At 45.1% G+C, this 134,842-nt stretch overlaps 1 protein-coding gene across 1 annotated transcript; it reads right to left on the bottom strand.

The window, feature by feature from the left end:
• Positions 1–69,320: 69,320 nt before the first annotated feature.
• Positions 69,321–121,406, bottom strand: LOC147701170 (claudin domain-containing protein 2-like). Its single transcript, XM_086929930.1, is given in 6 exon segments — positions 69,321–71,253; positions 71,256–71,383; positions 87,637–87,759; positions 90,404–90,553; positions 107,636–107,839; positions 121,290–121,406. Coding segments are annotated over 5 exon segments (768 nt in total). The 5' UTR covers positions 107,799–107,839; positions 121,290–121,406; the 3' UTR covers positions 69,321–71,049.
• Between the last annotated feature and the right edge of the window lie 13,436 nt (positions 121,407–134,842).

Below are 134,842 nucleotides of genomic sequence, written 5' to 3'. Positions count from 1 at the left end.
AAGGAGATCTGAAAAGGAAAAGTTAGTCAGGGGAGTTGGGTAGGGAACAGCAGGGAAGGAGATCTGAAAAGGAAAAGTTAGTGTTGCAAATCTATACCGATATTCTAAGAACTCTGCAACAGCTTAAAGAACTAAAATTTCACCCCTCAATAAAAGACCTTTTGTCTTTAACCTGGGTTTAACTCCAAATTAACATATATGAAATCATTCCTTTAAATTAAGCATCAAAAGAAAACACATTTGGGTCTCAGATTCAACACTGACAGAATGACACCTTTCTTGTAAATAACCACTTTACAATGACAGTCAAAAATGTCTCTTCGCCTAGTAAAACATAAACTTTTACATGAATAATCTCTAGTGCAGTCTTTACATAAATAATCTCAAGTTCAAAACCTTCACTTGAAAATTCTTTCTTTAACAATATAATTCTTTCTTTTGTAATGTCAATTCGTACTGCGACGGTTATGGATTGCGACCAAAGAAACCATAAGAAAAAGACCCAACAAGTTAGAGCCTAAGCTCTCAGAGAATTATTTCACAGAGAACAAAGAATGTGTAATTTGCGCAGATAAAAGACTCAAAAACACTTTTAAATAAGTTTACTATAATGGACTTTAAATATTGGCGCAGAAAATAGCTTAAAATGTCCTACCTGTAGAGTACGACCTACTCTACTGATACACAGGGCGTGGCCGAAGAAACCTAAGCCTCAGATATCCAACTTACAGGTACTGCAAAGGATTCCCAAATGCCTCCACAGCAGGTTGCGCCTTCCCAAAGGACCTTCAAAAGGATTGCCAACCACTTCCAGAAGCAAAGTCCAAGAAAATGCTTCCAAAACTCTGAACTCCACTCAGAGCTACAGGGAGACGCTGCTTCACCCTCAAGATCTCTAGAATAGTGAGCAAAGAGGTCTGGGCGTGGTCGCGCACGTTAACGTGGCTACGCCCGATGTTAAACGCGACCGCTTGCCGTTTCTCACGCATTTCGCGTGAGGTTTTCAATACCGCTTGCCAAACCTCACGCATCTCGCGTGAGGTGCCAAACCTCACTCATTTCGCGTGAGACAGTCAAATCTCACGCATTAGGCGAACTAAGGAGTATAAAGAGCATGTTCCAAGTACATTTACATCACACATCATTGTATGCATCAACATATGTTACTGTAGGTTGTGCAAGCGAACCACCAGCGCCCCCTGGAGGGAAAACTGTGAACTTTCCCACACAAATACCTCGAGCATAACTCATGCCGTGGGGCGGGCCCTAGACCGCAAGCCGCCCTGATATTCCTGACACTTACAGACCAGCCATTTTTCGAACTTGGTCAGCGGTCGCGACATAGCAGCCACGTTAATGGGTTGGGTAACCCAGTGTGCCACCTGTGTGTAGGAGAAGGCATCAGCCGCCGGCAGTTGGAAGAATTCTGTTCGCAGCCGGGAAAACGGGATCAGTCCATCCAGGTCAAATCGATGTTGAGGAGCGAGATCGGTCTATAGGATCCGCAATCCTTGGACTCTTTACCGGGCTTGAGAATAACCGTGATGGCCGCCTCCGACATAGATGGTGCCACAACCCCGGTATCCAAAAAGTAATTAAAAAGGCGAGTCAGGAGTGGAGCCAGCTCCCTGCAGAAAGTTTTATAAAAAATTGCCGAAAAGTCGTCCGGACCAGGTGATTTGGCCACTTTCAGCCGTGAAATAGCCGAGATGACTTCTTCGAAGCGAATAGGCATGTCGATAGTCTCTGAGGAGCTCTGCAGGAGGAGAGTAATGCCGCAGGACTCCAGATACTCTGCTATCCCGTTGGAAGGAGCGCCCTGTTTGCGATATAGGTCCTGATAGAACCGCCGGAAGGTATCTACAATGGCGGAATCTGTAGTGTGTTCCGCCGTGTCCCGGTCTTGAACTGCCTGTATAGTGTGCATGTGAGAACGTGCCCGCAGCCTGTGGACCAACATCTGTCCCGCCTTATCTCCACAGAGCTAGAGGGCACGCATTGCTCTGTCTGTGTCCAAATGCTTCAACATGCGCCTCTTTGACTCCAGCTCCCGCCAAATCCTCGGCGCCCCAGTCCACTTATGGATCGCCTCGAGGCCACTAACGTCCCTTTCTAACTCCGTCCTTTTTTCCCTACGCAGGAGTATGTTGCAGCTAGGGCAATAAATTTGCCTCGGGCCACTAACTTTAGGGCCTCCCATACCGCTACCAGGGGAGTGCCCTCCACCTCATTCTCGGACAGATAATGGACTATCGTCTCTCTGACCTTCGCGATCACTGACTCGGAGTGAAGCAGAGAGTCTCTAAGGCGCCATCCTGCCGACGGTGGCCAGACTCCACAAGAAGTGAAAGTCACAGAGATAAGTGCGTGGTCCGACAAGGAACACGGCATAATGTCTGACTCTGCCAAGTGAGGCAAGAGGGAGGTCGAGGCTAAAAAGTGGTCCAAGCACGCATAGGTCTTGTGGGCCGCCGAGTAGTAGGTGTAATCGCGCTGCTGGGGATGGTGAGCACGCCACACATCATGCAATCCTCCGTCTACCAGCCACTGTTTCCCTCCCTGGGAGGGAAGCAGTAGCTAAAACCTGCACAAGCGCCGACTGTAAAAAGGGCTCCTGGCCAGCGTTTGGCGCATAAATGGACCGTATAGTAAACTGCTTGTCTCCCCATTGCACTCACACAGCTAAGAGTCTCCCCTTAATATCTACCACCTGGGATATAATTTTGCACCGTGCACGCACACTAAAGAGAATCGCCACCCCATTCTTCTTGGTAGGCCCTGAAGACCAAAGCTGCAGCGGGAAGCGCTTATCTGTCATGCGCCGCGTATCTTTGGAAAGGAGATGGGTCTCCTGCAACAGACAAATAGACCCCTCCGAACTCTCTAGAAGGGATAAAATAGCGGCCCGTTTTATCGGGCTGTTGAGGCCACGGACAGTCAGGCTCCCTATTTTCAGTTCCCTATGTTGCATGCGGGTAGGTAGAGTAAACTTGCTGTGCACCTGCCATGGCTGTGGCTCCTAAAGGGCCTCCCTGCCCTACCCCCTCTCCGGACCCCTTCCCCTTCTACCCCCCCATCTGACGTGGTGACCCCCAGCACCCCCCTCCCCCAAGCTCCAGCCCCCCATCCCCCCCTTCCACTCACACACCCCCCATCCATACCAACTTCAGCAATAAGAAAAAGAAAGAGAAGCAAACGACAATTCGTCAAACAAGCCCCAAGAGCTGGGGAACATGGCACCAACCATCCAAGTATCCAGTTCCTGATGCAGGACTCAACTCTCGACGAGGACAGAAGAGCCACAGTAAATTCCAGTGGGCAGTTCCCTCCGGCGCCATCAGCTAGCCCCAGTAGTGCGAGACAGAGATTTCTCATCTCAGGAGCCCCCAGACGCCTCTGTCACCGATGCCACCGACGCAACTGCTGCTCCCCTCTCGAGGCGGCTCATGGACAAGTCAGGTTTTGCTGTAGGTGCTGGCTTGCCGACTCATTGCCATTCCGCCGATCGTCTGCGTCGTCTGTCGGGAGACCCAGCATCGCCTGGTGAGGGAGTGGACTGCTCCAGAACCAGGAGGTCGAGGGCCGCCGTCAGGGAGCGAACCTGCACTAGCTTTCCGTTAAGCTTGAAGATGATTCTGAACGGGTGTCCCCACGAGTAGGGGATGCCTTGCTCCTTCAGATAAGTAGTAACCGGCTTGGTCAATGTGGATGCCGCCAGATCTTGAAAGAGCAGCGGCCGGTGCTCCTGGAATTGGAGGGGGTTAAGATCACGAGCCTTCTGCAGAATCTGTTCCTTGAGCTGGAAATCGTGGACGCACACCACGATATCAGGAGGGGGGCCTTAGGTCCCCTCGGTAGGCCCACCCGGTGAACTCTGTCCATTTGGATGTCTGGCAGGTCTTCCTCATCCAGCACTTGTTTGAAGAGGGCTCCCACATACTCCCTTAGGTCGGACCCCTCACCTTTCCAAGGCACCGCCCGAATCTGAATGTTATTTCTACGTGATCTGTTATGTAGATCCTCAGCTTGCGCCAGGAGGTCTAGATTCTGCTCAGTCAGCCTAATCACATCATGTTGGAGGCGATGTATGTCACCCGTCGTTTCCAAGTCCTGCTACTCCAGCGTAGCCACTCTCTCCCCTATCGCATCCACATCGCGTCGTACCTCCCGCAGGTCAGAGGCCAACCGAGAGCGCAGCTCGGAAATGTCCTCCTTAATGGCCGCAAACAACTCCATCATGAAGGCCTTGGTAGCTGGTGCATCGCCGTCCTCGGGCCGCGGCGACTTCTCAGCAGTTTTTGGGGCGGCTTGCCCCAACAGAGATGCAGGCTAATCTATCGAGGGCTTATCCTTCCTGGTTCTGCTCGTCGCCATCTTGCCCCAGCCGCAGACAACGGTATTACGGTCAGGCCTATGTGGGCTCCAATCTTGCTCAAATTATGCTATCTTGGGCCGTTTCTCACAGTCGTCACCCGGTGTTTGGCCCCAATAAGCAATGCCCTTCAGGGTTGAGAGGCTGAAGGACAGCAGTGCTCCACCTGTGTGAGGCCGGAGACCACCATTCAGAAGGGGGGCGCACCACCTCCCACCAGCGCCGCTAGGGAACTGCACCAGCCTCCGGCCTCAGTCCCCACCCAAAGGAGCAGGTCGGCAAGTGAAGGGGGAAGGCAGTGACTCACCACCCCCAGGCTGAGGTGCTGAGTTTCAACGTCGCAGGCCCAGCTCCATACCCAGAAGGCCGCCGCTCCCGCCACTAGGCCACTCCTGTGCTGTCCACCGAAGCACGGACCGAGCCGCCTTGTCCCTCCTGAGGTCGCCCCCGCTCTCCTCACCTCAACGCTGGACTGGCCTGCTGCTCGCCAAGGTGCAGGGCACACCGAGCCCTCACGCCGTCTCCGCTGAAAGACCCTCTGAGTTGCCGCAGAAGCAGAGGAGCAGGCCTCACAAGCACCTCTGTGCCCCAGCGCCCTTTAAGCCCGCCGACCCACGGGCTGAGATCATGCGCCTCCGGGGTCCGGGCTCAGGTAATCGCGTACTGCTGCCAAAGCCCGGGGAGGGCTCTCTCCACGTCGTCGTCGCTGGGGCCCGCCTTGGTCATCAAGCGCAGGGGCCCCCACACCACTGCCCGCACATGGGCCCAGTCCAGGTCCCAGCCGCTATAGTTGGGGGAAGGGCAGAGTCCCCCCCAGAGAGCCCACCGAGCCACTGGCCGATGCTGCACTCCGCAGTCTGCCACCACAAAAGGGGGGGTCCCGTGCCTACTGCTCACCACTGGAGGGGCAGGTGCAGGCCTCGTTAAGTCCGCCGAATCGCGGACCGATGCATAGGCTGGTAGGCGGCCGCTCCGTCACTATTCCCTGCTGACTCCAGCAAATGGCACCTGGGCTGCTCAACCACCACTGTCACAGTGGGAGTGCCCTGGCAGCGTCAAGCCTTCTGGCAGCCGGGCTCAGCCTGGCGTGGGTGCCCTGAATTTCTCCGGTCCCGCTGCCATGTCTCTCTCAGCTCGGCTGCACCAGATCCAGCCACTCTCAGCCCGGAACGTGCCACTCCACCTCCGGGGACCTATGCTCCACTCCCCACGTAGCTGGCCAGGCTCCGGGGACTCTGAGGCCGTGTTGCAGCAGGAGGGGGGATCGCTGTCAGCCCGCACCCAGAGAGTAGCACCGCCGGAGTCAGGACGTTCAGGGGACTCCCGTGTGCCTCATTGGTAGCTTGGAAGGGCACAGGTAGGGCGAAATACAAAGCTTTATGGCAGGCGGCGCCGGAGAGACAGTAATTCACGTCCTACACCACCGCCATCTTGGCCACGCCACCCTCTTTCTGCTTTTTTTAATGAGATTGCTCAAGCGCGGCTCTAAACAAAACCTGCAAATCATCACCACACTTCCTAGGAGCTATTCACGCATTACTCGTCAGTGGGACCCATAACACTGCAAGTCATTTATACACACATTTACCCTGCTCAGCAGGATTAGTGAAGACTAGAGGAGAGCTGCTGGATTCTAGCGGAGTGTCTTATTTCATTCTAAACAATTTTATACACTATATACATCTGCAGTTTGTCAAAATTACCATGGTTTTATTCTTAAGAAACATAAAACACCCCACCATTTGGTCAATGAATCTGCTAGTAAAAGTTAACTAATGGATAACAAAACCAGCTTAATTCTCCATTTATTTAATTTTTATTTAGAGTTTTCATCTCCTAGCATGACCTTACTTTATTCGTTCTATTTTAATAATCATTTAAACATTTAATAACCTAGAGACAAAGAGAAATTAAATTCAAACATTTATATTTATTAGCAAGACCGTTCAGAAAAATAAGTCAAAGTAATATTACCAAGATTTCCGGACATGAACATCAGAGCAAGGACAGCATAATTCCCAAAACCACCTCTCTATTCTTTCTTGATGTTCACCTCCCATCCGGACTCCGCACCCATCAAAAGTCAAAGTCAAGAAATATGTCAAAGTCTTTGCACCATAGGAAAAGTTTGTCAGTCCAACAGCATGTCGTGGTTCAAAAATAAAATCAAAAGCAAGCTTTTTTCTTACTTCCAAACATCCTCTTTTATACCCTTTCACCCTAACTTATCTATCTAACATTCGTAACTTTTAGGGTCCTCGCTTATTCTCATTGGTCGAATTAAGGGGTGGATGAGCATAACCTCATCTCCTCATTGTCCAGTTCCGCCAAGTCATCGTTTTTAATAAAGTCTCAATTGTCCTTTAACAGTTTTTCACTTATGTCCTTAAAATTGTTATTTCAGATTGGTTTCCCATGCTCAAGATGCGGACATACAGGATATTGGCATCCTACTCCAGCTCAGGCCACGCCGACCTTGACCCACGCTGTACAGGCACAAGCTTCTTACACTTCTCTCGAGCACAGTCGTGAATGCGTAGATCATAACAATCTCAGAGTCTCGCAAACTTCCATTTTTATTTAGGCCTCATGGGTCTTAATGGGAACTATTACAGAAACAAACACAATTAAACGTTAGATTTTGAAGTATAGCCCTTCTGTTTACCTCCCCCATTCTAAGGTAACCCTGTTAGTTATTACCTAGCATTTTAGCCACAATAAAGCATGGTTTACTTACCATTCTCCATCATAAGACTTACAAAAGCTTACATGCACAGGTTTTTCATTAGATTGACATTTAGGTCTTGCGTAAGTATAATGAATTCACTTAATTCATATATTATAATTTGCAACACAAGCAAATTAGTATCCCACATATGTTTATGTGTGCATTCTATTCCATGGTTGGTTAATTTCAAAACCACACGATTAATAGATATTACTGTTATGGGGAAGAAACTTCATGAGGGGTATGCAAACATTTTTGTATTCACCCTCGCTCCATCAACTCCCCCCTTTGGTGATTTATCACCAAATAACAGACAACATTTTGTAAATTTTATCTCAACATGTTTCAAATTCTTTCAATTAGGATGATTTATACTCTAGTTTCTTCAAGTTTCTTTCGATCTTGATAAAGCTTCTCTTTGAACTCTTCCATTTCAATGTCACCCTTTTCACATTCTCTTTCTTGTCTTTCTTCAAATGCTTTCTTTAGAGTCTTTTTAAGATTTTTCCTTTTTCTAAGTTTACAACTCAATCAAAATCACAGCTATTATTAATGTTACTGGAATTAATAATTTCCCTATTATTGATCTACCTATTTCATAAAACCAATATCTAACTGCTGAAAAACTTTTACCAAGTTTCTCAAGAATACTGTCAACCTCCAGTGGTTCAATCTCCTTATACAACTCTGTAAGATTTGTAATATATCTTTCAATGTTTCGACTCTTATCTGGAATATATGTACAACAATGTTGTACCTTGAAAATTCCACAGACTCCTCCTTCCTTTGCCAAATTTATATCAAGAGCAAGTCGATTTTGCATCACCATAGCTCTCATAGCAACCATTTCGGTATTTACCATTACAAATTCTCCTGCAGTGTCAGTTGACAAACGATCTACTATTGTTGACAATTTTTGAATTCTGTTTGCATTAAAAGGATAAACCCACTACCGGTATCAATGCTCCAAAAACATCACCAATTATTTCTATCACACTTTCTCTTCTTCTACGACTTAAAGGTTTACCTATCTCATGAATTCCATTAGTTCCTCTACCTACATGGAACATTTTAGGAAAGACCAGGCCTACATAACAGGATACATACCAGTGAACAGGCAATCTATAATATACTTTGGTCCCGCATAGAAAATATATCACAGGGAAAACAGGTTCATTACCTCCTTTAAATCCCCATCCCCCTTTTATATTGTACGTATCTTCACATTGACTTGCTCCCACAAAACAGTTATCATACACAGGGTTATCTCTTCAAACACCTAATTTCCCTAATAATGGTATATTTCTATTTATAGCCACATTCTTATTATGTCCTTCTATATTATCATACTCAAATGTCCACATTGTAGATTTAGATTGTTTTGCTTTTTCTTTTCTTTTATACCGATTTCTCCTTTCCTCTACCATATCCAAAAAGACTTTTTCTTCATTTCTCATTTTACAGGTCAAATTATGTTTAAACGCATAATCATGGGTCAACTCTTGTGTTTCCCGAAAATATTCCCCAAAAAGTTTTGCAGGATTGATTTGATTCAATTCAGCTACACTTTTCAATTTCACCAAAACATCATCTGAATTAGAATAATAATACTCTAATTTACCTTTTTTGTAAAACAAACTAGCTAATACACTACATGTAACTCCATATGTTCATGGAAGATTGTTAGACCTGACATCATTGGCTTGAGTCTCTCCTCCATTTTTTTCTGTTTGCCTCCTCTGTTTACGATGTTTTGCTGATGTAATGCTTTGGGCGCTGTGCCACTGCTGATCAGTCCCACAGTGCAAGTGCTCCCCGCCACTGCAACACCGGAAGCGCATTGCCCTGATATCGGCGCCTGGTATCGTAGCCTGCAGCATTTGTTTGATATTTCTATTGTCAGCTGGTCAAAGCGCATTACACCGTAGCGCCGCACTTTTATGATTTGCTCTTAAGCGCGACTGCCCAGAGACATTGTATCAGCCTGCTCTTGCTTTCAAGTGTTTACTCGCCATTGCTGTTTGTTTACTTCGCCTCAGTTTCGGTTTCTATCCCCGACCACCATCTTGTGATTGTGCTTCCCTTGGCCCGCCTACCCTCCCCGCTACCGCCTCCCAGCTGCCCCTCCCATGCTCCGCCCCCTCCACTCTCCACTTAAGACTGATGACCCAACGCGCAGCGGTCACGCGCACCGGTCGCGCCGAAGGTGCGCCAAAGGTTAGCCCGTCTACGCCCGTCCGCGCCTGGACCACGCCCAGCACCAGACTCCCTGGCCCCCGTACCACCCACCCCACCCGCATTACATAGGACCCCTCCACCCTCTTAGCCCAAAACCCCGGCCGACTCCCCAACTGCGCCCAAGCCACCCCTGGACACACCCATGGACCCTTCACATGAAACTCCTGCAAGTTTGACGGCACCAAGACCAACTCCTCATCCAATAACACCAAACAGAGATCTGACCCCAACCACCTAAAATGCATCCTGCTCAACTCCCGCTCGGCCCACAGACACGCCATCGACCTCTGGAATCTACTAGACTCCATCTCTCCGGACGTCGCCTTCCTAACTGAAACATGGATGAACGCCTCCTCAGCCCCAGACATCACCATTGCCATCCCGGAAGGCTACAAGATCATCCGAAAAGACTGCATCAAGCAAACAGGAGGAGGCATCGCTATCGTCCACAAGAATTCCATCCGCATCTCAACCAGCTCAGACGCCAACCTCGCTAGCGCCGAACACCTTCACTTCCAGATCCACACCAACCCCAAGACCACACTCAGAGGCACCCTCCTCTACAGGCCACCAGGACCCCGAGCACAATTCAGTGAATACATCACCGACTTTATCACCCCACACGCCCTCCCCTCCAAGGACTACATTCTATTGGGAGACCTCAATTTTCACCTGGAAAAAAACAACGACAACAACACCACCGCCCTTCTGGACAATCTCGCCAACCTCGGACTCAAACAACTTGTTAATACCCCCACTCACTACGCAGGTCATACACTCGACCCTATCTTCACCTCCAGCAAACATATCTCCTTCAGTCACACCACAGCTCTCCATTGGACGGACCACAGCTGCGTTCACTTTATCTACAATAAGACCACAACCCACAACCATCCTCAACCTACTCTGCGAAGAAACTGGAACAAAATCACCATCGACCAGATCTCCTCATCGCTTCTTCAAAACCCCCCTGCCCACTTTTCGAACCCCAACCAAGCAGCCACTAACCTCACTCGATGGCTAACCAACAGCGCCGACAACCTAGCACCCCTGAAAAAACGTCACACCAAACAAGGCAACAAGAACGCCCCCTGGTTCAACGATGATCTCAAGAAATCCAAGAAACTCTGTCGCTCTCTTGAGAAGGCCTGGAAAAAAGACCCAAACACCAGCACCAGAGACGCCTTCAAAAACGCCACCCGCATACACCACCAACTGATCCGAACTGCCAAGAAAGCCGCTTTCAAAGACCGACTTGACAACAACGCCCACAACAGCAAGGAATTATTCACCATCGTCAAAGAGTTCACCAACCCCACTGCCAACTCCAACGACATCACTCCCTCTCAAGCCCTCTGCGACTCCCTAGCTTCGTTCTTCCACGACAAAATCGCAGACATCCACAACAGCTTCGACAACCAACCCGGAGACCATCCCACCCAACATTCTGCCACACCCTCACCCCCCTTGAACATCCTTAATGACTGGAACCCAATTTCCACTGATGATACCATCCGCCTGATGAACTCCATCCACTCAGGATCCCCCACAGACCCATGCCCTCACCACATCTTCAACAAAGCAGATTCCATCATCGCACCCCACCTCCGAGATGTCATCAACTGCTCCCTCAACTCCGCCACCTTCCCAGATAGCTGGAAACACGCCGAACTCAGCGCCCTTCTGAAAAAACCCACAGCTGACCCCGCCGAACTCAAAAACTACCGCCCCATCTCGCTCCTTACTTCCCCGGCCAAAGTCATCGAGAAAGCTGTCAACAACCAGCTCGCCGCCTTCCTCGAAACCAACAAATCCCTTGACTCCTCACAGTCCGGCTTCCGAGCAAAAAACAGCACTGAGACCGCACTCATCGCAGCAACAGACGACATTCAAACTCTACTGGACAATGGAGACACAGTCGCCCTCATCCTCCTTGACCTCTCCGCAGCCTTCGACACAGTTTGTCATAGCACCCTATTACAACGCCTCAGAAACATTGGAATTCAAGGAAAAGCACTGGAGTGGATCACCTCGGTTCTTGCCGGAAGAACTCAGAGAGTCCGCCTCCCACCATTCAAATCAGAGGCCACTGAAGTCATTTGCGGTGTGCCACAAGGATCTTCACTCAGCCCCACCCTCTTCAACGTATACATGAGCCCCCTCGCGGCCATCGCACGTCAACACAACCTCAACATCATTTCCTACGCCGATGACACTCAACTGATCCTCTCACTCACCAAAAACCCTAACACGGCCAAAACCAACCTACATAAAGGAATGAGAGAAGTAGCCGAGTGGATGAAGCACAGCCGCCTGAAACTAAATTCCGACAAAACAGAAGTCCTTGTCTTAGGTACCTCCCCCTCCGCATGGGACGACTCGTGGTGGCCAGAGTCCCTCGGAAAAGCACCCATCCCAACAGACCACGCACGGAACCTGGGTGTCATTCTGGACTCCTCACTCTCGATGACCAGACAAGTCAACGCCATTTCATCATCTTGCTTCAACATTCTTCGCATGCTCAAAAAAACATTTCGCTGGATCCCCACTGAAACCAGAAAAACGGTCACCCACGCACTGGTTACAAGCCGCCTGGACTACGGAAACACCCTATACGCTGGTACTACCGCAAAACTTCAGAAAAAACTCCAACGCATCCAGAACGCATCAGCCAGACTCATACTAGACATTCCGCGTAAAGATCACATTTCTGGTCACCTGAAAAACCTCCACTGGCTCCCCATCAATAAGAGGATAACATTCCGCCTTCTAACCCACGCACACAAAGCACTTTACGAACTTGGACCCGAATGCCTCAACACACGACTTTCCTTCTACACCCCCTCCCGCCAGCTACGCTCCTCCCACCAAGCCCTTGCTGCTGTACCTCGCATCAACAAAACCACCATGGGTGGAAGATCCTTCTCCTACCTAGCGGCTAAAACCTGGAACTCACTTCCCATTCACCTTCGCCTCACTCAGAACCACCTATCATTCAGAAAGCAACTTAAAACATGGATATTCGACAAGTAATTCCCCACCCTTCTCCAAGCGCCTTGAGACCCTCTGGGTATGTAGCGCGCTATATAAATTACTGAATTGAATTGAATTGAATATGTGAAATTACTGTATTGATTGAATTCCATGTTTGGCTTATTTGGTTTACTGTCAGTCCCTAGTCTAGTGCACCAGGAGTGCCAGGGCTTGTAAATACAAATGCTGCTCATGGGCTTGCAGCACCTGTTGTGCCACCCACAAGAGCGGCCTAGTAAAAGTATGTCTCAAGGTCTGCCATTGCTAGACCTACGTGCAGTCTGGTACTGTCACGCAGACTGCGCAAGTACACCTACTTGCCAGTCCCTAAACCTGCCCTTAACTGCATGTTAGTCACCCCTATGGTAGGCCCACGGGCAGGGTGCATTGTAAGTATAAGGTAGGAAAAGCCTGACCAAGTTGGCATGTCCTAATAGTGAATTACCGCCATATTCGTTTTCACTATTGTAAGGTTACCTGCTCTCCATTAGTTAGAATGGGCTGCCGGGGTTATTAATGTTATATAATCCTAGCTGGCTCGGGGAGCATGGTGCAATGTCGAGTTTGGTATCCCTGAACTCGGGGTTTAATAACGCATCCGTTTGTGTGGATGGTTTTTGGACTCTGGGTTTGAAAATAGCACTTTTAGAAAGTGGCTATTTTCTTGTCTAACTATTACTGGTTTCTGCTGGTTTGGTGTGTGTGTGACAGGGGCTGGGTGGCTCCAGGGTTCTGAATGAGTCAGTGTGGGGTGAGTGGTGCATTTGCATTGAGAGTAGGGGAAGAGTAGCTCGTGATAGCCTGCCCTGCCTGTTACAATGCTGGCTCCACCTCCTGCCGGGCGACTGATAGCTCTGCTCCTGCCAGAGACAATTCTGGCTCCGCCTCCTGCTGGTCGGCTGAGGACCCTGCCCTGCACAGTGAATAGGCCAGGTGCCTCTGCCTGGCTACACCCACAACAGACCCAGGATGAGGGGAATTCCCCTGCATGGACAAAGGGATCAAAGCCAAAAAGGGGTATAAGAGAAGGACCCCTTAACCAAGAATTTAGATCACTTCTGACAAGGAACCCTGAACCAAGGACAAGAAGCCTGCTGATCCAAGGACTTGCCTACCCCTTCTGCCAGAGTGCTGTTTGCTGGGGGGAATCCTGAGTTGCTTCTTTATTTTTGCCAAGGAACCAGTAGAGAGGAACTGTGTGTGTACTCTCAGACTTTTGCTAAAGAAAATCTCCAAGGGCTGGAAGAGTGCCAGCCTCCTGTTGAAGTCACAGGGCTAAAGGACTTCATTTGTTTACTAAAAGTGCTTGTTGCTGGAACCTGAAAATCCAGCACCTCTGAAAGAATCCAGCAATCTCGACGCCGATGGATGCCGCTGAATCCAGCTCGACATCGTGAGTAACGGCTCCAGTGTCCCGCTTCCTCGACGCCAGCCGCCGGGCCCGATCGACGCCAGTAGCGATGCCAGTGAGTAGTGAGTTCGGCTCCGGCTCCAAGTGACCCTGTGTCTGCATCGCCGCTGATCGCATCGACTCCGAGCCCTCTCGATGCCGTGAGCGCTGCTCACTCTTGCAACATCATCATCGACATCGACGCCACCGCCGTATCCTGCTTCGCCTCGTGAGCGCTGCTCCTGCCTGACATCTGTCGACGCCGCTGCAGATCGCCCTGACTCCGAGGCTCGATCGACGCCGAAGACGCGACGCCGGACATCTCGCCGCCGCTGATCATCGTGTGCTTCGCTTTTCCAAGGTACTGTGTTGTGGGGTTCTGTTCGACTCCGGGCTCGACTTAGCGCTCCTCGCGGTCGACGCCGAACCTTTGGAATAACTTTGCCTCAACGTCGTGTGACTCCCGTGTGGGGGACATTGTTGCCAAGAACTGTGTTTTAACAAAGAAGAGTTGCTTTTGATACTAAAGACTTTGTGCTAAGAAGAAACTACACTTGAACTATTATTTTTCATTCCAAAGAGTATTTATTAAGATTGTGGTATATTTTTGTCGTTATTTGGTCTTGTGCTAAGCCTTATATAAAAATCCTTATTTTTATAATACTACTGTGTCGTGTCCATTTGTAGTGTATTCACTCTATTACTGTATGTGGTCATAAATGCTTAACGCACTGCCTCTGATATAAGCCTGTCTGCTTTGCCAAGCTACCAAGGGGGTGAGCAGGGGTTATCTAAGTGTGTGATCCCCTTGCCCTGACTAGAGGAGGTGAGTCCCTATTTGTCAGAAGTGTATACCTCTGCCAACTAGAGACAGCCACGTCTAACAAAGATGATGGTATGTCACACCTTCTGATACAGATGTTGGTAATTTCACACAAACATAAGTCACTTGCATCGATTGTTCTCACATATTCAGACAATAGTTTTGAAAACGTATTACGGAGAAAAATCGCTAATCGAGTTATCTTGATGTACTTCAGGTTTATACACATGTAACATTTCACCCTTTGTCTCATAGGTCTTTTCTTTCACACTCAAATTTGCCTTTGCTTTTTCAAAATCAGGCCTGAAAGGAATTATAATAGCTAAAATCAACCATACTAACATTAATAATCCAGTACATATTAACCACATTCTACACCATTTTCTAAAAATAGTACAATTCGATTTTGTTACATCATTAGTAGCCTTTTTATTTACACAGTGCTTTCCACAATGTTTTCTGCCTTTATATTGTCTCTTTTAATCCACTCTTTTCTTTGCACTTAAAGTGTCCTTATCACCCCAATTTTTTTTTTTTTACAATTCTTTTCCTTTCTTTTGAGTTACGATTCACTCACTTTCTTTTTCTCCGTTTTGGGAACTCAAATTTTCTTGGCTGCTGTTCACTTCACTTATTGGAGGCAAAATCATATAAGTCCATTCAGGTGACTTGTATTTCTGATTAGGTCTTCTTAGTCTTTTTGGCCTTTGCACAACTTCTATCTTTTAAACCAATGACTCCTATTGACTGGTTATTTCATTTACTTAATCCTCTTGTATTTTTGCATTATTAACCAGTTTAAATTTTAGTCCATCAGTTTCTTTAGGCCAATTATCTCCTTTACGAGCTCTCTTGGTTTCAGGTCCGACCGTGTTACGTTCCACTCTCCAAGCTCTCTTTCTTGAGCTTCTTCTCAATTGAGTTTCATCTTCATTGTCATCAGACTCAGTTTCAGATCTCTCAACAGTTTCATTTATGGTGAACTTTATAATCTCTGTCTTTTTCACTGAGCTTGTTTTCTCTTTGGTCAGTTCTTTCACTCTGTTAGGAACTTCTCCATAGCTGGTACTTGGAAGCTCATCCTCATCGTGAGTTATTTCCTTTTCACCAGTTTTGAGATTCCGGTTCCTACTTTCAGAGCTTTCAGACTGTCCTTCAGTATTTTCCTGATTGCCAGTTTTATCTTCATTGGCACATTGTCCTTACTGGTATCACTTTTTACCAAATCTCAACTTTCAGGTCGATCTTCAGAATTTGGCACTTCAATAGCTTCACTTTCTCCTTCAGACGCAGAGCTTGCATCAGATATTTCCAGATGTTGACCAACAAGTCGAGCTTCAGTATCTGGATCTTTCTCTGGTTCACCTTCAGAATCTGAATCAGTTGTACTTTCTCGTTCGTCCTGTAGATTTTCAGGTTCAGGCACAAGATGGTGTGGCTGGTGTGCACCCATCTTTTTACTCCTGCACATTTAACTGCAGTTGTGCTAACCAGAATAACTTGTCTGGGCTTCTGCCAACGGGGGTCTAAGCAGTTTCTTCTCCTGTGTACCTTTATTCTAGCGCGGGGATGCCCTCGGGTCACCATGCGCTGTACAAATCGTTAAAATAAATAAATAAATAAAATTATCCGAACCCAATCTCCAGGGACTATATCATGAGCTGGATGCTTTTCTTTTGAATTTGCCTTAGTTCCCACCTGATGGAACATAGAAGTTACCACGTCAGACAGGTTTATGCAGTAATCCAGTATGATATCATCATTAATAGTCAATAGTTTATCAACTGGCACAAATGCTTGTCTCATCACTCTTCCCATCAGAATTTCATGAGGACTCAGTCCTGTCAGGTATGCTTCTTAGGGTCATAAGAACAAGTGGCAAAGCATCAGGCCATTTTAATCCAGTGGCCAAACACATTTTTGCAATTTTGTTCTTTATGGTTCCATTTACTTGCTCAACTACCCCAGAAGCCTCTGGTCTGTAAGCACAATGCAATTTCTGACGAATGTCCAGTGCTTCACAAATTATCTGAACAAGTTCATTCTGAAAATGTGATCCTCGATCTGACTTGATCGTTACTGGGAAACCATACCATGGAATGATTTCTCTCAATAAAAGTTTGGCAACAGTCAGTCCATCAATCAATCAATCAATCAAAACATTTATATAGCGCACTACTCACCCAGAGGGTCTCAAGGCGCTAGGGGAGGGGGGTCCGCTACTGCTCGAACAGCCAGGTCTTGAGTTGCTTCCTGAAGGCGAGGTGGTCCTGGGTCAGGCGGAGGTGGGTCGGGAGAGAGTTCCATGTCTTGGCGGCGAGGTAGGAGAAGACCGTCCCCCTGTGGTGGCTCTTCGGATGCGGGGGACGGTGGCGAGGGCATGGCCGGTCGATCGTAGCTGGCGTTTGGCAGCTTAGAAGTTGAGGCGGCTGTTGAGGTATCCTGGGCCTTGGTTGTGTAGGGCTTTGTGTGCGTGGGTGAGGAGTCGGAAGGTGATTCTCTTGTTGACCGGGAGCCAGTGCAGGTCTCTCAGGTGTCCAGAGATGTGGCTGCCACGGGGGATGTCCAGGATGAGTTGTGCTGAGAAGTTCTGGATCCGCTGGAGTCTCTTCTGGAGTTTGGCGGTGGTTCCGGCGTAGAGGGAGTTGCCGTAGTCCAGACGGCTGGTGACAAGGGCCTGGGTGACCGTCTTCCTGGTCTCGGTGGGGATCCACCGGAAGATCTTAAGTAGTATGCGCAGGATGTTGAAGCACGACGAGGAGACGGCGTTGACTTGTCTGGTCATGGAGAGGGAGGAGTCCAGGATGAAGCCCAGGTTGCGTGCGTGGTCTGTTGGTTTGGGTGCGCTGACTAGGGCGGGGGGCCACCAGGAGTCGTCCCAGGCGGAGGGTGAGGATCCCAGGATGAGGACTTCCGTCTTGTCCGAGTTCAGTTTCAGGCGGCTGTTCTTCATCCATTCCGCTACCTCTTTCATCCCTTTGTGAAGGTTGGCTCTGGCGGTGGCGGGGTCGTTGGTGAGGGAGAGGACCAGCTGGGTGTCGTCGGCGTTGGAGATGATGTTGAGGTTGTGCTGGCGTGCGATGTCTGCGAGGGGCTCATGTAGACATTGAAGAGGGTTGCACTGAGCGAAGAGCCATAGAGGGACGCGGAATATGTCTTCGGTGGCTTCAGATCTGAACGGGGGGAGGCGGACTCTCTGTGTCCTTCCGGCGAGGAAGGAGATGATCCACTCCAGTGCCTTCTCCTGGATTCCGACGTTGCTGAGTCGCTGCACTAGTGTACGGTGGCAGACAGTGTCAAAGGCCACGGAGAGGTCTAGGAGGATGAGGGCTGCTGTTTCTCCGTTGTCGAGCAGTGCTCGGATGTCATCGGTGGCTGCGATCAGGGCGGTCTCGGTGCTGTGGTTGGCCCGGAAGCCAGACTGCGAGAGATCGAGGGATCCGTTCGTCTCGAGGAAGGCGGCCAGCTGCTTGTTGACGGTCTTCTCGATGACTTTTGCAGGAAACGGGAGCAGAGAGATGGGGCGGTAGTTCTTGAGGTCGGTGGGGTCGGCTGATGGCTTCTTTAGTAGAGCGCTGAGATCGGCGTGCTTCCAGCTCTCCGGGAAGGTAGCGGTGTCGAAGGAGGTGTTGATGATGTCCCGCAGGTGGGGTGCGATGACAGCGTCGGCCTTGTTGAAGACGTGGTGAGGGCAGGGGTCGGTAGGGGATCCGGAGTGGATGGAGTTCATCGTGCGGACGGTGTCTTCGGTGCTGATTGGGGTCCAGGCGCGGTGGGTGGTGGTGGGGGGTGGTGGTTTGGTCGTGGCGTGCGTCGGTTGAGTGCTGAAGCTGTTGTGTATGTCCGCGATCTTGTTGTGGAAGTAGGAGGCGAGGGAGTTGCAGAGGTCTTGCGAAGGGGTGATGTCGTTGTTTCCGGCGTTGGGGTTGGAGAGCTCTTTAACGATGTTGAAGAGTTCCTTGCTGTTGTGTGCGTTGTTGTCCAGTCGTTCCTTGAATGCGGTTTTCTTGGTTGCGTGGATGAGTTGGTGGTGTTTTCGGGGGGCGAGCTTGAGGGCAGTCATGTTGTCCGGTGTTGGGTCTCTGCGCCAGGTTCTCTCAAGGGCTCGGCAGTTCTTCTTGGAGCTCTTGAGTTCGTCGGTAAACCATGGGGTTTTCTTGCTACCGGGTCTGCTAGGCGGGGTCTTCAGAGGGGCGAGGTCGTCTGCGCAGTTGCTGATCCACTTCGCGAGGTTGGGGGCCTTCTGGCTTGGGTTCGTTGCGCTGGTGGGAGGGTTCATGCTCAGGGAGGTCGCGAGCTGGTCGGCTGTGATCTTGTTCCAGCTTCTGCGTGCAACCTGTTGCTGGTGGTGGTGGATCGTGGTCCTTCTGAAGCTGAAGTGGACGCAGCTGTGGTCCGTCCAGTGGAGTCCGGTGGCGTGGGTGAGGGTGGTGACCAGCTGCTTGAGTCCCAGGTTTGCGAGGTTGTCCAGCAGGGTGGTGGTGTTGCGGTCGTTGTTGTTCTCCAGGTGGAAGTTGAGGTCCCAGAGGAAGATGTAGTCAGCGGAGAGGAGGGCGTGCGGGCTGATGAAGTCGGCGATGTCTTCGCTGAATTGTGTGCATGGTCCCGGGGGTCTGTAGATGAGGGTGCCTCTGAGGGTGGTCTTGGGGTTAATGTGGACCTGGAAGTGCAGGTGCTCGGCGGGTGCGAGGGTGTCGTCGGTGTTGGTCGTGATGCGGATGGTGTTCCTGTGGATGATGGCGATGCCTCCTCCGGTCTGGTCGATGCGGTCCCTTCGGATGTTCTTGTAGCCGTCTGGGATGGCGATGGCGATGTCGGGCGCTGAAGAGGCGTTCATCCAGGTTTCCGTGAGGAAGGCGACGTCTGGTGAAGTTGTGTCGAGCAGGTTCCAAAGCTCTATGGCGTGTCTGTGGACGGAGCGGGTGTTGAGCAGGATGCATTTCAGGTGGCTGCTGCTGTTGCTCGTCTTGGTCTTGGTTGGTGCTGGAGTAGTGCAGGTCCGGATGCAGGTGAACTTGCAGGAGTTGCAGCAGAAGGGTCTGTGGGTGCGTCTCGGGGTGGCTCGATAGCATCCTGGGATTCGGCCGGCGTTGAGTGCGTAGAGGGTGGCGGCGTCGTACGTCAGGCGGGTGCACTGGGGTCTGCGGTCCATCATTTTTCCTTGTAGGAAAAGCCTTTACCCACTGAGAAAATAGACAAATGATCACAAGTACATACCGAAGTCGATTACCGGGTGGTAACTCGATAAAATCTAATTGCATTTGTGCGAATGGACCTCCCTCCCGTCCTATGGTTCCCAAACTCCCAACTGTTTTTCTCCTTGGATTCAATTGCTGACAAACCAGACATCGCTGACAAAGGCTCTCAGACATCATCCTGAATTTAGGATTATACCATGTCTGTCTGAACATCCTGATCATGGCATCCCTACCAATATGGGCTTGACCATGGTACACTCGGGCCATATGTGAAATCATGCTAGCAGGCATTACTGGTCTTTCATCTTTGTAAACCCATCCAGCACTATCCACGTATCCTATCACTCAGCAATACCTAATGACTTATAAATTCAACATGTACTTTCTGTGCAGTACTGAAATTATTCTAGTTACTAGTCATGTACCTAAGGAATGGCATAGCCAGTAAAACTAGTACAGCTACAATATTTTGTGCACTATGCATGCAGACCTTTACCCAGCTACATACTATTGATATGCGCTTCAAAATACCCAGTTAGTACCTATGCATTGTAGGGATCTTCCTGTCTGTCCCATGCATTTCTCCCATTACCCATCCAGCACTAGCTACTTATCCTATTATTCCACCCATACCTTAGCACTTCATTGCTATATTCAGTTAGTGCCTATGCAGTCTAGGAAACTTTCTGTCTGTCCCATGCACTTGTCCTTTCACCCATCCAGCACTATGTATGTATCCTATCCTATCACTCTGCCAATAACTAAGCACTTATAAATTTAGCATGCACTCTTTACAGCACTGGAATTACTCAAGTTATTAGTGATATATTTAAGGAATGGCCTAGCCACTAATCCAAGTAAAGGTACAATGTTTTGTACACTATGCATGCAGACGTCTAATAAGCTACATACTATTAATATGCTCTTCTAAATATCCAGTTAATACCTATGCAGTATTGGAATCCTTCTGTTTAGATTACGCTATTCCTTAGGTACTTGACTAGTAACTAGAATAATTTCATTGCTGCAAAGAGAGTACATGTTGAATTTATAAGTGCTTAGATATTGGCGGAGTGGTAGGATACGTAGATAGTGCTGGATGGATGATTGCAGAAATACATGGCACACTGAAATATCTGTGGCTTAATTTGAATCCACTACTCCCTCACACCAATTGGGCCATCTCCTGGACCCCATCTTTGCTAACTGGGAGGGCATTAAAGTCTCCTCTCCAGTCAGAACGATCTGGTCAGATCACTTTCTTATTCCGTTCTTTATAGAAAATATGCCTTTAGAAAATAGACTTATCAAACCCCCCGTTCTGGAGCGAAGAAATTGGAAAATGTTTAATCAAGAGACATTTGAATGTGTCCTATTAGAAAATCCACCCCCCGAAGCAATTCTCTTCAGGAGGCGTGGAATAGCTATGAAAAATGGGTGTCCAATGCCTTGGACGTGATAGCTCCCTGGACATCTAAGCCCCCTTGCGAGACAATCTAAAACTGCCCCCTGGTTCTCGGAAAAACTTAAACTTGCCAAAGCCAGATGCAAAAACTTAGAACGTAGCTGGAGGAAAGGCTATAATCCTGAGCATAAAACACATTACAGAATGGAACTAAAAAAATACCAGAAATTAGTTAGATCAGAAAAAAGTATCCATCTCAAGAGCAGAATCGACCTAGCGGCTAATCCCACTAGAGAACTTTTCACTTTTTAGAGAGAGCTTACGGTCCCGTCCAGGCTTGAAGCCCATGACATCTACTCTAGGGAGCTATGTGACTCTATAGCTGATTTTTTTGTAGGTAAGATCGACAGAATCCATGCTATCTTTACAGAAGACGATGACCTCTCGAGTAAGCACACAATAGTTAAAGACATCTACATGGGGAAATCTTGTCTCACATGTTTTACAACACCTGAGAAACAGGAATTATTAAGCATCGTCAACAGCATACAATGGGGCTCGCCTTGTGACGTCTGCCCGCCGGCGCGCTGTAAAGGGGTCATGGAGAATACGATCATCGATCAGATTAGTCACATTGTGTCGCTTTCCTTCCAAGAATGGCGGGTACTAGACGTGTGGAAAACAGCCCAGGTCATCCCTCTAAAAAAGAAACCTAACATCCACATTTCTCAATTCCAGAATCGTCGCCCTATTTCTCTGCTCCCTTTTTGTGCGAAGATTGTGGAAAAGGTGGTAAATAGGCAGCTCATGAGATATTTAGAGGAGCAGTCTCTCCTGCACCCCACTCAATCGGGATTTAGAGCCGGCTATTCAACGGAGTCAGCCTTACTCTATTCTACTGAGTGCCTTAGACAAATAGTGGACGAAGGAGAGACAGCAGCGTTGGTTCTATTAGATCTTAGTGCAGCTTTTGACACCGTGCTGTAAACAACGCTGCTGTCTCGGCTGTCAGACATTGGAGTGGAGGGACGGGCCCTGGCCTGGATAAAATCTTTCTTGGCCAACAGGAGCTTTCAGATGCACTGCCCCCTTTCAAATCTTCGCTTGAGTCTGAGCCCCACTTTTTTTAACATCTACATGGAACCCCTGGCTCGCATAGTAGAAGCATTTGGGGTGGGCATTGTCAGCTATGCTGATGACACCCAACTGATGTTTAAGCTCACGCCCGACCACGGAGAAGAGGCCACTAATTTTTCCAACTGTCTTCATCAGTGGCATCATGGATGAACAGCAATTGCTTGCGCCTTAATGGCGAAAAAACCAAACTGCTGGTGGTAGGGAAATCAGTTTCAGCATGGTCACACATGTGGTGGCCCACGGAACTAGGTAGCCCACCTCATCCTGCGGATTCGGTATGCAACCTGGGCATAATACTTGACTCAGAACTCTCTTATAAATCTCATGTCAGTAAAGTGACAGCCAGGTGCTTTAGCATACTGAAGGTCCTTCGCAAGGTTTTAGACCTCCTCCCCATCGATGCCAGAAAGACCATTGTCCATGCTTTGGTAACCCCCCATCTTGATTATGGTAATGCTCTGCTTCTAGGGTTGAGCAAAAAAGGCCTACACCAACTGCAGTGCATTCAGAATGCTGTTGCTCGCCTTGTGCTCAGACTCCCTCGCAGAGCATCTGGGAAGACCGCTCTGGCTAAACTCCACTGGCTCCCCATTAAGGAGCGAATCAAATTCAAGTCCCTGTGTTTCGTGCATCGAATCGCCCAGGGCAAAGGCCCAGACTACTTGAAAAATCTTCTCACTATGCATCGTCCCATCAGGAACCTGAGATCCTCCGTTACGATGCTGTTCAAACTCCCCAAAATCACTAGAGCTAGGATGGGTGGCTCTTCGTTTAGACACCTGGCTTCCAAATGCTGGAACGAACTCCCGCTCGGTCTCCGTATGGAACCCTCTGAATTTAGGTTCTGGGGAAAACTCAAAACGTTCCTGTTCCCCCCTGCATAACCCTCCTTACTTCCTTCCTTTTCACCTTCATGGATCACCCTGGTTCTCGCTTCTGGCAAATTAGCAGTATTTTAGCGCGGGGACACACTGTTTTCTGTGCAGCCAGGCGCTTTAGAAATGGTTTTTGATTTGATTGATTACACTTAAAAATTAGCATTTAAAAAACCTTTGAAAGTCACTTAAAAAACCATACGTTTCAGAGACGTTATAGTTAGAAGTTAACATTTAAAAAACCTTTGAAATTCATTAAAAAAACATAGGTTTCAGAGACGTTATAGTTAGGAATTGGCATTTAAAAAACCTTGGAAATTCACTGAAAAAACCATAGGTTTCAGGGGTGTTAGAGTTAGCTGGACATTTCAGTCATACCAAACCATAGAAATTCCTCCGTTATAGTTAGTTCTGCTAACTATAACTCGTGCGCCCGCAATGCACTGCTGTCACATATTACATCATTCATGACATGGTCAGTGACGTCACTAATAACATCTCACATGACAGAGCAAAACCAATAGCCTCCATGTTGTTGAATTAATTAAATAATCAAATCCAGCAAATTGTGTATAAATATAAAGAGCAATTTGTTATCTACTTCTCCCTTATATCCTGTGTTGTATAGGCCGTCATATGAGGTCAAATGACATAGTGTTTGGGTAAATACCCATAACGTATCCCCCACATGACTTACTCGTCCAACTTTTTTTTACATCATAAAATTAATTGGATTCTCGAATATCGCACTGTACTATCGTGCACAAGGATACATAAAATGCAATCACAAATATTTGTTGTTCAATGCTGTACAAATATATATATGCGCTTAATAAGGTAATGCCTGCATAAACCAGTGAAAGTGACATGTGCAACAGTGAGTCTTTAAATATAGCTCATTCTAATTAATTTTTTTGTATTTTTATATGTAAATTTCTCTGAAATATAATCATTGTCTCTCTTATTCTTTTTCGAAGAGGGGATGGGGTAAAAATGAAGAACTTTCCTCAAAACGGTAAACAGTCATAATATCTATTCCAAAATATAGAATGGACATAATATCAAAGTAAAAATATAGAATGGACAAAATATCGAATGGACACAATATAGTGGTTAAAAATATCGAATTTAAGGTAAGTAATATCGATTTTCAAAATATAGAAGTCAAAATATCGAAATATACAATATAGGCATTAAATATATCGATTTTTTAATATTATCAATTTTTTTAAAGTGTTTTGTATGTTAGTATATGTGTGAAAAGTGTATATTAATTTTTGTAATGTATGTTTAATGTATTTTAAGTAATGAATTTTATGTTATTTAATTTTTGCGTAATTTAATTCTGTAGCGGGTTGTGGGTTTATAGGGGAATAGGGTGGGGAGTAATTTAATTGTAATTAAATTAATATTTTTATTTATTTATTGGTATTCATTTTGAATTTATTATTTTGTAATTGGTAATTAATTTTTATTAATGCCAATTAATTTGTAACAATTGATTAATTGTTAATTATGTTAATTTTCTAAATGTATTTTCTGTAGCGGGTTGTGGGTTTATAGGGGAATAGGGTGGGAAGTAATTTAATTGTAATAAAGTAAATATTTTTTTTCATTTATTCGTATTGATTTTAAATTTATTGTTAATTACTTTTTAATTGGTAATTAATTTCTATTAATTGGCAATTAATTTTTATTAATTGGTAATTATTTTGTATTAATTAAATATTTGATAATTATGATAATTGTATTAATGTATTTTCTGTAGTGGGATGTGGGTTTATAGGGGAATAGGGTGGGAAGTAATGTAATTGCAATTAATTACATATTAAAAATGTTTTTGTGTATTGATAATTAATTTAATGTTAATTTTTAATTGGTATTAATTTGTATTATTAATTAGTTTTTGTTATTTAAAATTAATTCGTTGTTGAATAATTATGAATAGGTTATTAATTTTTAATAACTAATATGTAGTTGTATTTCTAATTAATTATTACATAATATTAAATTGGTTATTAATTTCAATTAATGTTTAATTGGTATTGATATTTAATTTATTTTTAATAATATATTAAATCATTACTTTCCCTACTGTTAAACTCACTGGAGTGGGAATAGTAATTTTCACCCTCCCGCTATCCAACGCTTTCCCTACTGTTGCACTCTCTGGAGTGGGAATAGTATTTTTTACCCCTACGCTATCCAACGCTTTCCCTACTGTTGCACTCTCTGGAGTGGGAATAGTCATTTTTACCCCTACGCTATCCAAAGCTTTCCCTACTGTTGCACTATCTGGAGTGGGAATAGTAATTTTCACACTCCCGCTATCCAACGCTTTCCCTACTGTTGCACTCTCTGGAGTGGGAATAGTCATTTTTACCCCTACGCTATCCAAAGCTTTCCCTACTGTTGCACTATCTGGAGTGGGAATAGTAATTTTCACACTCCCGCTATCCAACGCTTTCCCTACTGTGTTGCACTCTCTGGAGTGGGAATAGTATTTTTTACCCCTACGCTATCCAACACTTTCCCTTCTGTTGCACTCTCTGGAGTGGGAATAGTAATTTTTACCCCTACGCTATCCAATGCTTTCCCTACTGTTGTACTCTCTGGAGTGGAAATAGTAATTTATACCCTTCCAATATCCAACGCTTTCCCTACTGTTGCACTCTCTGGAGTGGGAATAGTAATTCTTACCCCTACGCTATCCAACGCTTTCCCTACTGTTGCACGCTCTGGAGTTGGAGTAGTAATTTTTACCCTCCCGCTATCCAACGCTTTCCCTACTGTTGCACTCTCTGGAGTGGGAATAGTAATTTTTACCCTTATGCTATCCAACGCTTTCCCTACTGTTGCACTCTCTGGAGTGGGAATAGTAATTTTTAGCCCTATGCTATCCAATGCCTTCCCTACTGTTGCATTCTCTGGAGTGGGAATAGTATTTTTTACCCCTACGCTATCCAACGCTTTCCCTACTGTTGCACTCACTGGAGTGGGAATAGTATTTTTTACCCTCCCGCTATCCAACGCTTTCCCTACCGTTGCACTCTCTGGAGTGGAAATAGTAATTTTTACCCTTACGCTATCCAACGCTTTCCCTACTGTTGCACTCACTGGAGTGGGAATAGTATTTTTTACCCCTACGCTATCCAACGCTTTCCCTACTGTTGCACTCACTGGAGTGGTAATATTAAATGTTACCCTCCTGCTATCCTACGGTAAAATATTGTACATTTTGTATTAATAACTTAAATTAATTATATCTTAATTTTAAGGTTATTTGAGTATTTTTAAGTATGTTTTAGTTAATTACATTTATTATTTCATTAATTTTAAATTACTTTTAAGACATTTAAAAAAATTCGATATTTTGACTGACTATATTTTTTACAGACTATATTTTGGATTCGATATTTTTGTACTTACCTGTTTGTAGATAGGAATTCGATATTTTGGCATTCTATATTTTGGTGACTTATTTTGGTAAGTCTATATTTTGTCATTCTATATTATGTCAGTGATCCCCTTAAAACATATTACCATTTCCAAGTGTATATACAGTTTTCAAGTATATGTACAATTCTTTGTTCTGTTTCAAGCCGATGCGTTCGGTGACTGACATTCTCAGCCTTATTGTAAGTAGGTTTAGAATGTTTCTCGATTCGCATTGTCTTAATTTGCGTTCTAGGCCATCCCCTCCTTTCGTGACTCTCTACTTGTTCGATTGCGTAGAATTTTAATGCCTTCCATTTACTGTCATGATGGGACTCCATGTGTTTAGCGACTGTTGCTTCTGTCTTTATTGGTTGTTGTTCGCACATGCTCTAAAATTCACTTTCTAAGTTCACTTATAGTGCTTCCTAGGTACCGTAGGCCACATGGCCATTCAATGACATATATCACATATTGACTTTTACATGTAACATGTTGATTTATATCCCATACTTGTTTGTCCACAAATTCAATCTTTTTTGATGTTTTACAATTTGGCACACTTTGCAATTGTTACATTTAAAAAAACCTATTTGTTTCAACCAATTCAAGACTCTCTTTTTCTCTTTGGAGAAATGGCTATGTATCAATTTGTCTCTTCGATTTTTGTTTCATCTAAAAGTCACATTGGGATGATTGCCCATGATGTTAGCCACCAATTATTATGGTTTGTATGATTGAAGTCTGTGCTTAACTATAAAGTCCCTGTCAACTTTGGTTTTCTTCAGTAAATTTCAAAGGCTTTTAAAATTCTATTTCCTAGCTGAAACGTCACTGTAACCTTTGTTTTTTAAGTGAATTTCAAAGGTTTTTTAAACTCTATTTCCTATCTTTAACGTTCCTGTACTCTTGGTGTGTTTGCAGGGTGGTGGAGAAAGGGGGCAAGGCCTCCAACCAGCTCTCAGCTATCCTGCTGTGTAGGACTTACTGGAAGAAACAGTAGGGGTTCTTGGCCCCCAAGGACACTCAGTATCCAAGAGGACTTCACCCCCAACCAGTAGTGCGCTAGGAAGCACATTTGCAGAGTGTTGGACAAAGGGGGCAGGGCCACCATCAACCTCACAGCAATTTGGCTATGTGGGACTTACTGGAGGTAGGAGGGGTTCTTGGCCCCCTAGGAGCCTTATCAGCCAAGGGGACTTTATCCACCAACCAGTAGTGCACCAGGAGGCATGTTTGCAGAGTAGTGGAGAAAGAGGGCCTGGACTCTAATGCCCTCTCAGCAATCCCGCTGTGTGGGACTTACTGGTTAGGCTCCTGGTCCCCAAAGACCCACACCATTCAAGGATACTTCATCCTGCAACATGTTGTGCGCTAGGAGGCTCCTTTGCAGAGTGGTTAGGAAAGGGGACGGTCCTCTAAAGACTTCCCCGGGGCCTGGCTTTTTATTTTGTTTTCTCTTTTATCGGCCCACTTCCCTGGGCCGATAAAAGGGCCCCTTTTATCAGCAGAAATTGGCCCCCTTCCCTGAGCTGATATCTGCCCTGGGTCCCCGTTCACTGGGGCCTGGCTATTTACAAATGGGGGAGGGGGAATGGATAGCACCCCTCTATGGGTGGAATTTGGCCCAAGGGACCCCATTCCCCAGGGCTTGGCCAACCTTCTATGGGTGTTTTTCCAGAGCACACGCTTCAAACTTACACCACGGGGAGACTGAAGGTCCCCGCAATCCCTGCCGGCTCCCAGCCTCCTGCAGGAGCCAACATAGCTTTCAGACACAGTGAGCTGCTAAACATGCACCCCCTGTGTTCTGCTCCACTTCCAGCAAGCAAGAACATTTTTGTGCTCTTGCTTCCTGGAAGCGGAGTGTTTGCTGTGGCTTGGAAGGAGATGTAAATCTCCTGCCAAGCCACAACAAACAACTATGTCCTGGGGTTGGAACCCCAGGACATAGTAGGAGCCGGCTCAGGAGGGCAGCGGTCCCCAGGGCCATCTATGGCTCCAGGAGTAGGGCCACCCTGGGGATGTGGGAGGCCCGGGTTCAAGAATGGCCCGGGAGGGAGACCAGGAGGACCCCCTCCCATTTTAAGAAATTGAATATGGCTGTGTGGAGTTGGTGGTCACCAAGGCTCAGAGGGATCTGTGAGGCCTGTATTACAAATTTAAGCAGTCCTGGGTAGGTGGTGATCCCCAGGACTGTGGGATAGCCGTACAGGCCCCCCTCACATTCATTTGATAAATACCCCTAGGGACCTCTGGGTTCCGGGGGCAGTCCATGCAAACCCCGATTTCAGGGAGCTAAACAATAAAGTAGTGTGGGAACCCGTGCTTCTCTTTTTATTTTTTTTTTGCTGGGAGCCGTGGCTCCATTGCAATTCCAGATGGAATTTTCTTTTTAAATAAAGGTTTCTTGACCTGGCAGGGTCCCTCTGAGACCCCCTCAAGAAACCAAGGGGGTCAGAGTATTCATACCCTGCTCCCTTCTCTTATTCTTTAATAATTTTTCTAGGACTCGGCTCAAGCCGAGTCCCAAGATGACTGGCAACACACTTCCTAGTTTGAAGTGATGGCAGCCAATCACATTTGAGCATGAGGTCTGTCAGATTGTCAGGGCATACAGGTTCTTATATACACAAATTTGGATTTTGGTTAATATCTCTAAAACTACTGAATGGATTGCCACGATATCACAAAAAGGCACTTCCGTGGACCAATGTCCACCTTTCTGCCATATATGGTGTAATTCCGTTCAGCAGTTCGGGCTGTAGCCATGTCTAAAATTCCTGTGGGATTAACATGGGGAAAACATGTTTTGGGATCCCCCCCTTTTTCTCGTGCCCTGCTTGATGGATCACCACAAAACTTTCAAGACTGCAGTTGGAGTGAGCGTCATACTAGTTAAGAATATTTCGCGAGGATTCTTCAAACATTGGCAACGTTATTAGCAAATTGGCAAATGAAAAAATGCTCTTCCTATTTAAACAAGGTCCAAATTATAACTACCCCCTGAGACCACCAGAATAAATATAAATATCAAGCTCGTGATCAAGGGAGCTTGACTCCCGAAACGCGTTGATGTAACTCTTAAATAAATAAAGAAGCCTGAAACAATGATACCCTTGTTCGAGTGCCGGATGATTTCCTTGTGTTTTGAAATGGATATCCTATTCTGAATATATATATATATATATATATATATATATATATATATATATATATATATATATATATATATATATATATATATATATATATATATATATATATATATATATATATATATATTGGAAAGGGGCGACCATTCGGTCCCCCCGAACGTATGGTGGAGTACCTCGATCCCCCCGGGAGGCCATGTTGGGCGGGAGGCGAGTCTCGGCTGGTATGCCCGAAGCGGCTTAGCCGGGGCGCACCTTTTCCCGCCCTGGAGTGGGTTGTCCTAGACACTGACGCGGCCGGCCACGCCCAGGGAGGCAGGCGGAGGCGGGTTTACGCCCGCCCGAAGACGGATAAAAGGAGCAACAAGCCAAGAAAGCATCCTCTTGTTCCTGTGCTCTGAAGCTGCACCTCCCCGCTGCACGTGAGCTCGAGACGGAACGAAGAGCCAATTTTGAGCGTTGTAATTTTTGTCTTTGTTTTACAGATATCTTCGTTCAAGAATGCCGGGCAAGAAGGTCGGAAAGCGGTTCGGGACCGATCAGATGCTCCGCATGCTCATAAAGGAAGTAGCCGATTTGAAGAAGCAGATGGCGGTAAAGAATGGGGAGGGAGGACCGAAGCGGATCATCGGACCAGCATTGCCGGGAGTAGTCCCTAGCGGGAGAGGCAAGAGGTCCAGGAGAGGGGCACCTGGGGGGGAGGCCCCGGTTCCCGATACACCGATAGAGGAGCCTACCCCGGTTCCGAAGGAGGGGCGTCCAATCCCCGTGGTAGTCACCCCCGTGAACGGAGAGGATATGCCTCCCGAGTTGGCAGCACAACTGGCAGCGTGGTTGGGAAAAGATAGTGAGGGCACCACGGCTGACGACGCCAGGGCAGTAATGAGACAACTGCGGGAATCTAGAGAGGCTGCGAAGGCACCATCTTCTGTTCCCCCACAGGTTCCGGTGGCTGAGATTGCAGCAGGCGCGAGTTCGGCGGCAAGTGCAGCACCTAGTGCAGGTAAGCGGCTACTGCCGATTGCGGGGGAGGGGTCTGTACCCTCACGAAGGGAGAAAGTGGCCCAGCATGTTCCACTTGAAATTAAGGAAAAGATTTGGGCCGATAAGTATGTGAATATGTTTTCTTTGCTTACTGACCATTACGAGATGGAGCATGTGAAGGGCCAAAAAGAGCTTATGCATCCGAGTGTTTGGCGCGCAAAAATGGCCGCCTTTAAGGTCGATGAAAACATAGGTACTTGGGGCAGAGCGTTTGGCATTTTTACCTCCATTATGGGTGAGCGAAGGCCTGAATTGTTGACGGAGTTGCCTATTTACCAGACACGTATCATGGAGTATTCTCTAGCATATGAGGGCAATCAGTGGTTTTGTTATGACAATCTTTTTAGGAAGGCTAAGGAGCACGACCCAGCTCTAACATGGGATTGTTATGACTCCATTTCTTGGCAGAAAATGGAGAATTCAGGCATGTTAAAAGTACCATTGTCGGGGAGTAACGGGGGTGAGTCTTCCCGCCAATCCTCTGGGACACCCTTTCGGATGGGTGCAGGTAACGAGCACCACTCAAAGTCGAGTGGCAACGCAGGTAAAAGGGGGATTTGTTGGAATTTTAACAGGGGAAAATGTACAAGGCCCCAAGGGTCATGCAAGTTTAGACATGAATGTGGGGGGTGTGGGCAATCCTCCCATCCTGAGACCATGTGCAGAGCCAAAACGGGTGATAACGGTGGTAGGGGAAGCGCCAAACAGGTCTGAAATAGTCCGAGGGGCGCATTTACCTACCCCGATTGATACCATGGTGATGATTCCTTGGCTCAACGAATACCCGGACCATGTCTCCGCTGGGGTGTTGCGAGACGGTTTTTCATATGGTTTCCGCATTCCAGTGGGGGATTTTCGGGGTGAAGCAAGTTGTAAGAACCAACTGTCGGTCCTGCAGCATACGGCAGTGGTACGGGTAAAGATTGGGAAGGAGGTGACTCGAGGGCGGGTTGCCGGTCCATTCGATTTTCCACCAGTTCCTAACTTTGTTTGTTCCCCATTAGGGGTGGTCCCCAAGAAGGACCCGGGTGAGTTTAGGCTAATACATAACCTATCAGCCCCACGAGGTCTTTCCGTGAATGATGCGATAGACCCGGGAGTGTGTTCGGTGCGGTACGCATCTTTCGATGAGGCCGTCGCCATGTTGAATCGCCTGGGGCCCGGGGCGCTGATGGCAAAATCAGACATCGAGTCAGCGTTCCGGTTGCTCCCGGTACACCCAGACGATCAGCGTCTTCTTGGTTTCATGTTTCAGGGCCGCCAATATATGGATAAATGTATGCCAATGGGATGCGCTATATCTTGTGCTTACTTTGAAAAGTTCAGTTGTTTTCTACAATGGGTGTTCACAAAAAGGACGGGTTTTCAGCATGTTATGCATTATCTCGATGACTTTCTGTTCCTGGGGGCAGCCGGGGATCCGGAATGTGGACAGGCTTTGAACGAATTTTGTGCCTTAATGAAGCATTTTGGTGTGCCATTGGCACCAGGTAAGACTGTTGGCCCCTCGACTTCACTCGAGTTTCTGGGGATCGAGCTCGACTCGGAGGAAGGTTGTTTTCGGTTACCCAAAGAAAAAGTGGTAAAATTCAGGGCATCCCTTGAAACATGTATTTGAGTGTCTAAGGTAAACCTGCATCAATTGCAACAAACAGTGGGCCAGTTGAATTTTGCCCTCAGAGTAATGCCAATGGCCCGCCCCTTTTCCCGCTCGATTGCACAAGCCATGGTCGGCCTGAAGGAGGGACACCACCGCACGAGGCTCTCGGCTGAGATTCGCCAGGACATGCGCATTTGGCTGGCATTCTTGGCGGATTTCAATGGTCGAATTGTCTGGAACAAACCGGCGGTGTCCTCCGAGGAGCTGGGGCTGTGGACAGACTCGGCGGGGAGTATAGGTTTTGGCGCCATATTCGGTACGCAATGGTCGGCTCAAAAATGGCCGTCATGGTGGCACGAGTGCGGGCTGAAGAGTAACATTGCTTTTCTCGAACTATTCCCCATTTTGGTGGCCCTGAAAACATGGCCTGAGGGGTTCCGGGATCACTCTGTGGTGTTCTGGTCTGATAACATGACCGTGGTTGAGTGTATCAATAGTCAGGCAGAACGTTGCAAATGGATTCTGAGACTGCTCAAGGAAATTGTGTTATTGTGTATGCAGTTGAATGTGCTCTTTAGGGCGCGACATGTCCCGGGGGTGTTGAATCAAGCGGCTGATGCACTTTCTCGTTTCCGTATGCAGGCCTTCTGGGGTTTTCTGCCCACAGCGGACCGGGTGGCGGCACCCTTTCCCGAAGCTCTCTGGTCTCTCGGTGCCCCGAACTACAAAACCTCGTGGGAGAGAGTTTAGCACCCAGGACAAGGAAGGCATATGAAGGGGCGTTTCGTTCCTATTGGTCCTTTTTGGGTTCTGCTAGGGGGGAGCTTTGGGGCCAGGAAGAGCTTGTTGTAAAATTTTTGCTGTCTCTACATCAGGCAGGCAAATCAGTAGCTACGGCCCAGAGGCATCGGGCCGCCATTTCCTTTATGGCAAGGGCTCATGGGATCCGGGACCCGACAGCGTCTTTCGTGGTGCAGAAAGCGCTACGTGGGTGGCAACGTCTGGAGGGTCGCAGAGTAGATCGGAGACACCCGATAGGCCTGGACAGGTTGGCCCTGTTGTTTTCTGTACTCCCTGCGACATGTTCATCCCGGTATGAAACAGTGTTATTCCGAGCCGCTTTTGCGCTAGCATTCCATGGGGCTATGCGGGTAAGCGAACTGGTGGCGAGGAATAAGCAGGATACGGTGGGGGGACTGTGCCGAGAGCACATTCAGGTTAAGGGGGAGACGATGACTGTCTCGTTTGTCAGGTCCAAGACCGATCAGGGTGCGATTGGGGACTGCGTAATCATACATAGGATTCCCGGGTCTCCCATGTGCCCGGTTGTTTGCGTAGAGGAATATTTGGCGCAGAGGGTGGCATCATGGGGGGGAACCTTGTTGAGACACGCTGACGCCACCCCACTGACGAGGTTTCAGTTCCAGCGGGTGCTTGCGATGTCAATTTCGACCGCGGGCTTGAACCCCGGCGAGTTCGGGACCCATTCCTTTCGGATAGGGGCTGCTACTGAGGCTACAGCCAGGGGTCTGAGTGTGGAAAAAGTAAAACGTCTGGGGCGTTGGTCCTCGAATTGTTACAAAAAGTATGTGCGGTTGCACATGTTGTGAAGCTGTAATGATGTACTCACGCTTCTTGTTTTGTTTGGTTTACAGTTTCGCAAGCTCACGAGGCGGGGCGGACTGTGCAGTCGACCCGACACCTGGGAACCAGCGGTCAGACATCACCGGCTGCGGAAAAAGTGGTGTGGGTCGTGGGCCACTCATACGTGAGGCGTGCCGCGGACGTATTCGAAGCAGGTGACATGATTCACATGGCTGGGGAATACGGGTACAGGGTGACCTTCTACGGAAGGGGCGGGCTCTGTATTGACCAGTTTCAATCCTTTTTCGAGGGTTTGTTAGGGCGGACAAGGTCACCGCCGTCTATAATCATAGTCCATCTTGGGGGCAACGATTTGGTGGCCACTGGTAGACGACTTCTTCTCGAGGCAATGCTCTCCACTGTAAGTTGGTTGGCGAGAAGAGTTCCAGGGTGCACAATTGCATGGTCCCATATGATTCCACGGAAAGTGTGGCGGGGGGCGAATTCGGTTTCTGCTCTGAATCACTCAGTGAAGAAAGTAAATAATAAGTTGGGTAGATTGTTTCGTTCAAGTACACTGCATTCTATTCCACATGGTTGTATTAAGGGGGACAGTATATACCTGGGTGATGGGGTCCATTTGTCCCGGGTGGGGAATGATTTACTCATAGGAGACCTCATAGCTTGGCTAAAGAGTTTAAAACATGACCTTCAGGCAGGAGTTGTTGTGGGGGGTCCGGATAGCCGGTCAACTATCCGGCCTGTGGCGGTAAGGTCATGATCGGTGAGCAGTAATTGGAAGATCCCTATGGGGGGGGCATCACCCATTACGGATGGGAGCGCTCGGGGGAGGTGGCCATTGGCCCCTCAACGGGGAGGCAGTCCCTTCTAAGGATGGGCCGCCGGAAGGAAAGGAAAGGCGGTCAAGGCCCCTTCCTGGATAGGAGGGGCTACGGGCCCCTCCTGGGGAATTTCCCGGGGCCAGGACACCTGCGACGGCAGATGTGGTAAGTTGTGTGGGGTGGGGAGGGGGTTTACGCTACCTTCTAGACACCTCACACGAGTCCTCGGACGACCTTTAAATGGCGTCGAGTTCATTGGGGCCCCCGTCAAGTCAAGGGAAATTGGTAGGTGCACTTGAGGTACGCCTCTGTGCGGTCGCCCCTCACAAGTGGGGGAGGTATTTCTGGTTTAGGGATCTGACACCGGTTGCGACCTTGCCGTTGGCCCTTAAAAGTTAGGATGTACAATTTCAAGTTAAATGTTTTGTAGGATGTTAGTTCGGCTAGGAGAACCTTTGTATTAGAAATATGTTAAGGTTAGCCAAACATCGTGATGTGGAAATGAAATTGTACATAATATGAAACTGTTATTTTAATGTTTTGATTTTTGTTTCATATTTTAATAAATACGGCCGGGAGGGTCACTCCCTCCCGCCTTCCAAAAGTTCAGAACCGTTTCCGGTTTCCCATCCTTGGGGATTGTGTCGAGAGGGGGTGGCGGGTATCTCAGCCATATGGAAAGGGGCGACCATTCGGTCCCCCCGAACGTATGGTGGAGTACCTCGATCCCCCCGGGAGGCCATCTTGGGCGGGAGGCGAGTCTCGGCTGGTATGCCCGAAGCGGCGTAGCCGGGGCGCGCCTTTTCCCGCCATGGAGTGGGTTGTCCTAGACACTGACGCGGCCGGCCACGCCCAGGGAGGCAGGCGGAGGCGGGTTTACACCCGCCCGAAGACGGATAAAAGGAGCAACAAGCCAAGAAAGCATCCTCTTGTTCCTGTGCTCTGAAGCTGCACCTCCCCGCTGCACGTGAGCTCGAGACGGAACGAAGAGCCAATTTTGACCCACCCACCGGCCCCTGAGGACAGCCAGTTGTTTTAAATAAAGTTTTGATGTGGTAACTCTATTTCTTACAGGTTGTGATGATTGTCGTGTTATTTTGAGTATGCAATAAAGAATGGTCATTTACAATATGTTTTTTCCAATAAAGTGATTTTGCACTAATGTTGATCGGTAATCATACGTGAAATAGTTATGGTTGTTTTTGTAATTAGTAGTTTTAGTTAAATTGTCGTATTTATTTTGGTCGGGCGGTAAGGTCATGATCGGTGAGCAGTAATTGGAAGATCCCTATGGGGGGGCGTCACCCATTACGGATGGGAGCGCTCGGGGGAGGTGGCCATTGGCCCCTCAACGGGGAGGCGGTCCCTTCTAAGGATGGGCCGCCGGAAGGAAAGGAAAGGCGGTCAAGGCCCCATCCTGGATAGGAGGGGCTACGGGCCCCTCCTGGGGAATTTCCCGGGGCCAGGACACCTGCGACGGCAGATGTGGTAAGTTGTGTGGGGTGGGGAGGGGGTTTACGCTACCTTCTAGACACCTCACACGAGTCCTCGGACGACCTTTAAATGGCGTCGAGTTCATTGGGGCCCCCGTCAAGTCAAGGGAAATTGGTAGGTGCACTTGAGGTACGCCTCTGTGCGGTCGCCCCTCACAAGTGGGGGAGGTATTTCTGGTTTAGGGATCTGACACCGGTTGCGACCTTGCCGTTGGCCCTTAAAAGTTAGGATGTACAATTTCAAGTTAAATGTTTTGTAGGATGTTAGTTCGGCTAGGAGAACCTTTGTATTAGAAATATGTTAAGGTTAGCCAAACATCGTGATGTGGAAATGAAATTGTACATAATATGAAACTGTTATTTTAATGTTTTGATTTTTGTTTCATATTTTAATAAATACGGCCGGGAGGGTCACTCCCTCCCGCCTTCCAAAAGTTCAGAACCGTTTCCGGTTTCCCATCCTTGGGGATTGTGTCGAGAGGGGGTGGCGGGTATCTCAGCCATAATATCTATCTATGATAAAAACAGCCAGAAATGCTAATTATTTTACAAAACTCCCCGGTCTCCCAGGAAAATGGGCTGCACTCGATTCAGGGTGATAATCCGATTCTTTATTACTTTTCTTCCATGAGCATCATTTTACATGTGCGAAGACAGGCGCTGGATAGCTCCTACGCGTTTCGGCATTACAAATGCCTTGTTCACGGTAAGGCGCTGCAATTGTTGCTGACCTTTAACCATTTACAAACACACAAGTGAAATTACATCATTTCAACTACACGCCCACTGCCACTGGAATTTCTGGGATGTGTAGTAGTGTGATACTCAACAATACGGAATTTAGTCAAGCCAGATTTTACGGAAAACATGGCATGAAACTTATTCTTGGGAACATTTACATTGATAACAATTCTGAATTATATTGTATTTGTGTCCCAATTTCTCAGATTTACACGGTAAAACATGTCTGGATTTAAGCTTAATCGGAAGTGGCCGCGCGCTGCATTGGAAGTTTTCCGTGCAAGATTTTTAATATTATTGTATGCACAGTTCGGTTTTGTTATATGCGCATCCCCTTGTGTTTATGTGCGCATATCCTTGAATCCACCGCTCTAGGTTTTGAAACCCATTTGGGTTGAATGCGCATAACTTAGTGGCTGTTTCTCTTTTCAACATTCTTTGCAGTTCCTAGTACCTCTGTGCTGAAACAAGCATGTTACGGTTGATTTCTTATTGGTTTGCGATGAATTATCGTTTTTTGTGTCAATAAAAACTTTATTGTTCATGAATGAATATACAATTCGTCAGATTGGTTCAGACCAAAGGGGGTCATGCTTCTTGCATTGATAATATGTCGCGATTCCTTCTGACGGAGAATTTTCTCCCTATCTCCCCCTCTCACATTCTGGTGGACCAATCCTACTCCATTGAATTTTAGGCTTGTCCAGTCACTTTTATGTGCCACCTCCAGGTGCTTTGCAATTGCGTTGCTTTTATTCTTGTTTTTTGTCGTACGGACATGTTCAAGGATCCTTTTCTTTAATCCACATATAGTGCTCCCAACATATCTGAGTGCACATGGTCACTCTATGATGTAGGCAACATATTTGCTTTAACGTGATTAATTATCGGATTTTCCAAGGTTTTTTGTTCGCCATTTGAACTTCTTTGGTTGGTTTAGCTATTTGGCAGACCTTACAATTAAAACACTTCGCAAAGCCTTTCTTTTGAAACCAACTTTCCTTTTGATTTTTCGATCCGAAGTGGCTGTGTATTAGTTGGTCTTTTAGGTTGCGAGCTCTGCGATAGGTTGCTGTTGGATGGCTTCCCACAATTTTGGATAGTGTGTTATCCAATTTTAAGATTTTCCAGTTTAGACCTTATAGCTTTTGACTCTTGCGTGTAATCCATAATTAGTCTGATTTCTCCTTCAGGTTTTGGGTCTCCATTTGTTTTTGAGGTTTCCTTCAGATCTAAGCATTTCTCTCATGTTCTTTTATTAGCCCTGATTCAACCTTTCTTGATGACATTGATGTTATAGTTTCTGTTTTGAAATCTCCTTTTTGCAACCTTACTATATTTTTCCCATTCTGTTTGTTCACTGCAGATTCTCCGAATCCGGAGGAACTCTCCGTAAGGTATGCTGGTTTTGAGAGATGTTTGGTGGAAACTTGAGGCCTGTAATGTTGCGTTTGTTGCTGTACTCTTTCTGTGAGAGTGGTTTGTAACTTGTTACCACTTATGTAAATCTCAGTGTCCAGGAATGTTATCCTTGGATTGCTTATTTCAAATGTAAATTTAAAGTTTTCAAAACTCACATTGAGGATATCGAAGTATTCTTGGAACTCTGCTCTGGTCCTATTCCATATGATGAACAAATCATCAATGAATCTGGTCCAACTTATTACTTTCTCCATGAATTTCTGATGTTTGCTACCCCAGGCCACTTCTTGTTCCCACCATCCCATTAGGAGGCACACGTAGTTTGGACTAAAAGAAAAGCCCATCGCGGTGGCACTTTTTCCAGTCTAGCGCGACTATATGTGCTATAGGTTTCTATGTGCTATATAGTGCTAAATCTTTTTAAAAAATCATATCTCCAGTTCCATACTTGGGATTTTTTTCGTTTTGGTATCTTTTAAAAGATCAAAATATTTCCAACTTTTTAAATTGCTTTTGGGTTTGAGCATGGGAATAATGTTCTAAGACATATTCTGAGCCCCAGACTGTGATAGTGGCCTTATTGCCAGTGGTAGATGAATGTTTACCACTACTAATAAACCACTTTCCAACAAGTATCAGCCCATAAACCAGTCCAAAAATGAAACTCTCAAATTATACAAAAATAGCCTTCAGAAAACATTTTAAAGTTAATTCTAAAGTTTTTTTTAATATACATATAGTAGGAGGAACAAATCTGGGTAACATTGGGCTTCTGCAATCATGCTTAAATTCTATTACACTCATGTTGGTGACCCGTCTCCACTGTGACCTTCTGTCAGCACAAATGCATTATGTAACTAATGAGAAAGCAGTGCAGGAAAGTGGTAGGTTAAAAAAGCCCTCTCAAATAAAAAGCTATATCCCAAAGCAATCACTGCCTCTGCACCCCTCCTCCGGTCTATTTCTGTACATGGTGCAGAGCACAGTTTTCTTTTAATTACAATCCCTTAGCTGCCAAGGTTTCAGATTGCTTATGTGTGTCATTTTCATAATTTCAGTGTAATTATGAGTGACATTCAATGACTATGAGTGACACTTTCTCTTGAGCAAGAATCAAGCAATGAAGAGGACGGAAACAAATAAATATCGGAAATTACACCGATTTGAGAGACGAGAATCTCGGAGGTCCTAAAACTGCTACAAAGCACCAGACATGGAAGCGCCCAAGTTTTTGTATTGCTTATGTGTGACAATTGCATGGTTTTACTGTACTTACGAATGACATTCAGCTGACTGATGTGTGACACACTGAGTGACACTTTCTCACCAGTAAAACTAGGCAATGAAGTCCCAATAAAAAGCTAAATATCATAAATTACCAGCTTTCGAGCAATGAGAAGCTCTACCCTGACTATATGGTCCATTCTAACATCATTAACACCCATCTGAAATAGCCAGACCCAACCAGGTGCATCCGAACTCTATTGACAGCATCAGCGTCAGGTCTCCAGCATCCGAAACAGTTAGCCCGACCCAGAGTGTTCAAACCCTACACAATTCCAGCAGTTTCACCCCTGCTTAATGCACTCTGAGCCTTTACATCCTTCAAAGCCAGCACATCCAGTTGAAGGCAATCCTAGACACATTCACCAGTACCAGTGTGGTCCTGCTAATTCCATTCTAGCCCCACTAACCCCAACAGAACCAGCCTGGTCCTGTCCAGTCCCATTCCCTATGTGAGCATGCCAGCCCTGCGCCGTTCCTTTCAAACATTGTAAATATTCACACAACCAAGCCAGTTCAAGCCATTATAGCTGCATGTACATCCACCAGAACCAGCCAATTAGGTTTCTAACTGGGGGACATATTTACAATATATCGGCGAAAGGGCAGTGCTTCAAGCCTTCTATCTGCTCTTCCCTATGTCAAAGGAAAAGGACAGCAATGCCCATATCTACAAGATACAGCGCATTCCTGCCCTTTCTCCACCGCTAGCACACAAATAGTTTTTGTGCAGGAAGGGACACCTTCCAGCACAAAACCAATCAAAGGGAGTGTTTTCCTCACTCTATGTGTGCTGCAGAATGCAGCACACGTGGAAAGAGGAAGCAACAAGGTGAATTGTAAAACTTTCCCCTCATTAATCCTGCTTTAGGAAGGCATTGGTTTTTGCACTGTCCCAGATTTACTCTATGTTGTAAATCACGGGAATTGCATGGGAACACCCACTACAACCCCCGTGGAACAGCGCTTTCACGCAGAGTGAAGCAATGCATTACTCCATATTTACAAGGCCATAAAAACTCTTGGCAAATGCAAAAGTACTGCACCAGAGTGGTGGCATGGAGACGCTGATTTATTTCACGCCTCATTAGATATTCTAACTGTCTAAGTTGTTGAGTTACGGGTCCTTGTGTTAAGTCAAATGTACGAACCTCCCGGATTAGGCCATAAATCTCTTGTGCTTCTGAAGCTCTATACATTTTGGTTTCTGCCTTGTTCTCTGTCAAATGAAGTATTTCCTCGAAAGACATGATTATGGGGGTGGTGCTATAAGTGCTGTGTGTGGTAGAAAGGTAAGTATAATGTGCGTGAACACAGCAATAATGCACTCAAAAAGTACCAAAATACTCTATTTCTCAATTTATCCAAAAATATTCCAGGTTTGTGTGCTGATTCTGAGGTGGATCTACCTAACCACGAATTCTGAAAGAACATAAAGACTAGAACGACTTGCTCTAGACAGAATCTGCACTACCGTTAATCACTCATATCGAATGAAAAAATGTGCTTGTTAACTTCATGTAGTAAAACATTCAAAATAGCGTTGTGCAACTAGACCGTCAATACAAATATTGTAAAGTAGAAAAGCATTTTAGAAATGAAAATTCATCCAACGTAGTCCGATGCTTCTTTTATTCAAAAGCACTGTTGCTTCAAGTTTGAGAAATGCGAATAGCGTGGATTACATGCTTGTCAATGGTAAATCCCAATGCATTTCGGATGCTGTTTGCACCCTGCTTCAGGGGAAATCTAAAAAAACATATAACATAATCAATACAATGATTCCATTCCTAAATGGAGACCTAACAATCATCCGGGGGGATATCATAACATGAAGGATACATGTCAGATGCAGTTAAATAGAAAAATTTACAGGTTTATCAAAATAAATTGTGAAATCATGGCTGTGCGAAGAGTGAAAATACATTTCCAAAAGAGTGGGCAGACAGAAAACTAGATCCAAGATTCTCTCTAAGGGTGCCACCTCTGTATGTTTATTAGAAGTGTAAACAAGTCATGCCAATCCTACCACAACTAAGAAACTAAGAACCATAAAGAAGTACCTGAAAACCGCTGCAAAGCGTAACCCACTGGCTCTCAAATGCTTTTCTACTTTACAATATTTGTATTGATGGTCTGGTTGCACAATGTTATTTTGAATGTTTTACTACATGAAGTAAACAAACACATTTTTTCACTTGGTATGAGTGATTAACGGTAGTGCAGATTCTGTCTAGAGCAAGTCGTTCTAGTCTTTATGTTCTTTCAGAATTCGTGGTTAGGTAGATCCACCTCAGAATCAGCGCACCAACCTGGAATATTTTTTGATAAATTGAGAAAAAAAGTATTTTGTTACTTTTTGAGAGCATTATTGCTGTGTTCACGCATGTTAAGCTGTGATTGATGGCAAACCTCTTCAAGTTATGGTGGACTCTGGTGCCCCCTTCACTGTCTTGTCTTATAGCTCCTTCTCTTCCCTATGCCCTGCTGTTTAAACTTGATGCTCCAGATATTTGTTACCAGGCCTTTGGTGACAAAGATATTGATCTACTAGGTTTCTTTCATACTGTACTGTAAATTTTAGCAAGAAGTCTTCGCACAAAGGTATATGTAGCAGTACAGGGTAACAATTTGGTTGGGTGGATGGATCTGGCTAAGCTGTGTATCTATTTGAAATCTGGACACAAAAATCCCATTGTTCTTGGTGAAATGCCCATACTTTCTATTAATTCTGATTTTGACATTTTGCCTAGTGTAATTTCCAAGTTTCCCAATGTTTTCAGATGAAATAGGAACTGAGGAAGGATTCAAACACAAAATAAGCCGTACCTGTTGTTCACAAGGTGAGACCAGTTCCTATCAGTGTGCATGCTGAACTCAAAAAACGCTTAAGGAAACTAACTAAAGAAGGCATAATTATGCCTACTGACTCTTCAGAGTGGGTCTCACTTATTGTTCTTACTAGAAAAAAAACTGGAGATCTCTGTCTACGTGTAGATTTGAGGTTGCTGAATAATAATATACTTATCGATTGTCATCCCTTACCCCACATTCAGGAGATGTTTGCTAATATAGAGGAAGCCAGGTACTTTTCTGCCATCTATTTACACTTGGCCTACTATCAGATAGCCTGGAATACTGGCTCCCAAGAGCTTACTACTACTTGGTTTGCAGCAGGAGCACCTTGAATTCCAAACTGGTTTATATGTGCCTGATCAAAAGGTGGCTATCACTCTGGAACAAGAAATCTCATGAAAATAAACTCCCTTTGTGGAGGGGAAGCAAGCAAGTGTTGTTAATGAGGCTGGAAAGAGCATTGAACCCAATGAGGGAGCATCACTAGGTGCTCTTGATAAAACAATAATTTCTCCCACCCCTGGTATGGATTTGACTGTCCAATCACAGCAAACACTTTCCAAGGCCTCTAGGGGGAGTGTTGAAAAGCAACAACTAGATCCAGCAGTAGGGAATGAAGTAATCACTGCTGAAGGCTCATCCCTAATTTCCACCACAGGTGCAGCCAATGAAACATCAAATGTGCAACTTGATGCACATTATGAATTGCAGCTAAAATACATTGATGAGGATGGAAGTTTGTATGCGTCTACAAATATACTTTCTACTTTAAGCCAACAAATCGAAAAAACAGCTTCATCTGATAGTATAAATGCCATTGCTAACCAGGGAGAAGTATCTACAGTTTCCTTAAAAGACTTGTGAGCTGAGACTATGCTTGTAAAGTCCTGGATCAGTCATCTTTCTTTGACACTGGAATTGCTGGCATGGTTATTAAATGGGTCAAGGATGAAAATATCACTGAGGATGAGGTTTAAACGGCAATGGACATTTCAATCTCGTTAAGAAAGCAGAAAGATGTCGATTATGCTAAAGAGACTGGTCTTGAGGGAAATTACTTGAGAGACTTGTGTGCACAGGATGAAAGCAGTAAACTTAAGCATGGAAAAGCGTAAGATGCTTTTACCGTTGTCACAGCTTTGATCCAGTCCAAATTGGACTATTGCAACGGATTACTAGGTAACGCCCAAAAACGATGTCTTAAAAAACTTCAAAGCGTGCAAAATTTGGCCGCCAGACTGCTTCTCAATATCCCCAGAACTCACTCAGTCACTGCTGAAATCCGCAAGTTACACTCAGAAATTCCTCCTCTCTCATTGGCTTTCGGAAAGGCTTGAAAACTTGGCTATTCCAAAACTAGCCGACAGTGCAGACTTCCTTGCCCGTCCATAGCGCCAAGACACCTACGGGTATACGTGCGCTCTACAAATTTTAATAACATAACAAAACATAACCCCTGTGATAAGGAGAAAGACCAAGAAAAGAAATAGGAACTAGGACTATAAATCAAATATGACAACGTCAATTATATTTGAATGTTTTCTGATGCTTCTCTAGGGAAGTATTATTGTGAGGTATTTGGGCAATGATCAGCAGGTTCTTATTTTGTGAAACAACAAATATAGATGGATGCCATTTTTTTGCAGGAAAGTTCTATTCTAGAACTTTTAAAAGATAAACAATTACAGAGAATGTGGAACTGTGGGCCTTTAATCTGGTCAGGCTGCAATACTGATGGAAATTCAGGACAGACATTTTACTTTTCCATTCAGACTTTTCTATTCAAAAGGTACCACTTGTGGTTAAGGGGAGAATAATATGTGTAGATTGAATATGGGTTGGACATTAAATCCACCTCATTATTGTGAATGTTTAGGGAGGGGATTTTACCTGTTTACTAAATCTTAAAGATAGAACATCATGTTCTACAGTGTACCTTGACAGTACCTCCAAATTACTGATTAATATAGTTGCAGACTTTCATTTTCAGGATGCTTACAAAGTGTTACTCCATAATGGTCCAAAATATACGTGGATTAGTTCCAATTGTTCCATAAAGTTCCAAATCGAACTTATCTTTGCAAACCCATCTGATAAGATAGTTTCAGTAACACTCATTCCAGTTTTCTTCTCAGACCATAACATGATTACAGTTGGTGTGTCCATAGCTGCGAAACCTCTTAGAGGAAAAGGATTGTGGAAACTAAATATTAATTTACTCCATGACATGTCTACTTATGAAAAATTTAGGTATCATTACCAGAATTGGCAATCCAGGAGCGTTCTTTAGCTCACTTCGCCACCTTAGTTCAGACCCAGCTATTTGCAAATCAGACTTGACCCTGTGCCTCATGGGAACAGTCCAGACCGAACTGCCATGTCAGGTCTTCCCTGAACCGGAAATAAACAATTTAACATAGCATTATCAAGCAGAAAACATCTTCATTGTACAATGATTTTGCTAAAGGTCTTATTATCCTCAGGAGAGCTCAATTCTTTGAAGAAAACGAGACCTGCTCCAGATTTTTCTTTTTGAAAGCTAAAGCTGGTGAGAGAATCATGGATGCCATGTTAAACTCACGGGGTAACAAGCGTACAACAACTGAAGGAATTGAAGAATGTTTGCATAACTTCTATAAAAAAACTTTATAGCCCTAAGGAAACAGACAATGGACTGAATTTGTTTTGTGCAAAATGTAACATTGTTTTTGCGGAAGAAGGCAAGGAAGATATAGAAAGGGATTTTGTCATTGAACACATAGAAAGAGCTATTTTTTGCTGGCTTAGGAATGGAGCATGTGTGGCACTGACATCCAGTGTCGCAGCCCTGAGCTGATCATGTACATACTGCAGGGCAGTGTGTATATGATTGACTAATTTTAGTTAGCCGTAAGTTCCTTGTCGTAGAGTTATACCCATGCCGGGAGCATGTAGCTTGATTGTGCCTTCGTGGGCCTGCCTTGATGGCTCTGCTATCTACGGAAGTGGCTCATCGATGGTGTCACAGGTTTGCTCCGGTGGGGCCTGTGCATACCTGTTACTGTTATTCCACTTGATTTTTATAAAGTTGTGTCCCAAGGTTCTGCATGTCTTTTGCTATATCAGAGTTCTCCCTAGTGACAGGGTACGGTATTGGGAAGAGGTTTGGCAGGTGTGTGTATGTGTCACCTGCGAGAGTCGTGAATTACATTGGATGGTATGTCCAGTATGATGGGGCTTGTTTCTCGCATTGGATTAATATGCGGGGATGCGGGGAAGCCCTGTCTAGCAATATTTCCTATGGCCAGAGTAGTAACATTTTAGTATTCGGTATCAATGAGTTCAGAATGGTGGATCCTCTCTGGTAGTGGGCGTGTGCTCAACATTACAGTGGTGGGAATTTTGATGTGCATGGCTCTGTGTGCCTGGTGGCCTGTCTCTTTAGTTCAGACGTTAGTGCTAGGGAGATAGCCACATCTGTGCATTCCTGATAGAGGGCCATAAACTAGGGGTTCGTGGGAATATGCCGACCTCTGGCTCTGAAGGGCCTTTCTGGGACGGTTACGTAGCGATGAAATTGACACCTGCATTCCAAGAGGCAGGGTCTTGGCCCAACTAAAGATTGTGATCAGACCTTCAGGGGTAGGATGGCAGACAGGACACAATTTAGCGAGGGCCCTTTACATTTCAAAAGTGGCATTTTGAACTGATTGTATCTTCAAAGGCCATGGTGGGTATAAGTACTGGGGCTTCGGTCTCCAAAAGTAGAGACACTTTTGGAATCAGAACCATACTATGCTGGTTAGATACTGGGATATTGACAAGAGAAATCATTAAGGTAGGAGTGACTTCAACTGGACTATATGCAAATCTGTGGTGGCTTGGAGCTTGTCATTCTTCAAAAAGGTGGATTTGCCTGGGTGCTGGGTGCTGCCTGGGTGTTGCTGTCCAGGAGCTAGTGCCAATTGTTATGGTCTGCGTCTAAGGGTCAGTAAGCTGGCCACCTGTACACAAGATCCCAGAGGCACAAAGGATCTCACTGTGTCCAGAACCAGACTGGATGCGCAGGAGACAGGTGGAAGTGATCGTGGTTGGGACAAGAACAACCGTCCTGACATACACCATCATCTCTGTGCAAGAGAGGCGTGTGCACAAAGATCAGCAGCCATTGGAAGTGCAGGGATTTGAGGAGTGCAGGGGAAGCTTGCTGCGTCCAAGGAACCTGTGCTTGCAATCAAGGAGACCTGTGCTTTCAGGTGCTCTGGAGCGTGTGGCGTCCGAGGTATGTCGGTGGAACCTGAGCCCGGAGCTGAGATTGTCTTCAGCCTCCCGCTTGGAAGGAAGGCAGTACCTGATATGGTGCCCTATTTTCAAGGTCAATAGCGTCTTCTCCCTGGACCCATGCCACAGGGGGCTTTGTTTTGGAAAAGATCTAGACGAGACCTGAGGCTGTTCGTGTGCCTGCAGCTCTCTGCCGAGGATCTACGGCAGTTCACACCTTCACTTGAGGGGGAAACATTTCTCCAGACTCGGAGTGCACTAGCTTCTTGGGTCACAACCTTTTGTCTATGGGGAGTATTGATCGCTCCCTCCTGGAGGTGCCGTCGGACTTCCAGAGGTCAAATCTGAGTAGACGAAACTATGTAAAAGTGTATTTCCGTATTAGGTGGTTCTGACTGTCCAGTCAACAGGGTGCCAGAAGTTGCAATATTTATCTTTGGCTGGTGGAGTTGCAAGACTGAGGGGCCGGGTCACGAGGCATAGTCAGAGACTTGTAAGTGTTTGACAATCTGTAATGGGAAAGTGTGACAGTTGCATATAAGTGTGAAGTGTATATACAACGTGTGTTTCGTTTTGATTTTTACAGAGGTGCTTTAACAATTACATATATCTGTAGAGTGTATATACAATGTGTATCTCTTTCTGATTTCATAATAAAGACAAGTATTTTACAAATATAGCGCAGTGTCTTTTTGTGGTGAACACAATGTGTTGCGAGGGGGGTGCTGTGCTAACACTATACATTGGAGCCCTAACGATAAGCTTGGCTGCTCAGTGCCAAGTTACCATAGGGTAAGCACAAATAATTGGACAAGTGTATCATACCCATTCTATTTGAAACGGTGTGTTCTGACTGACCGTGATGCATCTCAGCCAGCTCGAAACTGCTGGGTCTAGTAGCTATACAAAGCCTTCCAGAGGGGAGAGCCCCTGGTGTACATGGTTTACCTGTAGATTTCTATGCTACCTTTTTCTTCCAAATTCCCTAAGAGGGAATGTGTATAGATTATCTATAAAAAGAAAGGTGGCAGAACTGATGTTAAAAACTAGCGTACAATCGGTCTTCTTAATGTAGATGTTAAAATCTTTTCTAAGATGATGTTCCTTCTATTGAGGACTATTGTTTCCACAGTCATTGGATCAGAACAAACCTGGTTACTATGGTGCAAAATGTCTGACAATCTATGTTCACTTAGAGCTATGCTATCATATGTGAAAGGCTGTGGTTTATTCCTGTTTTTATCACTGTGTTCACTCAATTTAGACCATTTGATAGGCTGAACCACCCTTTTATGTTTAAGGATTTACAGCACATGAATTTTGGTCCTAAATTCAAGTCATGGATTAGTTTATTGTACTCAGATTGTCACAGTAAAGTCATGTTCAATGACATATTAACTAACCATTTCACCATTCTGTTAAGAGTAAGGGAGGGATGCCCTTTGTCCATCCTGTTGTTTGTTTTGGTCATCAAACCCATATTGCAACAATGAGGGCTGATAAGTTGATTAAAGGGATTCCTGTCCCCGGAGGAATGGATTGTTCTGTCACTGCATCTGCCTATATGTATGCGATATCTGTTTTTTGTTCAGACAACACTGCAATCCAACAGGTTTTGTGGTATTGCAGTAGATTGTATTTTACATCCTCATCACAAATGATCCTGGAAAAGAGTGAGATTATGTATGTAACTTGGAAAGAAGACAACATTGACTGGGGCCTTAAAGTGGTGCAAGGTCACATCAAAGTTCTTGGCCTGGTATTGTTTGAGGATGGTAGTCTGCAAAGTTGGTCTGAAAGTATGTCCCAGGTCAATTACAATATCACACTTTGGGGTCAATCAATCAATCAATCAATCAACCAGGTTTCTTGGAAAGCGCGACTGCTTACCTGTTAGGGTCCCAAGGCGCTGAGTGGGGTTGGGGGTGGATCTGCAGTTCAGTGAGGTCCTTCCAGAACTGAGGCAGAGATGGTGATTTCCGAAGATGTAGAGGCAGGTAGATCAAGATCTTTTATGCGAGGTAGGAGATGGATATTTCTCCAATCACGGTCTTGTGGGAAGGGGGTTATGTGGAAAGAAAGGTTGAGGTTGAGGTATGCAGGTAAAAGTTGTGGAAGGCTTTGTATCCATGTGTGAGGACCTTGAATGTAATTCTTTTGTTGATCAGGAGGCAGTGGAGGTCTCTCAGGTCACTGGTTATGTGGCTGTAGCGGGTAATGTTCAGGATGTATGGAGGAGGCGTTCTGTATGTTCTGCAGTTTCTTTAGTAGTTTTTGTGTGGTGCTGGCAGAGAGTGTGTTGCCGTAGTCTAGTCTGCTGCTGACTAGTGAAGGAGCAGGGGTGAGACAAACATTTTTGTGTACCACCTGTGAAGTTACACTCGCATAACAATAATCAATGTAACCGTTTGAAGCATGAATAATTAACCAATAAAATTGCACTTAGATATCAATATTATCCTGGGTATTAACTGCTATTTGCAAAGACTAATCTATCAACAATTGTGAAGGAGTCATACTAAAATAGTGCTATAATACGGAAACAGCATGTTTGTTTTGCTTTTATGAAATGTGTATGTCCTTTTGTGGCAAAAAGAAAAATAAATGCACTTGGTATGTAAACAATGCTATGTGTTATGCTTCCACTTGATACCTTACTAATAGGGAATATTATAAAGGTGGGAGGTTAACAGAAAAACTATAATTCTAAATCCTAATGTTTACTGTCTTTGTTTTCGCACTAGTTCTCATTGAGGTCTACGTGGCCTGGGCGCTGTAAATGGCTGCTGACTGTAGTGTTAGCGTTGGCCTGAAAGAGAGAGACTCGACGCATGTGCCAAGAAGAAAATGGCAAAATCTGCAGAAGTGCCTGGTACATCCAGCAAGCGATGTCAAGGTCAACTTGACCTAGGAGTGCAAGAGGATGCCAAGAGTTGTTTTGCATCCGAGAACATGGGAACGGAAGGCTATGTTTCAAATGGATTGAATGACAAAGTATAAATGGAGATGACATTCATGGGAACGGGCGAGAATGACTATGCATTTTGGAAATACTGTTCTTACAGAGATGGGATGAGGTGATCATAGTCACCCATCTAATAGACCAATCAGAATGAACTGTGGACCCTAAAAGTTTCAATTTTAGTCAGATAGTGAAAAATGGGTATAAAAGATCTTGTTCGGAAAGAGTAAAAAAGCTTGCTCCTTGGATTTATTTTGCACCACAACATGCTGTCGGTTTGAACTATTTTATGATGCTAGAGACTTTTAAATATTCTTTGGACTTTAACTTTTGAAGCAATGAAGAAGACCGATGCATAGATTTTGTTTTGAGCCGTTGAGAAGAATTGAGAGGCAGATTAAGACTCGTGCAACTCGGTTATTTCTTTATAACAGAGCTAGGTAATATGATTTTTAAATTTCATTTTCTTTTAACATGTACTAAATAAATGGCTAAATTTTTACTAGTCTTAAAAAACTAAAATTCGGTTTCCTAAATGAACAGATAAAACTAAATTTAAATTTCAAACTCGAGTTGTGGTTTTATTTAATTAAATGTCATGACAAAATAAATGATAATGTTATAGGGATAACTATGATTAAGCTGGTCTTAATCTCCATCAACTAACTTCTACTAGATGATCTATTGACCAAATAGTGGAGTGCCTTGGTGTAGGGTTTTCCAGATAACATGTTAGCATATATAGAATAAAGTCAATGTATATAATGTATAGAGTATAAATCCTAGGTACCCAGCTAGCCAGCAGCTCTGCCTCTTTGTCACTGATTCAGATGTAATGTGTATGTGCGTGTGTGCCTCGGGGTGCTCTGGGCCCCACCGCTGAGTAAATAGCGGTTGCATCTGGATTAAGTGGAGTGAGGGATAAAGGTTGTTATAGAGCTGCGCTGGATCACTAGCACATGGGTGACCGTTTTCCTGGACTTGGTGGGGATTCACTTGAAAATCTTCTGAAGCAGGTGGAGAATGTGGAAGTAGGAGGATGAGATGGCGTCGATTTAGCAGATCATTGAGAGCGAGGAGTCCAAGATGATGCAAATGTTTTGTGAGTGGTCCGTGAATGTGTGTGTGCGGGATGGTTTGGAGCGCTACAAGTGGAGGGTGGAGCCCAGGATGAGAACTTCGGTCTTGTCTGAGTAGAGCTTGAGGCAGCTGTCCTTCATACAGATGGCAACTGCCTTCATCCCGTTGTGGAAGTTGCTCTTGGCAGCAGTGGGTTTGTCTTTGAGGAAGAGAATCAGAGCAGAATGGTGGAAGTCTGACTCTCTGTGTTCAGCTGTTGAGAATGGAGTGGATCCATTCTAGGACTTTGTTGTTGTGTCAAATGTGGCCGAGAGGTCTAGGAGGATGAGGACAGCAATTTCGTCTTAGTCAAGGAGGGTCAGGATATTGTTTGTAGCTGTGAGGAGAGCAGTCTCGGTGCTGTGGTCACTCACTATGACTAGTAAAATTCTTGATGCAAAGACAAAACTTCTGTCAAGCCTTCTTTATGTTGCTCTTGTTTTTGCCAATCCCCCAAAACTGCCTGATACTAATGCAAAGGTGTTTTTTTTTATTAATTTGAGGAGGGAAGCAAGGGCAAGTGGCTAGGGTTTCCATGTTTAAATCTGTGGTTTTGGGTGGCAAGAATGCTCCAAACATTGGCCTCAGAATACAATCCAAGTTTATTTCCAACATGATAAAAGGGAGCATTTGTAAAGACAAGGAAGAAAGGAACTGGTCCTTTTTGCCAGTTTTTGGTTGGATTTTCTGGTATGCAGAGCATGGGACATAGCAATGTCTAACAGGGTGGTTCTTTCAGAATCCTGTCCTTTTGCTTATTTTTACGCGAGGAAGTTCAATAAGAAGCACCATTTAAAAGGGATTCCTTTGGGCCTTATTTCGTCCAAGCTTATTCAAAAAGCAGTCACTGGGGAACAGCTACAGCTACCAGTCAGTGTGTCTACCTGTCAGCCTTAGGGTGGTGTTCCCCCTGATTATGACTTCATCCTCCATTTTTCCTAGCCTTGTTTTTGCTGACCTTAGGAATCTGATCACCTTACCACTGCAAACCAGTGCCAAAGTGCTTGTGCTCTCTCTCCTCTAAAAATGGTAATATAGGCTTATCCCCAACTGACATATTTAAACTTACTTATAAGTCCCTACTAAAGTGGTACTACATGTACCTAGGGCCTTTGAATAAAATGTTCCTAATGGGCCTACAGCACTGGTTGTGCCACCCACTTAAGTAGACCTTCAAACAGGTCTCAGGCCTGCCATTGCAGAACCTGTGTGTGCAGTTCTAACTGCAATTTTGGGCTAGCAAAATAAACCTTTTGCCAGACCTTTTTAATACATGTAGGTCACCCCTTGCGTAGGCTCTGAGCAGCCCAGAGGGCAGAGTACAATTTATTTAAAAGGTAGGACATGTACTTTTAATTTTAACATGGTCTCTTAAATTCGTTTTTCACTACTGCAAGGCCTATCTCTCCCATAGAATGACATTGGAGCTGATGGATTACCTTTTATAAGAAAAATTCGGAAAGGGAAGAAATAACCAGTTCAAGTTTGGTGTCTCTGAATTCACAAAGTAAATTCCTAACTTATGGTGTAGTCGGATTTTACATTGCCATTCCAAAAATGCCACTTTTACTATGTTGACATTTTCTTGCCTTATCCATTTGGTGCCTACAGCCGGTCTATTGTCACATGACTGGGTGTAGTTGGCAGTGGGGCATTGTGTATTTCTTCTAGACAGACACACACAATGGGAGCTTAGGTGTGACTGGATGCATCATCACTCGCAGGATGGGAGGGAGGAGCTGGGCCCAGCCTCACTTACATCTCATAGGCTGTGTCATGTCTTCAAACGAAAGGGCTGCATGACACCTGTAGGTAGTCTTAGGCAAAGGCAGGGAAGGCAGGATGCTACGGGACATCAAAGGTAAAGCTCTAGAAGCTTCTCCCCCTACTTGAGCAAGCTGAGCCCCCACAAAATACGGACAATTGAGCATGTGATTGTTGCATTATTTCAACTGATATCTCATTTATTTATGTGAAGCACTGATATACTGTATCCGATTGACACTGCTGATTTAGCCACCTTTTGGTTTGCACAATATGCAATTTTTTCATGTTTATTGCTAAAGGATTGTACACTGAAAAGTCCTGACACGTATAAAGGACTTTCCTACTCCTATTATATATAAAAAACATATTCCTGACACAGACACTACCTGTATGAAAACCTTCCAGCCAGAGGAATCTCGTGGGGCTATTTTATCCATCAAATCTGGTTCCCCGTTCGATCCTTGTCCCCTCAATCTACTACACGTTCTTATTCATGTTGTAAACCCTACCATCAACAATATTATAAATTCCTCGCTTCTCACAGCCAAAGTTCCATCCGAATGAAAACTTGTGGCGGTAAAACCCCTTCAGAAAAAGCAACTGGCTGATCCTACGACTCTCTCTAACCTGCGACTCATTTGGCTTCTTCCTACCGTGTGTAATCTAACTGAAAAGTTTGTCAATAAACAACTGACCACATTCCTAGAGGAAACAAATGTGTGGCACCCGAATCAGTCAGGCTTCAGAGCTCAACTCTCAAAAGACTCCGCCCTTTTGTATACTGATGATACACTGCGAGCAGCCCTGGATCAGGGTAAGAATGCCGTCTTGGTCCTATTCGACTTGTCAGCGGCTTTCGACACGGTCTCACATATCATTCTTTTAGACCGTCTTGCATCATTTGGCATATCGGGTAATGTTCTAGAATGGATCAAGAACTTTCTACAAGATCGACGCCAAGTGATCACTCTGGGACAATATAATTCAGAAGAAAAAGCACTGAAATCAGGGGTCCCTCAGAGATCGAGCCTGAGCCCAACCCTCTTCAATGTTTATATGTCCCCTCGATTAAGCTAATATTGTCCTATAAGATCAATACCAGTTCATATGTGGAAGATACTCAGCTTATTCTGGTTCTTGACAATAACACTACTGAGATGGAAGAAAACCTCAGAAAGTGCCTCTCAGCTACCTTCACATGGATGAATGACAACCATCTGAGGTGTAACTCGGAAAAAACAGAGATTCTGCCATTTGGCAAACAAAACCTTTTCGTGCCTAAATCTTGGTGGCCAGAAAATGCCACCCCTCCTCCTAATACAATAAACGCAGCTAGAAACTTCGGAATAAAGTTTTTAAGCAACAATCCTTGGCAGTTCCAGGCACATGTTTTCATATTATAAAAATCTGAAGAAATTCTTTGACCTACTCCCCTTTTCAGCTAGGCACACTGTTGTTGTTGTACTCATTACATTCAGATTGGACTACTGCAATAGCCTGTATGCAGGAGTCAACAAATCAGTCATGCATAGGCTTCAGATGGTCCAGCATGCAGCTGCCAGGCTGGTACTAAAATGGCCTAGGAAATCTTCCGCCTCTGCTGCACTAGACACCTTGCATTGGCTGCCAGTTCACAAACATGTATTGTTCAAGGTCCTTATTATTACTTTTAGGGCCTTTCATGGACATGGACCACAATACCTTCAAACTGGTTTTAAGCGCTATGCTCCCTCTCGTAGCCTTAGATCTTCCAATGCAAACCTGCTGACTATTCCAACCTTAGATTGGTGTCTAGGGGTGGAAAATCACTGGCAGTTTTGGGGTCAAAGGCCTGGAATCAATTGCCTCCTCAGCTCCGCCATATTGCTTCTGAGTCGGTATTCAGGAAGGCCCTCAAAACCTGGATTTATACTGCTCCAGACATACTGTGCAAAACTCTGATTTGAATTCCCCAGTTCCATGCGCCATGAGCAGCATACCGGCTTTTTCCACCTCTTCTGGTTTCCTTATTTAGCACCAAGATACTCCTCAGAGTGATAGCTGTGCTATACAAGTCTGCATTTACATTACATTACACTGCATATGTTTAATAAAACCCAATTAAAAAAAAGCTTCTCCCCCACTTCAAAGCCACAACTATGTATAAATACTGGACCTCAGACACCACTACTTCAGCAGACTTGTGGACCTGTGGTTACTCAGCCAGGATGAAGGGCTGCTGTGCTTTGCAGCTCTTCAGAACCAACACATCGCCCGACTGCTGCGTCCTCAATGCCGGACTTCGTATCACAAGCCCTGTCAACGGGAACTAAGACAACAATGCAACAGAACCTTGCACAGCACCCTTATTGCATCTTGGAACCAACACGTTGTTTCTGCTATGGGCCGCATTCTTGACATGGACCATCACAACGCTCCGCAACCAGGAATTAGGGTACTTTGTTCAGTGGGCATAACTGGGTCTGTGTGATAGGCACACGATCCATCGTGGTCAGCCTCAACTTGTGATAGTCCAGTTCTGGTGCAACCAGATTTCCACAGTTGGCACTTTGTGAATTTTGGGTCTACTTTCTCTAAAAACTGTAAAATTTGATATCTCCAGTTCTACTAATTGGATTTTTGTCGTTTTAGTCTTGTTATATTTATTAACAATCACTTAATTGTTTTATTAGGGTTGCACACTCTTTTATGGTGTGTTTTCACTGTGTTACTGTTGAATTGTAATACAAATACTTTACACCTTGCCTCTAAGTTAAACTTGACTCTGTGCCAAGCTGCGAGAGGGTTGAGCACAGGTAAATTTGGGGTTTTCTTGTGCCTTACCATGACCAGGATTGTGGTTGCTGCTTGACCAGTGCTGACACCCCAGTCAATCAACAACACCATTTCTTACACGTATACAGTGACTTTTCAGATCCGACTTCAAAAGCATTCTGGGGAAATGTGCGGTACCTGTTAAATATCCATCATGACCTGGCATTGTCCATAGTACATGGGTACCCATGGTACATGGGTGCCTGCCTTTCTGTCTCTTTTATATCAGAGAAGAATTTCTAGACCCCCTTTTTTTGTCAGGAAGGGATGTCTCTCAGAGGAATCTTGTGACCACCTTCTTTGGTACTGCCCTACAGCACAGAAAGTATGGGCTTTGGCAGGGGTATGGCTATAATCCCTAAATACAGATGTCATCTTTTTCAAGGAGGTTGTGGTTTTTGGTCTGATCAAATCCAGCTCTCCATGCTAAAATGTTTGGGCTATTGTGAATTGCTTGAAAGATGCTATATTCAGAGCCAAACATTTATTGATTCTTCCCCCCAAAGTCATTTATGCACTACCATGTTCTGTGGTACAAGATTATATGTGCAAAACATATTAAATAAGGGCAAGGTGAACACATATTCAGAATGGTGTTGGTATCACTACAGTGATAGATGTTTCCTGATTTTAAGTTTCTGAAAGACATACATTATTTTATTTATTTGTTTCTTTGTTTACTAATTCAATGTTATCCCATGAGTGTTAATGTTAAGTTTATTTTACATTCCGAATACAATAGCATCTAGATGTAAACCTGATGTAGGACTTGGCACTGTGTGCTGTTTTCACCTGGTCAAATGTCAGGCCACCTTAAACAATGTTGGGGTAACATGAAACCTGCTGTTTTAAATGAATAAAGGTTTTTGAAACTGAAAAAAATTGGTTCTTGGTTGCTTGTATTCTAATTCAGGGAGGACCTTGCATGGCAGCTCGGGCTGGACTGTTCCCAGTAGAGCGGGGTCAAGACTGATTTGTATAAAGCTGTATCCTCACTGAAATGGCATCAATTGCAAAATACCTCGGATGCGGCCCGAGTAAGTACCAGTGACTGGGATTAATTCAAGCATTCCATCCATCACGTTTTGTATACTTTAGTATGTCGGCCTCAGTGGGACAGTATGTCCAGACGTAGGTCTCGTGCACACTGTGTCACTAGAACCAAGCTATACCCAGCTGATGATCACATAACAAGGGCAAAACTGGTCCTGGGTTGCTGGTGTACAGCTTCAGACAAGACCTGGCTTGACAGTTTGAGCTTGACTGTTCTGATTGTAGCAGAGTCAACAATGATTTTCTTATAATTTATGTGGCATGGTGTGCAAAATAACGATAGATGGGGGTACAACCCAAGTAATTTCCAATGGCTGAGATTGATTCTAACATTTTATCAATCACTTTTTGCATACTTCATGGACTTCAAGGGCCTGACTGCAGATGGGCTATTAACTCCTACCTGTTACACCACCATTAGGTGTCATGTCACAGACTCAAGGGGCCCAACTAGGAAGGAGCTAGTAACATCTGCCTTGTACACAATCATCAGATGCTAGTTTCACTGGCTTAACCCTTTCGCTGCGGCGGCAATTCCGCAGCAGCGCTAGGGGCGGGGCCGTGCGGCGCTCCCACGCTGGTGACAGAACCGCTCCGTCACGAGCCTCGGGTGGGCTTCGCTTGTGACGGAGCAGTTCCGTCACGGCCCCGCCCGCTCAATATCAATAGAACGCGCCGCGCAGGCACAAAATCGCTACCGCGCAGGCGTTCCGAGCAGGCCGTGACGGAACCACTCCGTCACCAGCACAGTCCACCCGAGGCTCGTGACTGAGCGGTTCCGTCACCAGCGTGGGAGGGGTTAAAGGAACCAGCTGTAGTGAGGAAATATAATTTTTGATCGAGTAGTGTTCCCCAGCGAGTACCCCACCGTCTCCATGTACTAGCTTACAGTGCATGTAATTTCCCTCCTGTGCCAGTTACGAAGACGCAAATACATTTGCGTCCATCTTTAACATGTCCTCTTTCAGATCCGCCATGAACGGATTGAATATTCAGTTCCTATATATGCCGTGCCACCGTCTTTTTGTGGTGCACTTTGCACGTTTTTCAGCTCTGGCGAAGTAGGCCCAGATTATGCCATTGAGCCTTTTCCGAGTTCTCTCCTGCTTCCTGACTCCGAGGGCCTCAGCCCAGGCTACCTCTGTACCAGTGACCCCCACCTTATTCCTTGCGCGGCTCCGGCGCATAGCCTAGCCTCTGCCTGCCAAGACTGCATTCAACCTTCGAATTATCTGCTGCACTCCTCGAAAATACATTCCTGTCTCGCAGCTCAAGTAAACATCCTCCCAGCTGCAGGAGCAGAGGGCCCGGTCCTTCTGTCTCCGTGCAAGTAATTCATAGACTCCGTTGCCATGGTAGGCCCATGCCCCCTCACCTAGCAGGCCGACACGTAAACACATGTATACGCACTCACAACCAGTATAGTGTAGTCTTCGCCCGAGAGACCTTTTCCCTTCCAGATATTACAGTTCCTTAAACATATGATATCAGATATGATTTGGGATTAGGTTGATCTGACATCCTCTACTTATGTCTACACTTACACGACTTATGTCTACCCCTGTAGTGCTAAATGTCAAGTCCCCTTCGCCCTCCAGTTATACGTCAGACTCACGTCAAGCTGCTGCGCGCGCATCTCTGCCATATATTTCTGCTGACATTGCAGGATTCTCTTATGGATCCACCTACTTGTGACCTCATGATAAATGACGTTTCTAGTACACGCCTTCATGCACGCCCATTGTAACACCTTTTTCATGACGTTTCCATGTTTTATCTCTTCTTTTCCAGCTGTTACGCCTACAACATGCTCATACATTGTAATGCATTGACTATATATATGTACTTCTGTAAACAATATGTTGTCTGTCTGCCCCTTCCCGAACTTATGTGGTGACGGAATGGTATGCCACCTTGGCTCGAGCCAATAACCCAATTCCTTTTACAGGAATAAAACCCTTTTGAGTTAACCTCAATATCCCGGATTTTGCCTCTTATTTCTCTGAGTTATTCTTATTGATTATTGATTATAAATTATGTATTGGTAATCGATTTTACCACAGTTTTGGCGCCCGAACAGGGACCCCTCCCCCACCCCACGCGCCGGAGGTGCGTTGCAGGCCTAGCCCCCTGCCACAGCCGGACGGACAATTACGCGTACCCGCAGGATTTCCTGTATCTCCCTCAGGCCAACGGAGGTGACTGAGGCTGCGATCGACACCCAGACGAGGCGGTGAGGAGTGCGGAGGATCCCGACCTGAGCCTAGCTGAGAGAGCAAGATCCGTGGTATACCGAGGCCCACCAGATTCCGAAGTATCTGCGTCGAGTCCGAATCCAGTCCGAGCCCAGTCCAGTCCAGGGTTTCCGAGGCCTTCTGTTTCCGTGCTTCCTGGTGAGTACCGTTGCTAGGGACGCATCCTGACGTGCGCATTAGTTTGTGCCGGTCAAGACGGGTTCGGGTACACGAGCCTGTTCTGCACTGTTCAGCAGTGTATCTGTACTGTATAGCAGTATATCTAGTTTGCACCTGTAAAAGGTGTATCTGTGCCGTTTAGCGGTACATCCAGTTGCACTAGGTTGGTAGGTTTGTCATTGTAATTAATGTGGTTTGTTTTTGAAATGTTTTGATGTGTCATTCAAATGTCGTGGTATGAGTGAATGTTCGATCTTCATTATTGTGCTTAAACGTGTCTTATGTGTTCATGTTCATATCTGAAGTAAGAACCAAGTAGCCAGATTTCAGAATGCCGTTGTTTTCCAAACTAAGACAAATAAAAACCCGTAAAGGGGTTCTAGAAGAAGCTGTTCCCATTCCACCTAGGGACACTCCAGGGTACTTTATGTACCATAAACACGGCCTAGATGCTGTTTTATTTCTCGACTTATGGGTAGACTACACTAAAGATTTGTCAGAGAATCAGAGATGGCCCGCTGCAGGGACATGGGATGCAGATTGCATCATGAGAGTAGAAGAAGCATTATGGAAAAAGAAAGCCAGACAGTCACAGAAAGACGCCATCGAGTTATGGCGTAAAGAGTCGCATAGGCGCACAGAAAAAGCTCACAGACTAGAAGAAAAGAATAAGGAGGAGCCTGACAAGGCCCAAGAAAACGCATTAGTTGAGGAAGGTATCAGAGTAAAATTAGAACAAGTAGACAGACAGCGAAATACACTTATGAATGGCATGTACCCTATCTTGTCAAAAGGCCTGCCTAAGGCCTCTCCAGAAGTACCGAAGGACCTACCACCCCCATTGCTCCCGACTAAAACACACCAGAGGACAGCAAAGGACATTTTCCTTTCTTCCTATTTAGACGATGTGGCTCCCACATATGTTAATACCGCATTGCCACCAGTGCCTGCACCTGACGGTCAGGACGGTCAGGACAATTATGCTCTTCCTCCCCGACAGGCTACTCCTCCCCGGATCCCTCCTCCTCCTCTTCCACCTCCTCCTACTTCCCTTGATACGAACCCGACTAACCCTTTCGGAGCCGGTGCCTCAGGAGGCGCGTCCGGAGGGACAGGTTTCCAGACTCCGCCACAAGCCCAACGTCTGAGCTTTAGAGAAATAGCGCAACAGCGTACACCTAGAACAGACATTACAATTTATGGAGATCGCCTTGCAGACTGTAGATATGATCCAGTACCTGGTAAAAAGAGTGACGAGAGAATGTTACTCGCATCAGTACGTTTACGGCGAGTCACGAACTTCCTGATGACGTTACCTGGAATGACAGATCACTTAGATCGAATATATACGTTTGTTCAGACAGGAGTAGGGCCTGAAAGTATTAAAGAGGCCATGGCCTATCAGAAAGTGGATACTAAAGGCAAGTTATTGCGGTTTCTTATAAACTGCTTTATTAGAGAAGTGGATAGGCCGGGTATGAACCCGGAGGATGTAAAAGCACTCCATAAATGGGGTCAGCATATAGCGGATGGACAGCATGACAAAGATGCCTGTATAGATAATATGTACCGAAGAATCAGAAAGTCAATAATTAAGATGCATGAGAAAAGGCAGCCTGTACCGGAAATAGATTCAGACAAACAGGAATCCTCAGAGGAGGAGGCGGAGGAGGAAGCCGAGACATCAGAACAAACCCAGATGCCAGCTAGAGAAATGGTGGCTTACGTAGGTAAAGGAAGACCATTTAATAATTCAATGCGCCCAGTGCGCCCGGAAAGTAAAAGGATATATCAGGAAGCCATGTGTAATCCTAGAACACCCGAACACTTATTCCAAGCTACTGACAGAGTACTTCAAGAGCGCATGGGGTACCATGTACTCGATTCCATGGATGAACAAGAATTAGCCAGGTCAGCCGTGCAATGGGCTGACAGCTCTGAGAAATATGGTGATGATGCGCTAGCACATACGTTCTTGAACTTGACACCGAGTGAACAGCGTTTAGCTGGTATGTACATGATACAACATCTGCTCTTATTATATAAAAGCCAGCATTCTGATCCAGGCCCTCTGCCTGATATACTAATTGAACTGGTCACGAACAGATGGAAAGGTCTAAGTACTGACCTGATTAAAGTAATTCTAGAACACCGTCACAAGTATAGTGCGTTCTTATGTCCACAGATCAACTCAGCACCCGTTATGGAACGAAGGACCATGTATTACATGGATAGACAGAATCCGTTGCGAGAAGTGCACCCCGTACAGAACGCAGACAACACGCTTAGACGCGTGTTTGTGTATACACCTATAACTAAAATTGAATTGTTAGAGATGAAGAAACTAGTACCTAGTCATGATAAAGACCCTGCAGGTTTTCACCGTGAAATAAAAGACATGTTATTAATGGGCGATTACACTTATCCTGATCTTATGAAAATACTGAAAGTACTACTACCTCCAGGCATATACGAGAAACTTAAGGAAAAAGAGTGGGAGGTGGGAAATGCAAAGATTGATTGGGCTGGATTACAAAATGAAGAGGATACTCGAGTTCCAGGCCTAGGGCTTGGAGATAAAGTTAAAGCGTTGCCAGGTTTATTAGTACAAGTGTTGCCACGCTTATTGAGTACGAAAAAGGAGGATTGGGGTGCAATTTCAGCATGTAAACAGAAACCCGATGAAGATACTAGTGATTTTTATACACGATTTGAGAAATGTTTTGGTATTAATAGCGGTTTGAAAGCAAGTAGCGAGTCATATCCACATCTTTTTGTAACAAAACTAGTCGAGAATTCCTTACCCCAAGTTAAGAATAGAGTATTGAAAGTAGAAAGCACTTGGCAAGCTAACACCCCTGCACAAATGTTACAAATGTTACAGTACCACCAGAATAGACTTAGAGAAGAACAAGAACATGAACAAAGACGTATGAAAGACACAAAAATGAAAATGTTAGTTGCTCAGTCGGTTCCTGCCGACGGTCAGAAAAAGGGTGCGACCCATCCCGGGAATCCAACAGTTCCTGTAAAGGGTGTATGTAATTATTGCAAACAGCCAGGTCATTATATAAACGATTGTGCAGTTTTGAAACATAATATCGCCACGGGTAAGACTAAAGAGAGACCGCGTCCTCCTAGACAAGACCAGACTTCACAACAGGTACCGCAGAATATACAACATATTGCACCCATGCCTGCCTCCACACAGACCGTAGCGATACCCCAGCAACAGCCCATTACCGCAACACAAAACACAACACAGCAAATGTATCAGTATGCACAGAACGATTACCCTGATTACCAGCGATACACATGAAACAGCCTAGAGAGGGAATTCCGCTTGCCTCTTATTGAAGTTCCTGTAGATCAGAATGGTCCCTACGTACATAGTCAGGTATTAGGGAAAGACAGAAAGTTCCTCATTGATACAGGGGCAAGCAGAACCACGATAAGCCATAACGAAGTACCAGGGGCACCCCTCTCAGGCTCCCAGAACGTGTCCCTTGGATTTTCAGGAAAACCCATTATTAACGAAGTATCACAACCCCTCCCTCTTGCAGTAGGTCCCCTGACACGGACTACAGATCTATTACTCACGAAATCATGTCCAGAAAACCTGTTAGGCATAAAAACACTGAAAGCTCTAGGAGCTATTATTTGTTGTTCTCCTGAAGGAGTACGATTATTCTTGCGAGATTTCAAAGGCCATTATGTATCGAGAGATATGGATCCCCGGTTACAGAACGTCCCTGCGCACTTGTGGGCGCAGGGCCCCACTGATGTAGGTTGTATGCACATTACCCCGTATCGAGTCACACTCAAAGCAGGAGTGGTATTACCACGAATTCGACAATACAAGTTACCCCCAGATGCTGTAGTGGCTTTACTGAGAATCATTGACGAGCTGATTGCACAAGGAGTGGTTGTGGAAACTGACTCCAACGTGTGTAATTCTCCTATCATTCCTGTTCTTAAACGTACTGACCCAAATGCTCCACCTGTTTATCGATTAGTTATTGATCTACGCGAATTGAATAAATGCATTGTACCACAATACCCTGTGGTCCCAGATATCTCTTCATTACTAACTGCTATTGACTCAGAAGCGACGTTCTTCACTGTAATTGACCTCAAGAACGCCTTCTTCAGTGTTCCTATTGATCCGGAAAGCCAATATTTGTTCGGATTCAGTTTAAATGGACGATCTTTCAAAATTGCCCGTGCACCTCAAGGGTTCACAGAAAGCCCCAGCATCTATAGTCAAGCACTGAAAAAACAACTCGATAGCATCCACATGCCGGTACACACTGCTCTGCTTCAGTATGTCGATGATCTGCTGATCACCGCTCGAAGCGAACCCGAATGTGAAACTGCTTCTCTGACTGTTCTGAACTTCCTGGCCGACAAAGGACACAAGGTGTCTCCTTCGAAGCTACAATTCTGTGTTCAGCAAGTTGTGTACCTGGGTCACTTGCTGTCCAAAGTGGGGAGACAGCTCACACCCGATCGCATTCAGTTAATCGTAAACATGTCACCACCCAGAACACAAAAGGAAGTGCGGGCTTTCATAGGCCTCACTTCATACTGTAGACAATGGATTCCCCAATATGCATTTCTAGCAAAGCCACTCATTCAGTTAACGACACAGGAGGCAGCGACTTCGTCCGTCCTCCCTTGGACTCAGGAACATACACAAACTTTTGAAGACTTGAAGAAAGCCTTATGTCAAGCACCTGTTTTAGCAACACCATGTTACAGTAAGCCTTTTACACTTTTTGTCACAGAACGTGAAGGCACTGCCTTGTCAGTCCTCACTCAGGAACAAGCAGGTTCACACAAGCCTTGTGCTTATTTTTCTAGCACATTAGACCCAGTAGCCCAGGCCCTTCCAGCATGTTTGAAATCAGTTGCAGCAACAGCTTTAGCAATCAGACAGAGTGATTCTATTGTGTTAGGACACCCATTGACAGTACAGGTTCCACATTCTGTAGAGGTTCTTTTAAATCGCACTCAGACCCAACATCTGACTATAGCAAGATTGACAGGTTACGAACTGACATTGTTTCAACCTCATATTGAAATCAGACGCTGCAGCACATTGAATCCTGCCACATTATTACCAGTAAATGGAGTAGATCCATTGGCACATGATTGCATTGAAGTTATCACTATCACAACAAAGCCTAGACAAGACTTGACAGATGTTCCGTTACCGGATCCAGACCTGACACTGTATGTGGATGGTTCATGTATGAGAACAAGGACAGGTGAATTAGTGGCAGCTTACGCTGTCACGACAGACACGGAAGTCATTGAAACCAGTTGTATTGACACTTTGTCAGCTCAAGCAGCAGAGCTCATTGCTCTGACACAAGCATGTATTCAAGCCAAAAATAAGAGAGTCAACATATATACTGATTCACGTTATGCATTCGGAGTCGTACACGACTTTGGAGTCCTTTGGCGAGAGAGAGGTTACTTAACTTCTCACGGTGCCAACATCCAACACGGTCCCCTCATTCAAGCTTTATTAGACGCGATACATCTACCCACTGCAATCTCTATCATGAAATGTAAGGCACATACCAAGGTTACTGACACCATTTCCCAGGGTAACGACCTGGCAGATCGAACAGCAAAGCAAACTGCTCAGAACCGAACTCATGTAACTGACCAGACACAAATAGTGGTACCATCGCATTGTATGACAGTTAGGGATCCCGCACATGATGTGATCGACATACAGTCACATGCAACATCAGATGAAATTAAGGAATGGACTAAACTAGGAGGGGTCCAAACAGATCAGGGATGGATGACGAAGGGAAAATCTACAAGGTTTCTTCCCCTACCTAGGTACTGTTTCAAATAGTAAACTAATTCGTAGATTAACCAGAACCCTCGAAGCAGTGGTACTTGAGACCACTTCAGCTCTAGGTAACTTAACGGAGGAACAGTCCGCTATGCGGGTTGTTGTTCTTCAAAACCGTCTTGTTATTGACGTCATCTTGGCAGATAGGGGCGGAGCTTGTAAGGTCATCGGGTCAAGCTGCTGTATTTTCATTCCTAATAACGCGCCAACCGTGTATAAAGCTATTACACGTCTACATAAAATTGCAAGTTTAATTCATCAGACTCCAGGCACCTGGACTTGGTCCGGTTGGTTCTGGACAACGTTGTCAGCCTGGGGGTGGAAGATCCTATCCCTCCTAGGTATTGGCTTTCTCGTAGTATTTAGTTGTTGCCTGTGTCTCCAATGTGGTCCGGCGATTTGCGGCCTGTGTGCCACTTCATGTGTCCCGTATCCAAGTTCCCATTCAAAGCGCGTAAAAGAAGAGCAAATGATGTTAAGTGAACAAGTTGATCAATTAATGAGAATCGATATATCATGAAGGGTCCGTGGGGAACAAGGAGGGAATGAGGAAATATAATTTTTGATCGAGTAGTGTTCCCCAGCGAGTACCCCACCGTCTCCATGTACTAGCTTACAGTGCATGTAATTTCCCTCCTGTGCCAGTTACGAAGACGCAAATACATTTGCCTCCATCTTTAACATGTCCTCTTTCAGATCCGCCATGAACGGATTGAATATTCAGTTCCTATATATGCCGTGCCACCGTCTTTTTGTGGTGCACTTTGCACGTTTTTCAGCTCTGGCGAAGTAGGCCCAGATTATGCCATTGAGCCTTTTCCGAGTTCTCTCCTGCTTCCTGACTCCGAGGGCCTCAGCCCAGGCTACCTCTGTACCAGTGACCCCCACCTTATTCCTTGCGCGGCTCCGGCGCATAGCCTAGCCTCTGCCTGCCAAGACTGCATTCAACCTTCGAATTATCTGCTGCACTCCTCGAAAATACATTCCTGTCTCGCAGCTCAAGTAAACATCCTCCCAGCTGCAGGAGCAGAGGGCCCGGTCCTTCTGTCTCCGTGCAAGTAATTCATAGACTCCGTTGCCATGGTAGGCCCATGCCCCCTCACCTAGCAGGCCGACACGTAAACACATGTATACGCACTCACAACCAGTATAGTGTAGTCTTCGCCCGAGAGACCTTTTCCCTTCCAGATATTACAGTTCCTTAAACATATGATATCAGATATGATTTGGGATTAGGTTGATCTGACATCCTAGACTTATGTCTACACTTACACGACTTATGTCTACCCCTGTAGTGCTAAATGTCAAGTCCCCTTCGCCCTCCAGTTATACGTCAGACTCACGTCAAGCTGCTGCGCGCGCATCTCTGCCATATATTTCTGCTGACATTGCAGGATTCTCTTATGGATCCACCTACTTGTGACCTCATGATAAATGACGTTTCTAGTACACGCCTTCATGCACGCCCATTGTAACACCTTTTTCATGACGTTTCCATGTTTTATCTCTTCTTTTCCAGCTGTTACGCCTACAACATGCTCATACATTGTAATGCATTGACTATATATATGTACTTCTGTAAACAATATGTTGTCTGTCTGCCCCTTCCCGAACTTATGTGGTGACGGAATGGTATGCCACCTTGGCTCGAGCCAATAACCCAATTCCTTTTACAGGAATAAAACCCTTTTGAGTTAACCTCAATATCCCGGATTTTGCCTCTTATTTCTCTGAGTTATTCTTATTGATTATTGATTATAAATTATGTATTGGTAATCGATTTTACTGGTACTGCATGCCCTCTGCACTACAATTGGGTGTCCTTAAGGTGCCAGGCTCTGAAGGCAATAATCCAAGCTTTATGGGCAAGAGGGGCCCAGCTGCTCAGTATCCAGTTCCGTATGCCAAGTATACCACCAACAGGTGGAAGGTTGACAGCTATAAGTGGGCTAACTGCAATGTGGCCAGTACTGGCCACCCAGTACACCACTATGAGGTGCAAGCTTTATGGACATTAGGGACCCGGGTGAGGAGATGCCCACCTAGTACACCAGCACGGGTTTAAAGCATCACTTGCTCAAGGGGCCTGACTGCTGGAGTGGTAGTATTCTCACTCCGTATACCACCGCTGAATGCAAGCTTGACGAACTCAGGGGGCCCAGATGCAGAAGTACTAATACTCCCTGCCAAGTACATCACCACCGGTTGCAAGTTTCAGAGACTGATGGGGCCTGGATGCGAAGGTACTAGTCCCACCAACCTATACATCATCACTGTGTGCAAGCTTCATAGTCTAGTGGGGCCAGTTGGCTGAAGTGGTGCTAGTTCCCGCCGCCTGGCACACCCAAAGGCGGTACCACCAGGCTCTAGTCAACCCAGCATATCTACACCGGGGCAAGCCTCAGAGACAGAAGAGGGACTGCCAGGTCTGCAGAACCCCCCGCGCGCATCTCTGCCATATATTTCTGCTGACATTGCAGGATTCTCTTATGGATCCACCTACTTGTGACCTCATGATAAATTACGTTTCTAGTACACGCCTTCATGCACGCCCATTGTAACACCTTTTTCATGACGTTTCCATGTTTTATCTCTTCTTTTCCAGCTGTTACGCCTACAACATGCTCATACATTGTAATGCATTGACTATATATATGTACTTCTGTAAACAATATGTTGTCTGTCTGCCCCTTCCCGAACTTATGTGGTGACGGAATGGTATGCCACCTTGGCTCGAGCCAATAACCCAATTCCTTTTACAGGAATAAAACCCTTTTGAGTTAACCTCAATATCCCGGATTTTGCCTCTTATTTCTCTGAGTTATTCTTATTGATTATTGATTATAAATTATGTATTGGTAATCGATTTTACTGGTACTGCATGCCCTCTGCACTACAATTGGGTGTCCTTAAGGTGCCAGGCTCTGAAGGCAATAATCCAAGCTTTATGGGCAAGAGGGGCCCAGCTGCTCAGTATCCAGTTCCGTATGCCAAGTATACCACCAACAGGTGGAAGGTTGACAGCTATAAGTGGGCTAACTGCAATGTGGCCAGTACTGGCCACCCAGTACACCACTATGAGGTGCAAGCTTTATGGACATTAGGGACCCGGGTGAGGAGATGCCCACCTAGTACACCAGCACGGGTTTAAAGCATCACTTGCTCAAGGGGCCTGACTGCTGGAGTGGTAGTATTCTCACTCCGTATACCACCGCTGAATGCAAGCTTGACGAACTCAGGGGGCCCAGATGCAGAAGTACTAATACTCCCTGCCAAGTACATCACCACCGGTTGCAAGTTTCAGAGACTGATGGGGCCTGGATGCGAAGGTACTAGTCCCACCAACCTATACATCATCACTGTGTGCAAGCTTCATAGTCTAGTGGGGCCAGTTGGCTGAAGTGGTGCTAGTTCCCGCCGCCTGGCACACCCAAAGGCGGTACCACCAGGCTCTAGTCAACCCAGCATATCTACACCGGGGCAAGCCTCAGAGACAGAAGAGGGACTGCCAGGTCTGCAGAACCCCCCTGCTATACATGGCCAAAGTCTGCCTGTAATTTGAGCTGAATAGCCAAAGAGGGTGGGGTTCAGGGACTGGCCACAGGCCTTGACAGTTTCCGAACCCTGATGCCCGAATATGCAGTATAAACCTGTGAGACCATCCGTCTCACCCTCACAGCAGACAATAAAAGGCTGTGCATTGAGATTGTTAAATGCAAACAAAGGATGGGTTGATGGGACTGGCCAGAAGCCACACATTTTGCAACACCTTTCGCTGCACAGAGTCAGAGGTCATTCAATGACATTGGTGCTCAGTCGTGGCCTGCGAGGCACTGCTCTCTACTCCTACTTCATGCAGTCGAAGTACACAGTGAAGCTCTTTGGCATAGGTTTGAGAACAGCTTCTGCACACCCTATCCCTGGTGTAAACAAGATACAAGGCCTACCATAAAAACTTAATATGCAGTGAGGCTTTGAATCACATCTCTACAAGTCATGTCATGTAATAGATAATTTGTCTACAACTGTTTTCTAAATTGATGTCAGGTATTCCCCATTAGATATAGCCAAAATGTGTCCCCTCCACAACAATGGTCAGGCTTCAACTTAGGTTGAATTTGATTAAAAAGCTACATAAACTCATTAACAAAAAGCAAATATTTATGGTAAGGTTTGCTGAAAACTCAATAAGGTATGTTTAGGGAAAAAAACTCTGAAATTGACAGAAAAAGCCACAGTTAAAATGCAGTTGTGCACTGTTTTTGACATCACATATTACATCACTCATGACATGTTAAATTGTATCATTGGTGACAACGCTGATGACATCTCAAATTGCTAATACTTAATACGTTGGGTTACCAGCAGGTCATCTTTATTCATTGATCTGTGCATCTGACATTACATAGTGTTTCCTCCAACCACAGTATAAGACAAGGTTCATGGGTCAAACCACTAAGGCCATTTGTTCCTTTCTCTTTGAGAGTTAGCATTCTGCCCAACAACCCGGTTGTACAACAGAGAGAACGTAGTACCTTTCAGGCCTAAGATCCTGTAGCCGTCTTTGCCTTCATTTTGTTTACTTAATTTTGGGTTTGACTTTATGCTGCCCAAAAACACCTACTCGGCCCTTGTTGGTGCACGCACTATGTCATGTCCCACACACACACGTCTTAAGCTGCGTTGTTTAGAAGTCGACTTGTAACCTATTTCAAAATGTCCGCCCTTGTATGCATGCAAATGCCCAAATGGGTTGTTATCTTGGAATGGATTTTCAACCCATTCTAAAAGGGCTGCCTTAAGAGCGGGCATGTATGTACATGTGCCCACATGAGCGGCCATTTTTTAAATGTTTTTCAAAACTTAATTACAAAACCACTGAAAGACATAGGCCAATGTGAGTGCATACAAGCACAGGCAAGGGAGGTCATTTTGAATGTTTTTGCAGAATTTTATTTCCCAAAAATTTCAAAGGACACCTATGCATCCACACGCGTGCATACATGGTCAGCCATTTATTTTGACTGTTAAGACATCAGAAATAGGCACAGTCAAGCAGCAAGCAGCCAACAACACACCAACTGGCTGTGATTGAAAAGAAACATGAAGCCATTATTCTTAATTTTTGAGAGATAATAAAATACTTTGTCTTGTACAGCAAATGAATTTGATATTTGCCATTTTTACCCTTTCTACTGAGGGAAACCTTCTGTGAGAGGGTGGAGTCTACAAAGACATCCAATGACATTGTCAGAGTAAGACATTGAACTGTTCTTTCATTGTTAAATCATATAGGTAAATTCAAATGAGAACAGACTGTACACAAATATTTTTGTCTTCGATGGATTTAGTAGCAGAGAGAATGAAAGCATCCCATTCTCTGAGCACTGGAGCAGTGAGACACCACACATGGTAAAGGGAGGCAAGTGGATCGCGAGAGGTCTCTCTGAATAATCTGTGATCTACCAGAGCTACCAGTCACAACATTGAAGATGCTTCTTCAAATGGAAATTCCCATGCACTTTGGGCAACTTGCAAAGGGATGCCCTATTGTGTACAATGTACAATAGCTGCAGAGTGTGTTCTTGTACTGACTATAAATCAGTAGGCAGGAACCTCATCGCCTTCATTGCACGCAAATGGCATCATTCGCTATCATGATTGCGGTTCTCTGTATATGACACATACGCTTTAAACCCAAACTGCTGCCTCTCCAAAAACATCTGGATTCAACTACTTTTTTGTGTTAGTATCCTTTCCTAAACGTGTTGCTTGACATTGGGTCTGATCTCTTGTGCCTGACCTGCAGTATCTCTGGTATGTTTTTTATTTGGTTGGAGATCTTACTCAATGAGGAGGTGGAAGGCCTTAGGGAAGACTGATTCTTGTTGCAACCCAAAAAGGGCATCCTATTAAAAAACATGACATTCTTTGGGCATGTGTTGAGTTGCTTTATAGTAGTTTGAGCCTAGATGATGAAACATATAATTGAACATGTGCCACCATAATAATGGACTGTTTTTCAGAATATGCTTTCTGGCTTGTGGCTTGATGCATCCAATGGAAATCCGCCTTCCTTAAAGTCAAGTTGAATGATCCAAAGTACCGTGTACAAAGTTATGATAAATAATTAGAAACGCTTTTCTGGTTGAGGTGGAAAGGCTGCCTGTACTGGGTATTGTGGGTAGGGTAAGGCCAAGTCTGGTTGCGGCGCATAGGCAGGTGGTGGTTCGTGATATGGCACAAGTCCCTCTGTTGATCCTGGATAGGGCTGATTGGGCACAGGTGGTACTGGGCTAAGTTGGATCACTCCTGGTTGAACTGGGTATTTGGGTATTGCTGGACGGCTCCTGGTTAGACTGTGTATGGATTTGCCATGAACTGTGTAGTTTGGCCAGGGACTGGCTCTGGCTGTGCGAGCGTTGCTGGAATTTCCTTCTTAAAAACGTAATAGCCAATTATTCCTGTAGGCAGACACAAGAATTGAGTTAGAAAAAAAAACTGAGAAAGAGACATAAACAGCTACACGTCAAATATAAAAATAAAAGCATAGAAGAGAAAACAAGACTGGTAACATCATTGCATCTTTACAGCCCCCAAAAGCCACTTTTTAAAACCATTTAATGTATGCTTATGAACAGGTAAATAGGAATAAATAAGAGTTGCACAATAATACAAAGAATGCATTAACAGTAGATGTTCACAGTAAAGGTTTGTGATATTGTGGACATGCTAAACAAAGGAAGGGGGTACATGACATGCAATGCAAATACAAACTAGACTATCCCTCAAGCTCAGAATCAGCCATCCGTGAGTAATTCCAAGAAACAAACCATACTCCAGGGTTCGAGCTTGGGAGTAGTGATGTAAACTTGCTTGTCATCAACGAATGGCGCCCAACCAAATCAAATTTTACTTGCCAATTTAGAATGGAGAATTGAATAAAGTTATTTGTTTGCATTACACACATTCTAGATCTAGTTTATTTGTACCCGGTAATACCTACCAATTACAGCATAGAAGGCACACACAATGGATTTAAAAGATATGTACAATTTGTAATCCCAAAGAATTTAGCTGACTGAGCTATTTTGTAACTCTTCAATCTTACACTCCTCAGTGATATTAGCACACTTATGAAGAGATCAAGGTTGCAGTGACAAGACTGAAACACCCCTCAAACCGCCAAATACAATACCCAAAGCATCCTACATACAGCACTCAGCAAACATACACCCTTCAAGCAAGGCACATTTTTCTCTATGATACATGCAATATCAATCCAATCATTCTTGTTGAATCTGTCCTATTTGTTCATTGCTTGCCGATGAAGGTACCCATAAAATGTACCCCAAGGTAAGGTTATCCTGAGAACACCAAATTGAGTGAGATTGGAATGTTCCTCTGGTAGTCAATCACAATGTGTATTAAATTGCAATTTAGAAAGATTCTATGGAGACAGTAAATGCAAAAAACAGAAAGAAGTGTGCAGTCAATACCGGTAGAGGATTGGTAACATTCGGCATGACTATTTGCATATTATTAAAGACACCAGAGCAAATAAAACAGTTATTCCAACCATGTTTAACTTTTAGTGAGTTAGCCCTGAAGAAGTCGCTTAAATAAGGGAATGAAACGCATTGGCTGATGGTTTTCATGTGGAAAAAGAAAAATACAATTAGAAATTTGAAAACCAAGCAACAATCATTGTTCATTCTGCTTTTGGGTGCATGTATGCTAGCTAGAGTGCAAACCAAGCAAATTTTACACAGAATGTAAAATATTCAGAAACAGCACTTGTCCTGGACATGAATGCAGTAAAACATTTTAGAAACTAAAACACTGTGAGACCAAGCTTTACTGTCCCTTTCTTGTGTTCTGAGAATGTCATCCTTCCATGTACCTTGCTGAATCCTCTTACAGTGATGGTATTTTTGTCTTTCCTTTTTCGAGGGATACCATTGTACCACTGAATGAATGTTTATGCTATTTCTATAGTACAAACAAAGCCAAAAGGCAGTGGAGCACTGTTCATGGTTAAAGATATGCGTGTAACAAGAGGGACAGAGAGGACTAGTTAGCTAGTCCGAGTCCCGAGGGTTTATATGTGATTAAACAAAGAGGACTAGCTTAAGTTAACCAAAGTGTTACAGTACTCAAATTAGTTCTGTCACGGGCACCTTGTTGGTGTATTCATGAAGCCCTCACCCACCAACCTAGTTGGTGGCATACTTCATCATTGGGCCCACCCAGTGACACCTAGTATGTCCCGGGTGTGCTACGACGCCTGAATACAGCGGAGCTGGTGTATTGCTGAGAGTGCAGTGAGGTTGGGTGAGTTGTGATTTAAAACGGCTTGGTGGTGGTCCCAGTACCCGAGGGTAAATTAAATTTTAATAACTGGGCCGTCACCAGCGGTTAAAAGTAAGGCTACAGGACGCGTGAGGGTGGCGATTAGGCTCAAAAAGTACGGACAAACAAAATTCTACTACATCTTAAATAGGTAAAATTCAGTACTTGTTAAAAGAAAATTAAAAAAGGGGGACGCCCTCAGAAACACAATATACAGTACGCCCTATTTTTACAGAAATCTCAAAATCACTAAAAGGATAAGAAGAACATTTTTCATTTTATAAAACTTTAAAACAACTTAAAATCAGTGCCCCTCTTTCGAAATCACCCTTCCATATTCTTTTAAACCCTTCAAAAATGTACCCAATCCAATTGCAATTTTTAACGTGGGCATATCAGTAAGTAAACAGATCGCCTGGGCATGTGAAGTTATCTTATGTGATAGAAATATCGGACGTAAAAACCATTTCCTTATATCATGTACAAATAAGCAATCAAGTAAAATATGTGGCATATCATGTCTTAGTCCACGCCCACAGTTACAATTACCTTCTGGGCCGATCAGTGCAGATTTTAATTTTCCATCTATCTTCCATGGGTTAACCCTAACCCGAGTCCTAAGAATTTCATATCTCAGCACTCGATTAGGCAGAATGTCCAAATACGGGAACCAGCCATCATTAACCCATGACTTTTTTAACCACTGGGCCGATTTTTTCTCTGACATATAATCTTGGTCCTGCGCCCTGGAGAGCGACTGGCCTTGTTCCCTAAGGGTTTTCTTAGTAAACTCGGCTATCAAGGCGTCCTGGGAGAATTTCACATTAAGGCGTCCAGTTACTTTCTGGAGGGTTTTGCTCACATCCTTTGCCCAGGCAAGGTTACTTATTTGAATCTCATCCCTACACCACTGTGAGACCTTTAGTGTCACTCCTGGGTCTTGGCGCTTCCAGAATCTTACCAGGGCCATTTGAGATTGTACGGTCCATGAAGTTAGCCCAAGCTCCATTCTTATTGCTTGAACCATAGTACAGTTTGGTAAGGACAATAATATTTTAAAGATTTTTCCCTCTTCCTGGTCCCACTCATGTTTACCGCTCAGGTATAACACCTCTGCGCCATACAATACTTGGGAGGGGATCATTGCACCAAATGCCTTTATCATTGGTTTATGAGTCATGTCGCCATATTCTTTATTAAACCTTTTCAACCCACATGTGGATGAAAAAGCTTTGGCTCTTTGCGCCTCCAAATGGGTGCGCCAATGTAGCGCACTATCAAACCAGAGGCCTAGATATCTATATTCCTTAACTGTCTCTAATTTGTTATTACCCAAAAACCAATTAAAGTTCTTCTTGCTCTTTCCAAAACATAAGACCTTGGTTTTTTCCATATTTACAGTCACAATTTTCCTATCACAATAACCTTTAAAAGCATTTAGTTTCCTTTGAAGTCCTATTTCTGTTTGATCTAGGATCACTAAGTCATCTGCGTATAATAGGCAAGGCACTTTGTTCCCGCTCATTCTAGGGCTTGCACTTCTTTCTACTTCAAGTGTCGCAGGGAGATCTGCCAGAAAGATTGAAAATAGCAGGAGTGCCAGAACGCACCCCTGTCTAAGGCCATTCCCTATTAATATCTTCTGGGTTAGTGACCCATGCGAATCTCTAATAACCTGGGCCCAGTTACCTCTATTGAGATCTTTCAAGATCATCAATAAGCCATCCGGAATTCCATATCCTATCAAATCCTCCCAGAGTTTGTTCCGGTCCACAGAGTCAAACGCGGCCCGAAAGTCAACAAAACAACAATGCAACTTCCCATTTTGTTCTATTGACTTCTGGGCCAACGCCCATAGGGAAAAGCAGTGGTCTATTGTAGAATGGCCTTCTTTGAAGCCACCCTGTTCCACTGGAATAATTGCTCTCTCTTCTGCCCAAGTCTTTAGCCTACCTAATATTATTTTAGAAAATATTTTTTCTCCTATATCGAGTAGGTTGATTAATCTATAGTTCCTTAGTGCGTTGACGACCCCTTTTTTATGGATCGGTCGAATTATCGCACCCTTCCCACTACTTGGAACTATCCCTGATTCTAGGATTACTAAGAACATTTGGAAGAAGAATTTGGCCCACCAAGATGTCCGTGACCTGATTATCAGGGCAGGCAGGTTATCTGGGCCGAAGGCTCTTGTTAAATATAAAGTTTTGATTGTATTAAGTACATTTCTTTCTTAGAAGTCTGGTTTTAGGTCATCTACCAGGCCTCTCCAGTCCCTTTGTACTTCCTCTTCAGATTCACCCCTCAGCGGGTATAGCTCTTTCAAATAATCCTCCAAGGCACCCTCTTCTACCACGCAAATCATTGACGCAGGTGAGGCTTCTGTTGCTAAGCGGACTAGATTCCAGAATAAACGTATATTCTTGGATTCTATTGCCTCCAGCAATTTCCTTCAGCAATTATCCTTATGGGCTCTTCTTGTGCTATCAAGAAGCATAGTATGCTCTTTCTTTAATTTTACAAGATGTTCAGCTCTAGATTTATCAAATTTATTACGCAGACTGCGCTGTTCTCGCCTTAGTTCTCTTTTCTTCTTTAAACAGGCTATATTATACCAGTTTCCCTTCCTAACTTGAGTGGTTTGTGTACTCTTGGTAATCTTTACGTCTGTTCTAAGTTCGACCTTGATACTTTGTACCACTTGGTTTAATTTTTCAATGTACCAGGCCAGATCTAGACCAACTATGCATCCTAGAACGATTTTATGTTGGAGCCTGGTTAATTTCTCTATATTTTCTTCGGTTAACCGTGTTGTGATGCGCCAGTCCATCTGTAGTATAATTACTTTTTCGGCAACGAATTGATGGGAAAATGCCAGTTCCAATTTCTAGAATATTGTGGTCACTTTCTTCTATATGGTTAACCATTAAGCCCTTTATTATATCAAAGTTCCATGCTGGGATAAAGACATAATCTATGGGGCAATTTTGTGAACCTTGTTTAAAGGTTTTTTTTGCCGGGCGATCTTGTAGAAACCTACCGTTCAAACAGAAGAGACATTTATTTGCTAGGTAATTCCCCAAGCTAACATCATTCATTGTACACAGACTTTGCTTGAATTATATCATAAGATTCTAAAAAATCCTGATACATGAGATCGTGCCGCTTAGGATTAAGTTTATGGTTAAAATCTCCTACCAACAAAATCAAATCTGAAACGTACTTTTCACCCAATAAATCTAAATCATTTTTAAAGTGACCCATTTCAACTCCATACTCCTCCTTGCCCCCCATTGCATATATACATTTACAATCAGCACATTTTCTTTCTTATTACTGACTGCAATTAAAGTTATTCTACAGCAGAGCTGCCATTTACATGTTACAGTGAGCCGGGAGAAGTTTTTCACCAAATTTGTAGATAGTAAAGTCAATTAACCCCCTGCTGGGCGTCCTGATCTAGATTTCTTTTGCCGGTCAATAGGCTTGACAGAACCCATCCACTACAGGGGGCTCGCCCCATAGCCAGGTCTCCTGGATACAGATGATTGCATTATTTTTTGCTAGATATTTTAGCCGTTCAAGTTTTATTTGGTTTCCTATCCCATTTATATTCCAGGAGACCATTTTTAAGCCATGTGGCTGCCCCTTTACCTATTCCACATCACTAATGGGCCCAAACCTATTGGATTCCTCTAAGTACCGGAGTGAAGGACCTGGGAGGCTAGTATTAAGATTCCAAGTCTTCCGAAACAGAAATATTTATTATAATATTAAAGTTTCCAGGGCCTTGCCCTAAGCCTCTTTCTGTAAATCTTACTTGCCTTTTACCAAGTCCTGCATGGTACTTTAAGAACTCTTTTCCTTGCTGGACACTTTCTTCAGCCCCTACTTCTTCATTAGGTACTAACCGAATCCCTGCTTTTAATATCTCAATACCAGCTCGTTCAATGGCTATTTTTACGAGCTCAGAATAAACTTGTACCTTAGTAAGCTCTTTTCCATCAAAGTTTGTTTGAAAGCCCACCTGTCTGAGATCTTTTGTGCAGATTCCTTTCAAGTTAGGGCAATGGGCGAAAGAATTAAGAAGTTCTCTATTTAAGTGCGAGCGCTTCTTCGTTTTTTTCCCTCCCCTTCCCATTTTTACTTGCTCAAAGTACAGCCATTGATTTCCTTTAGACTCCATACCATTTGTTTTTGACCCACTATGTGGTTGTTGTATTTTAGTTTTATTGGCTTTTTAAAGAATGTTTTGTTGAGAATCCAGGGATGCCATGTCCTGTGCAGATGGATGATGGGAAATATAGTGGTGTCACTTCCTGAGTAGATGAATGATGCTTAACCTGACTCCGCCTCTCAATCATGCCCTCATCGGTCAGTGTCTCAGGTTCTGAAGCTTGGGTTACTTGTTCCCATTTATGCATGCACATTATTTTCTCTTTCTTTTAGCACACAAGTTGTTATATAAAGTGTCACATGAGGACTTATTTGACCAGCTTTTTTAATATTTACATGCACCCAGTGGGATAACTCCTTGAGCAACATAATGTGGATAATAAAGTATGCACTCCAATCAAATCCACTTCCAATTTAAATCTAAGTCAATACCACCACATCCTGGAATACACATTGGATGAAAGACCGCTCTGTATGAATGGAGCAGCAAGGCTGATATCCTGGTTCCTGTTTCTGGAAGGCATACATTTCAATTTGCTACACTTCAATTGACATCACACCCGGAAAGACAACCATCCAGTGTGCTGAATGTAAGGATGTTTGTTGCTATCGTCTACTCTAAGCTCCACTTAGCTCTCCAAACAACATTGCGGTCCTGGGAATCTTGTAATGGCCTTTCTCCAGTGAACCCTCACCCACTGACATTGCCCATAAGTAGAGCAAAAAAGAGCTGAATTGATATCTAATGTAGTCTACTGCATCATATTTCACACTGAGCTCTTAACACAACTACACAACTCCTCAACCATCTGCCCAAAACAAATCTGTGCTCATCAATGCCACAACTTGAGTCTAAAACAAACGGAATAACAGCATCTTGCGGTATGCGGGAAAGAGTAGATAGGACCCTAGCCCTGAGGACCCTCGAAGGAGAACGTAATACCCTTGAGGAATCACAAAACAGTTTTTGACCAGTAAAAGAAACACATAAAAGCAGGACTGAGTCTAAGACCAGTGTGAACCCAATCAGAACAGGCTGTGACACACTGCCACCAAACATTTCCAGCACCAAAAAGAATAAGGAACTGGCATAATGTCCTACGTGAAAATCTCGCCCTGATGAAGCCCTTCACATAAGCAATCTGTTGTGGTCTGCCCCAACAAAGGTCGAAACGCGTTGGCATTCTATAATTGAGAGATTCAGAGTAAATATGGACATAAAACATACTCCATAGAGAACTTTTCTGAGAACTCAAACTCTATTCTTTGAGTCTTTCAAACTGAGTATAAGATTGTCTTAGTTGAGGACCCAATAAGGAAATGTTCCAACATTGATAAATCCACTTCCAATTTAAATCTAAGTCAATACCACCACATCCTGGAATACACATTGGATGAAAGACAGCTCTGTATGAATGGAGCAGCAAGGCTGATATCCTGGTTCCTGTTTCTGGAAGGCATACATTTCAATTTGCTACACTTCAATTGACATCACATCCTGAAAGACAACCATCCAGTGTGCTTAATCTAAGGATGTTTGTTGCTATCGTCTACTCTAAGCTCCACTTAACTCTCCAAACAACATTGCGGTCCTGGGAATCTTGTAATGGCCTTTCTCCAGTGAACCCTCACCCACTGACATTGCCCATAAGTAGAGCAAACAAGAGCTGAATTGATATCTAATGTAGTCTACTGCATCATATTTCACACTGAGCTCTTAACACAACTCCTCAACCATCTGCCCAAAACAAATCTGTGCTCATCAATGCCACAACTTGAGTCTAAAACAAACGGAATAACAGCATCTTGCGGTATGCGGGAAAGAGTAGATAGGACCCTCGCGCTCAGGACCCTTGAAGGAGAACGTAATACCCTTAAGGAATCACAAAACAGTTTTTGACCAGTAAAAGAAACACAAAAAAGCAGAACTGAGACTAAGACCAGTGTGAACCCAATCAGAACAGGCTGTGACACACTGCCACCAAACATTTCCAGCACCAAAAAGAATAAGGAACTGGCATAATGTCCTACGTGAAAATCTCGCCCTGATGAAGCCCTTCACATAAGCAATCTGTTGTGGTCTGCCCCAACAAAGGTCGAAACGCGTTGGCATTCTATAATTGAGAGGTTCAGAGTACATATGGACATAAAACATACTCCATAGAGAACTTTTCTGAGAACTCAAACTCTATTCTTTGAGTCTTTCAAATTGAGTATAAAATTGTCTTAGTTGAGGACCAAATAAGGAAATGTTCCAACAGTGATAAAGAATGTGTAGGACAAAAATGGTTCCTGAAAAAGAGAATATGTAAATATGTATATGTTTCAAATGCTAACAAAATTGTATGTTGTTGTTTATTGCACTGTTTGTACTGTATTTATGTAAGTATTGTAATGATAGCTACATTTGCAACACAATTCTAAGGGTATGTTCAAAATATATTTGGTTTAAGGATCCCCAAAACAGATAAAAAATATATGAGAAATTGTTTAAAGCCCTTAGTTAATAAAAAGGACTCATAAAGCTAAAGTAATAGTCTGTTTTATGGTTTCAGGGATATTTTGTTTTATATTCACAACTTGTCACCAGACATAATATTAAACAATGCAAACACAAGGGCCACAGGTGGTAGAATACAATGAGCAGATTTACTAGAAATGTGCACTGGGTTTGCATCACAAAAGGGACGCAAACAACTTCAAACTGTTGATTTGGAATTTGTTCCAGCACTAAACATTATTTGCACTGAAAAGCAGCCCCAAAGTAATACAAAGTAGTGCTTTCAAACAATGGGGCATTCCATGGGTGGCACATAAGTGTTCCCAAGCAACCTCGCATAGGTTTTAACACAAAACCATGTTAAAAAACGATAGGTAGAGAGAGCTTTTCACTAAAAAATAACAACATCCATAGTGCTCTGACCACTTCAGAGATGTGCACAGCTCTTTAAACCTGTTATAAAGACATTCAGCTAACTGTAAGTAAGAGGGGTTGGAAGCGCACTATATCCATCGCAAAATAGTTCAAGCTGGACTAGCACATTTAAAATTGGTGATGTATGACATGATAGTTGATCATGACCCGCCATAGGATTGGTCATCACTTACAGCATTAGTAATTTGTTGTATAGTGTTAGTATTTTTCTGTTTATCCTGAAACAAAGTTTTTTGCATTTACAGATTGCCCCTGAGGAAGGGACACCTCAGTCCCGAAATGCATTTGGCACACCATAAAATGTTTCAAAATGTTTCTTAATTAACCACTTGTATGGACGATTGCACTGCAATGTTTAGCAGAATGTATTGGTTTTCATGATTTGAATGAACCAGTGATATGTGTTTTGTTATTGTTTGAACAAGGAAACCTTAACATACACTCAGTACATATATTAAATATTTGCATGAATAGCGGAATTACAATGTGTTTGAATAATTGTGTTGAATAATTAATGGTTTTTTAATAATTTTGATGATTTAAAGAGAGAGTCCCTCTGGACTAAATTTGCACAGTGAGCAGTGTGCTCTGCCATTCGTGGCGGTTTTTTGTACTTCATAAAGACATTCAGAGCATGTCTCTTTTCTGATCAATGTATCCCCTCTGATGATTTTTAGGCAGTATGCAGATCTTCTTTCATGGTTGAACAATTGAGTATTGAGTATAATCTAGTTCTATTTCAGGCCTTTCAGGATCTTGAAGATTATTAGAAAATTGGATTTAGATCTGAATAATCAGAACTTCATTTGAAATTGGTTCGGGAATTCCTCTGAATCTAATACACCTTTAAATTGATTGCTTTTCATCATGTTTCTATTTCGCTGTTAGTACAGGTTGTACTGTATTTAAGGTCTGGACATTAAGTCCTAGTTTTGCTTTATCATGTGCATTGTCTGTCACTGTGGTTTGTAGGTCATCAATTCTATTGTTAGCAGCCAGAAAATGCTTAGCTGTTTTCTTGGTAAGCTCTGTTTTTGTATCCCCTCTGGCTTACACTTTGTCTTCTGAAAGGTACACTTGTTTCCCTTTCCTACTTCTCAGGTAACCTTAGTTAATATTTTATGTTGGAGCTGTGCTTCTGTACAAACAGTTATCAAAGTTGTGTAACCTATTGAGAAAAACTATATAGATTCTCGGACCAAGTCCAACCCAATGGCTGTCAGTCTCTAGATGAGCTGTAGATGAAGTGTAGTCTCCTCTAGCACTGTGCATGTTGTTTTTGGGTGATCATAAGTCATGCTGATCCAGCAAAGCAAAATAAAGAACTCAAGGCTTGTACGGGAGGTATCACGAATAGATCAATTGTAAACACTATTTCCTTTCTAAAGGCAGAGGGAATTAGTATTTGTTCCAGACACTTACATACAAGATCACTCCTCAATGACCTGTAACTATGTCTTTCAGATAGTATGATTTGCAACCATTGTTAGGTGCCAGACGCCACAGACTTGGTACCATCTGCCACTCCACAGGAAATAGAGTTGGTGCCTCCTCGAAGGTAGCAGTCATAAATGTTTTACTGTTCTACCTTATTTTTTGTTCCTGCCTGAACTGACTTCCAGCTCATCTCCTTGTGCTGTGATTGCCACCTATGTGCTTCCCTTAAAGTGTCAAAGTTATCCCATTTCTTTACCTGTTTGGGGTCTGTGATGGAGCTCAGGTTATTTCACAAAGTAGCATTATTGGCTGTTTAAGACAAACAACAGTTATTAAAATGACAAAAATGCATGGAACATGGTAGAAAAAGCAATATTTTTCCATTACCAGTCTGAAATAATTACGCCACAACCTGCCCCTGTACCCCTTCCTAGGCTATTGCCTCTGATACCAACTGCCAGGAGATCAAAGCCGCCCGCTTTGGCCAGTTCATCTGGACAGGAGAGACCATCTAATGAAACAGCTAACTGCCCAAACCGGTCAGCTAGTTCTTTCAACCGGCGAAAAGCAGTTAACCTGCCCCCTGATGCGGTGGCCTACACTGTGATTCTGATGGGGGTACCAGAGCTTTCCAGCAACGTGGTGGAATCCTATGATTCCCTACACAATAAAGTTATTAGCTGGTTAAATGCCCAAAGGCCCTTACCCCCTAATATAAGAGGAGAAGTACTTATGGTTAGAAGGGTTCCATGGGGGAGTACACTGCCAAGAAAAGTGCGGGGGATTGTATAATTGTAAGCTTCAAGAGTCCACAGGTTGCTACCTACATTTGTAATTGGCTTGGGAGCTCAGGTAACACATCCATAGAATTGGTCCCTCTGTCGTATTTCTATCCTAATGTACGTGACTTGACTATGAGGAGGGACGATGGCTGGACAAGGGTGGGTTTTGCTGTCGATGGGTCAAGATACAGGCCAACCCGCAATGACATCCCCGTTCAGATTCAACAGATTCAGTTGCCTTGATCAGGTTGACTGACTCCAGCGGGGTGCATCTTCTGGGCACTTCCAAAGTATCTCTGAGGAAACTGCGGGACAGGGGGCAGGGAAAGGTACAATTGATACCATCACTCGAGAATCTGACGCATCTCCCCGGGAGAGCTTAATTTCTACTAGCTCCCGGGGTCAGGTAAATAACTTACTTCCGAGCCCACCTGGTCCTAATTTAACACCCGCAGTTCCATCTGACCCCAATTTAACACCCGCAGTTCCACCTACCTTGGAAACAACACTGCAAGGGACCGATGTTGCACCGTTGGACACCGTACCCGAGATAACCGGGGGGTTGGGACCAAAACTTCCAGCTGGAACCTTGAAGGTTCTCTCCTGGAATGTGGTGGGTATTGCCAATAAATTAGATACAAATGACTGGGGTTCCTTAGTAGACAGCAGTGACATCTTTCTTTTCCAAGAGACCTGGGCCAGGGAACCCCTGTGTAGAGCAGGATATGCAGTCTTCGAAATTAAAGCCAAGTGGAGTGGAGTGGTAGAGGGAGGCCCTCAGGTGGTTTGGCGGTCTGAGTAGCTAGTCATATTGGGTGTAATGCGGAGAATGTATCTACTTTCTCGCAGGACATACAATGCGTTATACTTAAATGACCCAATGCCTTCAATTTGGCAATCATTAATGTGTACTCTCGCCCAGTTAGTGCATCCATGGAATCACCTATACTCGATGATCTTTCGTCATTCCTTGGTCAACTCCCCATCGACTGTAAGATAGTGTTGGGCGGAGATTTTAACTGTCACTTCGAACCCTTGGAAGGTCTGAAGGAGGGCGCCCTAACTGCTGAAGACGATTACTGGGGTGTCCCGCCATGCCAATCCCCCCATCCCAAATCTTGGTCCCCTCTTGCAGTGCAAATTATGTCCCTGACATTAAACTTTGCGCTGAGGGCTTGCAATGGGCGTACCCCTTCTGACACCCCTTCATCATGTACCTTCAATAGGAAGGACCATGAATCGCGGCTGGACTACATTTTTGTAGACACAGGCCTGTGGTCCAAGGTTCAGGATTTTAGGGTAATTGAAAGAACAGACATTGATCACAACGCACTTTTACTGGACATGGTGCACCCCACACCTGTTGTTGGGTCACTATCCGTCGATTCCAGTGAAGACCCAGGGAATCTGGTTCTTAGTTCCAACAGACGCAGGGTAAAGTGGGGGAAATTGGTAAACTCAAAAGAGAGTATAAGTAAAATCTATGAACTAGCACTCCCCAAGCTAAATGAAATGGATGCACTAATCAACCAGCCTAGACCCCCAGATTTTAACGAGAAACTAGCTCAAATTCATGTAGACTTAGTGGGAACCCTAGGCGAGGTTTTCTACCCGGTGGTAGTGCCAAGGAAGAAAAAGACCCGAACCTCAACTTGGTACAATTCTTCCTGTAAAAAGATCGAGACAGAGCTAATAGCCACAATAAAAGCAGGTACTGATAAGGGTAAGGTAGTAGAGCTTAGGCGGAAATACAGGGAAGCCATGGCCCAAGCAAAGTCTGAATGGGACTGGAACAGATGGCAGGACCTTTCCCTAGCACTAGAAGCGAGGGATTCCAGAACATTTTGGTCCTTGGTAAATACTGGCTCTGGAGGACCTAAAACTGCAGTGGAGCCAAACATAGCAGCATCTGTTTGGGAAGCCCATTTTAGCAAATTGTGCCAAGATACCCCTGAATTTGCTAATGATGTGGCCTCTGATTTCTTACCCAATCCTGTAGTTGGACTGGAATTTACCCTGGGTGAGGTGGTCAGTGCAATAGAGAGACTGGCATTGGGGAAAGCCCTGGACTAGAACAGATTGTCTGGCGATCTTTTTAGACACCATCCAGAGATCTGGGGCCCGTACCTCCTCATCCTCTTTAATTCCATCGCGGGAGGTATGGAGATCCCCTGTACTTGGCTGGGGGCAGAGATAGTACCTATCTTCAAAAAGGGCTCTCCTCTGCTCCCAGCCAACTACAGGCCGATCAGCCTTATAGATGTCCCCCAAAAATTATTTTCCCGCCTTCTCCTGGACCACCTTCTAGACTGGATGGAGGAAAATTAAATTCTGAGTCCCCTCCAGGCGGGCTTCAGGAAAAAAACGTCCACCATGGATCAGATTTTCCGCCTCGTTCTCCTCTATTGGAAAACTGTGAGGATCGAGGTGGGGAGGCTGTACATGGAGTTCGTGGACCTGAGGTCCGCCTTCAACTTGGTCCCTGCAAGAAAGTATGGGAGGTCCTAAAGGAGCTGGGTGTTCCTACCCATCTACTACATGCCATAATTAGGCTCCATGACAGCAACTTTGCACAGGTTAGGTGTGGGAGGGATGGAACGTTGCCATCTAGTATCCCAGTTCTCGGAGGGGTAAGACAGGGTTGCTTATTGGTGCCAACCCTGTTTTGCCTTTTAGTTAACAGTGTCATATCCCATCTCGACAATGTTAGGGACAATGACGCTTCGCTGTTGGCAGGCAGGAGGGTACCGGCCATTATGTTTGCCGACGATACCCTCCTGCTTTCCAAATCCCCGATGGGGATCCAAAGGATATTGGACAGGTTTGGTCTTTTCTGTAGCCAACACGGTCTAGAGATCAACACAGAAAAGACCAAATTCATGATATTCAACCCCTCCCATAAAACCAGACCAAATCCGACACTGGTTTCAGCAAGACTGGAAAGGGTAAAAACGTTCCAGTACCTGGGGGTTACCCTACATGAGAACTTATCTTGGGACCCCCAGATAGCCAGATCCCGGCTAAAGTTGTCCCAATTGTCGGGGGCTATTTTGAAGGTTGCAAACACTTCTACCTACAAACCTATTAGCCCGGCAGTAGAGATGTATAAAACCCAAGCCAAAGCGGCCGCATCCTATGGTAGTGAGTTATGGGGGTATAGAGCTGGGACAGAACTTGTCAGAGTAGAAAACAACTTCCTCAGACGTCTCCTGGCCCTCCCCGTGGCACACCTTTGCTCCCTTTAAGACTAGATGTGGGCCTCCCCTCGATAGGCGAGGATCTGGAACTAAAACCGCTAAGATTTTGGCACAGGCTCTGGACCACCGGTGAGCTTGCACACTACAGGCAAGACCTTATCCATGTAATGAATCTGAACCAGCGTGACAGAATCCCGTGGTTGGCCTTCATAAAGAGAGAACTGTACCGCCTGAGACTCCCTGAGCTATGGGAGCTTCCTGAACAAGGTTGCCAAAGGGTCCCTCGCAAAAGACTGGTCGAAGTATACAAGGAGAAAAGTCTAGCTTCTCTGATGTGTGCACCCAATAATGGTATTTTAACTGATCAATTTTTGGATTCCCAAAATTCTTATCAATTCGAAGGTTTTATGGACATTATTTTCTCCATTTTAGCTAGAAAATTGTTAATCCAATGGAGGTTAGGCACCCTGCCGATCAAAACCTTTACCTGGAAATGGACAATGAGGAATGATAAGATCTGTCCGGGGTGCAGTAAACATGATGAGGAGGAAATTTATGTTCTGTTTTTCTGCCCAGCTTACACTAGACAAAGGAAATATTGGCTAGCGCCATTGTGTAGGAACTTGGGCATAAGGAGCCATTCACACTCGTACAGAATACTGAAAACAAGTACCCTGCCTCACATAGTCTTTGCCGTTGCCAAGTTTATAATGGCTATGTGACAAATAAGAAGTAAACTAGTAAAAGACTGAACACTGATATGAACTATAATGTTTACTCCCACTCATGACCAGATTCTCCAAGGAAATGTATTTTTATGAAATGTACATTGGCCTGTTTTAATTGTAAGTGGATCTCTTTTAAATGCTGAAAGTTTTTATTGTATCTTTTATGGTCTGAAAGGCCGAAATAAAGAATTTTTGGATTGGATTGGATTCAATTACATTATTATCTATTTATTTTGTGTTGTAGAGACAAGATCTAATATTGTTTATAACAGGAGTATTTCTTTTTTTTTAAACTGTACATGTATCCAAGCACCTATCCATTGTATTTAGTTAGACTTTATACGCAACATAGGCATGAAGTGTGCAAAGTAATCCACACACTGACTCACTGAAATACACCAACAAATTCAGTTGCATGTATTCACTCACCCACCTGCACATAGATAGTGACAGTCAGTTATATTCTCTCAAACAATCCCAACTCATAAAGGTAAAAGTACTCATTCTGTAGCTCCACTGGGAATCAGAAGAGCTGCCCTGAATTAAGCAAAGGAGCAAGGACCACTGCTCACAAGCAACTCATTTATCAAAAAGATACAACTTCAGCAAGAAAGTATAACTTGCTTGAATTAATCAAAAGACATAAGCAGTCAAAATGAGACCTTATTTAACTGGGGTCAAGGCAGTTTTCCACATTTTAAAAAAATATATTTATCAAGTTTTATTTTTAAAAAATACCACACGACAAACTATCAGAGTAGTGCTCACTTCAGCCGAAGTGAGTAAGGTTTAATTTAGTAGTCCCAGTAATCACCACAAACAGTATTTCTTAAAGTGTGAAGTATTTACAATATAAACAATTCATATGTGATTTGGTGAGCCCCAGTGAAGTGACCATAACCTAACGCGGTGAAAAACTCTAAGTGAAAAGGGATGGGGAGAACAGGTTCTTGGTAGTAGTCAAATAGGGGTGCTTTACACAGAACACAATATTTGTTTTTCTCAGGCTCTCTCTTTTGTTAAAGTCTGAATTAAGCAAAGGCCTTCACTGAATATCAGCCCCCTTTATATCCACCCCTGGGCATAGAAGGATTAAGGTTGAAGACTCACCTGCCACGAGGCTTACGGCTGCTGAGACCCAGCCCAATGCATAGGACCATGAGTAGTAACCCGTTCGAGGATTGATGCCAGACGTCACGGTGAACACAGACATGCCGATCACAGTAAACACACCTGGTGGAGAAAAGGTATCTGATCAGAAGTCAATCTTTTCTGCCCATGTGGGTGGTATCAGAAGAGCCCGCAAGCACATTATACTCCTGGTTCTTCGACTGACCCACCGCGCCTCTGGCGGACCAGCTGTCCCCCCCATCCAGAGCACCTTGAGACCCATACGGGTGAGTAGTCGTGCTATATAGGAAACCTGACTGATTGACCGATTGGTGAATGCAAATGACTTTACAGCGGTCCTTAGTCTAGGACACACTTCATAGACCAAAGAACAGTATGCTAACCTGTACAGGTTCTTGAATTCACAGCAACTACACAGATAAACATCTAAAAAACACAGCCAGGTTAAAAACCATTCAAGGGAAAGAGGTTTCCATTTGAGCCAATAGAAATAGAGACATCCACCAGTGCTGGACTGCCCTATAAAGCAATGTATTTTTACAGCAATATAATAGGTTTAAATATGTTGAAGATAAACATAGATTTACACATAGAGCCTTGGAGATGAGCATAGAAGCCACAAGATGGCCACCATGTTTTCCTCCTCACAGTGAGATGGTTTGGCTATGTTCCTCATCCATGCTACGGAGGGGTCAGAACATTCTGGGTTCTCTCTGTAACTGATGTGCTTCTTGGGGACACTTCCAGGTTACTACATGCACAGGTTATTTAACGGGAAGAAGTCTGTGGAAGCAACTGAAACAGGTAACTCTAGCTAAGGTGACTTTTGCACATGTAGATGTATGCACATGCCTTGGCTTAAACCTCTGCCTAGACTGAATTCAAAGAGAAGGGAACGTGAATGCATATTAGTAGACCCACATGCCGGACTCTCCATAAAACGTGGTTAGAATAAATAAGTCTGTGGAGTTACGGCTAGCAGGACTACTGGCATTTCTAGGTGTAAATTGGCCAAATATAGTTCTAAGTCACATGGGCAGAGATCTCTTCCAATTACATCTGAGGAAAATAACACACACCTGACAATCACCATAAATCAACACACAAAAGTAGAGCTCACACCCTGGGCTTGGTTGGCCCACTGCTGCTTTTGCTGTGAGATGTCGTGGACATCTCACAGCAAAACAGTTGTGTTGTGTATTATTGTGACTCAGAGTGTTTGTGTCTGTTTGGGACATGCAATGTATTATGATGTCTCTGAGTGTTTAGGCAGCAGTATTTTTTTTTATCTTGTTGAGTTTGTGTGTTTTGTCCTGTGATTGCGTAAGTGGGTGAAAGCGAGAATAAGTATGTGGGAGGGTGAGTAGATACACAGGTGTAAGGATGAATAACAGAATGAGTGTTTGATAACTTACTGCGTGAGTAAACCCACCAATGACTGAAAAGCTTTCATTTATAAGCAAGACATACTGCCTTTGCAATGCTTGTTCTGATTCTATGACAATGGTTTCACAAATACACACTGCGACATGTATGTGGGAACCTTCTTATCCAGCCCTGCTTCAAATATTGTCAGACAAACCTTCTGGATCCAGTCTGCTGGGGCACTCTCCCACAAGCATCTGCCAACTATCTTCACTCTTCACATCACCCTGGATTCACTCCCCCTGGAGACTCCTTTTTGTGTGCACTCTATTATTGTTACTAGCATAACATTGAGATACAATGCAGAAAAGGTGGGTCTCTGGGATTAGGGTCCAGGTTTCAAGTTGCATCATGAGCTGATTTACCTGTTCCCATTAGCTCTGTCTTAAACCTTACATCACCTAGACCAACACCTTCTGTGAAGTTAGCATTATTATTACACAAATGTTAATGTGATTTGGGTTCATTCTCCAAAAGAAAGCCTTTGGTTTTTCAGTCCCAGGGATTATAGTCTAATCACACTATCTATTAGATAAACGTAGAAGAGGTGAGGGAACCCTAATTTGTATTTTGTCTTTTCTTTTCAGGTTACACTGTACAGCACTTATTGAGGTCCTGCAACAGCTTCACCCCCATAATAACACTGAAAATAAATAAAGCACCAAAACTCGTATCAGTACACCGCGGTGACTTTAAATGAACTCACAGTCATCTGTTCCACCCCATGGTCCATTATATGCAAATGTTCAGTATTCAACCATAGAAGTTTCAGGGTTTGTGTGAAAGAGGCGTGCCTTCTTTAGTCCTTTCTAAGCACTGTAAAGTGCTCTGCGCAAGTGTGTCTCATTCCTGTATTACTGAAAGGGAGTGACACTTGTCAGCCTGTGGGTGGGAGTGCCGTGTGCAAAAGCACATTCCTGCAACAGTGGTGCAGCGTGTCAGGGATATTTGCAGCAGGGGAGCCGGGTTTGGGTGACAGCATTTGAATCAAAAGCGATGGAGAAGGTCAATATTATAGCGCCTTGCTGGAAGGCAGCAATATAGCACTGTGGTGTAATGCGCGGATACCAGAGCCTCAGATTAGGGGAGGAACACATTAGTAGGACAGTATGGGGGACTGACAGCACAGGAAAGGCCAGGAGTTGGACAAGGAGGTCCTGGAACAAAATACTAAAAGGCTCTGTTGTTTAGGAGGAGCTGAGTGGAGTAGTCAGTAGTCTGCTACAATGCTGCATCTGCAAATATGCTCAAAAACAGTAGTCCAGAATTAAACATGTGGCCCTGGAAGGGTAAAGATGAAGGTTTATATTTCATACTCCACCTGCAATGAGGGACCAGGAGCCCGCCTGCTTCTGCATGTTCATTTTCCCTAGTAAGTTGTGACCCTTGATTGCAGAGACCTTCATGCTCACGGCCAGCACCAGGAAGACAATGGAGATGATGAGGAAGGCTCGGGTCACATTCAGATAAACTGCACAGAATAATTAAAAAAAATACAATTATAAAATATGCTCTATCGCCCCATAACATTAGATTTTCAGAACGAAAGCATGTGTAAAAAATAGAAGGAAGGGCCCAAAAGTACCAGCAAATGTTAAATAACATTTTTGTCATGATAACTTCTAGTTAGAAAAAAAACGTATTAACGTTGCTCCATCCCAGAGTGTGTGTGGTACTGGGAAGGTATCATTAGCTGGTGTGTTGCTTATCTTGAGATTTCTCGAAAGGTAAGTACATCAGATGGACTGGTGTGGCACGACTAAGTAAAACATGTGACTGACTCTACCCCAGTCCTCCCGGCCTTTCTGAGGTAGAAGCCAGGTGGAAGAGCTCCCATTTTGCCTCTTGGGTATGTCTTTCTCTCATGCCAACCACACAGCTACTCCTCCAAAGGGCTACTGCAATGTTTTAGCAGCAGACAAACACCTGGGCTTAGATATGAGGGTAATTCACTCAAGGAAATCCATTTGTTTAACTCTTCTCAGGAAATGTCTTGTAACTTCAAATAAATCTTTTAGATATACATACATAATGACTAATCATTTTGATGTGAATTAATCTAGTCAATCAAGGAAAGCCAATACGAACCATTCTTAAATCTTAAATCTAACCCAAGAAGGACATTGAAACCCAGCAGTCATTTTCCAGGCACCCCACCCTGGATGATTCATGCAAGTAATACATGTTCAGGGCTACCATAGCCACAGTCACTTGTTGACTAACATCTAGTCCTCATAAATCCAAAACCAGTGACCTAAGCCAGTGTCTTTTCTAATATGTGGCTTTGTTTGAAAGAATAATACGCATTAGGTAATGTCATTTCCTTGCACTGCCTTGCCCACGTGGAAACAAGCACTGGTAAGGCCAAGAGGCCCTTTTTTTAAAAAAAAAAGGTTGACATATTAGCTTTGCTAACAATTTTTATTTTGTCATTTGCATGCACATACAAGCATCATGACTCTTGCTCACGCATGTCCGGCAATTTTGGGATGTTTTTGGTTTAAGAGAACCCATTACATGATGGCCGCTGGTGCCTACACACGGGTCACAATGCACAGCACTCACTATTGTAAGACCTATCTCTTCCATTGGATAACACTGGGTTATCCCATTTACATTTAATAAGTGATAACTTTGGATTGCAAGCAGGTAGAGATATCATGTTTACACTCAAATTGTAATTTAAAATCCTCTTTAACACGTTGGCTGCTTCGAACGTTCAGCTCCAGTGTGGAACGTTCAAAGAACGGGTAGGGCCGCGTCGGCAACGGACGTGAGCAGCACTACCTAGGTAGTGCTCGCGACAACCGTTGGCCGACGGCAGCAGCCATCGGGTTGATTGTAAAGGCAGATTCTAAACCACAATTCAGAATGTTGACATTTTCTTGTCCCAACAGTTTGGTGCCTGCTACCAGTATCCTGGGTCACATGACTATGATTTGCTCTTGAGCTGTATATTACTCCCAGACAGTGAGCTAAAATGGGACTAGGTGTTTGCAGGAGGGACCATCCTGCCAGGATGGCTGGGGTGGAGCTGTTCCCTGTCCCACTTACACCTCCAAAGGGCTTACCTCCAGCACACACAAAAGAACCAGAAACTAGTCTTTTGTCAACCCAAACATCTTGGAGCCTTGGCAGGGATAGGAGAGAACTTAACATAGCCAGATGTGGGGGTGGTATAGGGATTCCGCCCACTTCAAAGGGTGGCATCATAAAAATACTGGACCCTCAGGACACCTTTAAAGTAAACTACTGGTCCTTTGAAAGAATTCCTGAACCCCCAGAGGATTGTGCTGCTACCAGACTACATCCCTGCTGCTAAAGTCCTGCCTTGCTGCTTGAAGGAGAACTGGATCATCTTGAACCCAGGACCACCAGAAGTGACTCCAAGAGCTACTTGGCTGCCCTCCTGGGTGAGCAAAAGGAACAAAATTAACTACATTGACGTTGAACCCTGCACCTGGCCTCTGATGGAGCGACTCCTAGCCACCCAAGTGGTGCCTTCAGTTTCTGAACGTTTGGAAGTGATGTTAAGGGTGCTGCTCCTGTCAAACCCTAAAAAATGTAAACTTAGAAAGATTTTCACCAAAACCTGTCCTGAGAAACGATGGAAGGCCAGGAGCCTACATGCCAGCTAATCTGCCCCTGGTGCATCACAAGTCAACCTGTCTTTGCAGCAGCTCCTGCTACATTCTTCTTTTCAGTGGGAAATCACAGTCAGTGGGATCGCTCAACAATGCTATCCGTCCTCGTGGAGTCCTCTTCAGCTACAGCCTGAAGCTTCATCCCACTAGAGGTTTTCAACTTTCAAAAGCCTGTTTACGTCCAAAAGTAAAAATCTTCACCCGGCTTGACAGCGACCAGTTCCCAATCGACCACAACAACCATTTTGGCGTGGAAATCCGGCTCCTCCTTCTCTGCTCTTTTTCCTGCTATTGTCAACAGCTTTACCAAGACCTCGCCATGTGAGTCCAGCCTGCTGCTTTGATCTACGGAAATCTACCTTCTCCTCAACAGGCTAGCTTGACTCCAGTCGCATGAAGATCATGGGACCCACATCTGGGCATAACCGTCCCACTCAGGGTGACAAATACAAAAAGAACAATTGATGGACAGAATCCTGAACAATGTCAAACATTCACCCCAGTACAGAGATCTGGGCCTAAATCCATATTTTCTCATTTTATTTGCTCCCCATGATATTCCAGTTTAAACCCAGCCATATGCAAGTCAGTCTCGAGCCTGCTCCCCATTGGAATAGTTCAACCCAAACTGCCAGGTCAGGCAGTTCGGGCTGGACTGTTCACATAAGGAACAGGGTCAAGACTGATTTGCATATGGCCGGTTCCAAACTGGGGTAGCCTAGTGAGCAAAAGAATGATGGATTAAACCCAGATCTCTTGATTAGGAGTGAGTGGTTGAAAAGTTTCAGTACTCTGTCCACCATCTTGTTGTGTTTACGATGTCTGCCCTAAGTAGCCATGGGTATGCCCAGACGTGGGCCCCTTGCTTGCTGTGCCACTGGATTGAAGCTGGTCCTGCTGATGGGGGGGTGATACTGCAATGCAGGCACCCTTGCACCATGGCGCAAGGATGTCTGCGTTGGCGCTAGGCAACTTTTTCAGCACAGATGAAAGTAAAAACACAGAGGTGTGCCGTTTTCTTTTGTTTTTTAAATGACGCAGTGCTACACAGCTACATTGCTTGCAGCGCTGCACCATTTTGTTGTAAATATACCCCTTGGAATTTTTAGTGAATTTCTAAGGTTTTTTAAATTCAATTGCCTAACAAAAATGTCCCTGTAACCATTGGCTTTTTCAACACCTGGGTGTAAAATTCTGGTCCGCTAATGAAGTTTGCGGGATTCTCCAACTCTGCGTTTCATGGAGAACATGTCATTTCATGTGCACGGGGAGTGCGATGAGACTTGATGGGTGCTTGCAAGCAGCTGAGCAACCCTCAGCAGCTACGGAGAGTTCATCCCAGTAATGCACCAACAGGCCCCTTTACAGAGTGGCTGAGAAAGGGGGCGGGACCTCCAATGACCTACCAGCAATCCCGTTGTGGAGGACTTACTTGTCACAACAATAGGGGTTCTTGACCCCTAATGACTCTCAGCAGCCAAAGGGAATGTATCCCCCAATCCGTAATGCACCAGGAGGACCCTATGTAGAGTGGTTGAAAAAGGGGGTGGGACCTCCGATGACGTTTCAGCAGTCCTGCTGTGGAGGACTTACTTATATCAACAATTGGGGTTCTTGGCCCCCAATGACCCTCATCAGCGAAGGATATTTCCTCCCCCAACCAGTAGTATGCCAGTAGGCTTTGGTGCAGAGTGATTGAGAAAGGGGGTGGGGCCTCTGATGAAGGCTCAGCAATCCGGTTGTAGGGGACTTACTTATCACAACAATATGGGGTTCATGGCCCCCAACGTTGCTCAGCAGCCAAGGGGAGTTCATCCCTCAACCTGTAGGACACCAGAAGGACCCTGAGCAGGGTGGTTGAGATAGGGGGTAATGCCTCTGATGCCGTCTCAGCAATCCCGCTGTGGGGGACTTACATATCCCAACAATAGGGATTCTTGGCCCCTAACGACCCTCAGCAGTCAAGAGGACTTTATCCCCCAAACTGTAGTGTGCCAGGAGGCCCTTGTGCAGAGTGGTTGAGAAAGGGTCGGGCTCTGACTACATCTCAGAAACCCGGCTGTGGGGGCGTACTTACTTGTCTTAACAAAAGGGGTTCTAGGTTCCCAATGATCCTCAGCAGCCAGGAGGAGTTCATCCCCCAACCAGAAGTATGTCAGGAGGCCCATGTACAGAATGGTTGAGAAAGGGGCCTCCGACGACGTCTCAGCAGCCCAGCAATAGGAGACTTACATGTCGCAAACATAGGGGTTCTTGGCCCCCTGAAACCCTCATCAGACAAGGAGAATGTATCCCTCAACCAGTAGTGCACCAAGAGGCCCCTGTGCAGAGAGGTTAAGAAAGGGGGAGGGGCCTGTAACAATCTCAGCAATATGGCTGTGGAGTACTTACATATCGCAACACTAGGAGTTCATGGTCCCATTGACCCTCAGCAGCCAAGGGGACTTCATCCCCCAACTAGTAGTATGGCAGGAGGCCCTTTAGCAGAGTGGTTAACAAAAGGGTGCAGTCCCCCTACGACATCTCAGGAATCCATTCCCCGGGCCTGGCCATTACCAAATGGAGGAAGAGGACTACCTGGGCCAATTTCAACCCTGTGAACCTGTCCTGCATTAAATCTATTTGTAACCAACCAGAAGTATCCTGTCATCTGTCCGCATCATCTTTACAACAGAACCCCATTCCCCAGGACCTGATCTTTTATTTTTTTGTTTATTAATACAGGAGGGGGCCATGTGGCTTTCCGGGGCCGTTTTGGCCTAGGGAACCCCAACCCCCCATTCTCTGGGTGCCCTATGGGATTCTATGCACTGCCTTGCAAAAATACGGGATATTAAATAGTAAGATATCTATATTATGGCATTGACAGATGTCTTTTCACTTTACACCTCAATCAGACATGAGGATGGTTTAACAGCATGCCAATATTTTCTCAGAGCGTGAACAATGACTTATATTGAGCACTCAAAAATGTAGATTGAAATGCTTAGTTTCTGCTTAACCCATAATGGATTTATCTTTGATGGAACCCACTAACTACGAAAGTGAGGAACAGCTATGGAGACATCTTTTGCCCATACTTATCCAAATCTGCTTCTGGGCTACTGGAAAGCAGGAACAATATGGACTGATAAAAATCAGAACATGTTAGATCGTGTAAGATTATGGACAAGGTTTATAGAGGACCTCTTCCTAATCTTGGAAGGACACAGAAATAATTTGGAGCAATTAATTTTTATCTTTGAATCAGAATGCTTATAATCTGAACTCCATTCATGCTGTCAGTTGACAACAGGTAACCTTTTTTAATGTTGAGATATTTTATCAAAGACGTGAAACAAAGCCCATCGAAAAGCGACATAATGCAATAGTATCCTTCACAGTGCACACCTAAAGATGTTTTAATGGAGTATCCCTTTTGGAGAAATGTTAAGATCCAGAGGTGACTGCTCGGAGAGAACGGTAATTTTGAGGAACAGATACAAGAAATGCAAATGATGTTTCTGACTTGAGGAGACCCACCTGAAGTGCTTATGAATGCAGAACATAGAGCAATAGTCGGAAAAGAGAAGAACTTCAAATTGCTCGCAGAAAGGAAACATTGGTGGACAATAACATCTTCATAATCATGGATTACAACTGTAAACAATGAGAATTAAATCAAATACTAGACATAAAATGGAAAATTGTGCAACTTGATGAAACCCTGAGGGATATGCTCAGATACCACCCTAGTGTACCACATAGGAAGATGAATCTTTGGAGATCTCTTAACAAAAAGTCATCTATCAATCAATCAATCAATCAGCATTTGTTAATTGTGACTATTCACCTGTGAGGGTCTGAAGGGGCTGGCAGGGGGTGGAGGTTGAGGTGGGGGCTGCAGGTCCCACTGAATGCTGACGTTCAGTCGAATAGCCGGGTCTTGAGATCCTTCCTGAATTGGGTCAGCGACTTGACAGCCTCAGGTGGAGAGGCAGGGTGTTCCAGGTTTTGGCGGTGATGTAGAAAAAGGATCTTCTTCTGGTCCTGGTCTCACGGATCCGAGGGACGGTGACAAGGGCCAGTTGGGCAGAACGGACGTGTCTGGTAGGAACTTGGAATGAGAATAGGTGGTTCAGGTACGCTGGTCTGGCATTGTGGAGGGCTTTGCAGTTGTGTGTGAGGAGCTTGAAGGTCACTCTTGGTTGACTGGGAGCCAGTTGAGTTCTCGTAGGTATTCAGCGATGTGGCTGTGGCAGGGGTTGTTGAGGACCAGTTTGGTGAGGCGTTTTGAACATTCAGTAGTTTCCTGAGGAGTTTCTGGATGAGGCCTGCATAATGTGCATTGCCATAGAGATGGCGTTGATCTGGGGGTTCATAGTAAGGGAGGAGTCCAGTATGATGCAGAGTTTGTACTGTGGTCTGTGGATGTATGAAGGGTTCCTAACATGGTGGGCCACCAAGCAATGAGGACAAGGACTTCGGTCTTGTCGGAGTACAGCTTGAGGCAGCTGTCTCTTATCCAGGTGGCGATGACCTTCATCCCATTGTGGAAGTGGTTTCTAGCCATTGTGGGCTCCTTTGTGAGGGAGAGGATCAGCTGGGTGATGTCATCATAGGAGACAATGTTGAGTCCATGGTGCCTAACTATGGCAGCGAGTGGGGCCATGTAGACGTTGATGAGGGTGTGGCTCAGGGAAGAGCCATGGAGGACTGACCATTCGATCTCCGGTGGTAGTCTGACTCTCTGTGTTCTACCAGAGAGGAAGAAACAGATCCAGTCCTGGGTTTTGTTATGGATGCCGGCATCGTGGAGTCTCGTGCGTACGGTGTGGTAGGAGATGTGTCAAAGGCCGACATGAGATCCAGGAGGATGAGGGCTGCTGTTTCTCCCTGGTCGAGAAGGGCTCAGATGTCATCGGTGGTGGCGAGGAGGGCTATCTCAGCAATGTGGTTGCTTCGGAAGCTGGATTGAGAGGAGTCCAGGACGTGGTCGGCTTCTATGAACTCGGAGAGTTTTGCAATCTTAAGGTCTGTCCGTTCAGTGGATGGATTCTCAGCATGGGGCTGATATTGCCGTGTTTCCAATTGTCAGGGAAGGTGGTGGTCTCGATGGAGCAGTTGATGATGCAGCGTAGTTCATGGGTGAGGGTGGCTCTGTGGAAGATGTAGTGCAGGCGTGAGTCTAAGGGTGCTCCAGAGTGAATGTTCATGATGGTTTTGAGGGAGTCGTCTGTGGTGAGCGGGGCCAGTTGAGCAGGATCTGTTGGGGCCATCGTCGTCACGCGTGGTGCTGGCAGGAGTGATGGGTGGGTTTTGGGTGTCAAAGCTGTTGCAGATCTGCTAGATCTTGTGATGAAAGATAGTGCTGAGTTTGTTGCCAAGGTCTTGGGAGGGTGTGACATCTGTGGTCTCGCAGCTGGGTTTGGCGAACTCCTTTATGATGGCGAAGAGTTCTTTGCTGTTGTGTGCATTGGCATTGATTCTTTCTTGCATGGTCATTTTCTTTGTGGTATTGATGAGGATCTGGTGTGCGGTGATGGTGGTTTTGAAGGCTCCGTGGGCTTCTGGGGTTTTGTTGTTCCTCCAACTCTTCTTGAGCCATCTACAGTTGCGTCTGGATGCGGTAAGGGTGGCAGTGAACCAACTGGCTTTCTTGGAGTGTTGCTTGCCAGTCACTTTCTTGAGGGGCATCAGAACAATTGGGGATCCATTGGTGGAGGTGGTATGCTGATGTATTGGTGCCTTTGGATGTCCGCAGTGTGGTTGGTTGTGTCCACTAGGTTTGGTGAAGGAGAAGTGAACGCAGTCGTGGTCAGTCCAGAGGAGTTCGGAGGTATGGCTGTAGCCTGTAGGTGATGTTTTCGCTGACAGGGAAGATGGGGCCAAGCATATATCCTGTTGTGTGGATCAGAGAAGTGACTAGCTGCTTGAGTCTGATATTGGTGAGGTTCTCTAGAAGGGCTGCAGCGTTCTGGTCATTGGGGTTGTCCAGGTGGAAGTTGAGTGTCGCGGAGTAAAATGTAATTAGTAGATGCAAGAGACTGGAGTGCGAAGAAGTCGATGAAGCTGTCAGTGAAAGGCGGGCTGGGGCCAGGAGGTCTGCAGATGAGGGTGCCGCGGAGGGTGGTGTTGGGGTTGATCTAGACCAAGTGGAAATGTTCCATGGTTGTTTTTGGGTCATCCGAGTGGGTGGTCAGGCTGAATGCCCGGTAAAATATCTTAGCTCTAGTATAATGGCTCCTCAAAATGTACTAAATTCAAGGCATGCAAGCATTTAAACTCATATGATGGGTAAAAAAAAGAAAATAAGGGAACACATCACGTGTGAAACAATATGTAGTTTATATTTTGAAATGCACATGAACTATGTTGGGAGTGCCAATAATAAAGTGAAACTTAGGGTCCTACAACATTTACAGGCCATACAAAATTGTGACTATACCTACCCCATAGCAATACATTTTTTGGACAAACACAATGGTGACATTGAAGAGCTACATTATTACACATCAAAGCATAAAAAAGAGGGGGGGTAACCAAGAACTGGCCTTAAAAGAATGGAATTATCTTATCATTATGATGGGAAAAGAACCTCCCCTGGGACATAATTTAGATGTAGAAGGTTATATTTATTTATGGAGTGTATTTCATAATTTCCAACCATAATAGAATAACTTCCCTCTTTTATATTCTACGTCTTTTATCATGAAATTTTAATTCCTGTAATTATGTGTTGTTTTTATCCAAAATAAAGAAAGAAAGAGAGAGAGAACTCTGCAATCTGTCAAGTCACGCTGCACTCTAGGTATTACTAGAGGTCCCTTTCAAGTAAGATGCAAAAGCATTAGAATTGTTTCATAAACCTGCAGTTCCACAAGTCATTACTAGAGGTCCCTCACTAGTCTGAGGCAACTGTTACAATGACCTTCACCAAACTGAGGGGCTGTGACTTTAACACAAACACAGGGGAATAGGAAGGGGGGTGCGGTGGGTGAGGGCTGCACTGGGTTTCATCACTGAGGGGTGACAAAATAGCACAAATATGTATTTTTAAAATAAAAATAAATTTTTGGGGCTCCAACACTATATAATAAAATTAAAATATGCAAAATTCAATGTGCAGGGGCGGGGGTGGTGACAAGAAATGTTCCGCACTTGGTACCACCTGATCGTGCTATGCCACTGTATATACCTACACACCTTTTTAATTCAAATGATTTGCACTTCTTTTCCCTAGGATAATTTAATTTGCCAAAGAGTGTTTAAAATAATGAGTCAAAATTACAGATTTCAATAAACTTCTTTATTTGTTGACAAAGTAAGTGATACTACCCACCTATATTTAGGAACTAACAGTCTCTGTTAACTACAAGTGCCATTAAATATCTAATTTCAGCTCTATATATTTAGGTGGGTGTGGAAGTATATGCAATCAAGTCTTTTAAAGTGAGCATTACATAGTTTTGGGTAAATACTAGGAATTCTTTTTTCTTGGGAAATTACATGAGATGTAAATTAGGAGAAAGTAAAAAATAAAATTACAAACATTGGCTTTAAGGAACACTATACAGTAATAGTTTGAAGGCAAAGTTTTAAAACCAGTAGTTGCCCTTATTTTATTGTGTATCTCTATGACTTTTCCACAATTCTGACAAATGTCTATAATATGAGAAAGTTGAGAAATTGTATTTAAAACTTATTAAAAAGGTGGAAAGTCTCCCAAAAATTGCCCAATTTCCAAATGTCTCATTATTACAAAATCTTCTTTCAAATCAGAACAAAGGCAGCATTCTATCTGCTGGTACAAGATTTGTGACACGTTTTATGTTAAAATAAATTGACTTGTTTAACTCAGGCAACTCCAGTGTTTTGTTTCTCGAACCTCTCAAAATGTACAAGATATTGCTACCTTTCCTACAAAAACTAAAAGTGAAACAAATCTCTGTACCCAGGATCCCGCCCAAAAGCTCAATATGTAAAGAAACATGTTTCAATTTTAAACATTCCCTCTGAAGAACAGTCAAAGAGTATGAGTGATAGATGGCAGGCCTCAGAGACGAAACAACAGAAGGATGTGGCAAGGATGATCGTCACCTGATGCCTATACAGTTCCAAAATGAAAAAAAACTCTCAAAATCAGCAGGATGCCCAAGAACAGTCTGTGCAGCAGAGGACTTGTTGAAAATGGCCCTCTCTGAATCTTCCTACTATTTTTCTGGACTTCTTTTCGTTGGCCTTAGGATTCTGGGCCATCACCTCGGCTGACCAGTGCTGAAGTGTATGTGCTTTTCTCCTAACCATGGTGATATTGGTGTATACTCAATAGACATATTTAGTTTACTTGTCAGTCCCTTGTAAAGTGGTATACAATATACCCAAGGCCTGTTATCTAAATGTTAATAGTGGGCCTGCAGCACTGGTTGTGCCACCCATACAAGTAGCCTTTCAAACCTGTTTCAGGTCTGCCATTGAAGGGCCTGTGTGTGCAGTTTACTGCTACTTTGACTTGCCATTTAAGAACACTTGCCACGTCTTAAACTCCCTGTTTATTACACCTACAGCACCACTACGGCAAGCCCTAGGTAGCCCCAAGTGCAGGTGCTGTGTAACTAAAAGGTAGGACATGTACTTTAGGATTTACATATCCTAGTAGTGACAATCAGGTAACTTTACTTTCAATACTTTATTTTCACTACTGTGAAGCCTACTACTCTATATGTCTAGCATTGGGAATTCCTTAAACCACTTTAAAGCTGTAATTCCTGATTATAAAGGAGTAGCTGATTTATGTTTTATATATTTGGAATTGTAATAATAAATCCTCTTTAATGGTAATGTTGGCTTTACCATTACTATTTTAAACATGGAACTTTTAGAAAGTGGGATTTCTCTGCTGTTACTGTTCTGTGTGCATGGCAGCATGTCTCTACGTGTCTTGGGAGGGTGACAGGTACCCTTTGTGCATTCCCTCTAGACAGCCACACACATACACAGGAAGGGTCAGTGTGACAGAATTTATCTGCATTCTGATAGCGCTTCCTGGGCAGGAAGAGAGAGGGGGAGCTGACACTTACACCTGAATATGTACAGTCCTGTTTCCCACATAAAGGGCTGATTACCCCTTACTGATAGTATGGAGCCACGGCTGGGATGAAAGGGAAACTTGTGCACTTCAAAACCAGCTTAAAAGTCACCCCCACTTCAAAGTCGAATTTGGGTATAAGTACTGGGTCTCTATCCCTACCAAGATAAGACACCTTTGCATTTTGTCAGAAGGACTGCCGTGCTGCATGAAGGACTCATTGCTGGACAGCTGACCTGTGTTGCTCTGCTCCTCTCTGATTCTGCTGAAGGAGAGCTGGACTATGCCTTTTTCTGCAAGTGTGCTCCAAGTGCTTGTTGGCTTGCCTCCTGTTTCTAGAGATTCAGTGATATCAAAGTCTCTATCCCTGCTCATGTGCCTGGTTCACTGGGAGATACTTGAAACGGACATTGACACATCTCCTGTCTGTGTGTAGCAGAACCGGCGCATCACCCCGATTGCAGGAGTAAAATTGATGCTTTGCTTTTGCAACCAACGCAGTGCCTTGAGAAGCCAGTGCATCTGAACGATGCATCACCACTGCAGCAGCTCAGAGAGATTGCGGCATCCCTCAACTGTGTGAAGAAACCCAGGGCATCACTCTACGGAAACGACACATCTCAGCCTGGTATCTCGCCAGCAGGATTGATGCATTGCCATCACTGTGTAGAGAAGAATCAATACATCTTCGACCTATGGGGTTGAAACTGATGAATCTCACAAGTCCCCTGGCTGATGCAATGTTGCAACCAGGAAAGGTACCTTGTTCAATGGGGCTTCAGTGGGTCCTGTAGTCAGCTGCTGCACCATTGCAGTCGCCCGGGTTTTGACTTTGCTCCAGTCCAGCACGACCTCAAGTAACCCCAAAAACGCTATTTGCTTCTAAGTGCTATTGTTCACTTATTCTTTTAAAATTCATATCTTGACTTTTAATTATTGGATTTTTTTCGGTTTGGTCTTTTTTTTTACAGAATATAATAGCAGGGGCGTCTCTAGGCTCATGGCGGCCCGGGGCAGGGAACATAGGTAGGAGGCCCCGGAAGAGGTGGTCCAGGCGGGGCAGAGCGCAGAGGCCAGTGAAGTGGGGGGGGGGGTTAGGGTGTTTGGAAGTTTGGTAGGGAGGACGGTGGCAGTGTCTCCCCGACCCGCTGACGCCTCAGGCGATGAACAACTGACTGTGCTTGCAAAGGAACGATTTTAAACTGATTTTAAAAGTGAATTGCTGATTTAATAGCGCCGATTTAGTTGGGGCCCTTGTAGTCTATTTTGTATTATATTAGCGCTACACGCCCCAGGGCAACATTTGCAGGCCAAAATAACTAAACTTACCATCTAAGCCAGCCTGTGCTCGATCAATCGTCCTGCCCGCCCCGGTCCGACTCGGCAACCAGTGCCGTTGAGCGGAGGGCGGGTCAGGCAGAGCCAGGTCACTTCCGGCTACAGCGAGCGGTTAGCGCTCTAGTTGCTGCATGCTGAGGGGTATTTAGGCAACGAGGAGCAGGCGGCGTATCTCGGTAGGGAGGACGGTGGCAGTGTCTCCCCGACCCGCTGACGCCTCAGGTGATGAACAACTGACTGTGCTTGCAAAGGAACGATTTTAAACTGATTTTAAAAGTGAATTGCTGATTTAATAGCGCCGATTTAGTTGGAGCCCTTGTAGTCTATTTTGTATTATAATAGCGCTACACGCCCCAGGGCAACATTTGCAGGCCAAAATAACTAAACTTACCATCTAAGCCAGCCTGTGCTCGATCAATCGTCCTGCCCGCCCCGGTCCGACTCGGCAACCAGTGCCGTTGAGCGGAGGGCGGGTCAGGCAGAGCCAGGTCACTTCCGCCTACAGCGAGCGGTTAGCGCTCTAGTTGCTGCATGCTGAGTGGTATTTAGCCCCCTCGTCACAGTGAACGCGCAGCGGTCGCGCGCAGCGAATCGCCTGAGACGCGCCAGAGAGAAGCCCGTCCGCGACAGGACGGGGCCAGGGGCTATTCACTCTACCCTATTTTCCATTACCAACTATGGCCTCTACAAAGGACACACGCCTCAAGTACACCCCACAATCCCTACTAGCTCTCCGACCTCAGGGACAACCGAGGTGTGCTTGCAATAACTGCCCATTTCCCGAAGGCCCGTTTTCTTGTCCTCAATGCAGATTCCAAGCTACTTCTGACTCCATTATTACTGGTTTCACAAGGGCCACTGATACTAGCACTAAAACGAAAGGCTGGAAAAGCTTTCTTTTAAATGTTCGATCACTTCCCCGACACCATGTCGAGATCTGGGATACTATCCAGAGTCTCAAACCAGAAGTATGTTTCCTTACGGAAACTTGGTTGAAGCCCCATACTGTCCCATCCATAACTCTGGGTATCCCTCAAGGATATAAAATTTTAAGACAGGACCGCCCAGTAAAAACTGGCGGAGGAACCGCCATTATTTACAAAGAAAAACTCCATATTACAGTGCTGGAACAAACCATTTTGCCTACTATGGAAATAATGATTTTCAAAATTAAATACCAGAACTAAGGACCACTGGAGAGGTGCCCTAGTATACCGACCTCCGGGCCCCAATGCTGGCTTTTCACTAGCCTTAACCGAAATACTATCCCCACACTTGAGAGCAAAAGAAAACTTTATCATACTCGGAGATTTTAATTTTCATGCGGACGTAGCTGAAGACCCTGACACCAAACTCCTCCTAGCCGACCTTGCTCTTTTAGGTCTTCATTTAAGAAACTGTGGCCCCACTCATAGAAAAGGCCATACTCTGGATTTAATATTTACCAACCATCCCTCAATACACTGCCACCCCCCCAAATCTATCAACTGGTCCGATCATAGCATGCTGGAATTTTCCTTTTTACAACTTGCTAAACCTTCTGATCCCCCTACTACTTTGAGCATTAAAAGGAGATCATGGCATAAAATCACCCCGGACTCTTTTGAGCAAGTCTGGAGAGAGCCAATTATTTCTGACTCTGATAACACTGAATCGGCTCTATCCAAACTAAACAACACCCTTCTGGATACCATAAACTCTTTAGCTCCACAAAAGATTGTCAAAAAACCCTCGACCACCAAAAAAGAAACATGGTACTCCGAATCACTAAAAATAGGGAAACAAAAATGCAGAAAGCTGGAAAAACAATGGAGAAAGATTCATTCTCTCGCCAGCAAGGAACTTTATCAGCAGGCAATATCTACCTACTACAAAAACATTAAAAAGGCAAGAAAAACCTGCTTGCTGTCTCAGCTTGATGAAGCCTGCAACTCTACTAGAGAATTATATAAAATCCTCAAGACTTTTACCAACCCTTTGGCTTGCGAAAGTCCTGACACTTTCTCTCAAGAGTTGTGTAATAATATCTCTCAATTTTTTGAGGATAAAATCGACACAATCTACAATAAAATCCTGGCCAAACACCCCAATAACTCGGAAGACCTTAGTACCTTATGTAAAGAAATTCCCACAGAGATCTTCAAAGTCATTCCAGAAGTCGCAGAGAGTGATATTCTATCATTATTGAGCAACATGAAATCTGGCTCCCCTCATGATCTTCTCCCTGCTAGACTAACTAACAACCTGAGCAGATCATTATGCCCAATCATCACAAAAATCCTCAATCTCTCCTTTAAAGAAGGTAAACTCCCGCAACAGTGGAAAGAGGCAGTTGTGAATCCGATACGTAAAAATACCACCTCTCCCTGGACGGAACTCTCCAACCTCCGCCCAATCTCTCTTTTGCCCCTCCTGAGCAAGTTGGCTGAGAAATTTGTTAACACCCAGATTTCCAGTTTCATAGAAGCGACAGGGGGCCTGGACCAATCTCAATCCGGGTTCAGGCCCAACTACAGCACCGAATCAGCACTCCTCTCCGTGACCGATAACATCAAGATGTCACAGGATAGAGGAGGCTCGATGATTCTGGTGCTGTTAGACCTGTCAGCCGCTTTTGATACTGTGTCGCATAAAATCCTGCTGAGCCGACTGCAAGGAGTGGGCATTAGAGGTCAGGAGCTTGCATGGTTGGAAAGCTTCCTCTCTGGCCGCTCACAATCTGTCAGCCTGGGCCCCTACCATTCCATCTCTAGGGCGCTCACAAAGGGGGTGCCACAGGGCTCATGCCTAAGCCTCACATTATTTAATGTGTATGTGGCCCCCCTTGCTGAGATTGTGAGGAAGTACGGATTCACACCAGTGTCTTACGCCGACGACACTCAACTCCTCTACCCTTTCCATGCCCTCAACTCTAATGTTAGGGAAAATTTTGCGGAAGGTATGAGGGCTGTCTCAAACTGGATGGCCTCCAATTACCTCCAGTGTAATGTCGGGAAGACAGAAGTGATGCTCTTTGGGAAAGCTAGCATAGTCTGGTCTCCCGACTGGTGGCCCCAGGACTTGGGACCTGTACCCTCCCCAAAACCAACCGTCAAAAATCTGGGTGTGAAACTGGACCAAAACTTAACCCTAAAAGAACACGCAAATGTGATTGCAGGAGCCTGTTTTCACACCATTGGCCTACTCAGGCGAGTTTTCCCTCTTTTACCGGACACCTACAGAAAGACCCTTGTACAGGCCCTTGTAATAAGTCGATTAGACTATTGCAATGGGCTTCTGATACAAGCTAATGAGGACGCCATCAATTGACTACAGGTGGTTCAGAATACGGCGGCCAGACTGATTCTGAATGCTCCCTCAAGAACATCTTCTAGACCCTGTTGAGAGAACTACACTGGCTCCCAATACGCCAACGTGTTAAATTTAAGATCTGCTGTACTGTCCACAAATGCCTGTTCGGAAACGGCCCCAACTACTTAACCCAAAAACTACAGCCTTACAAACCGGACCGAGATCTGCGGTCAAGCAACCAATTCCTGCTTAAACCACCTTTTATTAAAAAGACCAGACAAGGTGGCCGAGCCCTCTCTTCAGTGGGGCCGACTTTGTGGAACAATGTGCCCCTTAGCCTCAGACAGATCTCCAATCACTTATCATTTAGAAAAATGCTAAAACCTAATCTGTTCATGGAGGTATAACTAACTGCTGTCCCTCTTCTGTAATCTCAGTTCATCTGCAATGATCCTGTTTTTCACCACCTTTTGCGGTCAAAGCGCGGAGATACCCTGACCGGGGTCGATTCTGGCGCTATAAAAGAAATTAAATAAACAGAGCCGGAGCCTGCCAAATCCCTGCAAGGGATCGCCATGCAAATATGTATCCATCCTCAGAGGATTATTATATTAAGGATATATATTGGCGTGGGGGCCCCTGAGGTTTCGTGGCCCTGTGCAGTTGAGAAAAATCCTAATTTTATGACTTTCGGTATTCACAGAATGCATTTAGGAGTCCTAAAGTTAGGAGTCCTAACTTTACTACTACTAAATTGAGAAAAATCCTAATTTTAAGACTTTTGGTATTCATAGAAGGCATTTAGGAGTCCTAAAGTTAGGACTCCTAACTTCTGTGAATACCGAAATGAGTAAGTGTCTTCTGTGAATACCAAAATGAGTAAGTGCCTTTTGTGAATACCAAAATGATAGTAAGTTTAAGATTTTGTCTTAAGTTAGTTCTGTGAATCGGGCCCTATGTTTTCACACTGCTGTCTAAAAGTAATTCTCAATGAAAAATTCTTGAAATAAAAACATTGCATACAAACTGGAAAACTGATTAAGCCTAATATTTGATGTGAATATAATTACAAGAACACACTTGCTCTGAAAAAGTAATGATTTGGTTAGATTTCAATTCTAATCTCTTCTGGTGAATAATCCCTCAGTATCTCTGCCCACCCTTGAGACAGGGTTGAGATCTCTGATTATACTCGGTACAAGTTGTGACTCACCTGAAACACTAGGAATGGATGTACAAAATGAACCACTACAAACGACCCAAAGACCAAAATAAACATCTGGAGTGACGGTCCATTGATTCGTCGCTATGGAGACGATGAGAACAATGGTGCTGAAGAGGCTGAGGAGTAACCCGCACACTTTCAGAGGAATCATCGTCAAGGGATGAAGTTCACTGTGTTCCCTTCACTGGCCACCTGTAAAAAACATATGGATTATTAAAGACATGTAGGGAGCGCTCCTGGTGCTGCAAAGGATTAAACTGGGAATGTTCTTTGGCAGGATTATCTGTGAGGAACTACTTCCAGAGCCCGGGTCGCCTAACTTAGAGTTAGACCCGAATTTGTTTCGGTTTAAGTAGTTATATTCCACAATTTAGTAGACTGTAAAATACTATGAAGAGTTCATGGTGCCCTACTTAACTTATTATTATGACATACTCTACCTTTTACCAAAATAATGTATTATTGGTGTTGATCTGATTTGAAATCAGTAATCATAGTGAATAAATAGTATCTTTCCATGACAACTCATATCTCTTTGGTGCTCTCACAATGGTATAGTGAGAAGCGTATAGTAACATGCATTGACAAAGCCACTGGTTTGACTTTTGTGCAGCACATGCGCACATTTATACGGCCACACAACATGTTCAGATTGACGTAGATGACACATGAGAATAAGTGACCTACACACCTACTTTTATTCATGTACACACAGACCAGCAGTGGCATAGACAAACCCTCTACACAGACCTGCAAGAGCCCATGCAAACTACCTGCCATGCACTCACCCATGCACACATACCACAAGACATATATTATGCTACGTTATTCCGGGTGTTGTGTGTAACATGCTGATCTAATATCTTCTCAAAGGACTGACTATTACAAGAGCTCGGAAAGGAGGGAACAAGAGAGGGAGAGAACAAGGGCCCTTAAGAGTGAAATAGCTTGGAACTATAGTCATAAACCAGACCATTTTTTTTCTTTAAACACATTTTTATTGGGGTTTTTGCAGAATATTTAGTACATTTACAGTTGTGCAGCTCTTGTGCAACAGTTTTTTAGGTTCAACAACAACAACTCGGTGTCAACATTCGGCCTCGTCAGTTTTTTAAAGTTTGATTTATTGAGAAATAAAGGGAAAAGGAAGGGAAGGGGAAGGAAAGAGAAGAATTACAATAAGCAGGTGGTAGAAGTAAACATTAAAGTAAAAACTTCATAAAAATAGTCATTACAAGCATGAAAAGTCCTGCCTCTTCCTGACTTGAGTGGGTAGGTGAGTGGATTGGGAAGGCCTAGGATAATATAAGGAAATCTCAGAAGTTGGGTAGAGAAGTGTGTGTCTATTTCTGTTAGAATTCCTTCCCAGAAGTGGTCCAATTTTGGACAGTCCCAATGTATGTGTGCCCTCTGTGAGACATCACTTGCTATCCTGTGCGGGATCTATCTTATGAAAATGAGTTGAGGTTAGATACAAATAAGAAAATATTTTCCTGCTGTTTTGGTGCTTGAAGTCTTGAGGGCTGATCGTCGAGCTCTGTAATTAATTTCTCTCCACTCCTTCTGGGTCGATTCTCAACCCAGCTCCCCCTCCCAGCATTGTTCAGCTTCGGATTTTGTCTCCACCTCTGGGCCCATTAAAATTTTGTAAAAATCCGCGACTAATCGCTTATCTGAGGTTCTACTAAAAAGCCATTTCTCAAACATGGTTAGATGTCTTTGTGCTGCTTCTCTAATTCCTTGATTCATACCCCAATGTTTAATTTGTGTGTAGTGAAATCTTTCTTCCTCTGGGAGTCTGCTGTCTGCTCTCAGGGAACTGAATGGAACCATCCATATCAAATAGATGGCCTATTGATCTGCACTCAGGTTTCTGCCCGGCCTCAAATTCCCTGTGCTTAAATCCAGCGGGGGTCAGAGGAGACAGATACGATGTATGGCCCTTTATCGTCCCTACTGAGTCCCAAACGTTGAGAGTAGGGGCAGTGATAGCTGAGAGATAGAGGCTGGGGGCACGGCTAGTCTTGTATAAGAAGGGGATCTTCCATATCGAGGAGTCCCCTAATGCTCTATCTATAAACAGGAAAAGTAAGAGTATGGTTTATACACTCCTGTTTTTTAATTTGAATATGTACACTAACCGACAGAATGTTTCAAACTGTATTGCGTGCTACCTGTGACCAATATCTTCCTTCAATATATGATATAGGTAAAAGTGGCTAGGGCCCAAGGGCGACCGGGCTCAAACGTGCACAGCCAGGAGGGGATAAATCCAAAGTAGATTTGCTTTTTTTAACTCAAGTTTTCACAATCAATTAGATGTTTTAACTACTTATACATTCCATTTAATGCTCATTGAGTAATCTTTAAATAAATCGTACATTCCAACAACTCAACTGATCAAACTTCAGATGATCATAATTAAATATTCATTTCAATTTTGCAACAAGGAATCATCCACCCTCATACTGGGCTGTGGATCACAGCTTTGACTCTAAATTCGCCCCTGACGAAGAGACAAGGCGTCCCGCAATGCATTGGGCCTCATTTTCTTTGGATTTTTCTTTTTTTTGCAACATCTGATTGATTGTGAAAACTTAAGGTAAAAAACGCAAACCTATTTTGTATTTATAACCTCCTGGCTGTGCACGTTTGAGCCCAGGTCGCCCTTCAGGGACCTGGCCACTTTTAACTATCCATAAACAGCCACGTTTTCTCTGATTACAGCCGGGACTACTAGGCCTACTATCTAAGCTGGGCTGCCTGGAAGTGGGTGACTATGGATGGGATTCCCAGGCCTCCCTCTCAGGGATCGCTAACACTGATCTCCCTTCGCATTCGGGGCCTTTAGTTTCCCCATGCAAAAGAGTGGAAAGCTTGCTTCAGTTCTTGGGGCACTCCCGGCAGAGGCCAACGAAGAAGGGTCAAGAATATATACAATACTCTCGGCAAAGCTGTCCTTTTCAGGGCTGCGACCTGCCCCAGCCATAACAGTGTGGCCAGTCTGGCCAGGTATGCGTTTGTTTTACTCACTAGGGGGCATATTATCAAGAATGGCGTTAAAAATTACCGCCGGTTTAGCGGCAGAAAACTGCCACTAAAGCGGTGATAATGGGCGTGATAAAAAGCCCTTGAGAATTCCAATAGAAGTCTATGTTCTGGTGTGAACACGGGCTTCTATTGGAATTCTCCAGGGCATATTATCAAGATCATCATCGCCGCCTTAGCTGCGGTTTTCTACCGCTAAACGGGCGATAATTTTAACGCTGTCCTTGATAATATGCCCCCAGTCTTTATAGTTGATCTTTGTAGTTTCTCGTATGGTTGGTGCTAAGCGAATCCCCAGGTACGTGACGGTTGGTTTCCACGTGATCGAGTGTGTCTGGGTCAGGTGAATTTGCGTCTTTGGAGCCACCAACAAACTCAATGCCTGTGATTTAGATAATGTTGAACAAAGACAGGTTGCTATATCTGTTCCTTTAACAGAGAATATACTAATAGGTCCACTCTATGTGGAAAGAATGTAGCCCTTAGAAATTACAATCACTGGCTCAGAAAAAGTGTCAACACTTTTTCTGAGCCAGCCAGTTCCACAGGAGCTCACTGTTTTCTGTATATTCATTTATAGTAAATATTCACTGTATTGTTCATGTACTACATGATAAATGATCTGTATTAATGAAATAATAGATTTGATGCGTTTAGCGTTTTTACTATGCAATAATATTGTTTTACTATGCTCAGAATTTTAATCATATAATCGTATTAACCGTTTTTTATACTGTGGACTGATAAATTGAATTGTGATTTTTGTCTTACAATTTCGTGACATGATTTGTTTTCAGACTAGTCATATAAGTAATAAACGACACAAAGATATTCTCTTTTGAAACAAAATGACTGGCTTTTTTTGTCTTCTTTGTTGAGATTTGGGAGGAATTTCCTTGTGTTCACCCATTAATGCATTTTATTTGTAGTTTCTAAGGGCTATATAGTTTCCAGATATAGCAGACCTATTAGTATATTCTCTGTTGAGGGGACAGATATAACAACCTGTCTTTGTTCAACACTACAGGTGCATATTTAGGCATTTTTTGTGGATTTTTAAATAAAATTCCTTTGTCTTCTAAAGATAAGGAAGTACTTCTTGTTCTTGGTTTATATACCCTGTCCCGTTTCTGTATGAAAGGGTAACTCTCTTGAGATTGTACTATATCTATTGTATGCACTGCCTGCTGCACCTGCCCAAAAAGTGTTCCAACAGTGCGTATGATTTGTGTGTATGTGAATAAAATGTATAGTCTCTCGTCTCAGGGTGGGACTCTCTCCAAAGGGCTCTCATTCCTACTTCCTGTAACCACCGTGCACCTTCTTCATTGATCGCCCCCGTCCCTCCCTGCCTCTGTGTCGCGCGATCTAGATCATTATTAAATACCAAGTTCAGGTCCCCTCCTAGCAATATCCAGTTATGTTGAGTCTCCAACACCTCCCTCATTGCTTCCTTTCGTTAGGAGCGTACATAGATCCCACCAATAGCGTGTTTGTGCCAATGTGAATGTGGGATGCCCTGAGGCAGCCCCTGATCTCTGATACTTTAGCTCCTACTTTCCCTTGAAAAGACTGAGAGAACAGTATAGCTACCCCTGCAGCCTTCTGAGTTAGGGAGGAGAAAAATTGTTTTGGAAAAGCTCTACTCTTGAGTATATGCCAGTCCCGTGCGGCAAATGTGTTTCTTGTAGGAGGCATATGTCTGTTTTTGTGTTTTCGAGGTAAGAATGCATCGCCTTCCCCTTTATCGGGTTATTCAGCCCTTTAACATTGAGTGTAATGACCCGTAGAGTTTGTGAATCTGTCATCATATATGTATATACTTGGAGAGAGTCTTGTACCCCACATTACAAGCCCCCATCCTGTGTCTTTTGCCCAAGAAGGTATATTCCGACTGAAATGCAGGAGTGTAAACAAACTATTTAGCAGGCCCCCGAAAACAACCCCCAAAACTAAACCTATTGTAAACCAAAGTCTCTGGGTTGGGAACAGCAGTTGGTTTGCCGTCCCCTTACCAGCAAGAAAGTCTATGACTTGGGGGTGGTGTGGTACATCCTATTGTCCTCTGCCCCGTCCCAGCCCCCGCCACCCACCTGTTCTGTCTGCTGTGTCACCTCAGGCCAGATGCTTGCTACACGTGTCCTCTGTCAGCTTAGCCAGGAGCGCCTTCCTTTCAGTCGCCATTGTTTCGGGGTCTGGACCAGCTCCTTTGCTTTCCACTGGTATTTTCTTCCATCAGTCTCTGCTGTCTTGCCTTTGGAAGTTGAGGGAGACATTCAGCCAGGGATTGTCTTGAAGTTCTATTTGTTGGATTGGGGCCTGCCACTTGAAGATCAGACGGATGGGTTGGCCCCAATAATAAGGCACTTTCTGGTCGCGGAGAAAGCTAGTGATTGGCTGGAACTTCTGTCATTTCGAGAGTGTTGAGACTGCAAGATCTTGATACAAATGGAATTAATGTCCTTGGAATTGAGTATCAGATTGCTCACGGGTCTTTTTCAAGATTGCTTCTTTGAGTTGAAAGTTGTGTACACATGTGGGAATGTCTAGAGTCCTTGCTCTCCCTGAGCTCCAGCTCCCCACTCTGTGGGTTCAGTCTAATCGAATGGGTGCTGCTGTAGTGCCTCCGAAGATATGTGTAAATGGCTCAACAACATATGTCTCAATATCGTCCCCTTCTGTGACCCTTGGGGCTCTGCTGATGTGAATGTTGTTTCTCCGAGAGCGGTGTTCTAAATCCTCAGCATGAGCTTGGAGGTCCACTTGTTGTTCTGATAGCCTGATTATTTCCTGTTGCAGTTGTTGGATCTCTTTGTCCCGTGAAGTGCCCTGTTCCTCTAAGGTGTCTACTCTCTGACCAATGTCCGTCACCTCTTTGCAGGCCGTCTGTAGTTCGCTTACTAAGTCCCACTTGACCGCTAGTAGATCTTCTTAAGCCCGAAAAATAGAGCTTCAAGGTATGGGTGGGTAATGGGGGCCTCCAGATCTTCCTACGTTGGGGAGGAGGCTCTGATTTGTCCTCACTTGGTCCAGCTTTCCTGTGGCCCCCCGGACTTTGCAAACATGTCCTTTTCGGAGACCCCTTTTTTCGTTCGTCCAGTTGCCATCTTGTCGTATGCCTAGCTCTATCCTGTGATATTCTTTACTAGCTTTCAGCTCTGACCCTTTAGTTGGGGTGGTATTAGTTTTCATTGGGAGGCTCCACTTTTCCATTCAACTTCTGGTACGTTGCTAAGGGCTCACAATATGGTGCTCACTTCAAGCTTTACATCTCTCTCAGTGCCCTTTGTAGGTGGTGTCTTGACTCAGCTTTCTTCAGAGAGTATTCCTGTTGCTGTCCAGTCTTTGTCTCTCACTTGTAGGCCTTGGTAGGCCTCCCTTCTTCCAAGGTCTAATCTAGCGATTGGGACCTGTTCTCCAATATATTTAAACTGGCCCTTCCGTCCTATCTGACAGGGGTGCACCCTAGTACCCCCTGTGTGGTTTCTCTTCCTCCTCTTTTATCTGTTCCAGCTCTGTAGCTCTCAGTGGGCCTCTCTTTGTGTGTGACCTGTCCCCTCACCCTTGTTTCCTCGTGGTGTGTTGGGCCATCAATAGGGTTTTCTTTTGGGAGGGGATGGGTGCGCTCCGCGTGGACTCCCACTACAGCAGCCCTGGACCAGCACTTATGGGTGTGCGGTGTGGTGAGGATGTATGGCTCTCGCAGTCCTCCTGTGCTGCTGCCACACTGTTTTGGGACTCCTCTTGCTTCTATCAGGGCCCAAAGTACAGTGAGGGTGAAGGCTGTGCCGATCTGGAGCTTCGTTGCTGCTCCTGGTGTGTCCCATGTCCCGCGCTGGTACTGTCGCTGCTAGAAGTCCCTCCTACTGTCTTCCTGGTTTGTGATGGGGTGGGTGGGATGGCTCCGTTGCCCCTGATCATACCTTCCACGCCGCCCTGAGGCCCAGACTGCAATGGGAGCAAGGCTTTCATCTCCCCTTGTAGCTGCTGCAGTATCTGGCCTATCTCTCCCTACTCCGCCTGCTCTCCCAGGTGGTGGCTCATCTGTGCTCTTCTCTGGCATTCGCTCGCAGGGTCCCATTGCATACCTCTCTCTCCTCTCCCTGTATTGTGACGGTGTACCTGTGTGTTCGCAGCGACAGCGTCTCCGGAAGCCAGCCTCATCAGTCTTCAGTTGGGTATTGTTATCTCCCCAGTGTTGCCCGAGGCTCCAGAGTCTGCGTCTCCTGCCGGGATCCGCCTTTATTTGACTCCGTATGGGGCCCAACTCCTGGCCTGCAGACTCGGTTGGCTCGCCGGCTTCCGCCTTCACTTCCATCCTGGGACTTCTGTGTTAAGGATCAGGCATTCCCACTATGCTATGTCCCTGGCTCTAGCTTGAGAGTTACAGCCGGTTAGGTTGGGCCAAATTGAATTTCTTTGTGGCTGATTGCTTTACCTCCGCTTCCTGACTTTCGGGCTTGGTTGAGGCAAAGCTAAACCAGGGCAGAGGAGGTTCAGGCCCAGTGAAGATGGAGCGGAGGAGAGATGTATCTCACTTCATCACCATCTTGGCCATGCCCTTCAACAACAATTTAGATTAATGTGCAGTCCCCCCTTAACAAAACAATCCCCACCCCTCCCTCTTTGAGTCAGTACTTAGTCCTATACACATCATATCTTGCACCCTGCTCTGATGCTCTGTTGTGGTTTGTGAAATGACGGGTGTGCGACGGAGCGCTATGAGAGGGACCGTATTCCTGTAGTTCTCTTTAGGATCTCTGGATAGCCTTAGCTGTGCAAGGGATCTCCCTGGGAGACAGTTGCTAGTGATCCTGTGGGTGATGCAGTGGGAGTGCTAGAGTCAGGATTAGTGAAACTATCTACCAGTGAGTCCCATGCTCAGGTTGCGTCAATGGATGCTGAAGGTGAATCTTTGTGTCCATGAGACTTCTTAACACAAAGCAAGATCTACTTCAAGCCTTTGGAGAATCTTCTCAAGCAGGATACAGCAAAGTAACAGCCCAGTCCTTTCCACTGCCAACAGACAGTAGCAGCAGCTGCAGGCCAACTCAGCAAAGCAATCACTGCAAATCGACAGTACTCCTCCTTACAGCTCTTCAGCTCTTCTTATTGGCAGGGTCCTACGTGTTTTGAAAGCCTGGGGTTTTAGATCCAATACTTATACCCCTTTGGCCTTTGAAGTTGGCAAACTTCAAAGAAAGTCTTTGTTGTTCACATGTTCTTGCTGTGCTCAGCCTTGGCTCCAGACCCACTCCAGGTGGGGTAGAGAAGACAGTATTGTGAGAGGACAGGTGCAGGCCTATTCAGGTGTCGTTGGAAACTCCTCACACTGCGCAAGCCCAGGAAGACCCATCAGCCTGGTGATGGGTCATCATGATATGCAGGGTATACCCTCGGCTCCTTTCTGTAACTGTCTAGAGAGAATGCACAAACAGCCCCTTTCAATCTAAACCAAACGTGGATTCTACAGTCAGGCAGGGACATAGGATGGTTAAACAAGAAAAATGCTTACTTTCTAAGAGTTCCATTTTCAAATAAACAATTTAAAAACTACCTTCACTAAAAGATGTATTTTTTAAATTCTAAGCTCAGGGAGCCCAAACTCCAAATGTATATCTCTTCCCAATCGAAAGTCACAGTTGTAAATGTTACAAGGCAGCTCCAATGATAACTTATCAGAGACAGGCCTTGGAATAATGAAAAACGAAATTGGCAGTATTTCACTCTCAGGACATGCAAAACACACCAGCACATATACTAACTTTTACATACACTGCACCTTGCCCATGGGGGTACCTTGGGCCTACCTTGTGGGTGCTTTACATGCATAAAAAGGGAAGGTGGAGCCTGGCAAGTTGGTGCACTTGCCAGGTCGACAGGGGATTTTAAAACTGCACTCACAGACACTGAAATTATCACGTGGTCAGATAGAGTCATTTTCAACACCTTTAAGTTATCATGAGCTCGGTAGCCATGATGCTGCTTTTGCCCAAGACACTGCATGTCTTTATTTTTGTAAGACTCTGTTTATGCCTTTCACATGAGAACTCTCTGCTGTACTCATTCTCTGCCTGTTCCTGTAGTTTGGTTGAACCATTGTGAGCAAAGTCGATAAAAACTGACTCTTCTTATTATGTTCTGGCCAGGCCCTAGAACTTAGACAAAACATACCAATGCAGCTGTTTTGCTGGAGACTGGTACTTTGATATTATGGGGATGCATATTTAGGTAACACACACTTGGAGAGGGACCTTTCCAGGGAGAAGAGCAACCCGCACCTGTGGTGTAAAAATACGGTCTCTGGCCTGAGGTATGGGATCTGCTGACAAAGCCCAGAGATCTTCTATTATATAATAATACTTCTGCTTACCAAGGGGAGGGTGATTAGGCCTTTTAGCCCTTTATCCACGGTCTTTATAAAATTACATCTCCCTTTAAGATATAAACCCTTGCAGCAATTCTGACTGTATTGATATTATGTATTTTGCTGCTGGTGGTGGCTCGTAATCTGCATTTTAGAGCCCGTTAGTTAAATAAATATTTTAAACTATTTCCATGTCTCCATCAGATCTTATTTTGGACAAGACCGAGAGTGTGAGCGAAAGGGTGTGTCTCGTTACTATGATTCATGAGAGATTTAGGAGTGTTGTATTCTGGGGTGTCTAATCATTGGTTTCTCCGTTTGTGAGTAGGAGAGCTAGTGAGACTGTAGCTAGTCGGTCCTGGGCTCATGGGCACTAAGGTGGTAGCAAGGCTTAGCCTCTATATGCCGAGGTCCCATAATCTTGCGCATAGTTCTGTGTATGTACAGAATCCCTGCACCACAATGGCAGGCATGAGACACATTTACAGAGCTACTCGTGGGTGGCACAATCAGTGCTGCAGAACCAATAGTAGCATTTGATTTACAGGCCCTGGGCACACACAGTGCACTGTACTAGGGGCGCACTAGTAAATCAAATATTCCAATCATTGCTAACCAATCAGAATTCACACAGGGAGCACTTGCACTTGAGCACTGATAAGCAGTGGTAAAGTTCCCAAAAGCATCTAGACCAGCAAAAATGAAGTCTAGTACATAATCAAAAATACAGGAGATAGAGGCAAAAAGATTAGGGAAACCACACCAAGAATGCCAGCCTGTCAGGTCTAAAACATCCAAGGTGCATCCCCAATCCACCTGACATCCCAGTAGTTCCTGCTACAGTATGCTCCTCAGCAGCAAATCCAGTCCAACGGCTCCTCTTCCTAAGGGTATTCAGCTTCATGGAGCCCTCAACAGCTACAGCCTGAAGCTTTAACCCACTGGAAATGTTTGACTTCCAAAAAAGGGACGAAGCCCAAATGTAGAAATCTTCACTGCAACTTCATCCAGTGGCTCCCCAACAATGCCTCCTCCTCGGACACCACTTGCTGCCTTGTCTCACTGAACTTTACCTTCTCAGACATTTTTGTTACAAAATTCTTCTAAGTCTGAAGGTAAGCTGAGACTGGGACATAGCCGCTTTTTGTATCTGAATGGCACTTTATCGCTGTTGGCCATAACTTTTAACTTGTGTGACCAGATGGCTAGGGTTGGCTCTTTGATCTTTTATGCACTATTTTTCACTAAAAACTTTAGAAATTCCTAACTCTAGTTTTACTGATTGCATTTAATACATTTTAATGTCAACTTATTTATTGCTAAATTCGTGGTGGATTTTTCTCGTGTTGTGTTTGCTCTTATTACTGTTTGTGTGCTGCATAACTTCCTTACACATTGCTTCTAGATTAAGCATGACTGATTTTGCGCCGAGCTACCATAGGGTTAAGCACAGGTTAATTTAGTAACTTTTTGTGGTTCACTCTCACAGGTATTCTGGTTGTTGCTTGGGAAGGATTCACACCCCCTCAATCTAAACCCCAATGTCCTACATATCATCTAACAGAAATGGGAGCATGTCTATGAATCATACGTTGCATACCCATGCACCTCACACCCAACCACAAGCCGACACACTCATGCAGTGACACCTAGCATCATAACGCAACATGAAGTGTCCTCCATGCAGAATGTGGTGTGGACACGGATGCTTCCAGATCTCCCAAATATTCACAGGTCTAAGGCTAAGAAGGGCCCCAGAAAGGTGCCCCCCTCCTGTGCTGCAGGGGCTTTAGGGACCAGTGTTAAGCCCCTGTGTGCGCCCTTCATGTGAGTTGCAGCCATGGCATTTAAAACAGGAGAGTCCAAAAGGAACCCCTCCCAGGACACAGGTATGACTCGCTGCCCCTTCACCGTAATTACACTGCCAGCACTTTCACCCTCCCACTTTCTCTGGGTAACCCTCATTCTCAGAACGCAGGTCTGGTGGTTCATAAACAAACTGGGAGACGCACCCGAGGGTTTACTGAGGGAAAAGCAGCAGAGTCAATTTGCTAAGAGATACTCAGCATGAAGGCACAGCTCCCTGGAGCCCTGCAGGGGGCAGTGCATCAAAGTAACCAGGAACACCCGCAGAGTTCGTCTTGACACCCCATTCCAGGACCAGGAGAGAGGATAGTCATTTAAGAAAACACAACTAAAGTTCCTTCTTGTCTGCAAGAGTTCGTTTTTGACTCCCAACTCCAAGAAGTGGGGGAGAAAAGACAAGAAAATACTATTAAAATGTTGATGGCTGTCAGTTTGGGGTTGCCTTGAGGAAGGGGTGTGTCCCCGAAACACGTGCTGGCTGTGGGTATAGAGGTATCAATTCAGTTAGATGCTCTTATAAGAGTCTTATGAGAGAACACGATGAAGAACGTAATCAGCGGGAGTGGCTCGTAATGTGAACTGGGACTTCTTTGCTGTTCTTTACTATCACTGCCTCTTGGAGGGTTCAATGCAGGGGGCTTCGACCCGGAGCCTTTCACAGCCTCCAGGACAGTTTTTAAGGTCTCATACGAGACACACGCGAACCTGGGCTGCACTAGAACTCTTAGGGAGGAGAGGGTGGGAGTGCAGCCTCCGTGACACACAGGAGCAGCGGAATAAACACTGCTTTCCTCATTGGTAGCAGTGAGGGGGGCAGGCAGAGGGACTTTGCCCACCAGAGGCAAAAGGAAAGGCCCATACCTCTCCGAGCTGTGAGCGCCGCCTCAAGCCACCAGACACTCAAAATTAACAATATACGCTTCGGTGAGTGAGAAAAGACACCAGGTCATGCAGGAGAGTAAGATCTGGGGCCGCTTGAAAGGAAGGCACTCTTTCTGTGGAAGCACACACGTTTGGCAAATCAAAAGCTGTACTAAGGCGAGCCAACATCTAGGTGGGTCCACAGTCCCTCCCTGTAGAACTCCAAAAGGCTCTTTTTTTTATTACATCAGGTAAAGCTACAGCTAAGGCAGGCCTAAAAAGGTCGACATGTTTTTTCCCTAGTGTGCCCCTTCTCCGTAGAACTCCCAAAAGCTCTTTTTTATTACATCAGGTATGGCTACAGAGTACAGATGCACTGCTAAAGCAGACCTATAAAAGTTGAAATGTACCTTTTCCCTAGTGTGCCCCTTCTCCCGTTTTGTCCCTTATCTATGTTCACCCTCTTGGCCCCGTGACCTTGTATGCTCGCTAAACTGCTGTTGTGTTGTGTATGTTCAATGTGTGAGGGACGCTTGCATTGTTAGTGATGCATGAAAAAAACCCTCTCATTAAAAAAAAAGCAAATACTATTGATTGGCTTTGTCACTGCTTGTTTGTTAAGCAGCTGACTGCAACTCTGAGGTGCGATCAGTGGAACGTTCACACCTCAGCCTCCACCCGGTGTATTCCCTGGCACGGGGTTTGCACCACTCGTCACACACAAGGGCACAGCCTGGGGGTTTGCAGATCAGAAAATAATGTGCAGATTTCCAGACTGGTTACCGCGCTCTTCGACGCATCGAAATTCCTTCAGCTGTGCAGGGGCGGAAGGCGGAAGCCCACCTCGGGTGCAATCCCCCCACAACTCAGCAATGCGGTTGCAACAGGCTCCGCAGCGATTGAAGGAAGAACGGTGTGAAGTCGACTCTGGCTAATTGCATCGGAGGCCTTTCACCACAGCCTCGCGGAGGCCAGCAACAGTGAAACGCCGATGATGATGATGAAATGAATTGAGAGGCAATACAACAAAAGCAACAATAATAATGCTACTTTTAATATTGGGCTTCACAGGAGTTCACACAGTGAGTTTTTTTCACCATGTTCCATCTAAGTGATGCTACGGAAGGAGTTACTATCACCCAGGTCAATAGAGGTCTTTATATCAACTCTACAATAATAAACGTCTGTGTTTGCCATACTGCAGGCATAATAAAAACTTGTGTTTCATGTCAAACGTTCTGAGAACTTTAAACAGCAGGGTTGCCCTTGCCTCATCCAATGCTCTTTAGCGTACCGACCACGGAAGGATGGAAGGCTGAACTGACCGATGCATGGGTTCAAATACGTGAAGGGTGCAGAGGACGTCAGCAGCAGGCTCTCAACCGGCTGAGCTGCACTGAGGGTAGCGTAAGGTGACAGGATCCGAACAGATGTTCACAGCAGACGCCCTCACCCCCTGAGCTGTTCTAATACAGGTGGACTCAACGCTCAATTATTTACCTCTCTCCAAAGGATGTCCGATGGCGGAGGGTTTCCAGCCGATGAAAGGATGTCCCGCTCGCTGAGGGCTTCCAGCCGATGAAAGGATGTCCGCTCGCGGAGGGGTTCCAGCCGATGCTGCCGATGGCTACCGAGTCCAAGTGACGACTAGCCGCGACACAGGGAGGCGTTTTAGGTAACTGGGCAGGGTGAAGAAATGTCACAAAAAGGAAACGGCGCGTGTCGTGACTGTGGTTGGACAGAGGACGCCAGTGCTTGGGAAACAGGACCCCCCACACCCAGGGGGGTTACGCGCTGCGGTCTGTCCTACCAGGATGTGGTGCTTTGGGGCGCATTTCTACAGTGCATGGGATCCTACAGGGCACACACCTGGATCCGTGACTCATTATTTCAACCAAATGGTGTCAGGGCACGACCGTCCCTCAGTGGTGCCTCCAGCAAACACAGCCTACTGTGCAGGGTTTCATTTCCTCAAGTCTGTCTGGAGGGCACTCCCCCTTTGGAGTGTCTTTACCTCAGCCATAGAAACTAAGGGGCATGTTTATGAGTTTATCGCACAGTGCAGCGCAGCAAGTCACATAACTGTACTGGATGGCAAGGGAAGGGCGGGAAGATGCAGAATTTAAATGAATATGGGCTCATTTTTTCCCTGCGCTGGCGCTATTTTGCAGCCTAGCGCCTGGCACGTTGCTCCCTGGTGCAAGGGTGCCTACAGTGGCGTAACGAAACTTGAGGCCCCCCCCTCCTGCAAAGCACATGGAGGGAGGCCCTCCCCCCGTCTGCCCGGCCCACCACCTCCCACTTTGTCCTATATACATAATAAACATGAACACATAGGACAGCACAAGATGCCATAGAGTGGTAAGATGCCCTACACATTCATTCTCTCGAGCACGTGGGTACTGTATTTTATGACAAACTTCTACCCCACGTTTCAGATTTGCTGAACACTCCTAATCCCACACACAAGGAATATCAAAGATTATTCTGCTCAATATGTAGAATGCTGTGCAGTTTTTGACTCTGAATAAACTTTTTCAGACTTTTTAAGAGCAGTATTCTATTTTCTTTAAAATTCACAACACTGTTCAAATAAGGAGGGGGTGGCATTCTTGCCCTGTTAATTTCAGGTGCTCCATATATGTGTGAGAACAAACAATGCCTTTATCTTCGCTCAAACAGCAAAAATCAAGCATTCATATGTTTTTTTAATGTATTTATTCTACACACACGTATACAATTACGGCTGAAACACGCCAAGTGAAACGTGACTTGAATTACTGGATGTTACAAGATAATGGAGTTTTATGGTGTACACAATACACGCTGTAAACAACAGCCCTGCTATATGCATTATGGCATTCTATATAAATAGACGATATTAGGCAGTGTCACGGGCGGCACGGACTTAACATATACTCTTGACCTTTACATTGAACAGTCGGGGTTGATTGCCTTCTTTTAAGGGAGCAAAATTGGACCTCCGGTCACTGCAAATTGCTCAGACTGTCTGCCCTCAAGCTCCCACCAGGAGACGAGATGCTGTGAAATCTCTCTTGGTGCTGCTGTGCCCGTCCAAACCCCACTCCCCTCCACACACACACTTCCTGCATACAGTCTGCAGTTTAAACACGCCATCAAACTGCGGTACTCTGCACCAGGGAGGTTGTGGGCCTGACAGGATACATTTACAGGAGTGCTATGCAGGTTGGGAGGTTTACCCACTAAAGAAAATGCCCAATGCATATTGCCTTGGAGAGCACGGATCGTGGACTTAAATGCTGACTTATGGTCATAAGTGCACACTCATTCGAAATCTACGCCGCATTTCCCACAGATAACCACAAAACAAAATGCACGCATATTTGGCGGAAGTTTCCATTACGAAACAAATTATTTCTTCTCATTAGGTCCTGATGTGCCTGACCCAAATACGCACACGTACACTGGGCTGGACATTTCCCATTCAGAAAATCTTCGCCCAGCACAGTATATCACATCACACACCGAGGCAACTTTTGCGCATTTTTTCCATTTTTGAAATCCAGCCTGCAGCAAAGCATCTAACGGGGGACTGAGGCAGATCACTTTCTTACTAATACCGCCCGCCCCCTATTCGGTTTCCTCCATGGTGGTAGGAGGGAGGTTCGGTTGCATAGTCTACAATGGTCACGGCGTCCAAACAATGGAGATTGGATGTGGGCATGGCTGAAAAATGTACATGCAATTATAGTAATGTACGTGCACCCCAGGGAAACAGTGCCCAGGGGGGTGGAATTCCTGGCTTGGGGTTTATGGACTCAGCAATGCCCACTCAAAAAACAAATGAAGATGTCAGTGTGGGAATGAGAGAGGGCTGTCTGGATTATAAAAAGCCATGCATTTGAAGAACTAGGCCTACGTTTCTTCGCTAAAAAATAAGACTGCTGGAATCAAATCTGCTAGTCGGTCTCCTAGTAATGAGTCACCTGGCCACAGTGGCCAGGCTGTGAATGGGGGGCCCACACAGGGCAGTCAGACAGCGGGACACCCCCTTTTCTTGGAAGCTTCAAGAGGGGCTCCAGCACACCCTCCAATGAAGATTTTATGAGGGAATGTCCTGGTAAAAATGTTATTCCTGTGCACGTGCTTTCCACCGGGCCCAGTGGTGGCAGACAGTATTTAGGTAGGTAGCTGTGAAAGCTGGAATCCAGTCCCCGGTGACCATAATATTGAGGAACTGCTACTGGTTGTTTAAAACCACCAACCTGAATTATGAAGGTCACCTGAGGGACGCGCATGCTAAATGCGATGCCGTTATTTTATTTGTCCTTAGATAAACAGCATGCATGTTTACAAGGATGTAATGCATCAACTTAACACTGCATTTATGTAAAGGAGCACAACATCATTTCGTTGAAAGCGAGTTCCAAGACGCAGCTGCCATCCCCACAACAAAGTCCGAACAGTATCTTGCTATTAATTGGCAGTGGCACTCCAGACCTCCATTTGGCTAAAGTACCCACAAAACCACCCGCCAGCGAATATCGAAAGCCCCCCACACGGCGCACCCAACGGATCTTCCAAACAGGCATCACCACATTACTATCTTTTTTAAATACATAAAAATACAACCCGCAATATCTATTACACCTTCTTAAACATTCGTCAAATTGTGGAGGGGGGAGGGTGTTAAACAGCCCTCACCCAATGCGAAATACAAATAAATCTATTTACTGCCCTATTTCTTAGATCAACAAAATGAAATCGAAACAGAGTCCCAGGCACTACAGAATGTCTGAACCCCTCGCGGCTGTTAGTCATAAAGCAAACACTTACGATATTAATAGGACGAGGGCATTGTAGTGGGTTGGGCAGGCAGCAGAAGGCAGGACAAGGCTAGTCAGGCAGGGGCGAATAATACATTAATTAATTTGGCCCGTGACGGATGTGGGACAGTCTCTGGCATAGGAGCGTGGCTGGGTCCTGGAATGCCACACCTCAAACTCATGCGCACTTTAATTGTGTGCGCTCAATGCGCATGACCAACAATTCAATCAAGGTATTAGTAACCAGCAGCGCCCCTCCCCCCGCCCCCACCCGGTGCGGAGACAAATGTGCGCCGCGCGCACGCACCCTGACTCACTATTTAATATGAAGAGCCTCGAGGCCCGGCCAGGGCCCCGCGGGTGCGCAGCAGTTGCACCATTTAATAATAAAGAGGGAAGAGAGCCTCTGAGGCCCGGCCGGGGCCCCGGCGTGCGTCCCATTTATTTATTAAGAGTCACTGCGCACCATATAATTCATGATGGAGTGATGGGGCCTCAGGAGCGTGGGGGCCCCCCCGCAATGCGTGGGCTGCGGGGGCCTGTGTTACGCCCCTGGGTGCCTATATTGTATGCAGGATTGTTTTTGAGCAGAGAGGGACACCATCCTGAAAAAAAGCAATCCATAGAGGCATTATTCTATTTCTGTGTGTTCTGCATGCAGCACACATCAAAAATGGAAGAAATGAGGCGAAATAAACATATTTCTCCTCATTACGCCTCACCTAGGAAGGTGTAGGCTTTTGGCGCATTACCAGGTCCGCCCCTTCTGGTAAATCTAGAAATACGTCAAAATCCATGAATGTTGCGTGGGAACACCTGCACATCACTCAAGGAACGCCTACTGAGGTACTATATTTTTCAGAACCGGTACTGATCCGGTAACCCAGCAGTGCCAGGGGAACACCCGGAGACCTCTTTGAGTTCTTCCTGTTTTGGACCACAGAAACACAGAGTCTTCTAGGTGATGTCAGGGATCAAGTTTATTGGCTGCAACCAGTAACAGGTATCCTAGAAGTACAACAGCATGAAGCGCATGCATGTTCTCAGGAGACTGCTCAATATTACAGAGCCAGGCTTCTCTTTTTATTCAGAATATTAAGCTTCAGGCAAACATTCTTAGATCTACAGTGCAAACATTCTTAGATTTACAGTGGGCTATTCACATATTTTCACTACAAAGGAAAAGCAGAGTCATGATGACAAGTCCACATTTCAGTATGTCCAGTTCGTAATAAATTACCCAGCAAGGTACAGAACTTCCATCAGATATCGATGAACTCCCAATAAAATCGGGCACCTCCTCCTTGTAAAACAGGTCATAAAGAAGAAACAGGGACAGGTGTGTGTGAGATTAAACATAGCTTGTATGCGATGAATGGTTTATGACATGTTGTGCCTTGATACTAGACTCGTTCGGCCACTGGGAGAAGGAACTGCCCGAACAGGCTTGGCTGGAGGCAATGGAGTCAGTTCGCCCGGGTCACAGAGGAGTCAGCAATGGTGTACGTGTCCTTCCAGGTCGAATTCGGCCTTGGTCATTTTGACTATGTAAGGGCAATCACAAAATGGATGCCGCTCACAAAAAGGAACCCGAAGGTTCAAGATGAAAACGATGATTTCAGGGTGTTTGCGTCACTCGATCATGACGCAAATGCTTGGGTATAGTGTCTCGATCATTACCGGTCTGCCGATACCAAAATCGTCATAATACGATGATATTTTTGACACGAGTGTAGAGCTTCGGTACCACATAATAGCAGGGTCCAGAATTCTCAGGACCACAGACCCTCCTTTTGCCCTTATATAGGCAATAACTTATACTCATGCTAATCTGAGTCCAGGTCTGTGTACATAAAGTCATTGAGATGCTGTTGTAGCATCATCCTATTACTTAGTTCATCTCTTGATACAGGCTTCCTTACACATGATGTAGCGCGGAGGCCACATATTGCAGGAGCGCACTGTACACACAGACAAAACATGAACAGAATGGCTAAGACCATCCCAATGACTATCAGAATCTTCCATCCCCAGGCAGATATCAGTTCCCAGAATCACCCCATTAAGGACCAGTCTCCTTCATCCACGTGAATGGACTCAGAAATTGTATGCAGTTTGGAGATGGCCTGGTATACTGTCGGAGCGTTATCTGGGATGAAAATACAGCAACTGGATTGGATCACGTTACATACCCCACCACGGTCTGCAAGGATGACATCTAGGGCAACCCTGTTCTGAAGAGTCATAAGGCGGTCTGACTGGAGCTCTGCAGTCAAGTTACTAAGGGCACCAGCCGTTTCAATCACGGTGGATTCAACTACCCTTGTCAATTGGCGAATGTTCCTGCTGTTCACCATAGGCCCCCAAAACGGCAGAAAACCTTTTGCGAAATCCCCAAACTCCTGTTCCGCAGTGTCGTCTTCACTCGCAACACCCCTAACTGTCCTTGTCCTGTGGTAATCTGCTTCGGCCGTGTAGGTGGGTGGCAGCAAGAATGAGACAAAACATGTGCCCGAAAAATCGGGGGGCAGCCATGTATACGCTCTATCGTGGCAGACGAAGTAGGTACCTTTAGCTGCTAAGAACGAAGGGGAGGTCTGGGTCGAGAAAACATATGTTTCAGTACAGACACTCTTCCCTAACTGAGCTGTGGGGTTTTTGCCATTTCCCTGCAGACATAGGTGACCCTGATTTGGTACTATCCAGATTGGGGAGGATTTCTTTGCTCGCTGGTTCTCACTCAAGGAAATTCCAGATTTTGTTATATTCCATCTACTGTAAGCCTTCAATTAATCTCTGGGAACCGTTCTATAACTGTCGACATCTCTACTCATATTTCTGATTCCCGCCACTAGTGCCTTGTTGCTCGAGTTTCTTTGTGGGGAGTATGGTTCGAGGGCAAATAGGAACATGGTTTGAAATGCCCACAAAGAACCATAGTAGCTAAATGGCAGGACAAAATACGGGATGCCTTTATCTGTCGTGTGTAGCACAATTCCACATACCCAACAATTTGTCGTGTTCATTGCAGACTGGTGCTGGTGTAGGAGCTGAACGAATGAGTTATTTATAAATTCTAATCTTCTAGCAGACTCGTGTTCAGGTAGAGGGTGAAAAGAATGCGGGGAAACAGTAGGAGAAGGTGTGGGCTGTGTGGTGTGTGCAAATGATACTGGAAAGGTGTATAAAGCATAGCCTATTAAAAACATCATTATGCTACACAACATGAGAATGCATATTATTAAAAATCGTGTTTTTGCCATCACAGTGCATATTCCCGTTTCAAAGTTCGTTGATCTGGCAGGTCTCTCCATCTTGGGAAACTCCATCCTCTAAGTTGCTGCCCGCGGTAGGAGATTGTTTCTGCTAAGGAGTGCTTCTGTCAATCCAGGGTAACTCCCTTGGACCAACAGAACTGTCGACCTAACCGTCTCCAGCTGCACTCCAAAGACTGTGGCAACCGCGGCCCTAGCAGCAGAACCGGATGGCGGTTCAAAAAACAAAAAATGAGCAAGTTTCTTGGATGAGAGAGCTGCACAATCAAAAAGAAAAAATGTATTTGTCCAGAGTCATAGGTCTTGGCCTCAAGTTGTAACGGTTTCTGCCAGGTGCTGTCTGGTCCAGAAACAAGAGTTCAGGCTCGGTAGTGTTCAATCAAATTGACGGATGCACAGCCTCTTGCAAAATGTTGTTGCTCTCCTTTTCAGAATTTGTCCCTTTTAAACGTGCATCACTGAAGGGTAGGAACTGAGGCACAGTCTCAGCCTCAGAGTCAGCAATTCCCTCCTGGACCCACCGGTCATACGGAAGAGGCAGAAGGACCCTCTTGCAATTGTGTCCGTGCACCCAATGTTTCTTTCCCTCCACTCGGACGGCGGATCTCGTGGAGAGGAGTACTAGGTGTGGACCAGTCCAGCAGGGCAGATGTATGACGTTACAACGCATACTTTTACTCCGCATACCATTACAACGCGGTATTTACAACGCATACCGTTACAACGCATAGCGCTTTGGGGTGCTGGATAGTGGTAAGTATAATTTACTATTCTAACTCCAGTCCCCGTGGACCCTAGGGAAGGTGTTGGATAGTAAATTAAACTTACCTCTTATCCTAGAGCGCCCCCCAGCGCAATCCGTTGTAATGGTATGCGTTGTAATGCCTGCGTTGTAGTGGTAGTGCGTTGTAAAAATTACGTTGTAACAGGTGCATACCCAGCAGGGCTCATCATTCTTCATCCGCTGGAAGTTTCTCACGAGGACATACGTTCCAGGATCGATAGGGTGTCCTGGAGCTTCAGAGGCCTGAGGCAGAATGTCGCGGACCTGTTGGTGTAAAACACGCAATTTAGCCGTCAACTCATACAGATAGTCAAGCAGTACAGGGTGCTCTATTTCACTAAACCTGGTGGGCCTTGGCACTCCCCATATGTTGGCCGGGCGGCCGAACACAATCTCATGGGGACTAAGTCCCACTCTAGAGTGAACAGTCGTTCTGGTTGATAGGAGGGCCAAGGGCAGGGCGTCAGGCCATTTAAGACCTGTGCTTGCCTGGATTTTGGCAAATTTCAACTTTAGCGTGCCATTATAGCGTTCTACTAGTCCAGCTGATTGGGGGTGATTTGCAGCGTGGAACTTCTGTTGTATGCCCAGTCCCTCACACACTTTCTTCATCACTCGTCCCACAAATTCACTCCCATTATCACTCCAGATCATTCTAGGCATTCCAAACCTAGGGAAGAACTCTTTGACAAGGGCTTTGGCTGTGGATAAGGCAGTGTTGTCCTTCAGGGGGTATGCTTCGACCCATTTTGAAAAGGCACAAACAACAACGAGTACGTATTTCAAATTGTTGCACCTTTCCATGTGGATGAAATCTAGCTACAAAACCTCAAACGGATACGTTGGAGGCGCAAAATGACCAGCTGGAGTTGGGGTTCCCTTACCAGGATTGTACTTCAGACACACCATACAATTCTTGACCACATTCTCTGCACACTTAGGAATTCCAGCATTTTGCCATACTGGAGCCAACAACTTACAGATCCCTTTCACACTGATGTGAGCCATTCCATAAACCATTGTAACCACTGCAAGCACGTACGCATTGGGTAGCAACCATCTCTGATGCTCTGACAATTCAACTCAACAACCATTTGCATCCATTCTACCCGTACTTTCTCTCCACATGTTCAACTCTCTTTCTGTGGCCTCAGATTGGATCGATTTCACACTCTCTATCGTGTCCTCACACATTCCAACATCACCAACCCATCTTGCAGGGCCTGCAACATACATTCGACTCATTACATTCTTTGCAGTTTCTTTTGCAACTTCATCCGCAAAGGCGTTTCCGCGACCAACATCATCCGTGACCTTTTTGTGTGCACTGCACTTCATAATCGCAACTTGTAACGGCTAGGTCAGTGACTCGAGAAGCTCATTTACTAACTGACCATGTTGGATCTGAATACCGTGCGAAGTCAGGAATCCACGTTCACGCCACAATCGTCCAAAACTGTGAGCCACGCCAAAGGCGTATTGGCTGTCCGTGTAAACATTCACTCGCTTTCCTTTTGCCAACACACATGCTCTTGTAAGTGCAATCAATTCTGCTGCTTGCGCGGAATTGTATGGGATACGCGCAGCTTCAACAATCGTATGCAAAGTCGTCACAGCATATTCTGCAGTCGTGTCACCATTCGGCAACTTGAAACACGAACCATCAACCCATAAAGCATCATCACATTCAGGAAGAGGAGTGTCCTGTAAATCTATTCTCCCTCTTGTCTCCTCTTCTGTCCTAAAACAGCAGTCATGTTCTTCGACCTCATCTGTCTCTACTGGAATGGGCAATAACGTGGCTGGGTTCAGTGCGTCGCACCTCTTTATGTGTATGTGACTTGCTAATAGTGTCAGCTCATAAATTGACAATCGAGCACTAGTTAAGTGCTGTGTCCTTGTTCTCTTTAGCAAAATGTCTACTGCATGTGGGACCATGACAATCAGCGTATTATTCATTACTAGCCCAGCAGACTGTCGAATACAGACAGCTGCTGCCGCAGTGGCCCTCAAGCAACTTGGCAATGCCTTAGCTACCGGATCTAGAGTCGCCGAAAAATACGCGCATGGACGCTGTTTGTCCCCAAAAGATTATGTCAGGACTGATAATGCACAACCTTCCTTCTCATGGACATATAATGTAAAAGGCTTACTTGCAAAGGAGGCTGGCTTTTTACCATCCGGCACGATCCTTGAGATCGGAGTCCCTTTTTCTAGCTGTGGTACCCCGAATAAAAAAAGCCCGCATTGGAGGACGTTCGTTCAGGCTGCTAGCTCCGCAGCTTTGGAACTCCTTACCTTTGACCCTGCGCTCTACACCTAATCTGCTCGTGTTTAGGAAGGACCTAAAGACATGGCTCTTTGCCCGTTAGGGACCTTTTGCTCTGTTTCTGAATCTTGAGCCTTTGCTTTAAACTTTACTGTTATGTTTTGTCCGTTTTCCTTTAGGTCATTTAGTATAAAGCACCGGGACACTCTTCGGAGTAGCCGTGCGCTATAAAAGACCTATTTAACATAACATAACATAACATAGTCGGGGTTACCCAACACAGGAGCCGAACACAATGCATCACGCAATTCGTAAAAGCTTTTCTGACACTCTTCAGACCACGGAATAGGTTTCGGTGTATCCTTACAAGTTAATGCCACCAAAGGTTTGGCCAACAAGGAGAAATTTGGTATCCATTGTCTGCAATATGATGTAATGCCCAAGACAGCACGCACTTCTCTCTGTGTCCGTGGGACACTCAATTTTGCAATTGCCTGAATTCTCTCTGGGGTCAGTTTCCTTCCCTCCTTCGATAAGAGGTGACCTAAGTAGGTCACTTCTTGTCGACAATATTGCAATTTTGAAAGAGAGACTTTGTGGCGCAGATCACATAAATGACGCAGCAATGACAAAGTGGCTTGTTTGCAAATTTCCTCAGTATCTGCAGCGACCAGCAAATCGTCGACGTACTGAATAAGCGTAGCGCCATCCGGTAGAACAATCGTGTCAAGCTGTGATTTCAGAGCCTGACTGAATATTGATGGACTTTCACAGTAGCCCTGAGGAGCGCGTTTGAAGCGGAAACTTCGGCCTCCTAAATTGAAGCCAAAAATACCTCTGCTCTCTTCAGCAATCGGGATGCTGAAGAAAGCATTCTTCAGATCTATCACTGAGAACCAAGTGGCTGAGGCTGGAATCATAGTCAATAGAGCAGTGATATCAGGAACAACTGGAAACTGTGGCACAACAATCTTATTGACCTCTCTAAGATCAATCACAAATCTGTACAGAGGTGGCTGAGAAGGATCAGTTCTTTTCAAAACAGGCAGAACAGGACTATTGCAAACGTTGCCTCTTGTCTCTTCAATGACATCTTTTTCAATCAGATCGTAAATGATTGCTAACAACGCCTTTTCACCTTCGCTAGAGATCTTGTATTGGGGAATACGTGGCAGCCTAACATTGGCTTTCAACGTTATAACATACGGCGCTATTTCCAAAAGACCCACATCATTGGAACCAGTAGCCCAAAGTGTATCTGGAAGCGAAGACAATTCTGTTGGAAGTTTTCCCTTGACAAATACATTGGACAGACTACTTTCTTACCCAGCGTAAGTTGTACTCCCGAAGGAGAGCAGTACAAAGTCGCATATAATCTCTTTAACAGATCCAATCCCAACAAGTTTTCACCACAACCTGTTGTCAGAATAAGGGGTGCTTCTAATTCATATGGCCCAACAGAAAGGGACATAGGACTAGAGATCGGGTTCCTAACCGGGGCGCCAGAAAAACCTTCTGAAATGTTTCTTTCGCCAGACAAAGGTGCGCCAGGAAGTTTTGAGTGCATAATAGAACTCTTTGTAGCACCAGTATCCAACAGAAAAGGCTCTGACACACCTGATGTAATCACCTCAACGTATGGTCCACTCTGATCTACTGGAACTGAAACAACTCCCTCTCTTTGTCCATGGCTGTCCTAGCAATCCATGGCTGTCCTGCATAGTAGTCATCAGCATAGTACTGAGCTGTCCTAGAAAACGCATTATTCTGCTGGTCAAAACTATTCATAGAATTTTGAGGCGGGAAAGAAAGAGCATTCTGGGGAAAATTTCCACTGCCCCTACCTCTAGGAGCCTGTTGAACACCTCGACCTCTTCCACCAAAAACACCATTCATACGCCGTAACAAAACCGGACAACTACTCTTAAAATGACCTTCTTCCTTGCAGTATGCACACTGATTCGGTCCATACTGTAAACGTTGTTGAGAAGACTCCTTTCTTTGCAAGTTTCTCGAATACTGCTGTGGTTGTTGATAATCGTGCTGACTAGCAGTGCAAGGTGGATAAGCTTGCTGCAGAAGAATTTTAGTTTTCAATTCTTTAGTCTTTTTATCCGCTTTCTCTAACTCATCTTAGCGTCTATTCTCGTAGTACTGGGCTGTAGATAAAATCTGCGCTGACGTGGAAACAGCCCAAGCACTCTCAGAATCCTTCAGCTTATTACATAATTCAGTAAGTAAATTATGTACAAATTTGTCGACAAACAATCTCTGGGCACCCTCGGTAGCCATATCCTGACCACTATGATCGGCGAAAGTCTCTTCAAACCTCGTGAAGAAGTCAGACACATTCTCGTCTTTCTTCTGTTTGCACGCAGACAACTTGTCCCAATTCACACGCAATTCGGGCATTAAAGTCTTCATATACGCAATAATCCTACCAGGAAGTTCTGCTACTAAAGGCTCGGGCTTAGAGCCACCAACTTGTCTGGCATCAGCAGTGGCAATGTTAACCCATGTATCGCCTAACTCTTGGTCATGATCTGCATGACAAATCTTTCCCCATAAAGGCTGTGGCACAACATTTCCAAATAACATTAGGATAAGCAGTTGGAGCAGTAGGCGAAGTCGTAGGAAAAGCAGATGAAGTATGTAGCAAAGTCGGCGGCCCTTGAGAAGGCTGCGCCCGAGGAGTAGAAACCAGCTGAAGAGGAGCTGGTGATTGCGGAAGAGCTGGGGTTTGTGCGGCGGGGCGTGGTATAACAAAGCGTTGCGGGGGTGCAGTGGAATTTTGTGCATAGGGGGGTGGTGAACTCAGTAGATGAGACATTAAAGGATCCTTATCAAGTTCTTCTTTTGATCCTCGTCCTTTATGTGGCAAAACCGGGTAGCATTTGTCTACCGCTAGCTTCCTACTTCTAAGCATTTGTTCACTCTCTTGCTCTTCCTCATTATCCCTGAACGCAACGGCGGCTTGTACCAAAGACATACCTCGTTTATTCTTCTTCGCTAATTTAATTTCTTTCTGTTTGGCTTCTTTGCGCCATAGGCGAAAGGAGTCAAACATCGCCGGCCTGGCTTTCTTCTTGAAAAGTTTCACCTCTAGATTATCCAGAATTTCTGTGTCAAAGCTACCATATTGGGGCCATTTTAAAACACCATTGTTTCTGGTGTATCTGACCCACACTTCATTATACGTGATAGGGCCTACGCCATGCTTCACGTAGAGCTCATATGTTGGAGTTCCAATCGAAGGAACCGGACACGAGTCCTTCAATCGGGAGTCCCTACTACAACCAAGACAAAACAAATTTCCAAGTCTGCTAAGACCAGGCATCTTCGCTCTCTAGTCTAGCTTCAAGCTTCAAAGGATTATCGATTACGATATTCTCGTGAATGCACGAGTCCCTCGGCTTTGGCGCTTGCAAGTTCCAAATCAAAACTATCCCAAAGGATATCAAACTAAGAATCAAACTAAGGACTGGGAGACGCTTCACTTATACTTAACTGAAGTATCGATGATCGATGACGTCACCAGAAGACTCATCTAACGTTTCGCTCTACCAATCATCAAGGGTCCAAACCAGGGCGATAGTCAGGGCAGCAGTCCTTCATAGCTTGCGGGACGTGGGGAACCTCGCAGCAAAGACCTTCGGAACCACGTCGACATACAGGGGTCGCTGAAGTGGCTGGCCGTCCTCTTGAATTTTCACACGAAGCTCCTCACGAACATCTGGCTTGGACCGATACCGCTTGATACCGCCCCGAGTTGGGCGCCAACTGAGGTACTGGGTTTTTCAGAACCGGTACTGATCCGGTAACCCAGCAGTGCCAGGGGAACACCCGGAGACCTCTTTGAGTTCTTCCTGTTTTGGACCACAGAAACACAGAGTCTTCTAGGTGATGTCAGGGATCGT

The sequence above is a fragment of the Lissotriton vulgaris genome, chromosome 7 (genome assembly GCF_964263255.1).
Source record: "Lissotriton vulgaris chromosome 7, aLisVul1.2, whole genome shotgun sequence".
NCBI lineage: Eukaryota > Metazoa > Chordata > Amphibia > Caudata > Salamandridae > Lissotriton > Lissotriton vulgaris.
Note: the sequence above shows the minus strand (reverse complement) of the source record. Positions and strands in the feature narration are given on the sequence as shown.